Source organism: Heterodontus francisci, chromosome 9 (genome assembly GCF_036365525.1).
Source record: "Heterodontus francisci isolate sHetFra1 chromosome 9, sHetFra1.hap1, whole genome shotgun sequence".
NCBI lineage: Eukaryota > Metazoa > Chordata > Chondrichthyes > Heterodontiformes > Heterodontidae > Heterodontus > Heterodontus francisci.
Genome location: NC_090379.1, coordinates 62,216,311 through 62,360,489, shown reverse-complemented (window position 1 = coordinate 62,360,489; position 144,179 = coordinate 62,216,311). Strand labels below are relative to the sequence as shown.

The 144,179-nt window shown below is 43.1% G+C and overlaps 2 long non-coding RNA genes across 4 annotated transcripts; both read right to left on the bottom strand.

Moving 5' to 3' along the window:
• Positions 1-43,177: 43,177 nt before the first annotated feature.
• LOC137373821 (uncharacterized) lies at positions 43,178-125,846 on the bottom strand. 3 transcript variants are annotated; one of them, XR_010975710.1, is made up of 7 exons: positions 125,698-125,846; positions 59,342-59,449; positions 59,212-59,251; positions 57,020-57,105; positions 56,240-56,362; positions 55,128-55,266; positions 43,178-43,889 (listed from the first exon to the last, which is right to left on the bottom strand). It is a non-coding gene; the product is annotated as an uncharacterized lncRNA (long non-coding RNA). The 3 variants fall into 3 exon arrangements; XR_010975708.1 differs by lacking the exon at positions 56,240-56,362; XR_010975709.1 differs by lacking the exons at positions 55,128-55,266; positions 56,240-56,362.
• On the bottom strand, positions 112,483-120,137 carry LOC137373822 (uncharacterized). The gene is made up of 2 exons (XR_010975711.1): positions 117,433-120,137; positions 112,483-114,660 (listed from the first exon to the last, which is right to left on the bottom strand). It is a non-coding gene; the product is annotated as an uncharacterized lncRNA (long non-coding RNA).
• Positions 125,847-144,179: the final 18,333 nt, after the last annotated feature.

The window sequence follows — 144,179 nt, the reverse complement described above, 5'->3', positions numbered from 1 at the left end:
AAAAAAACATTTATAATATTCCCAATTTATATTTTGGTGCAGAAGGTGATCTATGAGCTTAGATTTATCTTCAGAATGCAGTATTTAAATGCAGGATTTGTTACCTTTGCCATATTTTATATACATATTAACTGTATCATAGGTCACTTTCAGTATCAAAGTAGCATTTGGAATCACACAATTTTCTATTGCTCTGTATATATTGTACAGCCATCCAAGGAACTCTGCTTATGCATCCAGCTTTGTTTTACACAGATAGACAGACATACATTCTCTGTATATTCACACAGACCAGACAAATAGCTGATACACAGATTACACTCATTCTGTCTTTGTGTGTAGCAGAATTAGATAAGAGATATTGTAATTACTTTTGTTCACATCTACAGCCTGGAATTCAGGCAAAGGAAAAAACAAATGAGTGCTTCATGTTTATCTTTCTATATAATCTATAAAATGTCAATGAATTTTCAAAACAAGTTGGGCAATTTTTTGGTCCAATTTTGGAGAAAAATATCCCACCTCTAAACATTAGACTTGCCGTCTCCCTTAAGTCTGGATACTTGTACCATACCAGTCTTAATGTAAATCTCTTTGTTTTTCTCTGCAGCATAAACAAAGCATGTATACTTAGCTCGCAATGATTTAAATTGGGTCAGGGGTAATAATAACTGTTCCAGAATTTAACATAACTCACAGAATGACTACAATTTGATCATTACGAGCTTTGCCATTGTTGTAGCATGCAAAATATCTCTCTGCCGATGTAATATTTTATGTATCTGCATTAGTTCCAGCACAACAATTGCAGTTGGCAAATGGAAGCCTGCCATCAATAATTAAGCACAATAACAATATTAAGTTTAAAAGACATTTAAAAGTAAGTATGTAATGACCTCTAACAGCTGCACTGCCCCAAAACTCCACAGGCACAAGTGTTTCCTCCCCACGCCCAAACTTGTACCCATCAATCTTCTCCAACTCTGACCCCACCTTAAGTTCTGGGATCCGCTCATTTGTCACTTCTTAGGCAGTTCAGCAGTGAAAATTCCATGTAAAACAGGAGCAGTGTATTGGAGGCATTTCGTAAAATTCAGGTCAATAGGTCATCATCAAATAAGTCAGTGGTTCCGAAACTGGGGTCCAGGAGGCAAGAATGGAGTGTGGTGGCTGGAGGGGGGCTTTGTACAAGTTGGGTGGCGGGAGAGGAGTGCAGCTAACCCATGCGCAAAGCAGAGTGGGCTGGCTGTCTCATCTAGGAGGGATTGCTCATAGAGGATCACTGAGAGCGGCATGAAGATCACCAGGTAGACCAGCAGTTACCAAGGCTGGTGGTGGGCACCAGGTGAGTGCAGCCTTGCTCAAGAACCTGTTACATTTCTAACTATGATGAGGTCACAAACCTAAAATGTTAACTCTGTTTTTCTCTCCACAGGTGCTGCCTGACCTGCTGAGTATTTCCAACATCTTCCCTTTTTGTTTGACAGGTGAGTTTTTTTTAAATGTATTTATGTAGGCACACCCATCTCACTGATATCTGTAAGAAAATAACTGCTTTCTTAAAAGCATTATTAAAAACTCTTTGCATGCAGTACTTTCCATATTGAGTTTTATATAATATAGTTTAGATGCTGTCCATGATTACTAATCCAGTTGAAAAGGGATTGTTCAACCAAAAAAGTTTGAGAACCACTGAAGTAATTGCACCTTTTCCTGAACAGTTGTAACCTCCATGGATAACAAAGCATGAGCACGCATTCTATTTTAATACAAAGATGTTCAAAGTATTACAAGCCATCCTCTCTTTGTTATCATCACATTTTTCTTGGATGCCTACATGTGCCTTTCTTTCATCTGCTCTACAGTGTTTCCTAAGGTCAGTACCATGAGAGATGGTTGGTTCTATAAAAAACTCATGGAGCTGAGGTGGTTTTCTTCTCATGGCCTTCTTCTGATAAGGTGACCACATCTCTAGAGTTTGCTCCTTGGACGGCCTGGTGATGCCGCCCACATTCCACTGGAGATGTGTTCTGAGAGGGAAGTTTGGAGGCCAGACATGTGCTGCCATCCTGAGAGATGGAAAGATCAGATAGGTGGATTTTGACCATCACTATTCTATTGGCCCCTTAATTTGTGATGCTGCTGATCATCAAGGTGACTGGTCTAGTGACAGCTTCAGATCCTAAATCCACGAGAAACAGCAGCATGCTTCATGGCCACCATGGCCTAGAATCTGCTATGCAGGTTGCCCATTTTCTCTCCCCTGTTGCCACCAGATCTGCAGGCAGTGCTTCCATTGACGTGGAGACACTAACTGCTCCCTGGGGTGAGGGGTGTGCTGCAGATTCCAGTGAAGCTTCCACACTATCCATTGGTGCCAATAAAACACTTCTCTGATGTCGCCACAAAGGAGAGCAGTAAACTCAAGAGTCACAACTGTTAGTTGCCACACATTCCTCGAGACTGGCCTTCGAGCATGTACATAGGTGTGATGTTTGTCAAATAGAACATTACAGCGCAGTACAGGCCCTTCGGCCCTCGATGTTGCGCCGACCTGTGAAATATTTTTCTTTTCATGTGAGTACTCACATGATCATAAACAGGCTTCTTCTCACTCACTTCCCAGTCCTCCAGCTTCCTTGTGCTCTGTGCTACATCCCCACTAACACCATCTAACAACTCCCATGTGAAAATATTTGATCTGGTACCTCAGATTTTATAAGCAATTGGCTCAAGGATTGAGTTGGAAGGATTTGGGGCAGAGGAACAGGAGGTCGGAAGTCAGTGCAGGAACTCTTCCCCAAAGATGAGAATCCCACCTGAGATTTCCTATTGGAATTAAAGACATGAGCAATCTGCATGGTGATTTATATTATGGGAATTCTTTCATGTTGAAGTCAATAAACAAAACTGGGAGTACAAATAATCTCACCTTGTTAGGTGGGGTATTATTATGTTCCTCCAAACTGTTCCCTTGATGGTTTACCAATCATCAAAATTACTTTTGTCTAATTTACAGATAATCAAACTGCCTAGATAACATTTCAAATTGTCTTAATTGTTTTTATTACCAGGCAGTAACTAAAATCTTAATCATTTCTGTATTATTGGAATAGCAAAAGCATGTGAGTTATTTCTGCCTTTTGAAAAGATTAAATTGGGTAACAAAAGCTATTGGTATTTTGGCCCATGCCTTCATCACATGTATGCAATGTAAGAGTACAAGCCATGTAGTTGCACTAGTGGTGCATCCATCTGGCCCTCATCAATGTAGAGGGAGGGCAATAGGTGGCCTTCTGATTGGATTTGTCTGTGGAATGTAAGTCAGAATGGTAGCAGTTTTTAATCAGTGCTCCTGTTACCAAAACCACCTAAATTCTGCTTGCAAAACAGATAAGCACCACTGAGTTTGGACATTGAGTTTGTGTTGATGAATACCGGATTTTTAGGTTCTTGAGGACCAATTTTACCAATAGGCTTTTTTGGCCAGGAACTTCACTCTGAGCACATTTCACAAAACTACAGCTTTGACACTAAGATTTTCCATCCATTAATGTATTTTTAATTCTATCTCACTCAAATTGAGTTCCTTGTACCAGCTGATAGCTGATTTCTGTCATTTTCTGTAGCACTTTGATTGGTGTGCTGTTTGAGATCTTAAAAAACTGTTGTATTCTACTTCCCTTCATTTTTGCTGTGCCATTTTCTGCCCACTTTCTCCACAATTTCAATTCACTACTGCAGAAGTAGATTATATTTATTTAAAGTTTATTCAGTGGCGTGAAATCTCATTTTGAACTGAGTAAACATAACCATGCCTGAGGTACAATGTGTCAGTCAACTGGCCAACATATGTGGAGCAAGTAAACCAGCTGAGAGACTGTAAAAGCTTCATTTTCAGCTATGTATCATTTTTGTTCAAACTGCTGGAAATCAAGACTGGACCGAGGTTAACTTCTACAATTGCCAGTTACTATTCAGCTGAGAACATGGTTTGAAGTAGTCGTATCCTTTCTGACATGACGAAACAAACAACCATCAATGGCACTTAGACAGTGCACATGTGGATCAAACTCTTGTAGAGAGTCCATGCAATGCCATTTTCTACCCGAGCACGATTCTATAAGGGGATACTAATCAGAACTGACCAGTACAAATGAACCTATTAGCTTTCAGGTTCTTAGAGTGATTTAGTAGATTTGTTTAAATGAAACAAAAAATTCTGCTGTGCACCATCTTCAGAATCAGCAAAATCAGATGGAAAAAACTTTAAAAGACAGCTATATATGAAATGATTGATGAATGTTTGTGAAAGTAAATGTCAGGTACAGAAGAATGCCCTGATAAGGCTTTTTTGAAAGGGATCTGCCCAGCTGCTGTATAAGTCCCTTGATAATTAGGAACATTAGGTAGAACTATCATGGTGACACTTCAGCGCCAACAATTATTTAAGGATCTAAATCCTATCAGTGCCCAGTTCTACTGTTAAAACAAGTGCCCACAATAGAGTCCAAAACACTTTATCAGCCCAAGGAGAAAGGAGGCATTAATATGCCTAAAACTTTAATGCTAAGGGTAAACAGCATTGACCAATGTCCTACCTACCATTGTGATTCCTGAGACAAAATTCTACACTTACAAACGTAGAGTTAACATTCCATTTCTTTTTCCTATCGCCATTTACTCCCATTCCCTCTCCTGAAGACAGTATTCAATTTTGGCTGGGGCACAAAGTAACAGATCAGCCATCTGCCGAACCATTATTGTATCTTTCACAAAGAGCTATTTTTGACATGCATGTGCTACGATACATGCCATTCTAAAGCTGCATAAATAATGGTCGTGAAGATAAATGGTTGCCATTTTCAAGTTGCACATGTACTGGCAATGAGTATTAATGGTGCCAGTATGCTCTCATTGAACGGGAAGAATCTTTCAGAATGTACAAGTATTATATTAATAGATTAAATCAACACGTCAGGCCAGTCATTTAGATTTATTAAGCAAATGGTGTGTGACCTGTGCAAGGAGTTGAAAGATTTGAAGTGTCAAGCTCACATAAATCACATTGCTGTACTTAAATGATAAATCTGTTTTCCATTTGAGTCAGGAAACTTCCCACTGCTTCTGTAGCTTGGCACATCTGATCAGGAGCACCCAGACCAATGAGACCACCTATTGAGATAGGTGTCACCATATAGCTGGAGAATGTGTTGCATTCCAGTGCCTGGGTACAGCTTTAGTGAGTCTGTTAGTCCCAGATGTTGCTAGCTACCTCCACATTCTTTCCACAAAGACTTTCATAACCTCTACCATAATACTTTTAATTTTCCACATGCATTTCACAACTCCCTTAGATCGAAAGAATTATTATCACATCTTTGGGAACTTCACAGACAACACTTGACAGACAATGAAGTGCAATTATTTTCATTATGTAGGCAAGCATTGCCCCCATTTTTTGCACAAACATCCCATAAACAACAATGAAATAAATGACTAGATAATCTGTGCTTTTTAGTGAACTCAGTTGAGGGAGGTATGTTGGCCAGTGGAAAATGTTCATGGGCATATTTTGTGCATATAATAGCATATTGTTCTTGCAAAAAATGGTAGAAGTTGTGGGGATTTATATATCAAATGAAAGATCATTTCTAGGAGACTTCATGAATGTTAGGGAAAGCCAACTTCATTGAACTTCTCAAATTACAACATATCTTGTAAAACTAAATATAAGATAAAGGAGAATCCTAAAGGATTCTATAAGTATATTAAGAGTAAAAGGGTAGCTATGGAGAGAGTAGGTCCCCTTAAGGATCAGTGTGGCAATCTATGTGTGGAGCCACAGGAAATGGGCGAGGTCTTAAATAAATACTTTTTGTCTGTATTTACCGTGGAGAAGGTCATGGAAGCTAGTGAGTTCAAGGGAGGGAACACCGATATCCTGGAGCATATCAACATTACAAAGGGGGAGGTGTTGGAGGTTTTGAAGCACATTAAGGTGGATAAATCCCCAGGGCCTGACCAGGTGTATCCTAGGATGCTATGGGAAGCAAGGGAGGAGATTGCTGGGGCCCTGACAGAGATGTTTGTATCATCGTTAGCCGCAGGTGAGATACCGGAAGACTGTAGGATAGCTAATGTTGTGCCTTTATTTAAGAAGGGCAGCAGGAATAAGCCAGGGAACTACAGGCCGATGAGCCTTACATCAGTGGTGGGAAGGTTATTGGAAGGGATTCTGAGAGACAGGATTTATATGTACTTAGAAAGGCAAGGTCTGATTAGGGATAGTCAGCATGGCTTTGTGTGTGGGAAATCATGTCTCATGAATTTGATTGAGTTTTTTGAGGAGGTGACCAAGAGGATTGATGAGGGCAGGGCGGTGGACATTGTCTACATGGACTTTAGCAAGGTCTTTGACAAGGTCCCGCATGGTTGGCTGGTCCGGAAGGTTCGAATACATAGGATCCAGGGTGAGCTAGCCAATTGGATACAAAATTGGCTTGATGATAGGAGGCAGAGGGTGGTAGTGCAGGGTTGTTTTTCCAATTGGAGGCCGGTGACCAGTGGTGTGCTGCAGGGATCGGTGCTGGGCCATCTGTTGTTTGTCATATATATTAATGACTTGGATGTGAATGTAGGGGGCATGATTAGTAAGTTTGCAGATGACACCAAAATTGGTGGTATAGTGGACAGTGAAGAAGGTTGTCTAAGGTTACAACAGGATATAGATAAACTGGGAAAGTGGGCAAGGGATTGGCAAATGGAATTTAACGCAGACAAGTGCGAAGTGATGCATTTTGGGAAGTTAAATCACGGCAGGACATATACAGTGAATGGCAGGGCCCTGGGGAGTTTTGTTGAGCAGAGAGACCTTGGGATGCAAGTACATAGTTCCCTGAAAGTGGCAACACAGGTAGACAGGGTGGTGAAGAAGGCGTATGACATGCTTGCCTTCATCGGCCGAGGCACTGAGTACAAGAGTTGGGACATCATGTTACAGTTGTACATAATGTTGGTTAGGCCGCACTTGGAGTACTGTGTGCAGTTCTGGTTGCTGCACTACAGGAAAGATGTGATTAAGCTAGAGAGGGTGCAGAAAAGATTCACAAGCATGTAGCCTGGTTTGGAGGGCTTGAGTTATAAAGAGAGATTGGATAGGCTGGGTCTGTTTTCCCTGGAGAGAAAGAGGCTGAGAGGGGACATGATAGAGGTATATAAAATTATGAGAGGCATAGATAGGGTAGATAGTCAGAGTCTGTTTCCCATGGTAGGGGTGACTAAAACTAGAGGGCATAGATTTAAGGTGAGAGGGGATCAAAGGGGTAAATTTTTCACACAAAGAATAGTGGGTGTCTGGAATGAGCTGCCAGAGGAGGTGGTGGAGGCAGGAACAGTAGCAACATTTAAGAGGCATCTGGACAGGTACTTGAATGAGCAAGGCATAGAGGAATATGGAATTAATTAAGGCAGGTGGAATTAGTATAGATAGGCATATGGTCGGCATGAACGCGAGGGCCGAAGGGCCTGTTTCTATGCTGTACGACTCTATGACTCTATGACCAGCACAGCACATGAACTCCAAATTCTTCTTCAAATAGCACCATGGGTCTAACATACATCTAAACCACCAGAACAGATAGGTTAGGCCTTGGTTTAACCTCCCATCAGAATCATAGCACCTCCAAAAATGCAACAATCTCTCAGCGCTGTACTGAAATGTCAGCAGATTATGTGCTGAAGTTCTTGAGTGAAGCTTGAGCCCATGAGCTTTTTGACTTGAGCCAAACTACATCCCTCAGCTAATCTCTCATATTCTCAGATACTTTAACTTTCTTCATACAGGTTAAACTTTCCTCCTGCTATTTACAACCTTTCTCAATGTAGCTACTCTCATTCATTTTATCCTTCTGATCTTATCTTACATCTTGTATCACCTCATCTGAATGGATGGTCAGGAACTTATTTTCAAAGATGTCCAGAATTACAACTGGTGCAACATCAGGCTGAAAATAATTGGCCATGCGAGAACATCTCTGGAGCTATCAGAAGATTATTAGAGTTCCTTGTTATGATCTGTGGGACACAGAAGACAGGTCCTGGCCATTAGCAGACTCTATGGATTCAAAATTGAAAGATGTTAACTGCTGCATTTTACCAAGTTAATATTTATAGGCTGTATTAATAAAATAACAATCAAATAAGGAATATGCAGTTATCCCATGTATGTTTTTGTCGCATCTCCCTTATTTATGGAAGGAAGAAAACAAGGATGTTACATACAGAAAGCCCGATCATGATCTGGGAGCACTGATGGTTGGTGTGCTGTGGCTGTTCCTGTTTAAGATTCACAGCCACCAATTCCCTGTATGTTCTAGAACCAAAATACTGACAACTGTTCCTTCTGCAATATGTTGCCTGTCAATCCTCCTTCCCCAGAAGAACACAGTTTCTGTCCAGCTTCCTTTTGATGGGCATCAACGCTTCCCCATAATCAACTTACTTAATGACTACAGTTCACCTTTCTCGGGGCTTCATATTATGGATTGAGAAGATGGAGGTTCAATTCCCTATTCAGTTCCAATCTGAGCTGTGACAGACAGGAGGCACCAAGTAAAAGCAACAATACCTCCCTGCAGGAGAAGGCAAAAGTTATCGACATGCCATCAGTAGATCACAATCACACACTGCCCTGGTGCTCAGCTAATAAAAGCTATTGGTATAAATCTGAAAGCAGTCTAGAGGCAAGAGGTATAAGGACCCAGCTGTGACCTGATAGATAGAATATTGAAGCTATGCTTTATGGTAGGCTCAATAATCTCAGTAAAATATGAAACCACTGCAAGTGTCTGAGATCACACTGGATAAGCGCAGTTTATTTGCTGTGTTAAACAACTGCTCCCTTCTTTCTGAGTACTCCATCAATACTAAGTTTTAATTCAAAATTGCTGAAGTGTGCCTTGTGTCCCCTTGTTTTCTCAGACCCACTGTTGCTGGAGTTCAATACTTTGTAACATGAAGACCATCCAGGATAGACATGGGTCCTCTGTTATACTTTGCTTCATATGAAAACATACAATCCCATTTCCAAACTGCTTTAAAGCAACAAGAATCAACATTTGCACACGAACAAATGTAATATTCCCTTCCACAGGATTCTGTGTCTAATATGCCTAATGTAAAATTACTAATGTGACATCTGTGTATTCAACAAATCCTGCAGTATAACCAAATATCCCAGCCTCACAGCAAGCCACCTGATCATCAACTGCTCCAACTCCTGTATTGGGATGGATGTATAAGTATGTTGTTTATGTGTATATTGGTTGCAGATCATTAACTTAAAGTGATACATTAAATATTCATTAATTGAATTGCAAGGATGTTTGTGCTTAGCATTAAAAACAATAACGTGTTGCCATACTATATACTATCTGCTGTATAACAAAATCAATAAATAAGACAATCCAAATAAGAAGAAACATAGCTTAATGACTCTTTTCTCCAAATTCCCTACATGTGATTAAAATAGACCTGGAATAGGAGGAGACCTAGTGCAGCAGCAAAGTATAAAGCCTGCCATTGCCTTAAGTGGAAATGGATGTCCTGGAGGAAGCAGACAACCTGGAAGAAAAGGATGGCAGCCAAATCAAAGAAATGAGATATGATGCAGGATATGGGCTGCTTGGAATTGAGAGTCAGGAGTCAGAACCCATTAAGCATGTTGGACACACTTTGTGGATTGAGGTGGCTGTGACTATAGCTATGGCTTTAGCAGTGAATACCACCTTCTTGAACCCCAGGACTGTTTTCCAATGCGGGAAGATGTTTAATGACCTTACCAGAGCAGCTAAGATAAGCTACCTAACTCCCTTATTTGTATTCCCTTTATATATGTGGCAGTCTTTCCTTCAGTACTCTTACTATGCTCTAGAATAGTACTCTGAAGCCTTTATCCCTGCTCCTATCCAGCTTTACCTGCTACGACAATAACATCACTATCTCATTCTTATGAAGTTTCTGTAAATGTTCCCTTGCTTAATGTCACTGTGGGAGCTGACAGTTAGTACTCTAATAAATTGTGAGAGTACGGTATTCTTCTTGTTCTGTGTAGAATAGGTGCTCATCCCCAATTTTAATCACACCACCATCGGTGGTCATGGCTTCATCTATCTAGGCCCTAAGCCTTGGAATTTCCTCCCTAAAGCTCTCCATCTTTCTCTCCTCCTTTAAGATGCTTCTTAAAATTTTACATTGTTGACCAAGCTTTTGGTCACCTGTATTAATATCTCCTTATATGATTGTCAAATTTTGTTTGATCATGCTTCTGTGAAGGGCCTTAGGACATTTTTCTCTCAGGACATTTTTCATAGAAAGCTGGAAAATTACAGACAATATAAATATGATTTATAAATATAAAAATGAGACTTTGCCTCAGCTAAAAATGGTTGTCACCATTTACATTTGAAAACCTTGCACATTCCAAGGCATCAAAAGTGGAGACACATGTTTGATTAGCCTGTACCCAAATTGCCCTATTGATTGAGCTACCTGAGATTGCTTTCAAAACCATCCTAGGACATTAACATTGAAAGGGAAAACCCCTGCAGGGGAACACATTGACACCATGAGGCTTGAGAGATGGAAATTCCTAAACTTGAATCTCATTAGAAGGTACCAGAGAATGTACTGAGACAGTCACGTAACTATCTGTCCATCTCCATGAAAGCGTGGAGTTTCCCTTGGAACAAGCTGACAAGCCAGTGACTTAATCTGTGCAGAAGCCAGAAGGGCTGTCTCCCTCTCTCTCTCCAGAAGGCCTGGTGGGACGTGTGAAGCCTGGCTGCCAGTTGCTAGATCCAAGACAAAGACATTGAGAAGGAAGCCCTCTGCTCAACTGTCTCCAAGAACAGCTATCAACGCAGAACTTCAGGACCATGAATTCAACTGGAAGACCACTAAAGCTGCCAGACCACAGACTGTGTGTTATTTTTATTTGTCTGGACTCTAATCCAAAACAAATCTATTCCTCAGCACTCTGTAATCTATTTGTGTGTGTGTGATTCTCATGTGTATGTGTATGTGAAAGTGTAGCGTAATTTTATTATTTCTATTTAGATTGGGTTTAGATTTTTAAGTATAATAACTCACCACTTTCTTGTTCCAACTCAGGAAAACCTGTCTAACTGGTTCTTTTATGATCACAAGAAAGGTAAAACGTAAAACACTCACTCAAGTAGTCAGCACATCCACTGTTTAAAAAGGAATAAACCCTGTTGCGGTCAAATAAGAGGAAGGACAAGAGGGGAGCCTCGTGACCCTCCTCACCTGATCGTGACATATATCCATGGCTCTTCTGTTAATTTTAAAGGCTAGAAAGTTGAAATTGTAATGATTGGGCGCACTTGCCTTCTTTGCCCTTTCTCCTATGTATGCCTTGATTGAAAAAGATTTATCCTGGAATAGGTAACAAGCACAAAGTACCAGTGAATTTAAAGCAAAGGTGCATAATGTTCAAAACCATTTAAGTTCATGTTTTCTATGATCTTTTACATAGGTTCAATATGCAATTCGCCCTAAGCAGGCCTTGCGCACAGAAGTGGCTAAGCCCTTAGGTGAAATTTGTGAGATTCTGCCTATTGCTTTGGTTCAGGAAGGCTCTCATTTTCTTATGCACACAGAGATCAGCAGGCACATTTTAAGTTTTCTCATGTCAAAAATATTTAATTTACAAAGAAACCGAATATTGTACACCATTAGACCTATGAGATGGTTTGGTATAGTTTTTAAAGTCATTTTCAGTGATTTTAAATCATGCTACTCACAGTGAGAGGTCTGGACACCCTTACAAAAAACGCTAATCTTTGTACTATTAAGTAGAAAGAGAGAAAAAGAAACAATTATGTTCTATTACACTCTGATTTTGCTGGTTTATGGAAGATTTTACATTTGTGATTGTGCAAATTAATTTTATCTAAGACTTGAACTGTAACAACCAGCGCAATTTTAGACTAATGTTGGATGCAATTTCCTGATTGCACCCAAAGCGGAAACTCTACCCCAATATTTTTAATATATTATCGGTACTGTTAGGGTACACACCGTGAAGTCTATGCCTCCTCTAATTTCCAAAGACCTGGGTGACTAATTTTCAACTTCTGCCTATCCTGTGATTTTCGAGCAGGTTCCTAAAATGGGCAGTAAGCGCTCCTGCCCAAGTTAGGCAGGTGCATTATGAAAAGCTGTAAACAAAATCCTGTGCTAGTTAGAGGTCCCCAATATCATAAACACTCCTTAGTCCCACAAAAATGTTCAGACTCAACTAGTGACCTCCCACTGTTTTGCTTCCTCCACTTTGGGGCTTGACTTCAGCTGGGCTCCACAGAGGGGGTCACTGGATTCTTTGGCTCCACTCTTGCCGTCGCACACCCTGAAACCCCCAAAAAAATTCAAATGAGGTCTAACCTTTAAACTAGTTTGTGCCTCTCGTTTGAACCATGGGACAGGTGTATTACATTCCCCAATCATCACCCACCCGATGTGCGTTCCAGTTGAAAGTTGCACCCCACTTTCCAATTCTCCTGAACAGGTCTCTGATTGTCTCATTCTAAAATGTTAGAACATGGAGCTTTTGCACTCTAATATTATCTATGAGTTTTGCATTTAAACACAGGATTAGTGGGAGTTGAAACAGTGTGATCTGATGCATACAAATTCTTTCCTGCCATACATCTTCTCTATAATTATTGTATGTATAATGTTATTTGCATAAGCCTGCAATTTTCATTTTTAATACCTTATTAGCTACGTCCTTTTTAACACTTCTCTGTCAGCACAGCTTTTTTTTTGCATGTATCCTTTGCACCTACAGCTTTCCATCATGTGCTATGTCCTATGCTGCAACATTGCAGCACTATTCAAGCATTACCTTAAATCATGGATTTCTTAAATCACCACCTGCCAGATCATTTTAACTCTTGGTTCATCATGCTTCCTTCTCTGCATTCTGGGGCACTTCCTTGCTCACCAAAGTTATTGTTATGATGCTCTATTGCAATACTCAAAAGAGCTTGCAGTATATCACTGGTAAAATTGGTATTCCTTTTGTTTCCCTTGAGTCTTTCTCGATCACAAATGTGTACTCCACAACTGCAGAAATAAGATTATATTGGATAAGTGGCATCTTTGTTGCTTGAGATGTGTTAATTAATCATCACTGTAGATGCATTATGATCACCTGATTTTTTTTTTGCAAAGATGGTAGTTTTGAGCCCACAGTTAATAAACTATTCCCTCCGAATGGATTTCTTACCACCAATAATATGCTCCATGTATAAAAATTGTACAATTATTTTCTATTAAAATTCTGAAGCAGATGAATTTGCAGTAGTCCTTGAAATCTGAATGCACTGCTGCTGGCTTTCACCACATTGTGAGTTGCTCAGAATGGCAAAGGTCAGGTCATCCCCAGACATTCTCTGCAGAGTGAGATCCTGACCTCAGCAAAGGCTGCTGGGAGAGGTGCTGTTGGAAGACTTGTGCTTCCAAATGGGATGGGATCTGGAATCAACTCACAAACACTAAGGCACATCCCCCACTGGCTGGTTAGTGGGCAGTACCGGCAGGACCTGAGAGCAGGTCATTGCCCAGCCTTTCGGTAGAAGTGGGTCTGTGGCACGAAGAAACATTAGATGTATGGAAGGTGGGGGGGTAGGGGCAAAGGAGAGAACTCTCCCTTGAGGAAGAAAATTAACAAAATCTTACACTTTTGTGTATGAAAGCATGCAGTAAGTAAACTGGCAATACATTAACCAATTGCAAGAATCACAAGGAAGATCACACAATTTTTAAATGCATTTTGTCATAGATGTCACACCAGAAGCATTTATTCAGCAATGATGTATCCACTGATGAGATATTAAAATTAATGAACCTGACGTTCACCTCTTTTTGAAAGTCAGTGGAAGAGTTTTGAATTAACAGAAATATTGTCACACTTAAAATACTTTGCAGAAATATTTTTGAGTGAATTATACTTTAAAGATGGCAACTAAATTGGATAACCCCAAAAATGGGCATGGGGATTGCAATTCACGATGAATCCATACCTGTTCGATGTAACAGGTGCAACCAGCACTAACCAAGCTGTCCATTGGCTGCATGTAAAACAGGGGGCCCAAGATCATAACTTTCTAGCACTACTTAAAACTAGCCAGCACTACTTAAAGCTAGCCAGCACTACTTAAAGCTCGCCTGCACTATTTAAAGCTAAGCTACACCTCTTAAAGGGGAGCTGCATTGAGGCTGCAGATATGAAGGAAGTGAACCTGACCTGGCAACAGTAACGAATGTTCAACATTGGAGAATTCAGGCTCCAAGGTTTTCAGACTGTGCACTGGAGGCATTGGTGGAGGAGCTGCAAAGTACAAGAGATGTTCTGTACCAGAAGGTCCTCCAGACACACATTCAAAAGGCAGTGGGAGCAGATAGTCATGGAGGTCAATGCCAGGAGCTAGGCCCTGAGGACCTGGATGCAGTGTTGCAAGATATTAAATGGCGTCATATGAATGGTCAACGTCAGTGAATTCACCTTCAAATGCCATATCGCACCCACTGCACCAGTAGCCTCAACGACTGCTCAAAACACTACACCCCATCACTCATCTACCAACAATCTCTATCAACCAGGACTTATATTTGCCATTCATATGCTTTACCTTACCCTCGTACAGTTAGCACTGCTGCAAACCTCACACCCATATCTCACAGCTTGCACACACTGCCAGCTTTTCAACCATGACAGCCACATCATCCAAACAGATTACACCACACTCACTGACACACTTTCCTCATTCTTACAGGACAAAGTGGTGCACAACAAAGGCAGCAGGAGGTAACCAGAGGGGGACCGACATGCCTGCATGTCCTTACTCCCAGGCAGAGATGGGCATACACAGTGAAACGCTTGGTGCCTTGGGAAGCCTGCCAGAAAGCCTGCGGTCAGTTCCAAGAAACATGAAGGAAACCGGCACCAACTCGGCACAGGGCTTTGTGCAGAACTTGAAGCCCATCCTTTCCACTGTGGACGTGCTGGCCAATTCTGTTCGCAGACTTATGGACCCAACCATGATGCAGCGCCTGATGCCCATGTCGCAACTTCCATTGCGGCACAAGCAGCAGATACCAGGCATTGACCTGCATAACCACTGCCTATGGTCACATACCAACTGGACACTGGGGTGTGGAGTCCCTTCTGGTCCAACGATAGGGCAGAGCTGACATATGGCACCTGCAAAGTAATATGGGTGCAGTCAATGGCACCCTGCACTATGGGGGAGTCTGCAATCCTAGTGAAGCTGCATGCTCACTCTGCCTTAATAAAAGTAAAATACTGCAGATGCTAGAAATCTGAAATAAAAACAAGAAATGCTGGAAATACTCAGCAGGTCTGGCAGCATCTGTGGAGAGAGAAGCAGAGTTAACGTTTCTGAAGAAAATTCACTGACCTGAAACGTTAACTCTGCTTCTCTCTCCACAGATGCTCCAGACCTGCTGAGTATTTCCAGCATTTCTTGTTTCATTTATGCTCACTCTGCCTGCTTGCTCCTGGCAAGAGAGAATGAAGTGCAATTAGCTCTCATTGAATATATAGTGCCTGTGACTCCCTTATATAACATGGGACGGCAAACTGTGTGATGTTGCAAACATCTTCAGCTCCAGCTTGAAAAGATGTTCATTGCCATAGTTACCTTCAAAGCAACTAGCAATGTGGTCCTTGCCCTGCTCTGAGGTTCCAGTTGTGGCTAAAGCTGGTGGCAGTTTTCAGTGAGATAATCCTTGTTGAAGTGCAGAGGTCTCACATATTTCCTTGCTGAGGATCAGGTGGGAAGATTGCTTCGTAAACATTATGGGCTGAATTTTACACCACCCCAAAGAGTGGGATGGTGGCGGGGGTGGGGTGGCGTAAAATGGAGCGGGAGGCTCTGTGAGTCATTGCTGACCCGCTCCCACCTCCGCTGCCACTTTACACAGGGTGCGGGGAGAAAAAATGGCCCGCCCGCCCCAAGCCACTTAAGGGCCTTCGCCCGCTTCCATGCGGATTTTACGCATGGGTAAGCAGGCGTCCTAGACTCGAGAGGAGCCGCCAGACAAAAACAGGAGGCTCTCGAACGTCCCAGGGAGGCCATCATGATCAGGCACCATGTGCCTGATGGAGGGCCACCCCTGCTACCCCAATCACCCCGACACCCAACACAACCCCCCTTCCCCCCAACCGACCACCCTTGCCTCGCTGGGGCCCAACTGATTACCCCCGGCGAGGCCACCAAAACTTACCTGCTTTCCGGGGTCCCCAACATCTTTTTGAAGCTGGGCTGTAGTCCCAGCAGTGGCCATCGCAGTGGTGCTGCTGGGACTAAGAGCTGCTGGCCCGCTGATTGGCCGGCAGCTCTATTAGGCGGCACTTCCTACCTTAAGCGGGTGGAAGTCCCCCCTCACACCAATTGAAGCCCGGCGACCTGCAAAATACGGATCAGATCCCCAGATGAGGCAGAAGTGGGTTTCCCACCGACTTTTCAGTCGGTGGCCGGCTCCTGTCCGCCGAGGGTAAAATCCCGGCCTATGGACGGATTTGCCTTCCTGCTGAGAATCCTTCTCCCCTATTCCTCCTCTCTCTTCCAGCAGCTTGTCCTATTCTGTGTTGCCTCAGTTCATTCTCCAAGTCATGCTGTATTCCAAGGGAAATGCCTACTAGTGCACCTATGTTTGGGAGCAACAGGTTTGTGCAGAAGTCAGCGAAAAGTCCTTCAGCACCTGCCACAAAACTCCCTGTGGACTTTCGCCAACTTGAAACAACTATAGAAAGCACCAAACACTTGTAGAATTGTTGCAGCAGCCAAAGGAAAATGACCGGCAACAAATATTTAAGTAGTTGGTGATCCCTTTAAACAGCAACTTGTGTTCAGCTATGCAAGGTTAAGAGACAGCACTAGCTGGAGCATCGAGCCCCAAAATGGCACAGCTGGCCTCAAAACAGTGTTGCAAGCTGATTGATGTCATGATCTGCCTGCTCTGCATAGCGGACATTCACTGCATCCACACTCATGCTCTCACCAGTATGGCATCTGCTGCAATTCTCCCCAAAAGTGTATGGACACCATTTTGGAGCTCAAAGGGCATTTGTAGTACCCAAAAAACGGGCACGAACAAGCCCAATTTCTTGTCCTAGTTTTCCAATTGTGCACAACTGTCTACAGCGTGACAAAGACAACACAGATAGTCGTGTTGGCCACTGTGTTATTGTCTCCAACAAATAAAAGAAATGCTTTTTAGATGCAATGTGAGCACATTGCGGAGACTCCCCAGAGAATAGAAAAAAGAGAGGGGAAACAGAAAGGAAGGAAATCCCTATTTTCATAATGAAGGAAACAGAGGTGCCTTGAGAATAACATCAAAAGTTGGCAAAACTTGATACATGTGAAATTCAATCCGATGGCTAATGTTCTTTGTATGTGGAAATCCACAATTTATACCACCTGTGGGGATAATATAAACAAGCTGAGGTAACTACAGCACAAGCCAGACCTTAGGACTACAGAGAAGGTTCGAGCTTATATTTTCCAATTACACCTTGGAGAATCTGGATTTCATTCCAGGCTATCTAATGTGTATTTCAATTTTTCCATTCTCTCACTCAATATGTAACATAAATGTCAGGGTTGATGTACATTGGCATATTGTCACAATAAATTAAAAGTTTGTCATATGCAAGTATTGCCCACATTCTACCAGCAGAAATCTAAAGTTTTCTTTTGAAATATATTTACTTTGACACTGTGACAGACCAGCATGTTGCAGCATGGGCTATTAGGATGCAATTTCCACTGGCAGATACATTTGCGGCAAGTACAATCTAAGCCAATTTACAAAAAGCATCAAGTAGGAGCATGTCGTTTGCTAAGGAAGAGGGCGAGTTATCAGGAAGCAAGTCATTCTCAGGTGTCTCTTAGCAACTGGTTCAGAGTGGCATTGGCAGGAGCCTGGTACCTGTCACCTACCTGGCAAACTCCTTCAGAAAACATTGCACGAGGAAGGAAAATGAATTTTTTTAATACACACAAAATAATATTGTGACAATTTCCGATATGAGCTGAACAGGAAGACACAGGAGCATCAAATTCCAAATAGCAAACCTTTACTCCAAAAATGGGGTAATTTTTCCCAGGCCTGTAGAGGTGGGTTTGGAGGCAGGAGGAGCAGGAAAATTAGAAAAAATGCTGGCGTACTGGTTTCCCAACCTGTTCTCGCCTCCTCTCGCATTTTCCAGGGGCAGATTGAGTGTGCTGGCGGCCACCCCTTAAGAGGCCAAATAAGAGGGATTTTCCCAGTGAAATCCCTCTTTCCCAATATCGGAGCAGTCTCACGTTGTGTCCCTAACCCAGCAGTTAGGAGAAGGTGAGAGCACAGCAGGAGAGACTGCCTCAGTGAAACTAACAAGCTGGGAAGGCTTTGATCAGTTGCACTGAAGAGCTGCAGAAATTGACAGGCTGAGAGGCTGCCTTGCACAGCATTGATTCTGTCTGAGTGTTATCACTGTTTGGCAGGTGAGTGTCAACTGCCTGTAAGGCACTTTACCTGATCAGCTCTTCAACCAACCTCAGATGCACTTCCCTGCTGCCAGCCTACAGAATGGCACAGGAGCAGCTTATACAGCTCCAGTGTCCCCCTCTGCTGAGGGTCTACAGCAGGAGGCGTACCACTGCAACAAACAACAGCAGCACCAGTTGCCTTGCCCACAGCCACATGCTGCTCCCTGGGACAGGGGTAATGGGCACTGAGATGCAGGTGGAAGAAGGCTGGACCCCAACAGAAGATCTACAGGCAATGGACCAGTTATATTGTGCACAGTCAGCGTGGATTTATGAATGGGAAATCACGTTTGACAAACCTGTTGGAGTTTTTTCAGGATGTTACTAACAGAATTGATAAAGTGGAGTCGGTGGACATGGTAAACTTGGATTTTCAGAAGTCCCCCATAGGAGGTTGGTTAGCAAAGCTAAAGCACATGGGATAGGAGGTAATATACTGGCATGGATTAAGGATTGGTTAACAGGCAGAAAGCAGAGAGTAGGAATAAACGGGTCATTCTCACGTTGGCAGGCTGTGACTAGTGGGGTACTGCAAGGATCAGTACTTGGGCCTCAGCTGTTCACAATATATATCAATGATTTGGATGGGGGGACCAAATGTAGTATTTCCAAGTTCGCAAAACTAGGTGGGAATGTGTGCTGTGAGGAAGATGCAAAGCAGCTTAAAGGGGATTTGGACAGATGTAACAAGTGGGCAAGAATATGACAGATGAAATATGTAGAAAAATGTGAGGTTATGCACTTTGGTAGGAGGAACACATGTGCAGAGTATTTATTGAATGGTAAGAGATTAGAATGTGTAGATGTACAAAGGGACCTGGGTGTCCTTGTCAATAAGTCACTGAAAGCTAATATGCAGGTGCAACAAGCAATTAAGAAGGCTAATGGTATGTTAGCCTTTATCGCAAGAGGTTTTGAGTACAGGAGTAGTGAAGTCTTGCTTCAATTGTATAGAACCTTGGTTAGACTGCACTTGGAGTACTGTGAACAGTTTTGGTCCCCTTACCTTAGGAAGGATATTATTGCCATAGAGGGAGTGCAACGAAGGTTCGCCAGACTTATTCCCGGGATGGTGGGATTGTCCTATGAAGAGAGATTGGGGAAACTGGGCCTGTATTCTCTCAAGTTTCGAAGAATGAGAGGTGATCTCATTGAAACCTACAAAATACTTAAAGGGATAGACAGGGTAGATACAGGTAAGATGTTTCTCCTGGTTAGAGAGTCTAGGACCAGGAAACACAATTTCAGAATAAGGAGGAAGCCACTTAGGACAGAGATGAGGAGAAATTTCTTTACTCAGAGGGTTGTGAATCTTTGGAATTCTCTACTCCAGAGGGCTGTGAAAGCTCAGTCATTGAGTATGTTTAAAGCAGAAATTGACAGATTTCTAAATACCAATGACATAAGGGGATATGAGGATAGTGTGGGAAAAGGCATTGAAGTGGATGATCAGCCATGATCATATTGAATGTTGGGGCAGGCGCGATGGGCTGAATGGCCTACTCCTGCTCCAATGTTCCTATGTTCCTGACATGTGGGAGCACCTGTGCCTCCAGAAGCTCAGGCTCTGACAGCAGATCTCTAACGACATCTGCATCCACATGGTGCCAGACCGTCTTTCCAGTGGAGTAGGCAGCCACACATTGCCAGTGCCCAACAAGGTGCCTGTCACTAGAGGCCCATCCCCCGCCCCACCTCCCACAGTCCTGTGTCTCTGACTCGCACCATTTTGTGTGATCTCTTCTCCTGCAAGGAGAGCAAACAGGGAGGTGGGAATGTTAGGAATGGCTTGCGTTCAGAGGATGAGGACAGCATTTGTGTAAGCTGCCTGTGAGGCACGGGGACGAGAGAGCAATAGGCTGAGGGTGAGAGTAAATTTGAGTGTAGGCAGCTCAAGTGGGCAAATAAGGTGCCCGCAGAGAGAGGAATGAATGGAGCAGCAAGGTGTGCTGAGCTGAGGTGTGCTGAGCAGGAGAATGCTGGGCAATTCAGACTGTATGACTTGGCACCTGACAGTGTTATGCCATTCATCTGTCATGCCATCCTGGATCCTCACGGTCCACAGTCTCCAGGTTAGAGGGGCCACATTGCAGCTGCTCCCTTCTTCAGCCATTTCAATCCATGCCTGCTTGGTTGAAGAAGATATCCTCCAATCCTGCCCTTAGGAGAGCTCACCTCACTGCAGCCACTCAGCTTCCTCAGCTGGGCCTCCAGATAAGAGTGGGAGACTTGGGGACCAGTTTTCCCAGGTCTCCTCACCATCCCTGTGGGTGCTGCAACCTAAAAGAAACCACGTCCTGGTAAGCTGCTCCAAAGCACGCCGTGGTCCCTTTCATTAAAAATCCTTCCTCTGACAAAATGGCCACGTCATCCTGCCCACCCTCCCTAATTGGTTGGAGAGCCCGAAGGCAGGTTCTTGGTTTGCTCTGGGAAAGAGTAACCAGGAGGCCCAATGCTCCAGCAAATGGGTTTATGACATTAAGATGGTCCTGACGACCGGAAAAAAAATTAAAGTGGGAAAATTCAGCCCGATGGCGCAGAACATTCTGGAAAGTGGCCCTTTCTTAAGACTTTTTTCCTCACCCATCAACAAAATTCCCTCTAACTTTTCTTTGTTGTGTGCTGCCCGTCTGTTGCACTGTGCAGTCCCTTTAAGGTTGCTGCATGGCCGCACATGTGTGCACCTTTAAGGAAACGTCAGTTGTGCAAGGCCTATTTGCACTGTGCAGTATGTTCCGAATTGCTGCACGGCCAAACATTTGGGCACCTTAGAAGGAACTTTGGCCTTCACCCTTCAATTCGAGATTTTTTTGCAGCGCAAATAGCTTTAATTGCCAGTTGATAGTGAGGTCAAAGGGACATCTGAGACTTTTATGAATAACGGGAGCAATTGTCTATCTCATTAACTAATGAGATTTAAGGATAGAGAAACAAGAATGATGGAGAAGGTAATAGAGTCAAATTAGGTACAGGAAGAGAAATAAAGAGAGCAAAAGAAAGAAATATTGGCTTGAAAGAAAGAAAGGAAACATAACAATAAAAATTTAAAGTTTAAAGTTTAAAATTTTGCAATTCACAGCATAGCTCTTCCGCGTCATAAATTGCTGGGTTCCTTACACACTAATAATGCAGTGTGTATTACTTAATGTCATTATTTTCCCAGCAAAATTCTTGGCCATTATGAATTGTAATAATCTTAGTGTGTAGCTCAACTCTCAAGTTGTTAAACATAGGTTACATTCCATGCTTACGAGCACAACATGCTTATGGTAGACTAAAATACAGACTCCTGCCATTTTTCCAGGGACCTCTCACTTAGGGCTGAAGCATTTACCTGTTTCAGACAGTAGGCCTCCCTTGATAAGCAAACTGGAGTCCTATGATGTATATAAAACTCCAATGTCATTTTATTACAAAACTTCTTGGAGCATGGACTCTCCAACTAGTTTTACGGGTGATACAGCCACAGAGGCCCCGAAAATGTACATTTTAAATGATCTTTGGATGGCCAGGAGGAACAGACTACCCCCCTCAATTGCGACTACCTCCTCCCCGCACCTTGAACTCACTCCTCCCCTGTTCTGCAATTGTGAGTCTGTTCTTGTGGTCTGACACCCTCTGTAAGTTTGTAGAATGAAAGTATCTCATATTCATATCTGGAACAGGGTTATTGTTAAAGACCTTGATAGTTGCATTACAAAGTATCAATGAAGCCCTGCCTTTTAGGAAAGCATGCCACTGGCAAAAGTGCTGCAACTCCTTATACTGTTGCCTCCTTTCTGTAGTGACATATTTCCTCTGGTAAATAAGGCTTGAAGCATTGGTAGACTGTGGCAAGCATTAACAAAGGTGGTTTCACAAGATACATGTGGGTAAGGAAGGCAATCATACTACATCCATCCAGAATAACCCAACACTCCCTCCCATTCCTCCATCTAGGCAGTTTCCCCTCTACCACTCAATCTGGAATTCCATTCCAAGTGTTAATTGATCCCTGTAAGAAGAGCTTCCTGATTTCATTCCTAAAGTTACCTTTTACTGGTTTTAACAGCATTCTCCTGTCCTATTCCATACAATTTATATCTTATATTCCTCTATAAGATTACTTCTCAGATCCCTCCTTTCCATACTGTAAAAAACCTTTTGAAGTAAAGTGAAGACAGTGAAAGCATGTCTTTCCAGACATGGCAAAGTAGGTGTCTCTGGGTTGGAAAACATTCCTGGCCTGATTCCAGATAGTCTTTCTACCCTCTGCATGAACTCCTCTTCTTCCTGCACTGGCTGCTTTGATGGAATGTTTATGCACAGCAGTCTGGTTACAGCCAAGGTTGGCAACCGCTAGCAGCAACAATGTTGTGGCTAGAGGTCAGTGGAGAAGTTCTTCTGTGGTACAAAAATTCTGCAAACACTGGAAAAACAATTGCAAAAGCAATACTGCAGAAGTAGCAGTAGGAAAAGTTAAAAAAAGCAGCAAAAAACAACTTTGCAAAACCTTGTTAGTTCCAGCTTTAAGAAGGGGAACGTGTTCTCCAATGAACAGCATGGAAACTCCAAGCAACAACAATCACTTACATTTATATAGCATCTTTACTATAGTAAAACATCCCAAGGCGCTTTGCAAGATGTTAATGGACAAAATTTTATACAAAGCCACAAAAGCGATTGGAGTGTAAGAATGAGGAAGTCTTGCTGCAATTATATAGGGCTTTGGTGAGACAACACCTGGAATACTGTGTACAGTTTTAGTCTCCTTACCGAAGGAAGGAAATACTTGCCTTCGAAGGTGTGCAACAAAGGTCCACTGGACTGATTCCTGGGACCAGAAGTTTGTTCTATGAGGAGAAATTGAGTAAAATAGGTCTATATTCCCTGGATTTTAGAAGAATGAGGTGATCTTATTGGAATGTATAAAATTCTTAGGAGGGCTTAACAGGGTAGATGCTAGATGATAGGTTGTTTCTACTAGCTGGGGAGTCTAGGTGTCATAGGCCGGAATTTTATGTTGCTCAGTGGCCCCGCCCACTGGCTAAAAAGTCAGGGGAGAGCCCGCCTCTGCTGGACCTGGAAGCCATGCTGCAATTTTATGTGGCCCAGCCCCTTAATTGTCCTCGGTCGGGCAGGGGAGGTAGTTTAGCGGAGGCAGTCCGTGCTGCTGGGAGGACCCTCTGTGGGGCACAGGCTGCGCAATCAGGAGGCTCCCGCACAGCCTGCAAGGAGGCCACCAGGTATTACTAGGCGGCCTCCTCAGGTGCTGAAATGCCTATCTGCTGCTTGCAAAGCACCAGCGGTGACAGGAGGAAGCCCTTTTGTGGCAATTAATTGGCCACTTAAGAGACTCAATTGGCCTGGGGCGGGCATGCTGTTTGCTATTTCCCTCGCCGCTGGTCTAATAGCAATGAGAGTAGCTAGGCAACGGGAACGGGACTCCCGGCCTCCCACTCGATTTTATACACACCCGGCCTCCCTGCTCACTCTCGGCAGGGGGCGAAATTCCAGCTATAGTCTCAGAATAATGAGTCAGCTGTTTAGAACAGATGAGGAGAAATTGATTCACTCAGAGGGTTGCAAATCATTGGAACTTTCTATTCCAGAGGGCTGTGGATGTTCAGTCACTCATTATATTCAGGACAGAGATCAATAGATTTTTGAACACTAAGGGAATCAAGAGGTATGGGGATAGGGTAGGAAACTGGAGTTGGTCGAAAAGAATGGTGGAGCAGACTCGAGGGGCCATGTGGCCTATTCCTGCTCCTAGTTCTTATGTTCTTAAGCTCTTATAAGGAGATATTAGGACAGGTGATGCTTGTTCAAAGAGGAACATTTTAAAGAGTGAGATAAAGGAGGACTGAGTGGTAGAAGCTGGAGAAGTTTTGGGACGGAATTCCAGAGATTAGGGCCTAGATAGCTGTAAGCACAGCTGTGAATGGTGAGGCAAAGGAAATTGGGGATACACAAGAGGCCAGTATTGGAGGAGCTCTGAATTATTGGAGTGTCATAGGGCTGGGGGAGGTTACAGAGAAAGGGATGGTCGAATGCAAGAATGAGAATTTTGAATTAAAACAGCTGAGTCCAGTGAATACAGCAAAGGATTTGGGATGCAACAACATCCCATCTATAGTGCTGAAGACCTGTGTTCCAAAATATGCTGTGCCTTTAATCAAGCTGTTCCAGTACAGCTACAACACTGGCATCAACTCAACAAAATGAAAATTACTCATGCATGTCCTGTCCATGGAAAGCAGGACAAATCTAATCCGGCCAATTACTGCCCCATCAGCCTACTTACAATCATCAACAAAGAGATGGCAGTTGTCATCGACAGTACTGTCAAGCTCACTGATAACTTGCGACCTGATGCCCAGTTTGAGTTCTACTGGGATCACCTAGCTCCAGACTTCATTACAGCCTTCTTCCAAACAGGACAAAAGAGCTGAACTCCAGAGGTGAGGTAAGAGTGACTGCCCTTGACATCAAGGCAGCATTTGACTGAGTGTGGCATCAAGGAGCCCTAGCAAAATTAAAGCCAATGGGATTGAGAGAAAACCCTCCACCATTTGAAGTCATACCTGGCACAAAGGAAGATAGTTGTGGCTGTTGGAGGCCAATCATCTCAGTCCCAGAACATCACTGCAGGAGTTCCTCAGGGTAGTGTCCTAGGCCCAACCATCTTCAGCTCCTTCATCAATGACCTTCCCTCCATCATAAGGTCAAAGTGGGATGTTTGCTGATGATTGCACAGTGTTCCATTTCATGTGCACTTCCTCAGATAATGATGTAATCTGTGTCTGCATGCAGTAAGACCTGGACAACCTTCGGTCTTGGGTTGATAAGTGGCAAGCATCATTTGTGGCATGGAAGTGCCAGACAATGACTATCTCCAAGAAGAGAGTATCTACCCACATCCCATTGACATTCAATGGCATTACCATTGTCAAATCAATCACAATCAACATCCTGGAGGTTACCATTGACCAGAAACTTAACTGGACGAGCCCTTAAATACTATGGCCAGAATTTTACGCCACCCCAGCGAGCTGGATGGTGGCGGGGGGCGGCGTAAAATGGAACGGGAGGTTCCAGGAGGCCTTCCTGACCAGATCCCGCCCCACTTTACGTGGGCCGGGATGGGGGTTGGGGGGCGGGGTGGTGCGAGAAATGGGCCGCCTGCCCCAGGCCAATGAAGGCTGTTAAGTGGTCACTTAACAGCCACTTAAGGGCCTTTGCCCGCCTCTACGGGGACTTTACCCGTGGCAAGCAGGTGTCCGGGAGACATGAAAGGCTGCCCACTGAAAGCTGGTGGCCTCTCAGCACCCCAGGGGTGGGCCCTGACAAACGGGCACAGGGTGCCCAATTGAAGGCCGCCCCTGCTACTCCAATCACCCTCAAGACCCGAGGCACCCCTCCTCCCCGCCTTGCTCCCACACGACCACCCTTGCCTCTCCGGGGCGTGACCAATCACCCCGGCGAGGCAACCCTAACTTACCTGTAGCCCTGGCTCCATCTCCTTGGCTGGGCTGCAGTCCCAGCAGTGGCCACCATTTTCGGGACAAAGAGCTGCAGGCCCGATGATTGGCTGGCAGCTCAATGAGGCGGGACTTCCTCCCTCAAACAGTTGGAAGTCCCGCCTCAGAATAATTAAAGCCCGGGGACCCGTAAAATGCGGGATGGATCCCTGGGCTGGGCGAAGTGGGTTCGCCACCAACTTTTACGTCAGTGGCCAGCTCCTGTCTGTCCGACGTAAAATCCAGCCCTATGGTACAAGAGCAGGTCAGAGGCTGGGAATTCTGTGGCGAGTAACTCACCTTCTGACTCCCCAAAGCCTGGCCACCTAAGGCACAAATTAGGAGTGTAATTAAATACTCTCCACTTGCCTGGATGACTGCAGCTCCAACAACATTCAAGAAGCTCAACACCATCCAGGACAAAGCAACCCGCTTGATCAGTACCCCATCCATCACATTAAACATCACGCTGTCCACCAACGATACACAGTGGCTGCAGGTTGTACCATCTACAAGATGCACTGCAGCAACTCGCCAAAATTCCCAAACCCGCAACCTCTACCACCTTGAAAGACAAGGCCAACAGGCACATGGGTACACCACCACTTCTAAATTTTCTGCCAAGCCACAAACAATCCTGACTTCGACATGTATTGCCATTCCTTCATCACTGCTGGGTCAATATCCTGGAACTCCCTCCCTAACAGCACTATGGATGTACCATCACCACATGAATTTGCAAAAGTTTAAGAAGATGACTCACCACCACCTTCTCAAGAGCAAGTCTTGATGACCAATAAATGCTCACCTTGCCGGCTACGCCCACATCCTGTGAATGAATAAATTAAAAAATATACTGAATACTATTGCTTTGATATAGCACTTTCTGCACAGAAACATTCAAATTGCTTCACATAAAATGTTACTTTTTAATGTAAAATTTCTGTGGGTGAATTATCAATGTTCCATTTTAAACTCCAAAGCTATCACATCCTTGCGGACAAGAGCTTGTCATTATAAGAAGGAGACAAGGCCTTCACACAGCTAAGAATAGGCCATTTTTACGCAGTAGCACGAGACTATTTACACTTTCCGTTGAAGAACATGTATCCTTGTGCATGCTGTTTGTGAAGTTATCCACTAGAGGGTACTACTTTGTCATTTGATATTTGTTGATAAGCTGCACCATCATCAAAATCTCAGATTTTTGTGTTTTGCATTTGCCAATTTCCCCAAGGACTTTATTATTTATTGCTTTCATTTCCATTTTCATTATTTATGTCTGCTAAGTCCAGCTGAACCTTTTTTCCTTTAACTCGATACACAAAAATTTGGTAAGAGGCCAAATACATGTTAGTCTGAAACAACAACTGAAGCATCATATACAGTAATGGTGGAGAAGCAGTGCCACAGTCATAGAACAACCAAAGCTCATTCCAAGAAAGGTGAGCTCATAGCCAGGACTCTAAGATGAAGCAATATTCAGAACCACACCATCTCAAAGGAAGAGAAAAATAACATGAATCATTTGCCTTGCTGTTTAACTCTTGCTGGTAGAAATCATAGCAAAGAGCCCCTGTAAACCCCAGCTGTCTTGAATGGGCCTACTTAGGCTCATTTGGCAATTAAGCCAATTCAAACATTTCCAGTTTCTCCCTTCAAAATGATAACAACATCCATTCAACATGATTGAGTATCTTAGTTAAGTGCAGGACAATTAATTACTTACAACAGTGATTGTTTTTGTTTTTTAAGTGTTTAAAAGTATAATATTTGGTAGCTGGACCTTTAATTAGGAGCTATGATTCCATTGCAGGACAAGCAGCAAAAGCTTTCAATCCCTCATGCACTTTTTTTACATTTTAAAGTTTTTCTTTGTTAGTTACATGAGGATGTATGTGCCCTGACAGTGGCAGTGATAAATCCTCTTGGTATAGGAATGAAAGTTCTTAACTCAATTTCTCAACAAAAAGAAAATTAATATTCTATCTGTTATGTTTTCACCAATACTTAGTAGCATAACAGCACTGCCATTTTGACTGCTAATTCTTTTAGATTCTTCTAGACATATGCTATGTAAGATTTTTTTGACAAATAGCTACGCATTCAAGGAATCGATTTCCCTATTGGTTAAGAAAGGCTTTTCCTCCTGATTTCTTTCATACTCATTGTTCTAGGTTTTGGAATTCTGATTTGGAGTATTGGAATTTTGGAGTTGAGTCAAAAATTAAATCGCAACTCTGAAATGCTTAACTACACAATTGGTCCACACTAGAGATGCAGTATTAAGCCAACAAAACCCCTAAAGACTCAAGAGTAGATCAACTCAAACTAAACTTAGAACAGGACCATTTGTGGTGCATCATCCTGATCTCAATCTGGAGCCAATTATCGTGGAGATGCCTGTCTGAATTTATTAAAGGATTGACACCATGCAACACGTTGCACTATTGACAAAGAAGACAGCACAAATACCAGGGATGCAGATGCATAGTGATACATAGCAATTCACACAGATGGGAATTAACCTGCCAATGTTTAGCAAGAACCCCTTTCCCTATATTCAAATAGGTTGAGAATCAAAGTCTTCTTATTTAAACGTGCTTTAGCTTTTCTAGCCTAACAGGACTTTCCATCCTTGTCAGCACTACTTATTCATCAGCTTCAGAAGAACAATAGCTGATGATGATTTATTGACTTGAAGTGGTATATACAGACATATGTTTTCTCCAAGGATCTTATAAGAGTTATTTTAAAGTACGGATAAAATGCCTGAAACCTTTATGGTGTATCTGGTTTTAATATACACCTCATTTTCTTTTAAAGCCTGAAAGAGCTCACGACAGTCATACAATACTCTGACTTAATATCGCAACTATAAAAATAACATTTGATGAATACGAAGGAAAAATGAATTTTAACCACAGTAATTTGATTTTAGAATCTGTCAAACCAAAGCATTAATTTTTTATTTTGTGTCTATTGTACTGAACACATGAATAAGAATTATATTGCAAAAGTTTTATTATACATATAAATTTGATTTCAGAGGGGCTTTAACAGTCAATGGCTACTATATGAGAATATTGGAAAAAATGCCAAAAAAGAGGAAAGGGCGACTTACAAAAAATATTATTTGCATGAAGTTTGCTACTGTTAATTCTAATTATCATAACTGGAACAAGAATAAATTATCAGTAGTTACCTATGGTGGTAGGCTTTAAAGCACTAACATACTGTACACCACAATACTAAGCATGTCTCCACACACTAATCTATCTCACCAGTGCCATTGTGAAGAGGCAATGATCAAAAGTCTGAAAACCTGGAGTCAGAGTTATCCCATTGTTACAATTCTTCCATTTCTGCTGAGAGCAGGTCTTGTTCCAAACACCTGTTGCTTTAGTATTCTTATGTATTGGATTAAGAACCGTGCTACATGCTTACACTCTAGTTCCAATGTCAAATAAATAGGAAGACAACAAGACTGATATTCATGAATGAAAAGATCACATGAGCCAAAGGACCTTTTCATTCAAACATATCTCGTGAAAATCATTTGCTCTGCATTTTAGTTACACCAGCATTAGGAATTTCCCACAACCTGTGTTTAATCAAGTAATAAGTCAATCATGATGTTATCCACCAACGATAGACATATTTCATTTGGGTGGCTTTGCAAGCTGCTGTTCATTTTGACATGGAACTTTTTAGATCTGATCAATATTATTATTGAGGCAGTGGCAATTCCAAAAGAACTCCAAGCTATTAATCTGTTGAGGCAATGAAACCCATGCCTCAACAGAAGATTGCAGCAGGACAGCAGAACGGTTTGGTGTCTCTGATACAGAGGCAACATTCAGTGGGATTGTCTTACATATCAGTCCCAGTTCAGTCTTTCAGTTGTCTACTTCATCCACTTGCAGTTTTACTGCCTGTAACAAACCCATCGCTAGCTACAGGAGAAATGCCGCGAACAACAGATGCCCCTCGACGTTGCTTTCATTGATCTCATCAAAGACTTTTGACCTCGTCAGCATACGTGGTCTCTACAGACTACTAGAAAAGATCGGATGTCCACCAAAGCTACTAAGTATCATCACTTCATTCCACGACAATATGAAAGGCACAATTCAGCATGGCAGCGCCTCATCAGACCCCTTTCCTATCATGAGTGGCGTGAAGCAGGGCTGTGTTCTCGCACCTACACTGTTTGGAATCTTCTTCTCCCTGCTGCTCTCACATGCATTCAAGTCTTCAGAAGAAGGAATTTTCCTCCACACAAGATCAGGTGGCAGGTTGTTCAACCTTGCCTGTCTAAGAGCGAAGACAAAAGTACGGAAAGTCCTCATCAGGGAACTCCTCTTTGCTGACGATGCTGCATTAACATCTCACACTGAAGAGTGTCTGCAGAGACTCATCGACAGGATTGCGGCAGCCTGCACCGAATTCGGCCTAACCATCAGCCTCAAGAAAACGAACATCATGGGACAGGACGTCAGAAATGCTCCATCCATCAATATCGGAGCCCACGCTCTGGAAGTGGTTCAAGAGTTCACCTACCTAGGCTCAACTATCACCAGTAACCTGTCTCTCGATGCAGAAATCAACAAGCACATGGGAAAGGCTTACACTGCTAAGAGCAGCCTGGCCAAGAGAGTGTAGGAAAATGGCGCACTGACACGGAACACAAAAGTCCGAGTGTGTCAAGCCTGTGTCCTCAGTACCTTGCTCTGCAGCAGCGAGGCCTGGACAACGTATGTCAGTCAAGAGCGACGTCTCAATTCATTCCATCTTCGCTGCCTCCAGAGAATCAGGTGGCAGGACCGTATCTCCAACACAGAGGCGGCCAACATCCCCAGCATATACACCCTACTGAGCCAGCAGCGCTTGAGATGGCTTAGCCATGTGAGCCACATGGAAGATGGCAGGATCCCCAAGGACACATTGTACAGCGAGCTCGTCACTGGTATCAGACCCATCGGCCGTCCATGTCTCCGCTTTAAAGATGTCTGCAAACGCGACATGAAGTCCTGTGACATTGATCACAAGTCGTGGGAGTCAGTTGCCAGAGATCGCCAGAGCTGGCGGGCAGCCATAAAGGGGGGCTAATGTGTGGCGAGTCGAAGAGGCTTAGCAGTTGGCAGGAAAAAAGACAGAAGCGCAAGGGGAGAGCCAACTGTGTAACAGCCCCGACAAACAATTTTAACTGCAGCACCTGTGGAAGAGTCTGTCACTCTAGAATTGGCCTTTATAGCCACTCCAGGCGCTGCTTCACAAACCACTGACCACCTCCAGGCGCTTACCCATTGTTTCTCGACACAAGGAGGCCAAAGAAGAAGAAGAACAAACCCAACTAACTGAACAAGATACTAGGGTCTCATTGGGTACATATACTAAACAGGGATCTAAATACACAAATAAAACTAATATCACTTTTGTTTTCCTTTTGTTCAGTATATCTGAATAACTTGTTGCATGACAGAATTACTTGATGTAGTTAGAAAGTGTAGTATTTCAAGGTAGATTGCCCCAAACTAGTTTGGTTGCATGTGACTGATATTGCAATCAGTGCTACTGAGCCCACACCATTAGAGTTGCCAGATATTGCAAGCTCATGCTTCATGTGGCAGTACTGACTTGCTCAGGGTGTGTGGATACATTGGGGCTAAGGGAGAGGGAAATCATAGAACTTGCAACCCTTAGAAGCCACAGCTCTAATTTATAAAGAATGTGACAACCTGAAGGGAACTGGCCATATCCGGAGATAAAATCAATCAACAAATCTTTCTAAAGGCTCAAAGATACTTGCAAAGATAAGTGGGCAGCTTTTTCAAAAGCTGTGGGAGAGAAGAAGCAACAGGCAAGGTTGAAATGATGGAAATGTCAACATGGAGGCACAAAATGTCTGCAGACAAGTGGTGAACCAAAGAACCCCCAAGCCCCATTTTGTTTCAATTGCACTTCTGTGAAGCACCTTAGGATGTTACTCTAAATTAAACGTGTTATATAAATGCTGGTTAGTGATGTTGTTGTTGATGCCTGTTGAAGTAGATATGCTACATGAAATGAATGCAAGGAGAGTTATTCCATTTGGCACTGCAGGGGTCCCCCTGCCCAGAGGAGAGCAAAGTATATTAAGTCTGTCAATAAATGGAAGGCAGACTCAGCATTGCATGCAGCACCTGCAATACATGAGAGCAAATACAGGAAAGGGAAACTGACCATCCACCAGATGGATGACCCAAGACTCCATGCCAAAGTTGTGAAAGATGAAAGTATTTTGGAGATATGTATATTATATTAAAAATCTTATGTCTCTACACACTGTTTACAAAACCTTACTCTGTTGTTAACTTATCCCATTGCAAATTCCTGTTTATTATGCAAAAGCTGTTTAACAAAATTCGTGAAGTACAGCAAGTACCTGAAAACTGGGGAAAGCTGATAATAATTATTATTATTGGCTATCCCTCGCAGGCAAGGATGATTGTCTTCCTTGAGTCTGAAAATGGCTGATGAGGCCGATTTGGGGTCTAAAGACTTTGTGGCACATAGGGCATTTGTTATCATGTGGGATGTCTGGTCGGGTATTATTAGTTTGGGTCATGGCTTGTTCTTTTCGCTGCTCTCGTTTTTCTTCTTCATTTGTCGTCATTCTGTCTCAAAATGCTGGGTTCGTTCCCACAGACTCTGCTTCCATCTGGTTTGGTCCAGGGCAATGGTCTCCCAGGAGCTGATGTCAATGTTGCATTTCTTCATGTTGGCTTTCAGCATATCCTTGAAGCGCTTCTTCTGTCCTCCTCGGGAGTCTGCCCTGCCTGAGCTGGGAGAAGAAGACCTGCTTTGGGATCCTGGTATCTGACATCTGAACTACATGACCAACCCAATGAAGCTGATGGTGGATAATCATAGCCTCGATGCTTGTGATGCCTGCTTGTGAGAGGACACTGATGTTGGTTCACTGTCTTCCCACTTGATATGTAGGATCTTCTGCAGGCAGCGTTGATGAAATGACTCCAGTGCTTTGAGGTGCCTCCTATAGGTTGTCCATGTTTCAGCCTCGTACTGTAAGGTAGGGATCACGCTTTCAGTTTTGATGTCGCGATCTTCAAACACTCATTTCCTCAGATGACCAAAGGCTGTACCAGCAGATTTCAGGTGATGTTGGATTTCTTTGTCAATGTCAGCCTTCTGTGAAAGATAACTTCCAAGGTACTGGAAGTGTTCCACATTTTCCAGGCACTCATCATGAATCCTAATCAATGGGGCTGGGGCGTGTGCATTTGGAGCTTGCTGATGGAGGACTTTGGTCTTCTGAATATTGAGCGTAAGTCCCATCTTCTCATATGCCTCAGTAAATATGTTGACAATCCTCTGAAGATCCGTTTCCGACACATTCATACCAGTTTTCAAAAAAGGAGACAAGAGCAAATGCTGCAATAACACAGAATACACTTGGAAAGGTATTGACTAAGACACTACAGAGGATAATGAAAAGACTCGGAGCAGTGGTACTGCATGAAGAATAAGTTGGTTTTAGGTTAGGACAAAGTACATTTGTGACAGGGACAGATTTCGGAGAAATTTATAGAACACATCGTCTATTGTTACAACAACTACTTAGATTTTAAGCAGGCCTTTAACAGTATATGGCAAGAAGGAATAGAAAATAGAAGGTATAGAAAACTTCTATAACAAGTCTCTGTGTTCTGTTAGAGTGGATAGAAAACTGATGGATTAGATCAACAGTTGGACTGAGACAAGGATGCAAACTGTCACTTAATTTATTTAGCAAGCAGCAATGAATCCTGCACCAGAAAACGATATCAGCAATGTTTTCCAATGTGGCAAGATTTTGAATAATCTCAGATTTGCTGAAGGCATTGATTTTATAGCAACATCTAAAACAGATCACTGTGGGTGTAAAAGGCAATGGTAAGACCATCTGATACTATATGCAGTTGGGTGCCCCATTATAGAAATTACATTAAAGCCCACTCTGTTGATTCACAAGGAGAATACCAGTGATAAGAAATTATAGTTATGAGGAGCTATCTGAAAGTCAGGGCTATTTCCATTGGAGTTGAAAAGACTAAAAGGACACTTCATAGAGGTTTTGAAATTATTTAGAGTTGTGATAGGGTGAGTAAAGAAAGACTATTTCCTCTGGTTGGGCACTTGGTGACATTGGGCGAGCAATCTGACATTGTTCCCAAGAGAGTGAGGAGCAAGGTTAGGAAAAATGTTTTATGCGAAGAGTTATTGGAACATGGATGCTTTTCTACAAGGAATAGTTGAGGCAAAGATCATTGCCACTTTTAAAAAGAAAATAGCTAAATATTTGAAGCAGAGGAAGATACAAGGGATAGAGCAGGGCCATAGAGTTGGATTTCATTTGCTCACATAACTAGCCAGCAAAGAAACGAAAGATTGATTGGCATCTTTCTTTAGTATAAATTTACATTGCTTTTCTATAGTTTATGAGATGCAGTGACAGAACTGCGTGACAGTGGTCATAAAGGTCACAGACCTGAAAAGTTAACTGTTTCTCTCTCCATAGATACTGCCAGACCTGCTGTGTGTTTCCAGCACATTCTGTTTTTATATATGTATGATAATGGGGTTTGGATTGGGTAATCTAATCCATCAGTTTTCTATCCACTCTAACAGAACAGGGACTTGTTATAGAAGTTTTCTATGCCTTCTGTTTTCTATTCCTTCTTGCCATATACTGTCAAAGGCCTGCTTAAAATCTAAGTTGTTGTAACAATAGACGATGGGTTCTATAAATTTCTCCAAAATCTGTCCTATCGCGAATGTACTTTGTCCTGACCTAAAACAAACTTGGTCTTCATGCAGTACCACTGCTATGTATCTTTTCATTATCCTCTGTAGTGTCTTAGTCAATACCTTTCACGTGTATTCAGTAAATTGATTCCTCTGTAATTGCAGCATTTTTCTTGTCTCGTCTTTTGAAGACTGGTATTATTATCATCTTTCCCCAGTCTTCAGGTACTTGCTGTTCTTCACAAATTTTGTTGAACAGCATTTGCATAATAAACAGGAATTTGTAATGGGATAAGTTAACAACAGGGAGTAAGGTTTTGTAGACAGTAAGTGTGTGCAGACATCAGATTTTCAATATATTATACATATCTCCAAAATCCTTTCATCCTTCACAGCTAGATTTTTTCCAGTTCTATTCTATCTTTAACTATTGTTTTACTATTGAATGCCTATTATCTGTCAGCCTTTTATTAATATTACCTTTCACCCCTTCTAATCTCTAACATCCCCTCCCCATCATGCTTTCTATATTCCTTATGATTTCATTTAGTATTTTTAAGTTTTATTATATGTCTCCTATTTAAGTTTCACTTTACTTTTAATCTCTATTTATCCATGCAACTGTATCCAATGATGCACCAGATTTTTGAATACCCACACAGTCAAGCTGCAACATACAATTGAAAACCTTGCAATTCTGACATATGACTTGGACCTAAAATATCAAAGCATTGAAACAGAAACCTAGTTGCAAGGGTCATTGGTAACTTACTGTTGTGCAGATTACCAGTAGGCCAGCTAATATCCTCCCATGTGTGCCATCTCAAGACTACCTTTCTGCTTGCAAGACAGAATGGGACAAAATTCAAAGGCCCTAACCGGAGAAAGGCTCACAAGGCATACATCATTGACTCCCTTTGGTGCATGTTAACTCAGATATCCTGGCATATCAGAGCAAGGATCAAAATTCTCCTTCTTAGGCCTAGTGCCAGCTGGCTGTTGTGTCTTATTCCCCTTCTCATTCACTCACATATTAACATAAGCGCAACCACATAATCAGTGCCTTGAAATGCAAAATCTGAAGGTATGCTAAGAAACCTGCATATAACATATATCCATTTTCTATCATTGTAAGCCTGGACAAGCAGCATCTCAGCACTGCCTTCCTCTTCTGAAAACATTGGCTAATGTAGAGGTGTCATTTTGCAGGTGCCGATTGCCTTCTGGCCTAGAAAGTAAATACCAGTAGGCTATTTAACTATGGGGTGGGGGGTGCTGTGCCCTACCACACAATGTCAATATGAATGTGGCACTCACTAGATACCATTGGAACAGGAACCCTGTTACTATTTCCCCCATCCCAATGGTTCTCATTTTTCTTGTTTTTTACTTTCAATATCACAATAAGATTTTTTCAAGGTTTTAAGATTTTTGGTGCAATTTCCCTAGATTTAATTGCCAAATTCTGCCACTGCCAGGGTTTTTAATACCATAGCTAATATGTTTGCTCTGAAATCATAATGCTAATTCTCCTCTATGCAGTTTTACAATATAATATTTCAAACAAATATTTTTACACTGCATGTGTCTTTTTATTTATCTTCAACTCCTCTCTTTAGCTCAAATAATATAAACTAATGCCTGCAGCTCCAATAACACTAAAGTACCTTGTACTTTGTAGTGTCCTTCCTCTCCAACTCAGCCAACCATAAACACAAGCAACCAATGACAAAAAATGCACTTTGCAATGTATTTTCACCACAACACTTGGTGTAAGTGTACACTGTCATAATCACCAATGCAAAAAATCATTCTGTTTACAATTAACACAATTGCTATGATTTCTAATTATCACTGCATGAAAAATATGGACTGTGACACTATAAGTTTTATCTAACAGAATTATTGATAGATTGTATCATGAGGCATTTCTGCTGTTCACACACACACAGCTGGGAGTCTCATCATCTCTTCCTCCACAAGAACTCGCCATTCAACTGTAAGCATTGGAATGAGCTGATTGTTTACTCTGCACAAAGCTATATATCACTCCAACAAATGTAGCTTTCACTGTATCCAGATTCCTTAAAAAATATAAATAGCCCATGCATTGAATTAATGGTATTTGACAATCGGTTACACTTAGTTTGCCAATGAATGTGATTTGAACCGTAAAAAGCTGCTTTTTGGAATATGACCAAGGTGAGTCTCTAAGAGCTGAAGCATGTCCGTCTGTTTATAACATGCTCTTGTTCAGCATGAGTTGCATGAAATGCTGACAGCTAAAAGTTGACCGCTCGGTATCCACATGCACAAAGGAGAGACATTTTCCACAGACAAAACAAACTGTCTCCATGCAAAATAGATTGGGAAAAATGAAACCATGTTAAATAAAAAATACACAAAGGGCAACACTGATTTAACAGACATCAGGATTTGGAAATCTGGAGCACGTGGTGTAAAATCAATGCCAATTCTGCATTCTGTGTTCTGCTGATCTAGGCTTCATGACATATTTCTGGATGCTAAATTTGGAGGATTACAGAATTAATACAATTCTTCTTATCTCCTTCACTATGTACTTAATGTGTAGATAGGATTAGCTAAATGCAATTCACAAGCAGCCTCACTGTCTAAGTAGCTCAGTAGGATGGTAATAGATATTGCAATGAAACCACATAAGTGTTGCATTATTAAAAGCTGCACTTCATAGTTAAGTACAAGCTCTTTTATCTGTTCATAGCACAAGCAGAATAAAATACAGGCTCTCCTCCTGTTCCCCACCCATATAAAAAGCATAACATTACTTCTAGCCAGGCAACAATTCAAAGTAGGCTAACTTGTTTCATTTTTGATCATAGTTGAAGAGATGAGTATTTTGCAATGTAGTTCCTCCTGAATAAGAAACTTTAAGACATAGGGCTAAGTTTTCCGAGCGATTGGGAGGCTAGATGTTGGCAAAATAATGATGGAAGGCATCAGAATGGAAATCCAATGCCTTGATGTCAGTTTTGGATATTCCGAAGGGCGGCCGGCATGGCGGGAGGAACAGCCGCTTTAATGTGGTGGCAAGGTAATTAAGCCTGTTAATCAGGCAATTGACTAAAATTTTACAGGGCAAATGGAACTTTGGAAGGGGTGCCTGGGATCAATTGACTTCAAAGCCTTGCCTGTTATATGGAGATGGTGAGGGGGCGGGAGGACAAGGCTGGCTGCAGATGGCAGCCATCAGTATAAGAACCTTGTACCAAAGGGAGAGTGGGACAACATGCACACTGCCATTGACACCTGGGAGCAGGTCAGAAATAAGTTTGGGTGTCAGGAGTTGGTTGGTACTGTGCCAACCTTCAAGTGGCACACCAGGGACTGTAGGAAGGTTGGGGGTTGTGGAGGGTCTGAGGGAAGGAGTCCTCGGAACCTCTGTGCAGAGACCTTCCATGGGCCTTATCCAATCAGGGGCGTCCAGTGAGGAGGGGCATCACAGTGGGAGGCAGCAGCAGCCACAGAGAATGAGGCAGCAGCAACCTGTGGGACACCAAGAGCCTCACACTCAGGAGGGGAATACAAGAGGCGGGCACGAAGGGGCACACCACCAGCCTCCTGTTCACAGAAGGGTCTACTTCACCAGGCTCAATTACCTGCAGGTATTGAAGCAGCAATGTTGCTGAAGACTCTGTCTCCCCAGGGGGACCGTCACAGAACTGTGTGCCATGATAGAGCTCAGGCCCATGGAAAGTGGTGGGCACCCTGTGCCAGTGGCACTGAAAGTCACCATGGTGTTGAATTTCTGCACCTCAGAATTATTACAGGGATCCTCCAGAGATATGTGTGGGGTCTCCTAGGCCATGGCTCACCAATGCATCAAGATGGTCACTAATGCCAAGTTCTAGAGGGCCAGCCAGTTCATTTTCTCCAACACTGATCCAGACACTCAGGCTGAGAAGGCTGTAGGATTTACAGTGACACAGTGGCGCAGTGGTTAGCACCGCAGCCTCACAGCTCCAGCGACCCAGGTTTGGTTCTGGGTACTGCCTGTGCAGAGTTTGCAAGTTCTCCCTGTGACCGTGTGGGTTTCCGCCGGGTGCTCTGGTTTCCTCCCACAGCCAAAGACTTGCAGGTTGGTAGGTAAATTGGCCATTGTAAATTGACCCTAGTGTAGGTAGGTGGTAGGAGAATGGTGGGGATGTGGTAGGGAATATGGGATTAATGTAGGATTAGTATAAGTGGGCGGTTGTTGGTTGGCACAGACTCAGTGGGCCGAAGGGCCTGTTTCAGTGCTGTATCTCTCTATGGCATTGCTGGATTCCTGCCAGGTCCAGGGTGTCATTGACTGCACACATGTGGCCATCAAGGCTCACAAAGAACAGCCAGCAGCCTTCATGAACAGGAAGGGCTTCCATTCCATCAATGTCCAACTGGTCTGTGACCACCGCAGAAGTATGCTTCAAGTGTGTGCTCAGTTCCTGGGAAGCAGCCATGACACCTTCATGCTTTGCCCAAACTCTTTCAAGGATGACTACTAGGTGACATGGACTACCCACTGAAGCTGTGGCTAATGATGCCTATGAGGACGCCAAAGCAGAGGAGAAGTACCATGCCAGGGTCAAATAGGACGACTATCAAGCAGGTCGTAGGGCTTCTGAAGATGCAGTTCAGATGTCTGGATAGAACAAGTGGAGCCCTGCAGTACAGGCCTGACAGGGTCGTCATTTCGTCATGGTATGCTGTGCTCTATACTACCTGGCGCTTCAGAGGCCAAGAGGCTTTGGTCAGTGAGGAGGACCATGAATGCATTGCCTCCTCTGATGAAGAGGAGCTGGAGGAAGATGATGAAGAGGTGCCTCAATGACCACTACCAAGCAGGGAGGGGCTTATACAGAGCTGTTTCAGTTGAAACTGCTCATATGACCTGAGCAATCCAATAAAGTGTTAGGTTCCTGCAGCCCCAATTCCTGCTGCTTCCTTGTACTCAAACTGTGCCAGCACACAACAAAATATGGCACAGCAGCATTGGGATGGCATTGACCTCATGCACTGTAGTCCATTTAGGCATTCCTATGAGGGAGCCAGGATGCTCACAAAGGCCAGAGAGCTAACATAATGTAGAAGTCTAACACTTACTATGTCACCTTCCTTTTTTAAGTGCGGACATTCCAAACTGAATATTCCCTTTACAATACAAAATGATCATCTGTGAACCCCTAGTGCTGCTGGGTGCCCTGCTTAAATCTTTTAAGGATGCTCCTACAAGGTGCTCCCCTGCGCTGTCAGCTGAGGTGGAGGCAGGCTGCTGATCCTGCAACCCCTTTGTCTTCGATGACCTTGATGACCTCCTTTGGATGCCTGAGGCCTGGAGGGCCCCAGCATACTGATAGCCTCTTGCATTGCTGCAGGGGTTTCCTCCATCATCAGTGCCACTTAAGGCTCAGGTGGCACAGGCAGAGGGGTTGAGAAGGTGGTGGCCACTCCAGAAGAACCCTGACAGGAGTTCCCAGATGCATCAGCCTGCAACTCCTCTTCCCTTTAAAGGCACACTTGTACCTCCCTGCTCACCTGAGGGGCTCAAGGACCTTGTGGTGAATCCAGGCACCTCTCCCCACTCTTGCCATCTATTGCTCCATGGAGAGAATGGAAGTGGTAATGACATGCAGGTCCAAACACATCTCCTGCATTCACTAAGTGACCTGCTGCATTTGGCTCGCCCTCAATGTTGCCAAGCTCTGAATGGAGGAAGCCAAGCTTGCACGTGCCAGAGTCAAGGCTCCACTCATGGCCGGGATGGACTCCTCTACTGTCTGTGCCAGTGTGCGCATAGCCTCTGGTAGTTCTGCCAGATGTTCCCCGACCTCACGTTGCAGATCTAGCAGCTGGCGCCTTGCAGATGACTCCAGAGGCATGTCACCAATCTGAGGCTCAGCATCATCCTAGCTTCCCGCAATCCTCCGAGTGTCAGTGTCCTGGGCTGTCACAGCCTCTGTCAGCTGCTCTGGCGTGTGTGTGCTGTGCTCACCAGGTTGTAACACAACATCTAAACGTGTGCACATATTCACTGAGGTGAAAGTATCTGCGCTGGTGGAGGGTGCGGGCGAATGTGTGGCTTGGAGGGGAACTAGCAGGTGGTTGTGTTCCCATGCATCTGCTACCCTTGTCCTTCTAGGTGGTAGAGGTCATGGGTTTGGAAGGTGATGTTGAAGGAGCCTTGGTGAGTTGCTGCAGTGCATCTTGTAGATGGTACACACTGCTGCCACTGTGCGTCGGTGGTGAAGGGAGTAAATGTTGAAGGTGGTCGATGGGGTGCCAATCAAGCGGGCTGCTTTGTCCTGGATGGTGTCGAGCTTCTTGAGTGTTATTGGAGCTGCACCCGTCCAGGCAAGTGAAGAGTATTCCATCACACTCCTGACTTGTGCCTTGTAGATGGTGGACAGGCACTGGGGAGACAGGAGGCGAGTTACTCGCCGCAGAATTCCCAGCCTCTGACCTGCTGTTGTAGCCACAGCATTTATGTGGCTGGTCCAGTTCAGTTTCTGGTCTATGGTAACCCCCAGGATTTTGATGGTGGGGGATTCAGCGATGGTAATGCCATTGACCATCAAGGGGAGATGGTTAGATTCTCTTTTGTTTGAGATGGTCATTGCCTGGCACTTGTGTGGCGTGAATGTTATCTGCCACTTATCAGCCCAAGCCTGGATGTTGTCCAGGTCTTGCTGCATATGGACACGGGCTGCTTCAGTATCTGAGGAGTCGCGAATGGTGTTGAACATTGTGCAATCATCAGTGAACATCCCCAATTCTGACCTAATGAAGGAGGGAAGTTCATTAGTGAAGCAGCTGAAGATGGTTGAGCCTAGGATACTATGCAGAGGAACTCCTGCAGTGATGTCTTGGGACTGAGATGATTGACCTCCAACAAGCACAACCATCTTCCTTTGTGCTAGATATGACTCCAACCAGCGGAGAGTTTTCCCCCTGATTCCCATTGACTCCAGTGTTGCTCGGGCTCCTTAATACCATACCTAGTCAAATGCTGCCTTGATGTCAAGGGCAGTCACTGTCACCTCACCTCTGGAGTTCAGCTCTTTTGTCCATGTTTGGACAAAGGCTGTGACGAGGTCGGGGCTGTGTGGTCCTGGCGGAACCCAAACTGAACGTCAGTGAGCAGGATATTGCTGAGCAAGTGCCACTTAATAGCACTATCGATGACCTCTTCCATCACTTTGCTGATGATCGAGAGTGAACTGATAGGGCTGTAATTGTTCAGGTTGGATTTGTCCTGCTTTTTGTGTACAGGACATACTTGGGCAATTTTCCACATTGCTGGGAAAATGCCAATGTTGTAGCTGTGCTGCAACAGCTTGGCTAGGGGCACGGCTAATTCTGGAGCACAGTTCTTCAGTACCATTGCCAGAATGTTGTCAGGGCCCACAGACTTTGCAGTATCCAGTACTTCAGCCTCTTCTTGATATCACGTGGGGTGAATCGGATTGGTTGAAGACTGGCATCTTTGATTCTGAGGACCTCAGGAGGAGGTCGAGATGGATCATCCACCCGGCGCTTTTGGCTGAAGATGGATGCAAATTCTTCAGCCTTGTCTTTCGCACTAATGTGCTGGGCTTCCCCATCATTGAGTCACTGGCCTCCTCCTCCTGTTAGTTGTTTAATTGTCCACCATCATTCACGACTGGATGTGGCAGGACTACAGAGCTTAGATCTGATCCATTGATTGTGGGATCACTTAGCCATGTCTATTGCATGCTGCTTCCGTTGTTTGGCATGCAAGTAGTCCTATGTTGTAGCTTCACCAGGCTGACACCTCATATTTAGATATGCCTGGTGCTGCTCCTGGCATGCCCTCCTGCACTCTTCATTGAACTAGTGTTGGTTCCCAAGCTTGATGGTAATAGTAGAGTAGGGGTTACGCTGGGCCATGAGGTTACAGATTGTGGTTGAATACAATTCTGCTGCCTTATTAATGTTCTTGACCTGGTATAGAATTACAAAAATTGCAACGTGAGTATATTCCTCTAGGTCAAATTTGGAGATAGTGAATTTGACAGCATCATCACAATAACAAACAGCCCATGGGATATAGTAAACATTGGCAAGTATATCACAGTGGAGCAGAGGATTAAGTTTTTAAAAAGGCAACATTCTTCGAAAATACACAATTTAAAAATATAGTCACAAAGTAAAGGAGATGCATTGTCAATTGTATTTTTAAGTGCAGAATTTTTATTCAGTTTCAAACGATTGCACAATAATATAGTTATGAAAAGAATTATTATGGAAGTATGACTACTTTAATGTGTTGATTCATTATATTTGATATATAATAAACAAAATAATTCAAATACCGACATAATTCACTTCTGATATTGAATTGGGATTTTAATTCCAAAGAAACACATTCAAACTAGAAAACAGCTATTCATAATGGGTGCGGGTAATTTCAAGGATGATACATTCCCTGTATTTTGCTTTATATTGTGTAATTTTGTATTATATTTTGAACAAGTATAATTCTGAAATTTGTTCTTTACGAGGAGTTACCTTGTCACGTCACTTTCACTAAAAAAGATCAATCAATCAATCAGAGAATGTTTGTATATATCATCAGTGGTACGTCCATTCAGATTATACTGCCTATTGATTACCCTGGCGTACCTTCTTTCATGTCGTACCACTGAATTATGTATTGTGATTGGAGTGCTTCTGAGGAAGATTCCAGCATCTCAACTAGTCAGCCATTCATGCTTTTTATTGGAGCTTTACAGTCTGATGTCCCAGCTTCCTTTAGGAGCACTAATCCTCTGCCAAAACTTGTTACATACACCATGGTACCAGCAGGTGGGCAGAGAACATCTCTGATGCAGTCTGATCTGTCTGGCATCTCTCCGATGATTGTGGTTGTGTTTCTCCAAAAAGATCAGTCAAGTGATTCCCACTGGGAAACCTATTTGGAGACAATAATGGGACTGTTAGCAAAATAAAGATGCAGCACAGAACTTGGCAAATTATATAATAAAAACAAGAAATGCTGGAACCACTCAGCAGGTCTGGCAGCATCTGAGGAAAGAGAAGCATAGTTAACGTTTCGGGTCAGTGACCCTTCTTCGGAACTGACAAATATTAAAAATGTCACCGGTTATAAGCAAGTGAGGTGGGGCAAGAGATAACAAAGGAGAAGGTGTAGATTGGACAAGGCCACATAGCTGACCAAAAGGTCATGGATCAAAGGCAAACAATATGTTAATGGTGTGTTGAAACACACCATTAACATATTGTTTTCCTTTGCTCCATGACAACACCACCTTGGCAGTGGTTGAAGAGGACAGGGGAGGTTCTTGCCATGGGGTCGGCCAACGCCATCAGGGCACCCCTCCATCGGCCACCGAGTGCCCACTTAGGAGGGCTGCCCACTGAGCCTGCAGGGAAGCCGAGGGCTCATGTGCCATTGGTAAAATGCCAGCAGCGGTGGGAAGAAGTCCTTAATTGGCCACCTAAGTGGCACAATTGGCCTCTAGGTGGGAGGGCTGTCCTCCATCGTTCCCGCCGCTGTCAAATGCCATGGTGGCAGAAAGGCAATAGTTACACCACACCCCATTTTCCCTCACCATTTTTCAGCACACCCCCACCCACCGCCCCCCCCCCCCCACCTCCAAGCCTGCTTTTACAGGCCCCGTAAAATTCAGCCCCATGTGTGTAAATTGGGCCAACCCAATTCGAAAATATTCCTATCAACTATTTAGTTTGCAAATATGGTGGGATCAAGGGTTGTTTTTTTGAGGAGAAGAGTGATGACAGCACATTTGAAGGGGAGAGGGACAGTACCTGAAAATACAGAACTGTTATCAATATTGGCTAACATGGTGAGCAGGAGGGGAAGTTGAGTAGTCAGCAGTTTAATGGGAATAGGGTCAAGGGAGAAGGAAGTGGGTCTCATGGACAAGATGAGCTCAGAGGATGTGAGGGGAGATAGGAGAGAAACTGGAAATGATGTGAGTTCAGCGCAAGGGCATAGGGGAGCTTTAGAGAAAGTTTGGCTCAGTGGACTAGGAGAAGGGTTACGGACAGAGTTGAGAAAGAATTGAAATCCCAGTTCCATTCCCTTTACTGTCCTTAATCAGTGTGTTTTGGACAAGGAAGATGTGTATGTTTCTTAACCCCTGAGTGTGTGGCCAATTTGTATAATCAGCAGCATGCTTCTTGTGAGTTTAAATAAGGAGGATTATTTTAATTCACATGTTCACACTGAAAGTCTGATGCTACGTCATTCACTCACCACTCACGCACTCGAGAAAGAAAGCCGTTAAAGAGAACATTGTACTTTTACCAGTTACAAACAAAGGAATAGTTTGTAAGTCACGTGATTTGGTTTGTCCTGGGGAAAAGTCATGTGTTGCGGGTCCGGTGAAGAAGGCGTTTTCACTCCTGAAGTGTAGTTAGGTGGATTCAATAGCCGGAGTTGTATATCAAAGTTGTTGCAGGATTCTGTCGAAGAGGTGGATTTTCAGTAAGTCATGGTGTTGGTTGTTTGTTACCAGGAGGTCGGAAGGTCGGTTTTCTGTTCTGGTGGACTTGAAAAGGAACAAGCTTGGTGACCTTGACTTGTTACAGCCTCCAGTTCTTTTAAGGCATGGTGGTACTGCCTTGTTTGCTTTCTCTGCAGCTGCTGCTTGCTAATTGACCGGTCTCTGCCTGGTGCTTGGAGTAATAAGATCTGTTATCTGTGGGTAGTTTCGGTCATGTGACCACTCGATCAATACTTCTATTGCCCACCCAGAATGATTTGAAGTTCGAAACTATTGCTGCACAATGGGAAATGGATGGTGGCCATTGTACCTACTTGCGTTTTAACTGGTTTCTTTCAGCTCTCTTTGCTATGTTATGTTTTAGGAGACAGTGAGTCCAGGAGTCTATAGATTGTGAGTTTTGGGTAGGATCACAAATAATAGGAGCTGTGAATTCCATAAATGGTTTTGTCTTGGTATGCCCATTCAACGGAGGCACTCCACCCATGGTCATTCAATTGCAGAAGTTGCCTAGCCCTCGGCAGCCATCTTATGCAACCCTTTTAATGTCCATTGTGGTTCTTTTTTTAAAAAAAGGAAAATTCAGTTCCAGAATGTTCTATGCTGGACAAAGTCCTTGTTTAAAGTTTTGAATAGGACATGCCTTTACTGGGCATGACAATGGTCTTAATCGTAGAGACAAAGAAATCCATGAGCTCCTTGCACTTGCTGTTGGAGGTTAGGGTGGAAGAGATGGGAGAGGGTGTTGTGGACAGGTGGTAAGGGGTGTGGGTGGTTTGCAATGTTCACCTCCCAACTGACCGCAATTTTGTTTTGCTTAAAATGATGAGTTAGCCCCTGAGTGTTTTCAGGGTCAAATAAACATACAAATGACATGTTTTCGCATAGGTTAAACAAAAGATAACTATTTATTGAACAATATTCATTCCCCGAAATGTTCACAACCCCACTCATGTACACAGTCGCTCCCACATGCACTCTCAAGAGAAGATAGATAGAAGGTAAAAGGTAAGAGGTCAGTGTGGGAGGTATTCGTGGTTTACAGTTAACCTGTTGAATCTTCTATGTGGCACAGTCTCTTTTAAAGGTGCAGGCCTGGGTGTTTGTAGTCTTGAACTTGGCGAGGTGTTGTAGATTTCTCGTGGTTAAGATTTCAGATTGGAGGTGGTGGTCACTTTCAGATCTCTGTTGCAGCAAGTTGAAGTACAGAATTAGCAGCAAGGCTCCTTCCTTGCTTGGCTGGACTTCTTTCCACAGCCACTGGCTGAACTGCTTTTTGTGATGTTGGCTGGATCTCGCCTTCTGACACCAGAGCACTGTCTTTTAAGGTAAAAATTCAGCACATTAGCATTTCTGTTCGTTGACATGTGGCCTTCTCCCCTGGTGTGAGCACACTATGGGGTATGATGTGGAACACATGGCTATCTATGGAGGCCTGGGTAGGTACTATTTTGTTATGATGTGGCTACCTCACACCTTCCTTGTCTCAAGAAAATCATTCAATTCAGGATTGTCTCTTGATGGTTTCAGGATGGGTGTACTCAACACCTTTTAGACTGGAATATATCCTTTTGTCCTTTCGAGACAGTGATGCAGTTTTCGAATATACAGGCCAGGTCAGCTGACCTTCGGTGGTAACCTTTGCAGCACATTGTCCACTTTCTTTTAAAGGAAAAGTCAACGTCAAGTAGTCCACATTGAATAAAGTTCGTATCTTAAAAGTTAGAAATATGATATGTCTTTACTGGGCTTGACAGAGGGGTTTAAGAGGACAGTTTGCAGGATTGAAAAGAAGCTGGGTGTGGGGGGTGTGGGAGAGGTGTATCTTTGTATTCCAGGATGATCCTGAAATCATGCACAGTTTTGGCAGATGAAACTAAGACCCAAAAATGCTTTATGTGGTCCAGCCAGATCTTGTGGTGAATGGCTAAACTAGTTATCCACCATATCATTTCAAGTCTGTGTCCCTTGGATTTAAGGGAGTGGAGATGAGGGCCGTACGAGGGAGAATGGTCAGGGTGAGAGAGTAATGGTTTTTGTGAGGACTATGGTATTAAAGGTGAATGTGAGGCTGTGGTTAAACAAATCGACCTGCAGAAACGTTATGGCAATTCAATGTAAGGCTAGATAGTTGGAATTTTTGAAAATGCAATTGTAAGTTCATTGGGAGAGAATTTTTTTGAGGGGTGGAAACAGAAGGAAATAGAAGAAAGGGGCAGGGGGATGTGGATGGAGAGTGATATAAGGAAGTGATCAGAGATGGCCTTATCTGTGATTGATAGAATCAGAGGTGCAATGTGGGGTTGTGAAGTTGTAGCACATGAGGAGGTTAAAAAGAAGGAACAAGGTCTTTGTGATGGACAGGGTTTTGGAGTCAGAACCTCAGCTAAGGATGGAGTAGGATGCTAAGGTTTCCAACAACAACAACATGCATTTACATGACACCTTTAATGTAGTAATATGTCCCAAGGCACTTCACAGGGGTGTTATCAAACAAAGTTTGGCACAAGGCCATATAAGGAGATAATCGAACAAATGATCAAAAGCTTGGTCAACAACAAAGGTTTTAAGGAGCGGCTTAATGTAAGATAGAAAGGTAAAGAGGTGGGAAGGTTAAGGGAGAGAATTCCAGAGTTCAGCATCTAAACAGCTGAAGGGACAGCTGTCAGTGCTAGAGCAAATACAATCAGGATACATAAGAAGCGAGAATTGAATGAGGGCAGAGATCTTAAAGGGTTGTAGGGCTGGAAGAGGTTACAGATATATGATGGGCTGAGGCTATGAAGTGATTTGAAAACAAGGATAAGAATTTTAAAATTGATGCATTGCGAACACACGGGACTTGGTGTGAGTTAGGCTACGTCTCCAACTTTCTAAGCTCCCCTTCCCTTCTCCTCCAATCCCCTGCCCTTGTATAATTAGAATAAGAATTTGCAGTTAAACTATAAAAACCCGACACTGGGATTACCAGACCTGATCTTCCCGGAGGCGGAGAAACTCTGCGGTGGGTCCTCCGCCACTCTGTGGTGGGACCATGCTTTAAATATTGAAATTACCTGTTTGCATACATTTAAATTGAATTACTTGTGACCGAGATGCGGAAAGGGGGGATCCAACATCTGTAAAGTAGTTGGGGGGAGGGGGATGGGGAACGGGGTGAACTCTGCATTTTTAGTGTAAGTAGGGTTGCAGGGGTGAACCCTGCAATTTTAGTGTAGTGCAGGGGAACGGGACAAACATTTATTTTCAGTGTAGTGGGCGGGGGGGTCGCAACTCTGCATTCTCTGAACAGGGCTGGCAGCCCTTTAAAAATGGCGCCAGCGCCTGTGCAGAGACAGTTGACACCGTTCACGGCATTGCCAAGGCTGCCCACCACGTGACTGGGGAGGGCGGCTGCCCTGCCTATTCTAATGAGCCGCCGGGCTCAAGATTGTGGCAGTGAGGCGGGGCGGCATGGTAGTGCTCAGACATGCGTGCCGGACGCCATTTTGGAAAATAAAATCCAGCCCTAAATTATTGTTAAGATGATGCAATTGAAACAGAATGCAAGACGTTCATGAAACCATGAGGATGAAATCAACTGGGTGAGCATCACAGCTGAAACACACCCTGTTCTCACCTGATGTCCCACATATTGAGGCTGATTGTGACTGACATCTAGATATCCCAGCTGTCATTGAGTCATTACAGCACAGAAGGAGGCCATTCATCTATGCTGGCTCTATGTGGAGCAATCCAGTTAGTCCATTCCCCCACTCTATCCCCATAGCCCTCCAAGTTTAATTCCCTCAAGTTCTCATCCAATTTCCTTTTGAAATCATTGATTGTCTCTTCTTCCACCACCTCCATAGGCTGCGAGTTCCAGGTCATCACCACTCGATGCATAAAAAATTCTTTCTCACATCCCCCCTGTATCTCTTGCCCAAAACCTTAAAAAGCTTTTCTTTGCCTACCTTATTTAAACCTGTCATAATCTTTGCATCACAATCAGATCTCCCCATATCCTCCTTTGCTCCAAGGAAAACAACCCCAGCTTCTCCAACCCAGCCTTGTGGCTAAAATCCCTCATCCCTGGAACCATTCTGGTAAATCTCCTCTGCACTCTCACAAGAACCTTCACATCATTCCTATAGTGTGGTGATCATAACTGGATGCAGGACTCTAGTTGTGGCCTAAGCAGAGCTTTATATAAGTTCTGCTTAACTTCACTACTTTTGTACGCGACAGCTGAATTTTACTAACCCTCCGGCGTCGGGACTTGTGGCGGGGGGGTCTGGAAAATTCTCCCGGGCGAGGCCCGCCAAGACCTCCGATGCCGAGAAGATCCTGCCGCATTTAACTGGCAGCGGCGAGGCCTCGGTGCGGCTAAATATTAAAATGAATTCAAATAAATGCAAAATAACTCACCTTGAGCCGTTGGCCATCGCACGCGATATTCCAGCTGCTGGCCAGAACCCCCACGCCTTCGGAACTCTGTTTGAAGTTCCCGAGGCATGACAGTGGTGGGGAGGGGGGGGAGGAGTGAAAATTTCAGGGCTGGGGGGTTGGGGGGAGTGGGGAAACTGCTCTGATGGGGATGGTGGGAAGGGTTTGAGGGTCAAAGGTGTTGAAGTTGGGGGTGAAAGTTTGTAATTTTAACAATTGGTTTTCCAGGGGATGGGTTATTTTATTAATTGATAACTCAGTGGCGGGGAAATGGGTGGGGTTGTAAAGGGGATTGAAAGCATTTCTTAAATTTGATCAGTCATTTCTGAGCACTGGCACCTTTAAAAATTTGATTCTACTTGAAGGGCTTGAAGTCCATTAAAAATGTGCCGGCACCTGCGCATTGGCGCCAGATGCCATTGCCAGGGATGGTGCGGCTGCCCCCTCTATGTCATTGGGGGCGGTCGGTCTGCCCCCTCTATTTAAATGAGCTCCCGCATGAAATATTGCGGGTGCTCATGGACGGCGCATCCACGCCTGAAGATCGGCAACATCAGAGCGCATTACCCCGATTTACAGCCGTTCATAAATTTCAGCCCGATACCGCTATTTATGAAGCCCAAGATCCCATATGCTTTTCTAACTATACTCTCAATATGTCCTTTCACTTTCAAAGATCTATGAACATAAACCCCCAAGGACCCTTTGTCCCTGCATGCTCTTTAGAACTGTGCCACTAAGTCTATCTTGCCTCATCCTATCCCTTCTGCCAAAATGCATCACCTCACACTTCTCTGTATTATATTCCATCTGCCACATGTCTGCCCATTCTGCTAGCCTATCTATATCCTGTTGCAGTTGACTGATACCATCCTCACTATCTGCCACACCTCCAAGTTTGGCATCATTGGCAAATTTTGAAATTTTACACTGTCTTCCAATATCTAAGTCATTTATATATATATCAGAAAAAGTAGTGCTCCTAACACTGACCATTGGGAACACCACTGTCTGCCATCCTTCAGTCTGAAAAATAGCCATTTACCATGACTCACTGTTTTCTGTCCTTAAGCCAAATTTTTACCCAAGCTGACACTGACCTTCCTGTTCCATGAGCCTCAGTTTTGTTGACCAGCCTTTTATGTTGTTCTTTGTAAATGGCTTTCTTAAAATCCTTACAGACAACATCCACTGCATTCTCTTCATTAGCCTTCTCTGTTACTTCATCAAAAAATTCAATTACATTAGTCAAACACCATCTGCCTTTTACAAATCTATGCTCTCTCTCCTGAATTAACTCAAACTTCAAGTGCCTATTAGATTTTTTCCTGATGATTGTTTCTAAAATGTTACCCACCACTGATATTAAACTGACCGGCCTCTAGCTACTAGGAATGTCTTTATACCCTTTCTTGAATAAGGGTGCCACATTTATCACCTTTCAATCCTCTGGCACTTCCCCCATATCTAGGGAAGATTGGAAGATTATGGTAAGCCCTTCCACTATCTCCACACCCAGGTCCCTTAGCAACCTGGGATGCAAGCCATCTGGAACAGGCGACTTATCCACTCTAAGCATAGCCAGCCTTTCCAGTACATCCTGCCCATCAATTTTCACCCCAGCCATAACCTCTACCAGTTCTGCTTCTACTGATATTTTGGCAACATCCTCTTCCTTATAAAACACTGATAAAAATAAATAAAATAAAAAGTACTTTTTAAATATTCTAGCCTTGCCCTGCACCTCTAAACTGTGACTAACAAACTGACACTTCTTGTGAATTAATTAAATAGCTGATGGGAGCAGAGTTCAGGAGTATCCACCAGTAAAGAAATTTTGCACTTGGCTTAATTTTTCAAGCTCGTAAGTAGAATGGCGAGATTGTTATCCAACCTCATATATGCCCCCTGGATAGAGTTATATTGGTTCAGATTGTGCACCAGCAGTTTTTATCCAATGAAGTAAGAAGATTGTGCATAATAATGATATTAATAAAAACTAAGAATGTAAAAAGTGTGCATTCAAGAATTTTAAAGCAGGAAATCATAATCCAAATAAAACATTAATATATTAAAACCTGTCAGAGCTCACATTCTCAAACCAAGTAAATTTAGCTATCAATCATTCATGATAAAAACATAACATTGTGCATATGTATCTAATGACACTGTATTAATCCTGTATGTATGATGGACATCCTGAATTTGGGAGTATGATTGGCTAAATGTCCCTCTGTGTACTTGTAGCACAAATATAAATGGGTATTCATGTCAGCAAAAGCCATGTGTGGCTGTACTAATATACAATATCTCAGATAACAAATTAATGCAAGGGACATAGTATGAATAATTAAAACAGCTGCTGTGACTTATTCCTCATAGGATGCTAATGATCTGTTCTCATCAGCATTAAAAATTCATAATGGATGATGCAGTAAAAGCCTTGATTGAAATGTTCTTTGTTTTGTGCATTCTTCCCTTTATCATGATGCCAATGATATTGCAAATTCTCACTATCATAAAATCAAAGTGAATAGAAAGCCATTCGAATGCTAAATGGCACAGGGAAAATTCACTGCAGCAGATCCCACTTTTAATCTAGTGTGAATCTATTGTTCTATGTAGAATAACAGAGACTTGGGAGCAATTATGAAGCAGGCATCTAATCAAGTGATTTAGATGATATCATGATCATAAAGGCAAGTGGTTTGTAATTATCATCTGAACTTAAGATTAGCCTATTTCCTTAAAATTGTTTCACAGTGTTGTAATTTAAAACAGATGCTGAGCTTTTTGAAGACTGCATTAAATGAAAACTATGCAAAACAATGTAGGAATGTGTTGTGTCTTGTGAATAAAAAAAACACTCTCCTCAGTCTCTTTGAATTGTACTTCCAAACTCGCAACTGCCTCACCTTTGGCCCACTATTCGTCATGATGCACACTACTCCAGGATTATCCCTGAGAGCACAGATAAACCCATCTTCTTTTCTCCATTACAAATCATCTCCTTAAAGAACCCTCCCCACCCTGAAGACTGAAGCCAACGTCTTCAGACCCCAACACGAACCTTGTATACTTGCCACTAACTCCTTTCCCCTCCTCCATCGAACCAGACTGCCCTAGTTCTTAACTCGCATCATTCTCCAGTTTTCTCTCCTATCTCTCCTCATACCCTCTCCAAACTCATTTTGTCCATGAGACCCACTTCCTGCTTCCTCAACCCTATTCCCACCAAACATCTTGGCTCTTATGTTAACAGCTCCCTCTCCTGAGATACTTCCGCCCCCTTTTCAAAGCTGCTGTCATCACCCCTCTCCTGAAAAAAAGTCCCTTGACCAATTTATCTTTGAAAGCTACCATCCCATCTCCAACCTCCCTTTCTGTGCTGCCACCTCACTTACCTGATAGTAGCGTTGGGCTGAGTGGGCTCTGCACTGCTACTTGCCTCTGTGCTCAGCAGGGAGCTGAGCAGCATTGTGCTGATTGCAGCCAGCCTTCTGTTCTTAAAGGAAGTCTGTCCCTCTTAAAGGGAAGCTGTGCTGAATTACAGGAGGCTTCTGCTGAATACTATTGCTGCAATTCTAAACAAGGAAAATGGAACATCAGGGCAGAGAGAGGGTTCAAGGGTCATGGATGCAGCAATGGAGGCATTAGTGGTGGAGGTGGATTGGAGGAGCAATGCCATGGTTCTACAGGGAGGCAGGAGGCCCTCGAGGAGCTGTTCAATTTCTCCATAACTGCAAAATGGATGGAAGTGCCTTTAAATAACGCTAGTGCTGAGCCCCTCTGGGTGTCACATCAGCTAGTAAAGACTCATTTATGTTGCACAAGACAACATAAAGAACTCATTATATGATGGCAGCGGTGGGATACGAACCCACGCCCCTGAACAACATAAACAACTCATTACAGATTCCTTATTGGGGGGTAAGGCTTCATGAATGCTTGTTGTCCTCCAGCACCAAATGGCTATTATGTATTTGTGATCCTTGACGGTGAAGGTTGCAGGCTATTCACCTATGGGGGTGGAGGGTGGGGGGGTGTGGTTGCAGGGGGTGGGGTATCAGCTGCTTCTGTTGCATGCTGGGGACATCCGCCTGAGCACCCTGCTCAATATGGCATGCTCGAAGTGACTGGCGGCATAGTGTGCACCCCAGGAGGGTGATCAGCTTCTGTGGCACCATCTGAATTTTGCACCCGTAACCTCTGTGGCTGCCATTACTCTGTGGTATAGCACCTGACTTATACATCCACACCAGCGTGGCTTGAGGGGAAAAGTACAAATAATTTAGAAACTTCCTTAGTGATACTCATGAACCATGAGACATGTGAACTATTTCTAGGAATAAAAACAAAACAAGTGGAAAGAATCCATTTGCATAAAGACCACACACAGTATATGAAAGAAAATAACAGAAATAAAGAACAGATGCTCCTGATGACTCAGCAGGTCTACACAGTAGATATTTAAGCCACCACACTTGGAGGTTCCCAGGTTAAACCCCTAGTTTCTGTTGAGTTAACTGATACCAGTTGGAGTAGCTGTACTTTCAGCTGCCTAGGCCCTAAGCTCAGTACTTGCCCCCCTAAACCTCTCTGCCTCATTATCCTCCTTTAATATGTTCCTTGAGACTTCCCTTTTTGACCAAACATTTGGTCATCTGACCTGATATCTCCTTATGTAGCTTGGGGCCAAATTTTGTTTGAGAACACTCCTGTGAACCACCTTGGGACATTTTACTATGTTAAAAGTGCTATGTAAATGCAAGTTGTTGTTGTGGCCATAAAAGCTTTACAATTGTCTTGGTTAAGGGGATGAAAATCAGCCACGGTTTCCATTCCTGATCACTATCCAGCAAACCCTTGCCAAAGTACTTGTTTATGGACATCGGGTAAGGACAGAAACAAGCCCAGCTGTGATACCCACCACCCCCATGGGTGACTAGCCTGCAACCTTCACCGTCAAGGATCACAAATTAATAATAGCCATTTGGTGCTGGAGGACAACAAGCATTCATGATACCATACCCCCAACAAGGATTCTGTAATGAGCTATTTATGTTGTTCGGGGGCGTGGGTTCGTATCCCACTGTTGCCACCATATAATGAGTTCTTTATATTGTCTTGTGCAACATAGATGAGTTGCGTGGAGTCCAGTTGGTTGCAGATCACAAACAGGTTTATTAACATTAAACTATTATATACAGTACAGAACAAACTATTTACAGAACCTTCATCTGGGCGTTACAGTTGCAGAGTGACGCTGGCCTGTAGTCACATGACTGCATCCTGGTATAGAGGTCATTAGCATGGAACTAACATCTTAAAGGGACATCACTTTTAAAGGCAATCATACAACAGAATCAACACCTGTTGGAGAAGATGGGGGAAAACTGTGAGTAAAAAAAACCTCATGCCATTTTACAAATTTTGCAACTTTGAGGTATAATTATCAGTCGATAAAAAATAATTTTAATGTTGTTTTGGGCTTATGTAAGGCTTGCACTGAAACTTCACAATAAAAGAACTGCTTCGTTTCTGCAACAAATAGGTTTATGTAAAACTTTTACTAAGGAGCCATCATCGTGTTGCATGGAAATGAATTTACACTGGATTACATGTCAAATTCAAACTTTCAGCGTGTTATATATTGTTATACTATCTGCAAAATGCTAGGAATTAATTGTCATGTGCAAGTGTTCCGGGGGGGCCACATTCTTGGCTGTACTGGAGAGTCATGTGACGTGCAACAGGACATCAGCCTGGGGCAGTCCTATATCAGGTAGCATGGAAGTTGAATGATTAAACAAAGAGCTCCAGCCTTTTCAAGTCTAAAGTGTGATTATTTCCAACATATGGGAACCAGAAAACCAGGAGACAAAATAAGCCTAAGTTAATAAATTATAAAAAACTCTCAAACTACAAAAGTTATAATAAGTCATTGTTGTGTGACTGATTGCACCACTCCACATCTTTCGTATAAAACGTACAGGGAGACAGATTATTATAGTGACGCCAAACCTTTTAAATCAATTGGTTTTAATCAGTCTTCTTAAATATGCATAGAAGGTACAGTATGACCAGCAGTGAGATATCATATTACGTAAATGAGGCTGACTGGATAATTGATGAAAGACAAAATCATGAGTCAGTTATGGTTAGGCTCCTGAGTGGAGATATTTATCATATCTCACCATTGGGCATGACATATCAGATCCTCAACACTATAAGCCCATTTCCAACTTGAAGATAAATTGTTTAAATATATTTGTAGGAGTCTTCTGGCCAATTCCCTATCATTGTGAAATATTATTGAAAATAGAATTTTTCTTTGCAATGGTACCTCTTGTTACAGTCTCTGAAGTAAAGTACAGTAGACTCCTTCATAAAGTTCTCCAACATAACACGGCTTTTATATGCTTCCCAAAGGAAGCTTTATAAATGGGTTCTATTGTGTCTTCAGTCACTGCAATATAACATTTGTAAGGAATTATTGAACTACTTTAAGGCATGAGCACATACTTTTCATCTTAATTGACATTAACTTAAAAGCAATGCAACACTAGAGCACAATATCACTATTAGGCAGCACTGTTGAAGTCATGTGATGGCTCAAATTATAAAGCGCCTCTATTGTTTGGTTTCAATTTGTTAATACCAGTTGAAGAGTAAATGAAAATGCAGTTCCTAGATGATTATATCTCTTTTAATGTGGGGTTTTACTTCTCACCAAAAATATTTTATTGTGTGTATTTGACTGCTGTCTGACACAAAACAGGAATTTGATACATCATGTAATCTGCCAATATGGAGCTCTGGTTTTCCTTCCCTAAACCTCTCTGCCTCCCTATCTCTCTCTTCTTTAAGACGCTCCTTAAAACCTATCTCTTGGACCAAATCTTTTGTCACCTGTCCCCAATTTTTCCTTACGGGGCTCGGTATCAAATTTTGTTTGGTAATCACTCCTGTGACCCTGTGAAGTGCCTTGGGACATTTTACTATGTTAAAGCCACTATATTAGCACAAGTTATTGTTGTTATGTATCCATTTTCTGTCTGCATGCACTTTCTGTCAACTTTACACATTATCAATTCTTATGTCAATATTTATAATGGAAACTTACCTATATAAACTTGTCATCCTGTCATTATACCCTTCCGCCAGTGGAGATTGGGGGTTGAATTATGTGCGTACTGATCCAAATATTCTCTGGAGGCAGTGAGAGAGAAAATGAGAGCAATATCTTTTTAATTAGGTGGCAAGATCCACAAAAAAGTGACAAAGAATATTGTCTAGCATCACAACCCCTCTACCTAGCTTCAGTACCAGTCAGTGCCAATAAGGAGGTAAAAACACCTTTGTTGTCGTTGTTGAAATGTGCACCAGAAAAAAGATTTAAAATCATCAGAATAGGAGTAAACAGGATTTTCATTGTTGCAATGAGGCAAATATTTAAGTAGTGTACATACAGATTGCACACAAAGTCTTCCAATGATACCACAAATTCATTTTTTGAAAGAGTAAAAGAAGCTTTTCTGAGGTTTTAGAAAAACCATTCACACGTTTAAGAGAAACAGCCATCAACCCAAATCCACTCTTCCTCACCATGAACTTTATTACATTGCAGATGTTCATCTGGAAAATGGATTGTGTTACAGAAAGGATGTGAGTCTGGTCAAAATGTCTGGCTGGTTACTGTACATCAAGGGAAGCTCTGTCTGCAGTAGAATGGTCTTGAGGCAGCAGTTGTATATTTAAAGTGTGGAGCTGACTGTGAATGAGAAACTAATGACCCAGTGTGTGATTTATAGACCCACAAACTGACTTATATTTCATGCAGTAAGTAAAAAGCAGGTAGACTTGCTACTGTGACTAAAAACATCACACAATAGCAACTCAACAGCCAGTTCAACATTCAATTTCTACTGACAGTCTGACATGAGAAAGAAACGCAGTATACTCAGGCCTAAAAAAAAGTTTCTCCGTTTTGAGACTTCTCACTATCAAAAACTGACACTTGACTGGGAACATGGGCATTCTGTGCCATTGACATTTCCACAAGGAGAGAGTTATAAAAACCTCAATCAGGAGGCTCAGTCTCCTAACTTGCCATTGAAATGATCTCAGATAAAAGAAAAACATTTTAAAAAGACTCATCAAAAAGTAAATTTAAGAAAATGGGAAAAAAGAGCAGGAATGGATGGGTGCTTAAAGAGCAATGAAAAAGAAAAATCACCCACCAGGAAGTAAACAGAGCCACATCCATTTCTTTGCACTCAAAATACCAGCTCTTCATCTGTACTTATGTCACTGCTGAAATTTCAACAAAAACACAAGGACTAATGGCAAGAAGTGAGAATTGGCGAGCCAGACAAGGTCGTATTTTACTTCCCATCAAATTAAATCCCCACGAGTGGCAGGCTGAGAATTGGCACAATTAATCTGATGCAGGTGTTTCACACAAAGGATAATGGAAATCTGGCACTCTCTCCCCCAAATAGTTGTGGATGCTGGGTCAGTTGAAATTTTCAAGACTGCGATCATAGATATTTGTTAGGTAATGGTATTGAGGGATCTGGAACAAAGATGGGCCAATGGAGTTGGGGTACAGATAAGCCAATTGTATGGAATGACCTACTCCTTTTCCTATGACAGAAAACGGGATTTAAACTCATAACAGTGAGCTGCATGACTGCAATACTTGGACATGATGAAAAATACTTATAAACTTGCATATCTATCGATAATATATTGAAATTCTTGAGCTTTGTTCTCGTGATGGCTCTTTCCAACTGTCACAAATTAGTAATAATTTTGTAAAATTAGGTAATAGAGGTGACATTTGAAGTGTAGCAGTAATGTTTGCTCCAACAAAGTACTGGATGCAATTGAGGAAATTACATTTATTTAAGTGCTAGAATCTTAAGATCAAAAACAAAGCATATACCAATTTCAACAAATGCTGCAATATCTTTATCACTTAAAACATGACGTAATTTTCACAAAATACATTTGCACTAAAAAGCCTTCAAGGTGGCCAAGATAGGGGTCTTAAGCTGCAATGCTGGTTTCACCTGCATTTAACTCAAGATGCCATCTTGGTAAAGGAGTTGAAGCCTGTGCCAGGAATGGCCAGCTGGAGGCTCATTAAATGGCTGATTGCCACTGAAAATGCCTGGCGTGATCATTAAAAAGGTTGCACGGCATTTTGGTGAATAGCGTTTCAACTTACAGCCTCTCCTAACCGTGACTAGCTGTTTGGGAGTAAACATGGTGTTGCTGTCGATTTCAAGTGCTACTTAAAGGGATACTCACCATTTCATGCTCATTGCTGCTGCAGCTGTGAAGAGGACCTCTGAAACACATCAAGAGACTTTCTGGAACACTTTGTCAAGACTTCACTAACATTCACACATTTATTCCAGAAATGTTTTGAGAATTTTACCTGAAAGAGTCAGTGCTGTGGTATTCCACATTATAGGAGTCATCAGGAGAAAGGGACTGCCTGGCCATGGGCATCTTGCTAGAGGTCCCTGTCATACTAGACCCCCACCTGCCAGAAATGAGGCATATTAACTTCATTATATGGACATTAAGTTTCAAACTGTTGCTGAAGTGAAGAGAGGACTTGTTTAAAAAATCACCAGGCTCTTGGCTGGAAAAACATTTTTGCATACCAACAGCCAATGCTTTGAACGACAAAGGGGCTCCAATTTAACCCACAATGGACTTTGAGCACCAGGTATTGTGTATAAGAAGAGACATTCCAGGGTCAGCTAAGACCAGAGAATCCACAGACAGATGCGGTCAGACCAGCTAGTCACATGGCTAACCTGCTTGGCAACCTGGGTTTTTCTGAATTCTAGAAACAGTTTTCACTCGTAGTGTCTGTTTGCTCCTGGACTGAAAAGACCTCTCCTGGTTGGCTCGCCACAGCCTCTCCTGTCTGCTCCCATCTCTTTCTCATGGAACTCCAAACCCACTGAAGACACATGAACTCCAAGAGAGAAAAGTCTCCTACAGCGAACAAGGTTTAAGAAGAATACTGGAGCCCAATGCAAAGCACGAGCTACCTACAATCAAGAACTCTACAGTGAGCTTAAAGATCTGTAACAAAAACCCTCTTCGGAGATTGCCTCAAACTTTTCCACTTTATTTCTTCTGCTCTGTTTTCTCTCTATTTGTCTGTGTGTATTGCGTATGCATGCTAGCGTGGGTATGTCATACATCCATAGGTGTTAATCAAATTAGATTTTAAGTTTAATAAATTTCAATCTTTCTTCTTTAAACTAAGAAAACGTGTTTGTGCTGGATTCTTTGCCTTATAATTGGAAAGCAGTGAACAAGGATTCACCAAGGGGAAGATAAAAACATGGTGTGTTTAAATTAAACCCTGTTATGGTAAGACCAGGTGAAGGCTGAGAGGGAACCCTAGACCCCTTTCTTACCTGGTCGTAACAGTCCCCCTAAGTCTGGTTGTAGAGTAGGAGGAGGTGATGAGATCAGGCAGAGCAGCACCAGCTGCTGCAGGGGAAAGGGTCAAGGGGGACAGGAGAGCGAATTGTCTTTCCTGCACAGATACAGGACATCCCTTCTCCTCTGGAGCTCCTATGCCACATTCGAGAACTAGTGCACCCTTTCCTTCAGTCTCTGATTCATCCAATGTACCTCTGTGTGCCAGCCAGCACACTCTACACTTTCAGTGGAAATGGGTGCAAGAAGGCCACATATACTGCTCCATAAAATTGTGTCTAATCAGCAGGTGAGTGCTAAACCTGCAAATTTCTGGTTTAGCACCTCGAGGCAAGTTCAAATTAGGACCAAAATTGTGTGCTAAATCTGGTCCTTCAAACAGGCAGGCCCAATTAGCACTGCATTCATTTCGCACATGTTTCACCCTTTGGCCAAAATAACCCCCCAAAATCTATACTGCTACATTTGGATGAACTACAACAGATAGCTGTTGATACAGTGTTTTTGGTAATTTACATTTTTATGACATCCTTTTTCGTACACAATCTTGTAGTAAAACCTGTGAACCTTGTTCTACTGAAATACAAAACTACCCAACCAGATCATATTCTGACTGTAATATTGTATTTATTGCTCTGATAATTTTCATACTGATACAAAATGCCTTCATTTGTCATTAGTTCAAAAATATTTTATACAGTCTTTATACAGGACCTCTGTATCTAATCTATATCCTTAAAATGTTCTGTGTTCCTCATGATAAGAGATGCCAGTGTTGGAGAATGCATAATTTCTACAAATTTCATCACCATTTCCATACTGAGCAATCTCAGATCAGATGTAACACAGCTAGATGTGCCTTAATCCCACTGTCAGAAATGTGCCTACTACTGCACCAGTGTAAATTTTTCACCATTCCCACAACAACGATCCATTTAACCTCTCTGAGTGAGATCATCAATTTGGTGCCACAGTCATATTCTGTGGTCCCATTTCCACCAGAACCTTTGTTGAGACTGGTTAAACTCATTGCACAGAGGGGCTTTGCAGTTAACAGACAAAGCAGACTTTCATCCCATTATTCTAGGCTACGTTTGAACCCAGGATTCTGATACACTGACCCACTGCATCACTATGGCCCTGAGTATTTATTATATACAATTTTCCTACAAATATAATTGAGCATATATAATGCTGTCAATGCATTTCTGAAGTTGCACATAAGCAGACAATTATTTTGGGATCATAAGGATCATGTTCAAGACTGAAGTGAACAAAAAACAGGCAGCCTCTGGAACAGAACAAGATGGAAACTGATATTTAGGAACCACACGCAAAAGAGGCAGAAGGAGGTGCCAAAACCTTTGTGTTCTACAATGAACTACAGGGATCATGACATTGACTTCAATTACATTGAATTGGAAAATGAACAAGATACTACTGTTTCTTGATTTGTGATTTATATGTGTCATCAATAATGCTCAGCAAGTCTTTTACAGCAATTAAACACAGACTTAAATACATTAAAATGGGAATGAAACTGTCTATGCCAGGTTCTATTGAGCTCAGATTCCCATTTTAATTTTCCTCTGTGCACAAGCAAAATTATAAATGCATTCATGATTTGCTATACTTAGTGCAGACTTCCACTTTATTTTTAAGGTATTGGTTACATTTTCAGACTCCTGGCCCTTCACAAATAGTATTAATTTTGTGGATACAATGGGGGTGAAATTCAACTTTGGCAAGTTTGCAAAATGGGTGGTAAAGGTTTAGCTACCCATTAGATGCCCTGTTCATTTTCTCTTTCTATTGACTTCAGTGAAAATGATAATCAAATAGTGTGGCTTGTAGGCTGCCCCATGTAACCACCTGCTTTGTGCCCCTGCTGAAGTAGAATTTTATCTCCTAAATTCTTGAAGAAAAAAATGCCAATTTGGTGATATAATACCAGTTATACATCTCCAAATGCATAGCCTTCTTTTAGTTGTCCTGTAAACACTTTTGCACTGATGAAAGAATGCTCTGCTTGTGACCTGTTGAGTGCCACATCACAGGAAATTGACTATATCTATCATATAAAATTAATGATTGGTCTCAAAATTCTAATTCTAATGGTAGATATTCTGTGTGTCTGTGTGTATTTCAGAATACACAGAATAAACACATTTCAACAAAAAAGAAACATTCCAAGTGTGGGACCCGCCATCCGTGGTTAATTAAAAAAGTTAGAGATAGTATCAAACTTAAATAAAAAGCCTATAATTTTGCAAAGATGGGAAGCAGGACAAAAGATTGGACAGAATATAAAAAACAGCAAAGAATGACTAAAATCGTGATAAGGAAGGTAAAATTACAGTACAAGAGAAAGCTAGCTAGAAATATAAATTCAGATAGTAAGAGTTTCTATAGATATTTTAAAAAGAAAAGAGTTAACAATGTGAGCAGTGTTCCGATGAAGGGTCACTGACCCGAAACGTTAACTCTGCTTCTCTTTCCACAGATGCTGCCAGACCTGCTGAGTGATTCCAGCATTTCTTGTTTTTATTTCAGATTTCCAGCATCCGCAGTATTTTGCTTTTATTTTAACAATGTGAGCGTTTGGTCCTATAAAAAGTGAGTCTGGGGAATTAATAATGGATAATAAGGAGATGGCAGATGAATTGAACAGATATTTTGCATCGGTCTTCACTATTGAAGAGACAAATAACATCCCAATATGAGCTGTAAGCCAGGAAATAGAAGGGAGGGAGGAACTCAAGAAAATGACAATCACCAGGGAAGTGGTACTGAGCTGCAGGCTGACAAGTCCCTGGGTCCTGATGGACTTCATCCTAGGGTGTTAAAAGAAGTGGCTAGTGAGATAGTTGATGCATTAGCTTTAATTTTCCAAAATTCCCTAGATTCGGGGAAGGTTCCTTCAGATTGGAAAATAGTGAATGTAACTCCTTTATTCAAAAAGGGAGGGAGACAGAAAGCAGGAAACTAGGCCAGTTAGCTTCACATCTGTCCTAGGGAAAATGTTAGAAGCTATTATTAAAGATGTTATAGCAGGGCATTTAGAAAAATTCAAGGTAATCAGGCAGAGTTAACTTGGTTTTGTGAAAGGGAAATCATGTTTATCAGTGCGAAAGATAAGGCTGAAGCATTTGCAACAATCTTCAGCCAGAAGTGCCGAGTTGATGATTCATCTCAGCCTCCTCCTGAAGTCCCCAGCATCACAAATGCCAGACTGCAGCCAATTCGATATCAAGAAACGACTGAAGGCACTGGATACTGTAAAAGCTATGGGCCCTGACAATATTCTGGCAATAATACTGAAGAACTGTGCTCCAGAACTTGCCACGCCCCTAGCCAAGCTATTCCAGTACAGCTACAACACTGGCATTTACCCGACAATGTGGAAAATTGCCCAGGTATGTCCTGTACACAAAAAGCAGGACAAGTCCAACCCAGCCAATTACCGCCCCATCAGTCTACTCTCAATCATCAGTAAAGTGATGGAAGGTGTCATCAACAGTGCGATCAAGCGGCACTTGCTCAGCAATAACATGCTCAGTGACACTGGGTTCCAACAGGACCACTCCAGACCTCATTACAGCCTTGGTTCAAACATGAACAAAAGTGCTGAATTCAAGAAATGAGGTGAGTGTGACTGCCTTTGACATCAAGGCAGCACTTGGCTGAGTATGGCATCAAGGAGCCCAAGCAAAACTGAAGTCAATGGGAATCGGGGGGAAAACTCCATTGGTTGGAGTTATACCTAGCGCAAAGGAAGATGGTCGTGGATTTTGGAGGTCAATCATCTCAGCTCCAGGACATTAGTGCAGGAATTCCTCAGGGTAGTGTCCTCGGCCCCACCATCTTCAGCTGCTTCATCAATGAGCTTCCTTCAATCATAAGGTCAGAAGTGGGGATGTTCGCTGACAATTGTACAGCGTTCAGCAGCATTCGCGACTCCTCAGATACTGAAGTAGTCCGTGTATTCTTGCTCCTCTCTGCACATGTTTAGAAATGGCATGTGTTCTCAAATGTTTAACTTCCCTATTGTTCTGCAAGTATCTCCTCACCAGAATCCATGAACATATAGCAATGTAATTTAATCGCGATCTTCACCAGAAATTGTTTAAAGCATGCATCAGTGTGCCCATAGTTAAAACGATCCCAAACTGAACCTCCTGACTCAGTTTGAGGTTCCTCACATGGAATGGACCCCACGATGACCCCCCCCAAGACAAAAGAAGACAAACTTATCGAAGGAAAGACCCCTTCACTGTCTGATTCCCTGCTATTTAAGCTCAGCCATGCATGCTATGGTCAGTATTCTCAGGCACTTGGCAGCCAAACCACAGATCCTTAAAGCAACCGCTGGAGGCTGCCTCCAGAAAGGAATTTTTTTCTAAATTAAAAAATTAAATTCACGGGCCATTGAGGGCCGCCACTCATCCCCCTCTCAATTGCCTTCTCTCTACCTCCCCTGCTTACCAACTGGGTCAGGGTCCAGGCTGACTAATCTTTGTTGTTCCCTGGACTGGTAAGCTGTATCTGGAGCCGCAACTGGTACCCACAGCTCAACAGGACCAATTTCTCGTGATTCTGCCACTGGCCGCATTAGGAGCATGCGCAACCCAATTTAAGCTGATTAAATTTCTATTCTTTTATATCTTGGAGCAGGAAGTAGAGTCATAGAGTTGTACAGCATAGAAACAGGCCCTTCAGCCCACTGCGTCCATGCTGACCATAATGCCTATCTATACTAATCCCACCTGCCTGCATTAATTCCATATCCCTCTATGCCTTGCTTATTCAAGTACCTGTCCAGATGCCTCTTAAATGTTGCTACTGTTCCTGCCTCCACCACCTTCTCTGGCAGCTCATTCCAGATGCCCACTATTCTTTATGTGAAAAATTTACCACTTTGATCCCCTTTAAACCTCCTCCCCCTCACCTTAAATCTATGTCCTCTAGTTTTAGTCACCCTTACCATGGGAAACAGACTCTGGTTATCTACCCTATCTATGCCTCTCATAATTTTATATATCTCTATCATGTCCCCTCTCAGCCTCCTTCTCTCCAGGGAAAACAGACCCAGCCTATCCAATCTCTCTTTATAACTCAAGCCCTCCAAACCAGGCAACATCCTTGTGAATCTTTTCTGCACCCTCTCTAGCTTAATCACATCTTTCCTGTAGTGCGGCAACCAGAACTGCACACAGTACTCCAAATGCGGCCTAACCAACATTATGTACAACTGTAACATGACGTCCAAAATCTTGTACTCAATGCCTCGGCCGATGTAGGCAAGCATGCCATACGCCTTCTTCACCACCCTGTCTACCTGTGTTGTCACTTTCAGGGAACTATGTACTTGCACCCCAAGGTCTCTCTGCTCAAGAACACTCACCAGGGCCCTGCCATTCACTGTATATGTCCTGCCCTGTTTTAACTTCCCAAAATGCATCACTTCACACTTGTCTGCGTTAAATTCTATTTGCCACTCCCTTGCCCACTTTCCCAGTTTATCTATATCCTGTTGTAATCTTAGACAACCTTCTTCACTGTCCACTATACCACCAATTTTGGTGTCATCTGCAAACTTACTAATCATGCCCCTTACATTCATATCCAAGTCATTAATATATATGACAAACAACAGAGGGCCCAGCACCGATCCCTGCGGCACACCACTGGTCACCGGCCTCCAATTGGAAAAACAACCCTGCACTACCACCCTCTGCCTCCTATCACCAAGCCAATTTTGTATCCAATTTGCTAGCTCACCCTGGATCCCATGTGTTCGAACCTTCCAGACCAGCCTACCATGTGGGATCTTGTCAAAGGCCTTGCTAAAGTCGATGTAGACAACGTCCATCGCCCTGCCCTCGTCAATCCTCTTGGTCACCTCCTCGAAAAACTCAACCAAATTCGTGAGACATGATTTCCCACGCACAAAGCCATGCTGCCTATTCCTAATCAGACCTTGCCTTTCCAGATGCATATAAATCCTGTCTCTCAGAATCCCTTCCAATAACTTTCTCATAACTGATGTAAGGCTCACTGGCCTGTAGTTCCCTGGCTTATCCCTGCTGCCCTTGTTAAATAAAGGCACAACATTAGCTATCCTACAGTCTTCCGGTACCTCACCCGTGGCTAACGATGATACAAAAGTCTCTGCCAGGGCCCCAGCAATCTCCTCCCTTGCTTCCCATAGCATCCTAGGATACACCTGGTCAGGCCCTGGGGATTTATCCACCTTAATGTGCTTCAAAACCTCCAACACCTCCTCCTTTGTAATGTTGATATGCTCCAGGATATCGGTGTTCCCTCCCTTGAACTCATTCACTTCCATGACCTTCTCCACGGTAAATACAGACGAGAAATATTCATTTAAGACCTCGCCCATTTCCCGTGGCTCCACACATAGATTGCCACACTGATCCTTAAGGGGACTTACTCTCTCCCTAGCCACCCTTTTACTCTTAATATACTTATAGAATCTTTTAGGATTCTCCTTTATCTTATCTGCCAAGGAAATCTCATGGCCCCTTTTCGCCCTCCTAATTTCCTTCTTAAGTGTACTCCTACATCCCCTGTGCTCCTCGAAGGACTCACTCGATCCCAGCTGCCTAGACCTGACATATGCCTCCTTCTTTGTCCTGACCAGACACTCAATATCCCTTGTCAACCAAGGTTCCCTAAACTTGCAAGCCTTGCCCTTCCATCTAACAGGTATATGCCTGCCCTGAACTCTTCCTATCTCACTTTTAAAAGCCTCCCACTTGCCAGATGTCCCTTTACCTGTAAACAGCCTCTCCCATTCAACTTTTGAGAGTTCCTATCTGAAGTAATATTTAAAACATTTTGTTGTAGACTCTTTGGGATTAATTTTGCCTCTTCTGTGACTGGCCAACTGCCCATTCAGATAGTGAAGAGACTCCCAGGATTTTGAGACCCCAGTCTCATTTAAATTTGGCAGATGTGCTACGGGGTGCCATACAGGTGTCATGATGCTCATCAGAATCAGGCCTCAAGATCAGGCCAGGGCAGCCGCCAACAAAGTAGTTTTGAGGGAAGAAGAGGGTCCCAATTATGGAGAACAGGGGTCCGTGGGCAGCAGTGACCCAGATTATTTTTGCAGGCCCATGAGGACCACTACTGCTGTCCGGGACCATAAAAATAATTCAGAACTTATCATCGGTGGGCCTTTTGATTCTGTCGCCGCAGGCTCTGAATGGTTGCATGACAATCGGGGTCCCACTTATGTCTTAGGACCCTGGTTTCCACATTAAAAAAGGTGTATCACCTGAAACAGATGGATGCTTTGGACACCTGGTGGTACTTTCAAAACAGAACCAGCTATTTTGGCAGTGTGAACAAGGTGGTAAGGCTATCACCCTCATTTTGAGGCCATTACCACCAGGTGAAAACATTGAAAATTGAGACCTTTATATCTTCAATAATAATAAAAGCAAAATACTGCAGATGCTGGAAATCTGAAATAAAAACAAAGTGACCCTTCAGCAGAATTGGCAAATATTAGAAATGTAATTGGTTTTAAGCAAATAAAGCAGGGGTGGGACAAGAGATAACCATAGAGAAGGTGTTAATAGGACAAGGTCACAGAGAATAACTGACGAGAATGTCATGGAGCAAAGGCAAACAGTATGTTAGTGGTGTGCTGAAAGACAAACTGTTAGTGCAGGGAGGGTGTTAATTGACAGAAAAATGAACAGCCTGGCCCCAAGCACAAACATGAAAAATACAGTGGGTAGACACAGTAGAAACAAACTAGAATAAAATAAACAAATAAAAAAAGAGAAAAATAACTAAAAATAAAACTAAAAAGGAGTGATATTTAATAGTTTTATAATGGATCCTTTATCCCTTTGTGTGAGAGTAATAAATTAACATTTTTGTATGGGCAGTCTTTTAAAAATACTTTTGCTGTTGTCTTTTGAAATATTTGTGGGTGTTCATGTAATAATTGTATATTTATGTGTTGGCTCTTTATATCTTATAGACCATGTCCTTTATTTTCTGTGCTCCACCTTGTTACCTCTTTATCACCACAATCACCAGGGAAATGTGTGCAATACCACTGGGGATCGGCTAGTCTATACAAAATATATTTTAGATGTATATAAAACCATGAAAAGGACATGCTGTTTGTTACATTTGTCACTTTTACTGCTGCTATATCCATTTAATGGTGTTTTACAAAAATCAAACAGACACCTGATCTCCATTATGGTGCTCATGTTTCCTTATTGTTTTGTTTGGATTTCTTCCAAAGGGTCATATGACTCCTTCGTTTATCCTAGTGTTATGACCAGGTGAGAGGGGTCTAGGGGTTCCCTCTCAGCCTTTGCCTGGTTTAACCGTAGCAGGGTTTAATTTTTTTTTAAAACACCGTGTTTTATCTCCCCCTTAGTGAATCCTTGTTCACCGCTTTCCAATTGTCAGGCAAAGAAATCCATTCAGACAGGTTTTTTTAGATTTTAAACAAGAAAGGTAGAAGTTTATTAATCTTAAACTCTAATCCAGTTACCGACTACAAATATGTGACGTGACCACACGAGTGTGCATACGCGATAAACACACATGCAGATAGAGACATAAAAAGTAGAAAGAATAAAGGGGAAACGTTTGAAGAAATATCTGGTAGCTACAGTCCTTTAAGTTCAATGTGCAGACTTTGGTTGCTAGTCAGTCCTTCTGTTCGTTGGGGCCCAGTTCACGCTTCAACTTGTTTTGATGTTGGAGTCTTTTCTCTCTTGAGGTTTACATGTCTTCTGTGGGTATGATGGCTTGGGGAGAGAGCCAAAGAGAAAGAGAGGCTTCCTTGTTCCAGGTTCCAGTTCAAACAGCCTTCTGCCTTTCTCTGTGGCACAATTCAAAAAACCCCAGATTGCCCAGCAGGTTAGTCATGTGACTAGCTGGTTTGACCACTTCTGTTTGTAGATTCTGCCATCTTAGCAGTCATCCTGGAATGTTAGCTTCCTCACCTTCAGTGTCTGGTGATCACAGTCCATTTTGGATTAAGTGGACCAGGGAATAGCCCTTTGTCTCTCCAAGCATTATCTGTTTGCATGCAAATGTTTTTCCAGCCAAGTGTCTGGTGATTTTTTTTAACAAGTCCTTTCTTCAGTTCTGCAACAATTTAAAATCAATGTTCATATGACAAAATTAATATGCCTCAGTCTTGGCAGGTGGGTGTCTGCATGACACCTCCACACCCAGCGGAATGAAATGCGAATTTTAAAAAAGAGCATTTCATTTAAAGGGACGAGAGAGAAGATAAGGACAGGAACACATATATGCATCTCTCTCATTCATTCAGAACCCTTACAATTGTTACAGCCTGTCTTTTCTTGATGGCAGTACTGCTCTAAATGGTCCTTTCTGGCAATAAACATGTGGTTTTTGGGGCATTTTTTTTTCAGTTTGCCCATTTCCATGACTGCCTGAAGGGGTCTTTGTTCTTGTTGAGGTCTGCAGGGTGGGGGTGAGGGTTAGGTTTAATTAGCCCTAGGTTGGAGTTCTGTTCAGTGGCAGCGGCAGTGGGTGGTGCCACCCTGAACTCTCTTTCAGTGCCTTGATGAGTCATGCAAGGGTTTTTCACCTCAGGGGATGCTGGCTCCCTTTTCTCCTGACTGTGGGGGCAGGATTCTTTGATAATCTTCCCCTTGTCCTTTGGGACACTCCTACCTGCAGGTAGTTGTCCAGATTCTACTGCACTCCCCTGCGACGCTTCAACTTGGTGAGACATCACCCTCAAGGTTTTTCTGTCCTCTTGAGGACTTTCTTTGTCTCTGCAGGTTCCTGTAAATGCTGTTAGCAACTCTGGTGGGGTGCTTTTAGTGTCTGTATTTACAGAGCAGAATGTGGGGTCTAACTTTTCAAACATTTCGGGGTTGGATGACCAGACAGTAGGGGTTTTCGTCCGGGATTCTTCCCAGACTCCGTTTAACCTGCCCTCTTGGTCCCTTTTTCCTCTTTCCTTTCTAACCTGTTGCCAGCCTTGTGCCTGCCTATCCCCTTTTGTTCTCGGCAGGGGTCCCTTACAGTTCTCCAGCCCTCTGCTGGAGGGTCCTCCAAACACCAATACAGGACTTAGAGGTGCAGAAGTTGGGGTTTCCTCTCAACCTGGCATATGTAGCAACTCCTACAGTATTCCATCACATCTTTGTGGAGTTTTGGCCAGTCAAACCGCTGCCTTATGCAGGCTTTGGTTTTTTTGTATACCGACATGTACAGCCACTGCAATCTTATGGGCCATTCTTACTATTTCACTCCGGTACCTCTGTGGCACCACTAACTGGTGAACCACTATCCACTGTTTGCTCTCAGGTCTGTGAGGAGAACTCATTTTCCTCATCAGTACCTCATTCTTTAAGTAGTAGCAATCAGGGACTCCCTTTGCTTCAATTTCAGACTGGGCAGCCTGTGCTAACTCTCTCAATACTGGGTCAGCTCACTGAGCCTCAGCTAGAGAAGATCTATTTAACTTATTCCCTGGGTCTTCTAACTTTCCAAAGAAAGTCTCAGACAAACAGACCTCATGGTCATCTGCCTGCAGTGCCAATGCAGCCCCCTCTGGGGGAGCTGGTTTGATCATGGCCTGATTCATTATCCATTCAGGGAAACTGCAGGGACCGTCTCCTGCGACTGCCCTGTTTCTCTGACTTCCTGCAGTCTCTCTTTCTCTACTGGAGAAGCTTCCACCGTCATCCCTGCCAGATCATTACTTAGGAGCAGGTCAATGCTGTCTACAGGCAAACTAGGGACAATCCCTATGGTCTCCGGTCCCGAAACTAGGTCGCACTCCAAGTGCACCCGGTTTAAAGGTACAGGCATATGCTGCCCTCCAATACCATTCACCACCATTCTGGTGTTTACTGCACTCTCTGAGGAAAAGGTCAGGCCTTTTCCCAGTAAAAGGGATCTAGTGGCCCCTGTGTCCCTGAGAATTACTATGGGCTTGCTTGCCCTACTCGAGGGGTATGGGGTTACTCTCCCTTCAGACACAAAACTGTGATAACCTTCAGGAATCCTATTAAATTTTCCTGCACTTGCAGCCGTATGCTTCCTGGGTCTCCCTCTTACTGCAGTTAAAGCCACAGCTTGTTCTGCTGTGCTTTCCATCAGGGTCCCTTCTTCACTGAGTGGGTGCACCCTGATTAACCTTACAGGTTTCCCCTTTAGTTTCCAGCAGTCAGCTCTTAAATGCCCTGCCTTATTATAATGGAAGCACACAGGTCTCCGGGTCATATTCCTACTTACAGCACCTTCCTTTTTGGCTGGAAGAGGGCTTCCTGTGTCTCCTGCTAATCCTTCCCTCCCAGGACTGCTTGGGCTTCTATCACCTTCCCACCCTTTGTCCTTTTCAGATTTGTGGGGGTGATTAGGAAAAGTTTTCCCCTGGGAAACCGACTTATAAATGAGAGCCAACTCATCAGCTAGAATTGCGGCTTGCCAGGCTCTATGAGCCTTCTGTTCCTCTACATGTGTCTTTATGGAGAGTGGGAGAGAGTTTTTAAATTCCTCTAACAAAATTGCTTCTCTGAGATTTTCATAGCTGAGCTGTACGTCAAGAGCCCTCAGCCACTGGTCAAAAGCCAGCTGCTTATTTCTCTCAAACTCCAGGTAAGTTCGATCAACTTGCTTTTTGAAGGTTCTAAACTTTTGGCAATAGGCTTTGGTACTAACTCATTTTTTGTCAGTTCATAATTTGATGAACTCTCATCTGGCAACATGAAATAAACTCATGGGCTTTTCCGTTTAATTTACACTGTAACAGCAGACATCAGCCTTGCCAGTTTTTCAAAAGACACAAAAAACGCTTCTACGTCTCCCTCATTGAATTTTTGGAATCAGTTGGGAAAGTTTTAACAATTCTGTAACCAACCCTGAATTACGCTCCTCCGTACTGCCATGTTTTCACTGGGGTTACTCTGTCACCCGCTAGTTAACTCAAGTCGCTTCAGCTCTCTCTCTTCACATTCTTTCTGGAAGATTCTTTCTCTTTCTCTCTCCTCTCTTGCTTTCTCTCCTCTCCCTTTGTCTTTGCGTTCCTTCTGGAAGGCTCTTTCTTTCTCTCTCTCCTGTCTCTCCCTTTCTCTTTCTCTTTCCCTGTCTTCTAATTCAAGTTTCCTTTGTTCCAATTGTATCTTTGCTAGCAATACCCTGTCTGGGTCTACTTCTAACCCTGTTTCTGCTTCTTCAGATTCAAGGGAAAAATGGTTGGCCACAAGTTTTAGGCGTTCAGACTTCCTAGCTTTGCCACATACAGTGATCCCACACTGCTCAGCCATTTTCCTCAACTCCTTCATAGACAGTGCTTTTAACTTATCCCAAGTTACTTCACCCTGGTTTGGCGAGCTTCAAGCTTCAGTCGCAAACAGGTTAGTATTATGTCTGTGCCAGCCATCCAGCACCCAACTATTCTAATCCCATATTCCTGCACTTGGCCCGTAGCCTTGTATGCTATGGCGTTTCAAGTGCTCATCTAAATACTTCTTAAATGTTGTGAGGGCTCCTGCCTCAACCATCTCTTCAGGCAGTGCATTCCAGATTCCAACCATCCGCTGGGTGAAAATACTTTTCCTCAAATCCCCCCAAACCGCCTACCCCTTACCCTAAATCTATGCCCCCTGGTTCTTGACCCCTCCGCTAAGGGAAAAAGTTTCTACCTATCTAACCAGCAATGCCCCTCATAATCTTGTACACCTCAATCATGTCCTTTAAGTTCAATGTGGAATCTTTGGTTGCCAGTCAGTCCTTCTGTTCTTTGGGGCCCAGTTCACGCTTCAACTTGTTTTGATGTTGGAGTATTTTCTCTCTTGAGGTTTACATGCCTTCTGTGGGTCTGATGGCTTGGGGAGAGAGCCAGAGAAAGAGAGGCTTCCTTGTTGCAGGTTCCAGTTCAAACAACCTTTCTCTGTGGCACAATTCAAAAAACCCCAGGTTGCCCAGCAGGTTATCATGTGACTAGCTGGTTTGACCACTGCTGTTTGTGGATTCTGCCATCTTAGCAGTCATTCTGGAATGTGAGCTTCCTCACCTTCAATGTCTGGTGATCACAGTCCATTTTGGGTTAAGTAGACCAAGGAATAGTCCTTTGTCTCTCCAAGCACTGACTATTAGTATGCAAATATTTTTCCAGCCAAGTATCTGGTGATTTTATTTTAACAAGTCCTTTCTTCACTCCAGCAACAGTTTAAAATCAATGTTCATATGACAAAAATAATGTGCCTCATTCTTGGCAGGTGGGGGGTCTGCATGACACTAGTCTGAATATTCCATCTACAGACTGAATATAATGACAGTCCCCTCAATCTTCCCAATTGCCTTAATTGTGGTAACATCACAGGCTGTTTGAAATTTTATGGACTTGTATGACTACTGCAGTTTGCCAGATTATTGTGCTGCAAGTTAAAATGAATCAGGATCCTGTTAGGTTTGTAAGCTATCCTGGTGATGTATCTACCTGAAAGTCCTTTTCACCTTTCACATCTAAAACCTCTGGCAGCAAGAGTTATTGTCTCAGTGTTTAAGGTTTAAAAATAGCAGGTAACCTGCATTTTAATGGTGGCTGGTTGAAAAAGAAATTGTATTTATGATTTCCTCCCATTTCAGTACAACTTCAGCTATTACTGTTCCTGCAATTTTTAGTTCCTGTTACATTATCTTATATAATTTCATCCATCTGTGCGTACCTTAATCTAGAATGATTTATTGCAGGATTATAGCAAGGATATTGCGTGCATCGCTAAAATTAATCAAATTCTCAAATAAATGATCCGAGATGAAAAGAGAAGGATAAAGCTGAAGTGCAAAGATTAAAAATGAAAATTAAATTTTTTAGGTAAACACTGAGATCATTGTCTCTAGACATTTGTGGTGAAGTCTGTAAATCTCACACTAAAAGAGGGGGTTGCATCAGGAACTTGGAAGCAAGACAGAGTTACACATTAAGAATTTACAGTTATGAATAAGTTGTTTACACAGCACAGCTTTATTACATCTGCTGTTCCTGTGACAATTCACTGATCAGCACAGATCAGGGTTTGGAATTTCCTCCGTGGGTAAAACCGGGAAGTGGGACCTGAAAGTGCACCCATTTCCACACCTATTCTGCCAATGTTAAGTTACGCTCAAATTTCCTGTGTTGCAACCGAGGGGGAAGGAGTGCACTGTCTTTCTCTCGTTCCACTTCTTCACGGGTCACAACATATATTTAAATGTTTATCCAGTTACTGATATGGCCAATTATATACTCTATTTTTATTTCAGAATAAAATTCACCAACCAGGTTTCTTTAATAAACAACAAAATTCTAAAGATGCAAAGCATTTACACTGATTGAAATATGAAAGTTCTCTTAATTTAGCCCAAGACACATGCACACATGACACCGGTTAAAGAAAAATAAAGAGGTTTTCTCTGCAGAGATCTCTTTACAAAAAAGACAAAAAAAATACTTTGGCCAAATGCTTGTTAATTCTTGAAGGAAAAGGAGAAGATATGGAATGATATCAGTTGTCCCTTTATTGTGGAGTCCCAAATAGGCGTAGACAGCTTTAACTGGAATCCTTTTGGAGCAGTTCTCTTCAGGCAACTTCGAGGATTAGGCTGGCAAGCTTTCCAGGTGAATTGAGGCATCAGGGGTTTCAGCTATCGCACACTGGATTCTCAGGTTTCTTAGAGAGGTGGAAAAAGGATGAGCTGGTTGCTTCTCTCTCGGTAGGCTTACCCCCAAGTGACTCAAAACAATTGTTACGACCAGGTGAGAAAGAAGTCTAGGGGTCCCTTTCTGTCTTCAACTGGTCTGACTGTAGCAGGGGTTTTATTTTTAAACACACTGTGTTTTAGCTCCCCCTTGGTGAATCCTTGTTCACCGCTTTCCAATTATAAGACAAAGAAATGAGCACAAACAGACTTTCTTAGGTTTAAAGAAGAAATATTGAAATTTATTAAAACTTAAACTTAAATTCTAAATCGGTTGACGCTTACAGATACACGACATGCCCATGATAGCATGCATATGCAGTATGCACATACAAATAGAGACAGAAAAAAGCAGAAGAAAAGTAAAGTGGAAAAGTTTGAGGCAATATCTGAAGAGTTTGTTATGGTTCTTCGTGCTCACTGTAGAGTCCTTTTGTAGGCTGATCTTGCTTTTTGTTGGGGCCCAGTATTCTTCTTAAACCTTGTTCACTGTAGGAGACTTTTCTCTCTTGGGGTTCATGTGTCTTCAGTTGGTTTCAGTTCCGTGAGAAAGAGATGGGAGCAGACAGGAGAGAGGAGGTCTTCTTCAGTCTGGGAGCATTCAGCTTTCTGCCAGTTCAAACACTGTCTCTACAAGCTTAAACCTCCCCAAGTTGGCCAGCAGGGTGGTCACATGATTGACTGGTTTGACCAGGTCTGTTCTGTTTATTGTATGGGAGCAGGGGATAGCTCCTTTATTCCAACACTGTCTGTGAAGATGCAAAAATGTCGTTCCGGCCAGGGGCCTGGCAATTCTTTGTAATAGGCTTCTCTTCTTCCCAGCAACAATTTGAAATTTAATGTCCATGTGGCAAAATTAATGTCCCTCATTCTTGACAGGTGGGGGCCTGCATGACACAATTCAAAACAAAATCAACTGTTGACCACCATAAATCTTGACATGTCACTTCTCTGTAAATGACACCCCCTAGCCACCAAGGCTCCTGTTGTTTGCTTAGCTGAAGACATTTGACTTCCAGTAAGTGTGTTTTTAAACCAAATCCCAAAGTCCTTCCAGTGACCTTTTTTTAAAAAAAAAACAAAATCCAGCATTTATGTATTCTCTTCAGTCCTCCAAAGGAATCCATTTCCACAATTTTAAAACACGAGTCCTCACAAAATATTAAAACATGGAATCACCTTCATAACACCTGCCACTGTTATTAGAATACCCTAAATTGTAATAATGACCAGAAATCAGCATAAACAATTTGAACCCAAGGAACATGCTGAATTCACACCGCATATTCCTTCTCTAAGAATGAAAATTAATGCTTCAACTCATTTAATCATCACTCATGCAGATCAGGCACAGCATGTTTAAGAGCCTGCAATCAGGGTAGCTTTTCAATTTTGCATGTGACTTATACCATATTTATGCATTCAAGAAATAGAAAATACAGAGCAGGTCTCTGTGAGGGTCAAGTAAAAAACGCTCAAAAATTGCAATAAAACAACAGAAGAATTATCTGTTCCCTGTGTATCTGAAAATCTGATTCTAGTGTGAAGAGGGAATCTGAGCAAGCACAATTGTAGGAAACTCTAGTACAAGGCACTGTAATTTGCCGGCGCGGCCACTATTATGGGTCGAGATGTGTTCAGGCAAAAGGATGAATAGATGATTGAGGAGATTTGGGAATATTGCACTTATGCACGTAACTCACGTAACTCGCTTACACCCAAATTACGCAATCTTTTAGCCAGTGTATTTAGTTTGTGCCCCACTTGCACGTGTCTCTGCGTGCAAATACACATGAGATTCCAGACCCACATGGTGAAACATGTGGGCTGAATTTTCCCAACCCTATGCCGATGGGCTGGGAGGCAGGAGGGCTGGTAATATAGCGGAGGAAAGCATTGGGAGGGGAGCCCGACGTCTTCACGTTACCATGGAATATTACCAGCAGCGGGAACCTCAGCAGCGCAGCCGCCCACCAGATGGCTAATTGAGCCACTTAAGTAGCCAAAAGGGCCTCTTCCTGTCCCCACTGGCATTTTGCCCACGTCGGGAGGGCCCGCCGCCACGTGGGAAAACCGGTAGGTAAACCCACTGGCCTACCAATGGGTTCCCCAGGGTGGGGGGTGGCCTCCTTAACGGCTGCTCCATAGCCCATGGAGGAGCCCCCGGTGGTAATGGCCGCCTCCCACGGCTAAGGCACTGCCGCTGAAATATGACAAACCCCTTCACCCATTTGCCGGGGCCTGCCTGCCTGGCCGCAGTTTGGTGGAAAATACTTACCATCTCTTTGAGGTTGCCTTGGCATTGAGGTGCACTCTCCCTCATGATGCAGCCTCAACAGTGGCCACCTGCAATGGCAGCTGGCATCACTTGGGCTCCTTCGGCTGGCAGGGGAAGGCCTGGTGAACATATGAAGTCCAGCTGAGGGAGTTCGGATGGGAACAGGCTTTTCTGACATTGGACAGAGCAGCCAGGAGAGTTGTAGCAGATGCGACCTTCTGGACAGCAGGAAGTCGGAGGAGCACAGTGGGGGGGCTACGAGGGGAGGAAGGCACTACCCAAGACATCAGGTGCACAGCCCAAGAGTCAGCTCCCTGCAAATGACAGAGCACCAGTGCCATAGGAGGCTGTGCCTATCCAGGCAGATGGTCCCAGTCCTGTGTGCTCTTCCGCAATGACCTGAGGCCTCACAGCCCCCATGGCAGTCCCCTATCTGCAGCCATCAAGGTCTCCGTGCAACCGGGTCATTCCAGGGATCAACACGGATCTAGGTGACATTGCAATCAGCAGCTCATCAGGCACTTCACAGATGCCATATTCAGGAGGGTAGGGGACTACATCCACTTTGACACAGAGGGGCCTGTGTAGGCACAGAGGGCATTGGGTTTTGCCTCCATCACTGAATTCCCCCAGGTGCAGGGCATCACCAATTGTACCCATGTGGCCATCAGGGCACCCAGCAACTGGCCAATGAGATTCATCAACAGAAAGGACTTCCACCGCCTCGACATTCAACTGGTCTGCAACCACAACAAGAGTTTCCTCCAAGTGTGCGCTCGCTTTCCTGGCAGCTGCTATGACCCCACTTTGGCAGGAAGAATAGAAAAGCAGAATATGACTTAAATAGAGAGACGGCAGAATGATGCGATACTGAGGGACCCGGGTATCCTTGTAATGAATCACAAAAAGTCAGCATGCAGGTACAGCAAGTAATTAAGAAGGCAAATGGAATGTTGCCCTTTATTGCAGAGGAGATGGAGAATGAAAGTAGGGAAATCTTGCTACAACTGTACAGGGCACTGGTGAGACCACGCCTCGAGTACTGTCTACAGTTTTGGTCACCATATTTAAGGAGGGATATACTTGCATTGGCAGTAATTCAGAGAAGGTGCACTAGGCTGATTCCTGGGATGAGGGGTTTGTTTTATGAGGAAAGGTTGAGCAGGTTGGGCCTATACTCATTGGAGTTTAGAAGATTAAGAGGTGATCTTATTGAAACGTATAAGATTCTGAGGGGGCTGGACAGGGTAGATGCTGAGAGGATGTTTCCCCTTGTGGGGGAATTTAGAACTAGGGGGCACAGTTTCACATTAAGGGGTCTCCTATTTAAGATGAAGATGAGGAGGGATTGCATCTCTCAGAGGACTATTAATCTTTGGAATTCTCTTTCCCAGAGAGCAGTGGATGTTAGGTCATTGCATATATTCAAGGCTGAGATGACAGATTTTTGACTGACGAGGGAGTCAAGGGTTATTGGGGGCAGGCAGCAAAGTGGAGTTAAGGCCACAATCAGATCAGCCATGATCATATTGAACGGCAGCACAGGCTCGAGGGGATGAATTGCCTATTCCCACTCATATTTTTCATGTTCTTATCCTCTGCCAATCCAGGTAGACCCGGATCTTCACTCCATCCCCAAAGTGTGTGGATAGATACAAGGGGACAAGGTGAATCCCTTGGAGTTGGTTACTGACCCCTTTACAGGACCCCCAGAGAGAGGCACAAAGGTGAAACAACCAATGCCATCTGCTCAGAAGGCCAACAATTGAACAGGCCATTGGACTTCAGAGGAAGCGATTTCAGTGCCTGAGCGCGGCAGGTGGTGCCCTACAATATCAACCTGCAAGGGTCTTGGTCATTGTGGTGGTCTGCTGCATTCTCCATAACAAGGCCCTCTAGACAGGTTTGGACCTTAAGGACTGAGGCCCTGGAAGGAGACCATTCATCAGGGGAGGAGTAGGAGGTAAAAGAGGAGGAGGAAGAGGCGGCGGAGGGGGATAACACTGAACAAAAAAGTGCCCCTGCTGCATGACGAGTTAACCTCCTGCTGCCTCCCTCCGGGAAGAGAACCTCCCTCCACTCCTTCACAGTGTGAAGCATTAGATCCAAATCGACATTGATGAAGCGAAGGTCTGCCCTGCCCTTAGAGCCAGGCCTCCAGCTTCTCTCTGATGCAGTGAAAGGCTTTGGCACAAACTGCAGATCTCTCCCTCAGGAGAGCAAGCAGCCTCAGTGATTGCAGCAGTGGGAATCGACATTAGCTCCACACTTCATCTGACCCACCTCCATTCCTGGCCCCACTAGCTCTAAATGGACAGGAAACCTGTCTCCATACCAATTAAGGTCTTACCCATTTGTAAATCTGAATCTGAATCAGTTTCCCACTGAAGGTGGGCTTCTGACTCAAAACCAGACCCAGTTCCTGTTTCCTGCCTCCGTAACGAAAATCCAGCCCATGGATTCTTGCCTACAAAAAGCAGCAGATACTAGCTCAATTAATAATATAAAATCTGAGACTGTTAGCTTTTTGCTAGCCAAGGGTATTAAGAGATATGGAGCCAAGGCAGGTGGATGGAGTTAGGATACAGATCAGCCATGATCTTATTGAATGACAGAACAGGCTTGAGGGACTGAGGGACTATTCTTGTTGCTATGTTCCTAAACAGGTTCTAAATGGGTTTCAGGATTATTCTAAATGCAAATACTTTTGGTAAGTGGGCTAGATGGAGAAATGGTCTTCTATCAGAAACTGTTACAATGTTACTACTAGCTGATGCAACAATTATTTGTTAAGTTAACCATAGTGACTTACTCAAATTTAGACAGTTAGGAAAATTTGCTAATCACAATTCATCAGATAAATAGGAAAAACTACTGAATAAAATTATTCAAACTTACTCAAATCAGATGCACACCTGACCCACACCCTCCCAGGACTATCACCTCAAAAAAAAAAGTCCCAACACTTTGTACTTCCTCTAGCCCCTTTATGAACCATCAGTCCCACATTCTCTTTCAATTACATTTATAGTTGGTGCACTTTCTGCTGGAGTCAGAAAGAATAAGTTACAAACAACCAAAGCAACAGTGATCTCAAACACAGCCTCTCTACAGGGAACAGAATCTAGATCTGGTTACTTTTTGCATAGCTCCTTGTACTAAGTTAGAAGCTTTATAGAGCGCTGCGGGCCATATGAAAGAACTAAAGTTTTATATACATTTCTGAAAACAATTACTGTCATAATTCAGGCTTTCTTCCAGCATGCAACTCATGTTTACTGCATTAAGGCAACTTTCATAAGCATACCCATGTCTTCAATAAATGGAAACTTGCATGCTTATGCATTACATGAAAATAATATGCAACAGACTAATAATTATCCTTTTACCACAGCATATTTTACAGTAATTCCATGGAGCTGCCCACTACATTATCCTGTACTCTTAAAAATGTGTTAAATTCACACTGCCAGTCCATATCATTGAGGTTAAAAAAGAACATTTTAGTAGGTCATTCCAGAACCTTTCAACACGATAGGCCAAGTGGCCTCTTTCTGTGCCGTAAACTTTCTATGATTCCATGATTCTAACTGAGATTCCAATGAGCTGTTATGCAATTGATCACTTTCACAGAGTTTCTAATCACCAAGTCCACTAGAAATAGGTATTCAAAACAGAGAAATAGAGATACAGGGAACGCTATATTTCTTATAAATTTATCTAGGCCTCCAAAGCAGTAGAGTTCCTTTGAAGATTAAATAACTTATTTCTCAATAGTAAAGTAATCAAAATACTAATTATTTCTGCTATTAAAGGAGATAGGGTGCAACCAACAAGCTCCACTTTTTGTTCATTCATTTCTCTGGATGTCTCGTTTCAATTTAAATAGCTCATGTGAATATTACATTTTTGTCCACATAAGCATTTCAAAGACATGATGGACTAACCAAGCCAACTTGGCATAATTAGTTTTTGATCGGCAGCAACACCAGAACAATGGCTGGCTGTCTCTCCTAAACTAATAGCTCATGTGAGCCAACTTTGTTTTCATCCCTGACACTGCCAAAATAACTCAATGGAGGTAATTGTACTGGTTCATGCTGCTGGTGAGAGCATTGCCCACTATCAGTGGGAAGCAGAAGTTTAGGTGTACACTGTGCACCATTAAAAAGTTGCAGGGTTTTACTATTAGTTAATCATTCATAATGGTTGGAAGGTTGAGGGAGAGAAGAGAATCGAGATGGTTGTCACAGTTTAGGATTCTTTGGCCATTGCCACAGCAGACTTGCATGTGAGCCATGTTAAGGTGCATTTTTATCAACAAAAAGCTTGCTAAATGGTGTTGGCTTCCCAAACCAGCTGAGGCTGAGTTGTGGATGGGTAGATAGACTAATGATAAGTGCAATGCAGATGGGAAGATGTTTCTGTAAGACCCAGCAGTAGACCATTTTTGGTTATTGAAACAGACACTTTGCAGTTTGGTGTTGGAAACCTTTTGTGATCTCTAGGGGGGCTGTGAGAGAGGCTTCTAAAATTCAGAACGCAGGCATCAAGAGGAGGTTGAGCAGTGGAAGGCTGCAAAGGAAGGAACCACTTTCTTGGCTGGCAAGACAAGGTGAGAGATTGTGTTTTTAAGTTGAGTTGGACAATTCATCACTGTGGGCAAGTGCTTGCATATTTTTGTAACAGGACATGAACAGAAGTTGTACCAGTGAATCAAGTGACTCTCATCAACCTCTCTACCTAAAGTGGAATAAAGAAACTTATGATTTGAATGAAACATCATCAGTGTTAACTTGGCCTGTCTTTAGAAAGATTAAATGAATGCACAGAGAACTAGTCCAGAACACAAAGGCTGTTACACAATGAAGTTCCCTTGTTCTCTGGACCAGGTGTCACTACCACGCTAGTAGATATAGGGCAGTGGAAATAAACTTCTGCTTCAAAAAGCAGACCACTTAAGACACAACTGATCTAGTGTATATCTCTATGGTATCGCCAAATTAGTAACATCAGGCACAAAGAAACACTTTACTATATCTCCATGAATTTTTCAGCATTCAGCAATGTCTCTTGATGCACATTTTCTTGGTGTAAGTAGTATTCATTCAAATGGAGGTATTGACCTGAAAAATGGGCTCCTCCGCACATATAAATAATTTGCAAAGGCAGCAGTAGTAAACTACCAAGAAAGCACTATTCAATAAGCACTGTAAATCAGCAAAACAGCACTTTACAGAGGCTCAAATTACAGGAACTTCTATTTCCAGTTATTGACCTGCAGACAGTACAAGAATTGTTGTCGATATATTTGACAATATGGATTTACTTTCCTTAATGTCCACTTGATGGCAAGGTGAAAGACATCATCAACTCCTCCCAGGCATGAACCATAATGTTTGGCTGAGGGCTCCATTTTGGTGGAATGTGGGCATTGCATCATCAGCACACACCTGACCATTTATTTTTTCCTTCAAACATACTTCTTTGAACAAGTTTTTGAGTTTATTTTCTCTTTATGTGGCTCAATGTCAAATCTCTGTCTGATAACACTCTTGGGAAGCATGCTGGACATTTTTGCCACATTTTCTATATAAGTGCACGTCGTTGGTGTTAACTCTATTCATTTCCAGGGTCAGTCTAATTTACATTTTGCAGACAAGCTCATCAGTGCTGTCGAAGAAGCATTGGCAGGTTGCTGCAGCGGATCTTGTAGATAGTACACACTGCTGCCAGTGTGCACCAGTGATGGAGGGAGTGAATATTAAATGTGGTGGATGAGGTGTCGATCAAGTGGGCTGCTTTGTCTTGGATGGTGTTGAGCTTCTTGGGTGTTGTTGGACCAGCATTCACCCAGGCAAGTTGAGTGTACTCCATCACACTCCTGAGTTGTGCCTTGAAGATGGTGGACAGGCTTTGGGGAGTTAGGAGGTGAATTACTTGCTGCAGAATTCTTGGACCTGTTGTTGTAGCCACAGTATTTATATCGCTGGTTCAGTTAAGTTTCTGGTCAATGGCAACCTCCAGGATGTGATGGTGGAGGATTCAACAATGGTAATGCTGTTGAATGTCAAGGGGAGATGGTTAGATTCTCTCTTAGAGATGGTCATTGCCTGGCACTTGTGTGGCATGAATGTTACTTGTCACTTATCAGCCCAAGCCTGAATGTTGTCCAGGTCTTGCTGCATGCTGGCATGGACTGCTTCAGTATCTGAGGAGTTGTGAATGGAAATGAAAAATGTGCAATTATCAATGAACATCCCCATTTTTGACCTTACATTGCAGGGACGGTCCTTGATAAAGCAGCTGAAGATGGTTGGACCTAGGCCACTACCCTGAGAAACTCCTGCAGTGATGTCCTTGGATGATTGGCTTCCAACAAGCACAACCATCTTGCTTTGTGCTAGGTATGATTCTGACCAGTGAAAAGTTTTCTCACGGATTCCCATTGACTTCAATGTTGCTAGGGCTCCTTGATGCCACATTCAGTCAAATGCTGCCTTGATTTCAAGGGCAGTCACGCTCATCTCACCTCTTGAATTCAACAGTTTTGTCCATATTTGGGCCTAGGCTTTTTTATGGCCCTTGGTATTGGATTATAAGCATGCATGGCACCTGGAGTTACTTCGCCTTCATATAATCTTATGGCACTTTGAATGCTTCACCAAAATGCCTATTATGCAACACGATGTATTTTGCAGAAGCATCTTCTTCTGTAAATATTTTTCCACATGACAAACCTGCATGATGAATACTCCTGCAATCACACCCTCTATGGGGTGCACATCGCCATCTGTTTATTCCTACAAGTAGTTCTGGCAATTTCAATTTCTCCTCTACTACACTACTTGCAGGAGTAGATTGTATGATGGGAGAAGCAGAACCTGTATGGGAGGACAATCTCTGCATATTGTTTTATTAATCCCTTTGAGGAGTCAACCCAGGACATCCTTGACAGAGAGCCAGTTGAGATAACAGAGGATGGTGAAGTAGGAAGCCCAGCACAAATTCGGCAAGGGGCAGGTCTAAATTAGCCTACAAAATCGGGCACAGGGATTGCAATGCATGATTAACCAGCAGCCATTCTAAGTGTAGGCAGCATGCAAACTTTGTGCTACTAATTAAAATGAATTTGAGATGCAGTCCAGCTCTGTACGTGCTGTTGAGTAATAGTATGCCTCAGCAGAGGGCCCCAAGTTCGTGCAAGACTAGCACCACTTAAAATTAACCTGCATTACTCAAAACCAACCTACACCTCTTCAAGCTGAGGTTTATCCTGGCTGCAGCAGGGGCATGTACTATTTAAAAAGGAGTTTAAGACCAGGAAGAAGCTACAAAAATGGTGGAATGTCCCAGAGAGCGTGCCCAAAGGTTCCCAGATGCTGTGCTGCAGGTCCACAAAAAGAGAGAGGTCCACTTCCCTCAGGGGACCAGGAGGTTCTCCAGACAGATACTGAGAAAGCAGTAGAATCAGATAGCCATTGTGGTCAATGGCCACAGTCTAGCCCTGAGGATCTGGATGCAGTGCCAAAAGAAGTTTAATGACTTCACACAAGTGGTCAAAGTCAGTGAAAGCATCTTCAAATACCATATCCTTACAAATGAACTCACACACTGCTCCATTCATCACCACCCCTTCACTTGCCTACCAATAATCTCTATCAACCAGGACTCACACCTCACATACATAACCTCAACTCACCCTCATACACGTAGCACTGCTGCAAGCCACACACTCATATCTCACACCTTGTACATACTGCTAGCTATTCAACTGTGGCAGGCACACCACCCAAACATGTTGAACCACACTCACTGGCATACTTCCCTCTCACTTGCAGGACAAGTTGGCATTAATAGGTGGGACCAGCAGCTAACTGGCAGATTGCAGGCACGTCTGCATATGCTCACCTTGATGGAGGAGATAGTGCTGGACATCATTGGAGTGGCCATCACTGAGGCAGTGGCCAACAGCAGGACTGGAACCAGCGAGAATGACGGTATGTTCCTGCTTAGTCCACCTTCTCACATCTCACTTCACCCTCATCCCACAATCTGTTCTGATTAACAATCTGCAGATGGTGTAACCATGCACCTTTTTACTTTCCCACACTTCCCTCACCCCAACCCTCCCCTTGTGCCTTTATGCTTTCAGATACCCAAGAACTGCCGCCTGGCCAGGCAGTGGGGTGGGAGTCTGAAAGCCTAGAAGAAGAGACTAGTAAGGACAAAACATCACTCAATCCAACACTTGCAACCACCAGCTTAGATTTTGGCACTGCATATAATTTAGAAAGTAGCATAAAGGTGTGATCTGTCGTTGTGAGTTACCAGGCACGAGTGGCTTGCAGCTCGGGTGGGGGAAAGGATCACATGAGTACCAGTTCCCTGGAGGACGAAGTCACACGCAAGTTCTGCTGCAGAGGCCTCAGATGAGAACTTCTATGGGATGGTGTACAGTAAAAAGGTGATAGGCATGCTCACAGAAATGCTAGGTGCATTGGCAGAAAGCTGTCACTGTCAAGGAACATGGAAAAGTCCGGCTCCAACTAGGTAGAGGGCTTTGTGCAGAGCTTGGTGCCCATCCTTTCTAGTGTGGAAGTGGTGGCCAACTCCATGGGAATACTTGTGGAGCGTACCATGATGTCTGATGGCCGATGTCTCAGCTTCCATTGCAGCACAGACAGAAGTCACCCAAAGTCTGAGTACGGCAGTGGAAGCTTAGTCTGAGGTCATGAAATTTCGCTTGTTATCATGGAGGCTCAGACTTCTGCCATCATGGCTGCAGATACAAGTGCAAAGCACCCACAAGGCAGGCATTAAGAGAATGCACAGGGCGATTTGTTGAGTTTTGTATGGATTATTGGATGTTTTGTTGAATAAAGTTGATAAGGTTGTTTTATGGTGGCTTTTATTTCAAGTATTTGACTAAGATGACACTGTGATGGTCCATAACAAAGGGATGGTAAGGCAACTGTTGGATAATGCAGACCTGGGAATGTATTCATGGGAACCGGTGTCAAAATAGATGCTCACAGACAGCCCATGGAGAGTGTGGATGTGCAAGTTGCCTTCTCCCTTCCTCCTCCTCCTCCTTCTTCTGGAGTCATTGTCTAATTTTTTTATTCATCCACCAGATTTGGGCATTGCTGACAAGGCCAGCGTTTATCGTCCATCCCTAATTGCCCTTGAGAAGGTAATGGTGAGACACCTTCTTGAATACAACTGAGGGGCTTGCTAGTCCATTTCAGAGGGCAGTTAAAAGTCAACCACATTGCTGTGTACAGTCACATATGGGCTGGACATATGGATGGCACATTTCCTTCCCTAAAGGACATTAGAGAACCAGATGGGATTTTACAACAATCCAGTAGTTTCATGGTCACCATTACTGAGATGAACTTTTCATTCCAGATTTTATTTAATTGATGGAATTTAAATTCCTCAGCTGCCATGGTGGGATTTGAATGCATGTCCCCAGATGATTAGTCCAGGCCTCTGGTTTACTAGTCCAGAAACATAACCACTAAGCTACAATACCCTCGAATCCATGGTGGCAAGGGCTGTGACCGCATGACTGCCAGGTAGTGGCGAATGCAGCGCACCATCACGAATTGGGACACCTGCTTCAGTGAGTACTGGAGGGTTCCTCCAGAGGGGTCAAGACAGCAGGAGTGTTGCTTCAGCATCCCAATCATCTACTCAATGTTTCTAGTGGCTCACATTATGAGTGCTGGCCAAAATAGTTGAGTTGCAGAGGAAAGTCATCAGCCTGGTGTAGAGTGGATAACCCTTGTGGCCCAGCAGGCACTATTTGGTTTGACATAGTGGCTGGAAGATTGATGGAACAGCTGACTGGCGGAGGATGATCGCATCATGACTGCTGCCAGGATAACGGGTATTCATCAGCAGGATGTGATGGGTGTGGTCGCACACCAACTGCACATTTAACGAGCCATAATCTTTGCAATTGTGGTACATCTCAGTATTGAGATGTAGTACCCGCAAAACCACATATGTGCAGTCTGTGATACCTTGTGCCTTAGGGAAGTCTGGTCTGCCTGCTTGCCTCTATTCAGAGAGAACACAATGAAGTCCCCTCTCCTGGCATACAGAGCCTCTATTGTTGTATGATCGCTTTAAGAGTGATGTCCCTTTAAGACTCAGTATGCTAATGAGGTAAGTACCAGGATGTAGTCATGTAACTAGACGCCATTGTCTCTCTGCACTGTAACACCCTGGATAAAGGTTCTTTATATAATTAGCTCTGTATTGTGTGTACTAGTTTAGCTGTTAATAAACTTTCTCGAGCTCTTCAAGGAACTGGAATCCATGTACCTCATTGTGTTGCTTAAGATAACACAAAGAAACTTATGAGATCTATCACCACTCTGCTGCAGCAATGGATGATGAACTGTGAGATGTTAGCTATGTTGCCTGATCCAGCCTGGATCATTAAGGATCCCAATTGTCATGCAGAACCCCACCTGCCAAGAATGCAGCATATTCATGTTGTCATATGAGCGTTGATTTTAAACTGTTGCTGGAGTGAAGAAAGGACTTATTTTTAAAAATCACCAGATTCTTGGCTGGAAAACTATTTGCATACTAACAGACAGTGCTTGGAGAGACAAATGACTATTTCCCGGTCCACTTAATGTAAAATGGGCCGTGATCACCAGACATTGAAGTTGAGGATGCTCACATTCCAGGATGCCTGGGGTGTTTTGAATTGTGCCACAGAGAAAAGCCGTTTGAACTGGAACCTGGAGCAAGGAAGCCTCTCTCTCTCTCTTTCTCATTTTTTCCCAAGTCACTAGACCCACGGAAGACGGTAAACCTCAAGAGACAAAAAGCTCCGACATCGAAATAAGTTGAAGCATGCACTGGGCCCCAATGAATTGCAAGTCTGACCAGCAACCAAAGACTTCACAGCAAATTCAAAGGACAGTAAAATAGAAGCCCATCTATTGCCTCAAACTTTACCCCTTTATTCTTTTCTATCTCTATCTGTGTGTGTGCTGATCGAGTATGCACGCTAGTGTGGTCACATTGCATATTCGTAGTCAGTAACCAGATTAGAGTTTAAGATTAATAAACTTCTACCTTTCTTGTTTAAAATCTAAGAAAACCTGTCTGAACTGATTTCTTTGCCATATAATTGGAAAGTGGTGAACAAGGATTCACTGAGGGGAAGCTAAAAACAGTGTTTTTAAAATTAAACCCTGTTATGGTTAAACCAGGCAAAGGCTGAGAGGGAACCCCTAGACTCCTTCTCACCTGGTCAGAACACCGATGCATAAAAGTTGAAGGCCACAGTCACCGTCACAGCCATTGACAGCGTGACTCTGAGGCTGCTGGTCTGATTCCAAGAGGTAGCTGAGTTCTATGAGCACCTCCTTTGTGAATTGCACACTGCTCCTGGCTTAGGTGGAGGAAAGAAAACTGCTCCAGGAAGACTCTAGTTTAATAAGGCCTCCTGCTGAGAGCCCTCCTCCTCCTCCCTCTGAGAGCAGTTTGTCTCCCTCTCACACTGCAGCCCAAGAGGGACTATTTCTATGGTACCCATGACTGGTGGTGTGCCCAGAACCCTTGCAGTGAAAACCAATGCCTTCCCCATATGCAACACCACTCCCTGCAGTAAACAACCAACTGTAAGCAACTCCTCCAAACAGCCATTACTTCCACAAGCTACAGCAGAGCCAGTAGAAAGTAACAAGCAACTAAACTCCAAGTCATTGATGCTCCCTTTAAATATCACTGGTGGGGGTTCCTTCGTACTGCTGAGTGCATGTTCAGCTGTGCACGTTTGAGAGAGAGTCATAGAGTCATAGAGAGTTACAGCACTGAAACAGGCCCTTCGGCCCACTGAGTCTGTGCTGACCAACAACCACCCATTTATACTAATCCTACATTAATCCCATATTCTCTACCCCATCCCCACCTTCCCTCAATTACCCTACCACCTACCTACACACTAGGGGCAATTTACAATGGCCAATTTGCCTATCAACTGCAAGTCTTTGGCTGTGGGGGGAAACCGGAGCACCCGTCGGAAACCCACGCGGTCACAGGGAGAACTTGCAAACTCACAAGAGCATCAAGGTCCAAAATGGCAGCGCTGGCATCAAATCAGTCTTAGGCACTGACAGATGTTACGATCTGCTTACTCTGCATACTTCTAGTGCACGCTTGCAACGCCCACACTAAAGCACTTGCCAAGATGCCTTCAATGCAAACTGCGCCGGAAGTGGGCAGAAGCAATGTGGATACCATTTTGGAACTAAATCAGCACCCATAGCCCTGAAACTACAGCCACTACTGAGCGCAATTCTGCAGCCAGGGTTTATACTACACTTCTCTCTTTTTTTTTCTCACCCTGTTGACTCACTCACTAACACCATAACATATACTGAAGGATAATTCATTGCCACTCATTCTGCTGAAAACTACGTCTAGAGAATACTTCTAAAGACACCATTGTAACACAGGTTCCTCTTCCTTACTTTAGATGTGTATAAGCAGCTAATGCTGAGCCTGAAACCAGTGACACCAAGCCACACAGCAACTCACAACATGCAGCAACACTAACCCTCTTAAGCACCAGCTCAGGTTCTTCAATCTGAGGGGATTTTGACAGTGAGGTTGAGGAGAAATGCACAGGGTGATACAAAGTGCATGAGTGAACTGGAACAGCATGAACCTACCAGCCTGAGGACCAGCTGACATCCATTATTAGCTGATGAGGATGGGGATCCGGTCCTCAAAGAATATTCTTTTCAATGAAGAATGCTTTCTGAGCATGGTAGATTGTACAGTTATTAGACACTTTGCTGATCATAGCTAGTGTGTTGGAGTCTATTACCAGCATTAATGCTTGAAACAGAAACCTTGAAGTTGACCATGGAGCACATAGAAAATCCAGAGACATCTACAGTGGAGTCCCTTGTGAAGGAGGTACTTCTTCTTCTTTGACCTCTTTGTCTCGGGAGACAATGGGTAAGTGCCTGGAGGTGGTCAATGGTTTGTGAAGCAACACCTGGAGTGGCGATAAAGGCCAATTCTAGAGTGACAGACTCTTCCACAGGTACTGCAGATAAAATTGGTTGTCGGGGCTGTTACACGGTTGGCTCTCCCCTTGCGCTTCTATCTTTTTTCCTGCCAACTGCTAAGTTTCTTCAATTCGCCACTCTTTAGCCCCGCCTTTATGGCTGCCCGCCAGCTCTGGCGATCACTGGCAACTGACTCCCACGACTTGTGATCAATGCCACAGGACCTCATGTCGCGTTTGCAGACGTCTTTAAAGCGGAGACATGGTCGGCCGGTGGGTCTGAGACCAGTGACGAGCTCGCTGTACAATGTGTCCTTGGGGATCCTGCCATCTTCCATGCGGCTCACATGGCCAAGCCATCTCAAGCGCCGCTGGCTTAGTAGGGTGTATATGCTGGGGATGATGGCCACCTCGAGGACTTCTGTGTTGGAGATACTGTCCTGCCACCTGATGCCAAGGATTCTCCGGAGGCAGCAAAGATGGAATGAATTGAGACGTCGCTCTTGGCTGACATACGTTGTCCAGGCCTCGCTACCGTAAACCAAGGTACTGAGGACACAGGCTTGATACACTCGGACTTTTGTGTTCCGTGTCAGTGCGCCATTTTCCCACACTCCCTTGGTCAGTCTGGACATAGCTTTGGAAGCCTTTCCCATGTGCTTGTTGATTTCTACATCGAGAGACAGGTTACTGTTGATAGTTGAGCCTAGATAGGTGAATTCTTGAACCACTTCCAGAGCGTGGTCACCGATATTGATGGATGGAGCATTTCTGATATCCTGTCCCATGATGTTCGTTTTCTTGAGGCTGATGGTTAGGCCAAATTCGTTGCAGTCCTGTCGATGAGTCTCTGCAGACACTCTTCAGTGTGAGATGTTAATGCAGCAGAGGAGTTCCCTGATGAGGACTTTCCGTACTTTGGTCTTCGCTCTAAGACGGGCAAGGTTGAACAACCTGCCACCTGATCTTGTGTGGAGGAAGATTCTTTCTTCTGAAGACTTGAACGCATGTGGGAGCAGCAGGGAGAAGATCCCAAACAGTGTAGGTGCGAGAACACAGCCCTGTTTCACGCCACTCAGAATAGGAAAGGGGTCTGATGAGGCACCGCCATGCTGAATTGTGTCTTTCATATTGTCATGGAATGAGGTGATGATACTTAGTAGCTTTGGTGGACATCCGATCTTTTCTAGTAGTCTGAAGAGACCACATCTGCTGACGAGGTCAAAGGCTTTGGTGAGATCAATGAAAGCAATGTAGAGGGGCATCTGTTGTTCACGGCATTTCTCCTGTAGCTGGCGAAGGGAGAACAGCATGTCAATGGTGGCTCTCTCTGCTCGAAAGCCACACTATGCCTCAGGGTAGACACGCTCAGCCAGCTTCTGGAGCCTGTTTAAAGCGACTCGAGCGAAGACTTTCCCCACTATGCTGAGCAGGGAGATTCCACGGTAGTTGTTGCAGTCACCGCGGTCACCCTTGTTCTTATAGAGGGTGATGATATTGGCATCATGCATCGAAGGAGGTACTACAGGCAGTAATAGCACCTCTCATAAATGGTTAGACTTGTGCCTTAGCATCTTTGGGCTACTGTGTGCAATACCTTTTCTTATCCAAATTGGACAGACTTAAAGAAAATAAGAAATGCAAGAGGATTTTTTTTTGCTGTGTTACAACCAAGGTGGGAGAAGTGCACTGTCTTTTTATTTCCACTTCTCCACAGGTCACAACATATATTTTTTTAAATGTTTACCCAGTTACCAATGCAATCATATACTCTATTATTTATCCCAGAATAAAATACACCAACCAGGTTTCTGTAATAACGAAATTATCAGTTATTATAAAACAAGACTTAACCAGTAACGAAGCAAAGCATCAACACACAGATTGAAAAATCAAAGTTCCCATTTTTAAATTCCCCACACACAAACTCACACACATACTGGGTAAAATACAGAAATTCTCTCTGCAGAGGTCTGTTACAAAAGAAAAGACAAAACACTTACAAACTAGGAGCAGGAGTAGGGCATTTGGCCCCTCAAGCCTGCTCTGCCATTCAATAGTTCATGGCTGAACTAATTACTCCAGATTCCCGCCTACCCCCAATAACCATTCAGCCCCTTGCTTATCAAGAATCTATCTACCTCTGTCTTAAAAATATTCAAAGACTCTGCTTCCACTGTCTTTTGAGGAAGAGAGTTCCATAGACTCACAACCCTCTGAGAGAAAAAATTTCTCCTCATTTCTGTCTTAAATGGGCGACCCCTTATTTTTAAACAGTTACCCATCGTTCTAGATTCTCCCACAAGGGGTAACATCCTTTCCACATACACCCTGTCAAGACCCCTCAGGATCTTATATTTTTCAATCAAGTCACCTCTTCCTCTTCTAAATTCCAGCGGATACAAACCTAGCCTGTCCAATCTTTTCTCATAAGCCAGCCCACTCATTCCAGGTATTAGTCTAGCAAATGTTCTCTGAACTGCTTCCAATGCATTTACATCCTTCCTTAAATAAGGAGACCAATACTGTACACAGTACTCCAGATGTGTTCTCACCAATGGCCTGTATAGCTGAAGCATAACCTCCCTGCTTTTGTATTCAATTCCCCTCACAATAAATGATAACATTCGATTAGCTTTACTAATTATGTGCTGTACCTGCATACTAACCTTTTGTGATTCATGCACTAGGGCACCCAGATCCCGCTGCATCTCAGAGCTCTGCAATCTCTTACCATTTAGATAATGTGCTTCTTTTTGAGACAATTTCACATTTTTCCACATGATACTCCATTTGCCAGATCTTTGCACACTCACTTAACCTATTGTTACAACCAACCACTCCAGTCAAAGCCCCCAATCAAAATATAAGATTCTGATTGTGGTGGGAGAAATGCACTGTTAATTCAATCCCGTCGCTCCACAGATCACCTAACATATCATTTAAAACTTTCCAAATTAAAGAAAGACCCAGCCAAATTGTTCCCTCTATTAACCCCTGAATGAGGCTAACCAAACCAGGTGTCTTTAAATCAACAAATTAAATGTTTAATTAGAAAAACTAAATTCTTAAACACTATGAAGATATAAACACCATTTAAAATAGAAATAATTAGAGTCCTTGCAAATTTACAGTCCAATGTTGCTTGAAGTCCTCACTGCCATCCAATGGGGAAAAAATGTTCTTCCACAGTAGAACAGTCCGTAGTCTAACTCAAGCAGTCAGTGATGCTTTCCTTCTCCAGTGAATTTCAACAATTAACAACTTGCAAACACTTTCCATAGAATCAATCTGATTTTAGAGTTTTTGAGGGATAAAAGGTTGTCACAGTCCAACTTCCCTTCCTTCAGTTCAAATTATCAGAGATCTCCGTTTTGACGACTTTTTTTTTAGAATTTTGAGAGATAATCGTAATTAAACAGATTAAAATTCTCTTCCTTCAGCTTAAGTGGTTGAGAACTCTTTTTCCAGGTACTAACACTAGCTGTCTGTCTGTGTTCTGTTAGAACAAACTGCCTTCAACTAAAAAGCCAGTTCAAAATTGAATTGTAAAAAATGTACCACTTGATACTCACTCCAAGTGGCTATATCCATGGTAACGAGAATGCACCCTTTGAATCGCAGTCTCCAAATGGTTGTATCCAACGGCAACTGAAAATGCATTATCTATAACTCCTGAGGCTTGCTGGTTCTTAAAGCAGTACTGATCCTTTGCAAGCCTTAAAGGCGAACTGCATATTCCAGGAAAAAAAACTACAGGACTATGACACCACCTATATCCCTTTGTCCTCTTCACAACTTACTTTCCTACCTATCTTTGTGTCATCAGCAAATTTAGCAACCATACCTGCAGTCCCTTTATCTAAGTCATTTATATAAATTGTAAAAAGTTGAGGCCCCAGCACAGATCCCTTTGGCACACCACTCGTTACACTTTGCCAACCAGAAAATGATCTATTTGTGCCTATTCTCTGTTTCCTGTTAGCTATCCATGCCAATATGTTACCCCCCACACCATGAGCTTTTAATTTTTGCAATAACCTTTGATGTGGCACCTTATCAAATGCCTTCTGGAAATCTAAGTACAGTACATCCACTGGTTCACCTTCATCTACAACACATGTAACTCCCTCAAAGAACTCCAATAAATTGGTTAAACATGATTTCCCTTTAACAAAACCATGTTGACTCTGCCTGATTACCTTGAATATTTCTAAGTGCCCTGCTATAACCTCTTTAATAATAGCTTCTAACATTTTCCTGAAGACATATGTTAAGCTAACTGGCCTTTAGTTTCCTGCTTTCTGTCTCCCTCCCTTTTTGAATAAAGGAGTTACATTCACTATTTTCCAATTGAATGGAACCTTCCCCAAGTCTAGGGAACTTTGGAAAATTAAAACCAACACATCAACTATCTCACTGGCCACTTCTTTTAAGACCCTGGGATGAAGTCCATCAGGACCCGGAGACTTGTCAGCCTATAGCTCCAACAATTTGTTCAGTACCACTTCCCTGGTGATTTGTAATTTTCTTGAGTTCCTCCCTCCCTTCCATTTCCTGACTTACAGTTAATTCTGGGATGTTTCTTGAATCCTCTATTGTGAAGACCGATGCAAAATATCTGTTCATCTGCCATCTCCTTATTATCCATTATTAATTCCCCAGACTCATTTTCTATGGGTCCAATGCTCACTTTGTTAACTCTTTTTAAAATATCTAGAAACTCTTACTATCTGTTTTTATATTTCTAGCTAGCTTTCTCTTGTACTCTAATTTTTCCTTCCTTGCCAATCTTTTAGTCATTCTTTGCAGTTTTTTATATTCTGTTCAATCTTCTGACCTGCCACCCACATCTTTGCATAAATATATGCTTTTTCTTTACGTTTGATACTATCTTTAACTTTTTTAGTTAACCACAGATGGCGGGTACTCCCCTTGGAATTTTTCTTTCTTGTTGGAATGTATCTATTCTGTGTATCCTGAAATATCCCCTTAAATGTCTGCCACTGCATCTCTATTGACCCATCCCTTGACCTAGTTTGCCGGTTCACTTGAGCTCGCTTTGCTTTCATGCCCTCATAATTGCCCTTATTTAAATTTAAAATACTAGACTTGAATACTTTGGACAAATACTTGCTAATTCTTGAAGAAAAAAGAGAAGATATGGAAAGATGTCAGTTGTCCCTTTTTGGTCTGGCGTCCTAAATACGCGTGGACGGCTGTCACTGGGATCTTTCTAGAGCAGTTCTTTTCAGGTGACATTGAGGATCAGTTTGGCTGGCTTTCCAGGAGAAATGTGGCATCAGGAGTTTCTGGCAGGCTTTTCAGGAGGAATGCAGCATCAGTTTCTCTATTTCTTACACTTGATTTTCAGGAAGTTCTCAAAGAGATGGAAGAGGATGAGCTCATGGTGGCTGCTCTCTTGGCTGGTTTTCTCCAACTGTCTTCAAAACAGTTCACACCCCAACACACTGTCCAAAGCGAAACCAAAAACAATATCACAAGAGTCAAGCCTCCTGACCCCTATAAATCTTGATCTATCACATCTCTATAAAGATCTTCCCAGGTCACCAAGGTTTCTCTTGTTTATTGCTTAAAGCACATGACTTCTAACTAGGCTGTTTTTAAACAACATCTCATGTCCTTTCAATGAACTGTCAACAACAAAGCAAAGTCTAGCTTCCATGAAATCTTCAGCCTTCCAATGAAGCCATCTTCACAATTTAAATATAGGTCCTGAAAACATATACTTAACAAAAAAATATAGAAGCACTTTTGTAACAACTGAATTATGAGGAACAGATTACCATCGGGGTGGTGGAAGAAGAAACATTAATAGGCTTCAAGAAGGAACTAAGCAGCTTCTCATCAACAACTGGATTCAGGGTTATTAGAAATGCATTAAGGAAGTAATGTGGATAGGTGGGTAGATGGACTGAAGGACTTCTCCGTTGTGTTTTCTACTTTACACAAGCACACCAATCACATGAAGAGGATTGGTAACTCAATCAGGGGGTTCTTTTATTTGAAGAGGTGAAACTTTATACAATATCTGGGAGGTTAGTTTATATCTGATCTCTAGCACTGATCCTATCTTCTGCCTGATGACTATATGCATACATACATCATATCCTGTCTGGTGATGCACAGCAGTAAGGTATACCATAACATTCTCTTGCTGAAAACTGTTACTATGTTACATACATAGGTTTGTATAGTTACACTCAAATGTTTGCAGAAAAAGACCTGGAAATACAGAGATATACAGACCAAAGACTCCCAGATAAAATCACAGCTGAGGCAGTGTCACACTCACGCAAGAAATAATTATGAACTATAAAAATGAACTGAGGAATTGAACTTTTGCTGCAAGACAAAATGGAGTAAGAGGTCCCACGACCTCTTCCGTACTGGTAACTGCTGGGACTCTAAATCAAAAGTCATGTCTGGTCAAGTGTTGAAGAAAGCATTAGAAATACTAATGGCCCATTCCATGTTAATAGCTACCTTTTTTAATCAGTTGGACTAACAATGACGTTACAGACATAGGGCTGGATTTTATGACCTCGCCGCTGATCTCGGCAGCAAGCTCCAAAAATGGCCAAAGAGCTACCGCAGTCTCAAGCGCAGCGGCTCATTTAAATAGCTGGGGCGGAGTTCGCCCCCGCCACCAATCATGCTGCGTGGGAGGGCTGCCCACCCCCAGCAATGGTGTCACCAGCCTGTGCGCAAGCTCTGACGCCATTTTTATAGGGCAGTTAGCCCTGCTGGGATATTTACATTTTAAAGACATATTTCCCCAGAATTACATAAATAAAGTTCCAATGCCCCTTTCCCACCTCCCCGCCCCCCACAATAACAATCACATTAACTATTTGCCCTACGCCCCCCAAAACACTTATCATTAACATCTGACCTTCCCCCCACCAAACTGCACAATATTTAAAGTACAACACTTCTGACCATCCTCTACTCCCATGACGTTTATTTGACCCCGTCTCCCCGCCCTCTCCCCCCACACTGATAAACGTACCTCCTGCCCCCTGCCCACCAATGTGACGCCTCGTTTCCCCAGACGGGGATCCGAAAGTGTGAGCGTGCCAGCCACCGGGTCAAAGATCGTGGCGGGCCATTAAGATTAAGGGTAAGTACATACAAATCCATTGATTTTAATCATTGCATAAGCAGTGGGGGGCGGGGGCCACCACAGTGCCTCACCACCACCAGGAGGATCGGGCCAGGCCCTGCTGGTGTCAAGGTCCTTGGTGGGCCTCATCCGGGGCCATCTTCAGCACCCACCCCCCGCCACCCCACCCCCCCGCCCCCCCAGGGATCCCGACATCAAGGGCTCCTTAAAATCCAGCACTTTAAAGTCTCGAGACTCAAACTCAGCATAATAGGTGTGGAAAAATACCACCATATCAATATGGCATAGAGGTGAGCAACATCCAAATCCATTGTCTAATAATGGCCACACCTTCAAACCATTTTTGAAAAGACGATGAAACTGAAACCTTAGTCACCTGACAGAAACCAAGACTCTGATAAGGAGGTTTTAATAAGACACACAGCTGAGGCAGAGAGACAGAAAACAGAAGCTAGGCAGCTGAGTGGGATCTATTCCAGCAAAGAAGAAGAACCTGCCCGAATACCCTTTTAAAACTGCCTTGAGACAGAGACAGGAGGTGACCTTAGAAACTCCAATCCTGAGAGATTGTCACAGGAATTTTCACTATTGGACCGTGACTGAGATTTAACCAAAGAAGTCTGCAGCAAAGCATCCGTCCACCTGAAACTTTCCAAGTTTGACTTCAGTGAACCAGGAAAAGAAAACAAGGCCTGCACCATTTAAATTTTCCTCCAGGGTAACAAACAAGGTTTCACAACAAACTCTTTTTAGATATCCCAGACCTAAGCACAGAGGAAGCACTGAGGGTGGCAAGGGCACAAAATGTACTTTGGGTGGGGGACTTCAATGTCCATCACCAAGAGTGGCTTGGCAGCATCACCACTGACCGAGCTGGCCGTCCTAAAGGACATAGCTGCTAGACTGGGTCTGCGGCAGGTGGTGGGGGAACCAACACGAGGGGAAAACATACTTGACCTCGTCCTCACCAATCTGCCTGCCACAGATGCTTCTGTCCATGACTGTATTGGTAGGAGTGACCACCATACAGTCCTTGTGGAGACCAAGTCCCGCCTTCACATTGAGGAAAGCGTCCATCATGTTGTGTGGCACTATCACCGTTCTAAATGGGATAGGTTTCGAACATATCTAGCAATACAAAACTGGGCCTCCATGAGGCGCTGTGGGCCATCAGCAGCAGCAGAATTGTACTCAACCACAATCTGTAACCTCATGGCCCGGCATATCCCCCACTCTACCATTACCATCAAGCCAGGAGACCAATCCTGGTTCAATGAAGAGTGCAGGAGGGCATGCCAGGAGCAGCACCAGGCATACCTCAAAATGAGGTGTCAACCTGGTGAAGCTACAACACAAAACTACTTGCATGCCAAACTGTGTAAGCAACATGTGATAGAGAGAGCTAAGCGATTCCATAACCAACGGATCAGATCGAAGCTCTGTAGTCCTGCCACATCCAGCCGTGAATGGTGGTGGACAATTAAACAACTAACTGGAGGAGGTGGCTCCACAAATATCCCCATCCTCAATGATGGGGGAGCCCAGCACATCAGTGCGAACGATAAGGCTGAAGCATTTGCAACAATCTTCAGCCAGAAGTGCCGAGTTGGTGATTCATCTCAGCCTCCTCCTGAAGTCTCCAGCATCACAGATGCCAGACTTCAGCCAATTCGATTCACTCCACGTGATATCAAGAAACGACTGAAGGCACTGGATACTGCAACAGCTATGGGCCCTGACAATATTCCGGCAATAGTACTGAAGACCTGTGCTCCAGAACTTGCCGCACCCCTCGCCAAGCTGTTCCAGTACAGCTACAATACTGGGTCTACCCTGCAATGTGGAAAATTGCCTAGGTATGTCCTGTACACAAAAAGCAGGACAAGTCCAACCCGGCCAATTACCGCCCCATCAGCCTACTCTCAATCATCAGTAAAGTGATGGAAGGTGTCATCAACAGTGCCATCAAGCGGCACTTGCTTAGCAATAACCTGCTCAGTGACGTTCAGTTTGGGTTCTGCCAGGGCCACTCAGCTCCTGACCTCATTACAGCCTTGGTTCAAACATGGACAAAAGAGCTGAACTCAAGAGGTAAGGTGAGAGTGACTGCCCTTGACATTAAGGCAGCATTTGACCAAGTATGGCATCAAGGAGCCCTAGCAAAACTGAGGTCAATGGGAATCAGGGGGAAAACACTCCACTGGCTGGAATCATATCTAGCTCAAAGGAAGATGGTTGTGGTTGTTGGAGGTCAATCATCTGAGCTCCAGGACATCACTGCAGGAGTTCCTCAGGGTAGTATCCTAGGCCCAAACATCTTCAGCTGCTTCATCAATGACCTTCCTACAATCATAAGGTCAGAAGTGGGGATGTTCGCTGATGATTGCACAATGTTCAGCACCATTCGTGACTCCTCAGATACTGAAGCAGTCCGTGTAGGAATGCAGCAAGACCTGGACAATATCCAGGCTTGGGCTGATAAGTAACAAGTAACATTCGCACCACACAAGTGCCAGGCAATGACCATCTCCAACAAGAGAGAATCTAACCATCTCCCCTTGACATTCAACGGCATTACCATCGCTGAATCCCCCACTATCAATATCCTCGCGGTTACCATTGACCAGAAACTGAACTGGAGTAGCCATATAAATGCTGTGGCTACAAGGTCAGAGGCTAGGAATCCTGAGGCGAGTAACTCACCTTCTGACTCCTCAAAGCCTGTCCACCATCTACAAGGCACAAGTCAGGAGTGTGATGGAATACTCTCCACTTGCCTGGATGGGTGCAGCTCCAACAACGCTCAAGAAACTCAACACCATCCAGGACAAAGCAGCCCGCTTTATTGGCACCCCATCTACAAACATTCACTCCCTCCACCACCAACGCACAGTGGCAGCAGTGTGTACCATCTACAAGATGCACTGCAGCAATGCACCAAGGCTCCTTAGACAGCACCTTCCAAACCCGCAACCACTACCAACTAGAAGGACAAGGGCAGCAAATACATGGGAACACCACCACCTGCAAGTTCCCCTCCAAGTTACACACCATCCTGACTTGGAACTATATCGCCATTCCCTCACTGTCGCTGGGTCAAAATCCTGGAACTCCCTTCCTAACAGCACTGTGGGTTTACCTACCCCAAATGGACGACAGCTGTTCAAGAAGGCAGCTCACTACCACCTTCTCAAGGACTATTCGGGATGGGCAATAAATGCTGGCCTGGCCAGTGACGCCCACATCCCATGAATGAATACAAAATAAAAGTGCATGCTATCTTTTAATCTCTATCGTTTCTTGTGTGTATACATGCGTGAGCGGGTGAAGATGCAAATTTTCGGGTTTTGGTTAATAAACATTCATCTTTCTATATACCTACGAGAAAAGTTGTCTGTTCATTGACTGCTAAAACGCTCAAGGGTTAAAACACAATTCTAATAAAAACACACTGTCTTTGGTCAGTTGAGAGGTGAAAAGCGAAACCACCTCTATCATTTTGCACCTGTCTGTAACAGGCAGCAACTGGGATTCTACAATTGGCATTAGCTTCCTTGAGTTATTGAAGGGCAAACTCAGCCAGGATTCTCATTCCTGATACTCGTGACTCCGAGTGGGAAGTGAGTTCATACGTATGTCAAGTGAGAACAGGATTGGGCTTAGTTGTGATGCCCTATGCAGTCAAACAATCTGCCTACATTCACTGTGCAGGTTCAAACATGAACAGTCAGCAGTGGACAAAGTAAACAAGAGGAGTGCAGCCATATCTCAAGATAGGTTAGCTCATTCAGGAGAGAAGAAAATTGAAGATAGATAATGTTGCAAGAAAAATAAATTCAACAAGGGAGCTTGTCCCATTAAATTCCAAAAGGACTAACCCTAAACCAGTTTTTAAATGTAGCCTTTTAAGAGGTGCCTCAATCCAGCTGAAACAGTTGAGAAGAATATCTACGTTCATTCATTTGAATATTTTTGTTCAAACAGTGATTAGTTGCATCATTGGAGGGCATGGATAGTAGAAATTACTGAGTCCAACATGGTGAGAGCGCTGACTTAACATGCACATTGCAACTAGCAATATTACTGGAAAACCCTGGATTACGGTTACATATTCAGATATTAACTCAGCTCCCTCACACTGTCACAGTTAACCATTTTTCCCAACCATTTTCTTCAATGGTGTAAACACTACTCACAGTGTGATGACTCTCATGCTTTTAGATGGTTTAACTTTTTCTTAAAGATTACTGAGCTTCTCTAATAGCTCAGTGACCAAATGTGATATGTGGTGTGGTATTGAGCATATAGCAAGATTTCAGGTTCAATTTTTACTCCATACTGATTCAGCTGTTAACAGGTACTACAGTAGGGACACCACATCACTGAGCAGCAAGAGAAATTCATATCATTATTCAACATCATTGCACTAAGTAAAATCATTTTTCACAAGCCAGGATAAAAACACAAAGCATCATATTTTAATGATGATATTAAAAACTGACACCATCAAATATGCTAACGATGAGAAATACTTATTTTTAAAAAGTTAAATGTAATAAAACTATGTTAAGTGTTCTGGCCTATGGGCATATAGCAACTGTAGAAGATAAATTTCTTTATTACATGGAATTAGAGGACTTTTACCAATGTTTTGGAGGTTGTGCACTGTCCACTTTTCCTCAAAGACATAAATCAAAGGCCTTGCCAATATTAATACAAGAGATGCTGCAAATGGAAGGCAAAATACAATCACAACGCTATGGAAACCAGAGGGTTAAATTCCAAAACCTTAACAAAAAGTTCTTTGTTTAGACTAGGCTTTAACATGATTGCTTTACAAATGAACCCCTATTACATTATTTTCCCAGATACTGTGTTTACTTAGCAGCTTCTTGAAGTTCCTAGTAAACAATGGCTGTCATCTATCCAAACACAGAACCAAAGAATGACCCATTGCCTTGGCCTGCACTGTTCAACCAAGTCTGAATATGGAAAAACAGCAGCTGTGTGTGGCAGCTACAACATTAACACAGTACATCACCATCATGTCAACTGTCAGCATTTATTTGAAAAATGTCTTTAACTCTTTGGACTCATTTCCATTACTGACAATTTTCCACATGGCATACTGCAGAAATCAGATTTATTATGAATTTCTTCATCATCATTCAGTCAAGGAAAAGCTGGGGATAGTAAACTTTTTATTTAGCTATGAAACACAGATAATATTGGCTAACCTACACAAATTATCTTTTAAAACCCAAGGTTTTACAGCTAGCTAGCCACAGCAGATAATAGTTGGCCAAATACTAATTTTTGTATTATTTATGATTTGTGAGAGATTTTTTTGTACTTTGCTGTGACAAATTAAAATAAAAGCTTTCCCAGACACTCCTGTTGCAAATGTGCCATTACTTTACTCGGGCAAAAATCAATCTAATCAGCTGCAGAAATCAATAGTTTCTATTGCAATGATCTGACGGACAACTATTATCTGAGTAGAGTTCTAATCTTAGACATTAGCATGCAGAAGACGTGGAGATGCCAGGCCACAATGTGTTTCATTCACAAAGCAGACAATCAAAATGCAAGTTTAAAATGTGATTGCCCTATTTAACATCTCTGCCCCTCGCCCTTGGAATTCTCTGTTCCCAGCTTGTTTCAGATGGTCCATGACATTGAAAACAACAGAACTCTAACTATTCAGCAGACATATATCAGAAGTGCATATATTAAACATTTTGTGAGACATCAGTTTAAGATGGTACGGAAAGCCGAGCAACCTTGCATCCATCAATCATTATCTATTCACAGATAGATAATCCTGCGTTGCCTTATCAGTTAAATTCTATACAGTAATGATACCAGGATACCTACTATGAAAGAACACCAAATGAATCAGAAATACCCACAGTGGAGGCAAAATCTCTCCTTTTCAGATACTTCATCCTGTATGGACAAGAAACTTAGTTTAGTACAAATGCAAAATACTGCAGATGCTAGAAATCTGAAATAAAAATAGAAAATGCTGGAAATACTCAGCATGTCAGGCAGCATTTGTGGAGAGAGAAACAGAGTTTGTGTTTCCGGTTGATGACCTTTTGTCAAAACACATTAACCTAATTTGGTCAGTACCCTGCTGGATAAGCAAGTCAATCTTAGGCAAAGCCAAATAGACCAGGAAATTCCAAACTTTAGCTGTACAGGTAAAAGATCATCTCCCTGAAACATTGGGTAGAATCTTTACAGGCAAGTGTTGGGGGTGGGGTGGGGGGTGGGGTTGCTGGTGGTGGTGCGATTCAGGTGTGTGCGTGGAGTTAAATCCTCAAAAAGTGATGTTGGGTCATGATGCTGACATAATTTCACCCACTTCCAGGTTTTGGGTTTGCAGGCAAGCGGGAAACACCCATGGAGCTGTCGGGTAAGGCATTTAAATATTCCAGTAGGTCATTAAGTTCTGTTTTAACCAAGTTTTCTGGCTTTAATAGTCCGTGGACCTATTTTCCAAGCTGTCAACAATTGGCCAGGGTCACAGAGGCGAGTCCACAGTGGGGAGTGTTTCTTCAGTGAAACTGACAGGCTGGGAAGCCTTTGATCAGTGAAACTGAAGAGCTCCAGTCATGATCAAGTGAGACTTCTCAGCAAGTGCTTTCAGTGCTTGACAGGCAATTGCCAACTTCTTGGAAGTCAATTCATCTGTCTAGTATTTCACTCACTTTCAGCTGCACTTTCCTTCATCACAGCCTGGGAGCAGCTTATGCAGCTCTACCTTACACCTTTGATAAGGACTAAGAGGACCAGCAACATCACCAGCAGCAACCACATGCCGCTCCACAGGGCAGAGGGAATGGACACGGATTCAGCTCCAAGGAGGCAAGGCCCCAACACAGGGTCTACAGGCAGAGGATCAACTCTGTCGACATACGTGAGCACCAGTGCCTCTGGAGGCTAAGATTTTCATGGCAAGTCACTGCTGATACCTGCAGCCTCCTGGAACAAGTTTGCCTTGCTAGTGAGCCAGGTGGGCATGCATTGCCAATGGCTGTCAAGGTGCCTGTCACTGGAAGGCCCCTCCCCACCACCCAGCCAGCTGCCTGCCCCAGGTCTTTGCCGCTCCTCGAGGTTCTGTGCTCTCCTCCTACAAGGGAGAAAGTAGAGTTATGAGTATCAATAATTGTTTGTGTAGACAGCAGGAAAAGACAACATTTGTGGAGGGTGATTGTGTGGCATTAGTGTGAGAGGGCAATATGAGGGTGAGTGTGAGTATTGGCTGTTTAGATGGGGATGTGAGGTGCTTGAATTGAGGTTGTTCTGAGGAGTTCTGTGCATGATAATGCTGAGAATGTCAGAGTGTGGGGCTTGGCACATGAAATTGCTATGCCACTTACCTATCATGGCCTCCTGAGGTCTTGGAACCTCTTAGTGCACTCTCTCCAGGTTGAAGGGATCACACTTCTGCTGCTAGCTTCCTCAGTCACTTCATGGTTGGAGAAGTTGTTCTCTTCTTCTCATCCTTGCCAAAGTTCACCTCGCTGCAGTCCCCCAGATCCCGCAGCAGGATCTCCAGGTAAGAGTGAAAGTCCTGCGGAGTAGCCTTCCCAGGTCTCCTCTCCATTTCTGTGGTTGCTGCAACCTCAAACCTGAATGTGTAAGTAAGCTATTGTAACCCATGTCAGGGTCCTTTTGATTAGAAATGCTTCCTTTAACAGATCCAGTGTGTCATCCCGTCCACCCTCCCTGATTGGTTGGGGAACCCAAAAGCTGGATGCTAATGTCGCGACTCTGTTAAAGAATTCCTGTCCTGCTAATGGTCCTGCCATTTGGCCACAGACTATAAGTTTAAAATCCGCCGGTTAACTCTGTTTCTCTCTCTACAGTTGCTGCTTGACCTGCTGAGTGTTTGCACCAGTTTCTGTTTGTATCCCAACTTTAGTTCTTGGTCTGGGCTAGAATTGGCTCTGTGCCTCTTTGTTATTGGAAGGAAAAACAGCCAGGGTTCCTGGTCCAGATTGCTGTCTAGCAACAACTGTTGAAAGCACATGTGTGTGGGGAGTTGCTGAGAATAGTCTCTGCAACTGAATAGCTGTCAACACTCAACATTAAGGATCATGTGTGAATAATGAATACTTAGCAAGGTATTAGAGAATGCCTATTGTTATGGAACTGTACCCCAGGAGTAGTCAGTGCATACAGCAGAGTGGAGGGCTAAACTGAAAAATGTGTGAGGAAAAATAACTTTAAAAAAAAAATTGGTTGTATTCTTTCACTCTGTCCAAGGACATTATAATAGAGTAAGCTGCAGTCGTGATTCAGAGTGATAAATTTGAGTTATTGAAAAGGTCGCTTGCAATATTGTCTCTTGGAGATGGGAGGATTTAATATCCATTATGCTATCACAAAATTGATGTGATGATACTACACCAATGGCATGCCAGGAACTGGACAATCTCCTACTGCAGCAACAGGGTCTTACCAAAAAAGGTTTTCACAGTTCCAGCTATCAACAGCAACCTATTGTCTGAAGTAATTCAGCATGCACTGTAATATCAGGAATCTGTGACTGGTTATGTAAAAAGTCTCAATGCATAGGCATGGGACAATTACCAACATATTCTGACTGAGAAAGTTCAGGTCTCTATATGCAATCTCATATAGAAGCAAATCTACATCCTTGAAGCCTGTTGAAGCTGGATTTGGCAATTAATATTACCCGTTCTCCTCCCCCAACACAATTAAAATTGTTTTAAATTCAGTTCTAAAGTTCAGATAGCTTAATGGCTAAATGCATTGCCTGTTTTGGTACTAATCTGTGAAGATCAGTCCCCAGTTGAAAAAGAAAAATGGGAAAAGTGTAAAATGTGCTGCTGGCTCATTGTCACCTGTTTTTTGCCCAGCGATAAAAGTGCAGATTACCCCCTTCGAATGCTGCTAACATTGACTGTCACCTAGCACAAGAGCACAGGGAAGAAAATGAAAGAAAGTTATAAATGAATGTCACTGGAGCAAATCATTATTAGCATTCTGATGAAAGGTCACAGACCTGAAACGTTAACTCTGTTTCTTTCTTCACAGATGCTGCCAGACCTGCTGAGTATTTCCAGCACTTCCTGTTTTTATTTCAATTTCCAGCATTCAAAATATTTTGCTTTTATCATTAGCCCTCTGCCAGTCTCCTTCCTCAGATGTAAGGATGTAAGTATGCAAGCAGAAAATTAAAAGTTGGATTTTTAAAAACCTATTAAAAGACTCAAGATTTAAGCATCCAGCTAGTGTTAGCGACATTACTCCCCCCTATCTGCAGTAGGTTATGGAACGACTGAACACCAAACATTACTGACAAACACAGTCTCTTTATTTGCATGATGCAGAGTTTTGCATTTATGACAGAGTAACATATATCAATGTGCTGAAAATAGCAAGCTACAGGTCATCATTACCTCACTTGGATAATAACAGTGTGTTATGACCAAGGCAGGAGGAGAGCACTGTTTTCTCCAGTTCCACTTCTCCACAGGTCACAACATACATTTAAATGTTTACCGTTACCAATACGGTCAATCATAGACTCTATTTTTATCCCAGAAGAAAATACACCAACCAGGTTTCTGCAATAAACAAAATTATCACTTTATTATAAAACAAGACTTAATCAGCAATTTTAGTGTTCTTTTGGGCCTCCTTATCTCGAGAGACAATGGATACGCGCCTGGAGGTGGTCAGTGGTTTGTGAAGCAGCGCCTGGAGTGGCTATAAAGGCCAATTCTGGAGTAACAGGCTCTTCCACAGGTGCTGCAGAGAAATTTGTTTGTTGGGGCTGTTGCACAGTTGGCTCTCCCCTTGCGCCTCTGTCTTTTTTCCTGCCAACTACTAAGTCTCTTCGACTCGCCACAATTTAGCCCTGTCTTTATGGCTGCCCGCCAGCTCTGGCGAATGCTGGCAACTGACTCCCACGACTTGTGATCAATGTCACACGATTTCATGTCGCGTTTGCAGACGTCTTTATAACGGAGACATGGACGGCCGGTGGGTCTGATACCAGTGGCGAGCTCGCTGTACAATGTGTCTTTGGGGATCCTGCCATCTTCCATGCGGCTCACATGGCCAAGCCATCTCAAGCGCCGCTGACTCAGTAGTGTGTATAAGCTGGGGATGTTGGCCGCTTCAAGGACTTCTGTGTTGGAGATATAGTCCTGCCACCTGATGCCAAGTATTCTCCGAAGGCAGCGAAGATGGAATGAATTGAGACGTCGCTCTTGGCTGGCATACGTTGTCCAGGCCTCGCTGCCGTAGAGCAAGGTACTGAGGACACAGGCCTGATACACTCGGACTTTTGTGTTCCGTGTCAGTGCGCCATTTTCCCACACTCTCTTGGCCAGTCAGCAATGAAGCAAAGCATTAACATATAGAATCAAATATGAAAGTTCCCTTTTTACCTTAGCCTCTCTCACACACACACAAACACACACACCAGATTTTTTCTTCAGAGCTCTGTTACAAAAAATACAAAAACGAATACTTCGGCCGAATACTTGCTAATTCTTGAAGAAAAAAAGAGATTTGGGAAGATGTCAGTTGTCCTTTTTTTTGTTTGGTGTCCCTAATACGCATAGACGGCTGTCTCTGGGATCTTCCTAGAACAGTTCTTTTCTGGCGACGTTGAGAATCAATTCGGCAGGCTTTTCAGGAGAAACACGGTAACAGGGGATTCTGGCAGGCTTTTCAGGAGGCATGCAGCATCAATGTCTTTATTTCTTACACTCACTTCTAAGAGCTTCTCAAAGAGATGGAAAAAGGCTAAGCTGGGTTTTTTTCTTTGGCAGACTGATTCTTAAACTCCTTTCAGAACATTGTCCAAACCCCACCTGACTGTCCAAAGCGAAATCAAACAAATCTCAAGAATTAAGCCTCCTGACCCCTATAAATCTTGACCCGTCACTTCTCTGTAAACATCTTTTCCAAGTCAAAAAGCCCCTGCTGGGTATTTATCTGAAGACAGGTGACTTCCAGTAAGGGTTGTTTACAAAGCAAGTCCAAAAGACCTTCTGATGACCTCTTTTAAAAAAAAACACAAAGTCCAGCATCTATGGAATCCTTTTATTTTCCCAAATAAAACAATGTCCATAATTCCAAAATATGTGAGTCCTCAAACAAATACTTAACAAAAAATATAGAAGTACTGTCATAACAAGTGACAGATTGATTATTTGATTATGCAGCCTTACCTTGAATTGGTTTAAGCTGATTTTAAATTTGCTTTAATAGAGTGCTAGGGCCATTGATTCCCAGCACTCAAGTCTTGTTCATCCAGTAGCATCCCTAGATAAACAAATTTGCAAAGGCCAGGCATGGGGATGACCTATTAAGCACAAAATTTAGAAAATCTTGCATGTTTCCTGTGGTGTTTGCCTCAGGTTATCAGGAGCCAGCGGCCCCAACATCCGACGATATTCAATGTTACAGCAGCAAAGGAAATTACCCTGTGATATGCATCTATTGCCTGCAAGAAACAGAGTAACAGTATGGGGATAATTTCCAACTCTGCTGGCTGGTGGTAATGTGGCAGAGCTGATCACCCATCTACGATATAACCCATCCGATGCTCCTCCCATTGGTTCCAGCGAAATTAAATTCAGAATGTTTCTATAAGGGCTGGATAATCAACTCCGACATGTTATTGCCCATCTGATGAATTGCCTCCTATAGGGTGGATTATAACTACCAACTGGCAAAGTGGGTGTAGGAGATGGTGGGTCTGTAGAAACTAGAAAAAGGGGACATAGGCGGTTTCCCATTTTAGACGGAGAGGAGCAGAAATTTTTTCGCTCAGAGAGTTGTTAGTCTGTGGAATTTTCTTCGCCTGGAGAGCAGTGAAGGCACAGTCATTGAATATTTTTAAGGTTGAATTATACAGATTCTTGATTAACAAGGAGTCAAAGGTTATAGCGGGTAGACAGGAAAGTAGAGTTCAGACCACAATCAGATCAGCCATGTTCTTATCAAATGGCAGAGCAGGCTCGAGGGGCCGAATAGCCTACTCTTGCTTCTAATTTGTATGTTCATATGAATCAAAGAGGCGGGGGACCTGGGACAACAGCAATTCACCCTATTCTTGTGGATCCCAAAGAGGCTTTCCTGCCCCTTCTGGCCGCACAAGAGTAATTTTAACACTTACCTTTTGAGGACTTTCCTGCTGTATGGCAGAGAAGTGCGATTGGTTGAGTAAGTCCACATTGTCCATTTTAATTCCCTACAGCCCTGTTTCTAACTTGCAAAGGAAATTAAAGTCTCTCCTGACATGTCTGAATGCATTAGTAGATGCTGCCATGTTTACTTCACTTTTATGAAAATAGACACTGTTGATATCAACATGTTTTTAAATGTAAAAATGAAAAAAGTAATTAGCAAAAGTACAGTCTTCTTAACATTTTTCTGGTACAAGTAAAAGAACAAACTAAAAGTACAAGTACTAGAATTCTTAGAGGATGTAACAAGTAGAGTTGATGAGGGGGAGCCAGTGGATTTGGTTTATTTGGACTTTCAGAAGGCTTTCGACAAAGTCCCACATAAGAGATTAGCGTGTAAAATTAAAGCGCATGGGATTGGGGGTAGTGTATTGCGAAGGATAGAAAATTGGTTGGCGGACAGGAAACAACAAGTAGGAATAACGGGTCTTTTTCTGAATGGCAGGCGGTGACTAGTGGGGTACTGCAGGAATCGGTGCTAGGACCACAGCTATTCACAATATATATTAATGATTTAGATGAGGGAACTAAATGTAATATCTCCAAATTTGCAGATGACATAAAACTGGGTGGGCTTCAGGGTGATTTGGACAAGTTAAGTGAGTGGGCAAATGCATGGCAGATGCAGTATAATGTGGATAAATGTGAGGTTATCCACTTTGGTAGCAAAAACAGGAAGGCAGATTATTATCTGAACAGCTATAAACTGAGAGAGGGGAATATGCAACGAGACCTGGGTTTTCTCGTACACCAGTCACTGAAGTAAGCATGCAGGTGCAACAGGCAGTAAACAAGGCAAATGGTATGTTGGCCTTCATAGTGAGAGGATTCGAGTACAGGAGCAGGTATGTCTTGCTGCAATTATTCGGGGCCTTGGTGAGGCCACATCTATATAGGGAGTGCAGCGAAGGATTACCAGACTGATTCCTGGGATGGCGGGACTGACGTATGAGGAGAGATTGAGTCGGTTAGGATTATATTCGCTGGAGTTCAGAAGCGTGAGGGGCGGTCTCATAGAAACCTATAAAATTCTAACAGGACTTGACAGAGTAGATGCAGGAAGGATGTTCCTGATGTTGGGGGAGTCCAGAACCAGGGGTCATAGTTTAAGGATACGGGGTAAACCTTTCAGGACTGAGATGAGGAGAAATTTCTTCACCCAGCAAGTGGTGAGCCTGTGAAATTCGCTACCACAGAAAGCAGTTGAGGCCAAAACATTGTATGTTTTCAAGAAGGAGTTAGATATAGCTCTTGGGTCTAAAGGGATCAAAGGATATGGGGGGAAAGTGGTAACAGGTTACTGAGTTGGATGATCCGCCATGATCATAATGAATAGCGGAGCGGACTCGAAGGGCCGAATGGCCTACTCCTGCTCCTATTTTCTATGTTTCTATGTAAAACAGTAGCTTGCTAACCACTATGGTATGATAAACTCGACACCTTTATGTTAGTTCTTATAATCAAAACACAATAGTCAGAAATGTACACAACACCTAATGCCAAAAACAACATCGCCCAGAATAAATACTTCAATTGTCTCTTTCTGTTAATGATGACCTTGAAAATAATTGATACACTGTGCTGAATAAAAATTAACTATTTTTAGTGCTAGATGATGAAACTTTTTAGTGCCCAGGAGCCCTCTCATGCTTATACATGTCGACCCTATTTTTCTTGAAATGATTAAAACAGCACTTAGTAGCATTCATAACGTTGTCACAACAGTTTTTTTCTTTTTCCATCTTCTTCATAAGTGTGCATCAGTTTAAAACAAACACATTTTAATTTTTAAAATGCAATTATTTTGATTTAATCAACTGAATCTTTGTTTTCTGAAGGTTGTGGAATATTGATGGGAACGTTGCATGTGGTTTATTTTTATAATTTTTGAAATATGGCTTGCATAAGCTAACATAAAGGGGATACTGTTTCTTTAAAGGGCCTCAGAATGTGAGTGGAATTTGACATTTGCCTGCAGCTAGAGCTGTTTAATATTACACAGACTGGAGACACAGATCCCTTGAGAGGTTAGGTGGCTATGGTGTAATCAGGGACATCTATTTTGTTACCAAAGCAGGGGTTCAATGTTTCCAAGCCTTGAACAAGGTTATTGTTCAACACATGAACTCTATGAATGAACATAGCAGTTCTTCATATTCAAAATATTTTGACTAAATGTACTCAACCATTTTAGGTCTTATTAATGCCCTTGGCTTTAAAACACAATTCTCAGGACATAAATGAGTAATAGTTACTATTGTGAGCAGGCAAGGTCCACAGCTAATGAGAGTGTAAATGAAAATTAATCTGCAATGCAATGCATGTATTTCATGATGTCTGATTCATTCTTAACGTAGGAGTAATAAAATTCACCACACTGTCTACCACCTCTTTGGTAAAAACCCATTGAGCTTTGAGAGTTCCTTTCTTGTAGCTTGTAGCACAGGAAATGTTTTGAATCAAGATGATTCGATGTGTGACATTTTATCAAAATAAATACCAAAAGTAATCAAATACTGCAGCAAATTATGAATCCTACAGTTATTTAGGTACTTCTGGAGATATCCAACTTTGTAATGATTAGTTGTCATGTGGCTTTGAGCCAATCAAGATATTCTGAGTTGGCAGCAACTATATTAATCAAAACAGGAAAAATGAAGGCATATTAACAACAGAAAAATAATTTTTTAATCAAAACAATAATTGTATTTTTATTCTTTCATCCTATAAAATCAGCGCAATAACTATTTGGCATTGATTTTTTTTCCAAAAATAAAACCAGCAGAAATTTACTCTTAATTGTTACTTCACATCAAATAGACAGTGCAGACAGATTTGCCTGAGAATCTCTTAAAGGGCTGCATTTTACAATCTGACAGAAACAAAATCTATGAATTCTGATTCATCCTGGATTGATTCCATCTCCCCCTGCTCCCCTATAATTCAGGACCATTGAGTCCAATTGTTACACGCACTACCTACCTTCTCCCCCCACCCCCAACACCCCGCCACTGGCTGGAATCGCTGAATTCAGCACAAACATTGGGCCTTTTTAATCTGCACCATTTTTGGTGACACTGAGGATTCTTCAAAGGTGGTCCCAATGCAGCGTCCAAGTGGGACTTTTGAGATGAAAGAAAGACTTGCATTCATACATCTTGCACAACATTAGGATGTCCTAAAGTGCTTTACAGCTAATAAAGTTTTTTTTAAGTGTAAGCATTGTAGTAATATAGGAAATGTGGCAACCAACTTGTGCACAGCAGGCTCCCACAAACAGCCACAAAATAAATAACCAGATCATCTGTTTTAGGTGTTGCCTGAGGAATAAATGCTGTCCAGGAGATCTACTCTTCTTCAAATAATGCCATGGGATCTTTTACACCTCTGACAATGTAGCGCTCCCTCATACTGCACAGAAGTGTCAGCCTAGATTATGAGCTCAAGTTTCTGAACCAGGACTTGAACTCACAACTTGCTGACTCAGATGTGAGAATGCTACCCACTGAACCACAGCTGATACCTTAAGAGATGACACTTAAGTTAAGCAAAATCAATGGCTCCTATGGCTTTACTTTAGTGCTAATCCAAGACTCATATTTGAATCGTGTTAGGATCAATTTGGAGAACTAAGTCTATTGATAAATATTTTATGGCTCAATAACACTATTTCCACACTAAAACATTGGGGAAGCCTAGAATACAAAATCTTACAGTGACAATGTCACTGTATTGGAGAATTTCAGTGAAGCCCAGTCCTTACAATCTGCTACAGCTCTGCCACATTGACCACTGCATCAAGTTCATACTGCAGCAGATTCTGTGCCACATTTATAATACTCATTTTCATTAAATGTAAAATCAAAATAAATTAACAACAGATAATCAATAAAATGATTACATTGCTTGCTATACTATCCATGCATAAACATGCATATGTGCTTGGTAGGAAACATTACCATGGTGAGACAGTCCTTTAATTGAATTAGGTTTTGAATTTTCAAGATTAAAATATGTTGGTTTGAAATGTAGCCCGACAAGGTGGCAGTGGGGGGGCGGTGCGGGGTGAAATCTTCCTTTTGATTCAGTATAGCTATCAGAGAAATGAGATGGGTTATGTTTCAAAAGACACAGTCCGTACAAACTGCAAGTAAACTAATCCCTTGTATCTTTGTTTTAAACTGTTAAGATGGAACAGAATATCCTGAAGAATTTATCATAGTTTTTTAAAAACTCTTTTGTTTTACAGATCAAAATAAAAAATAAATAGATAATCACAATCTCTGAACATTGCTGCTGGGTTCAGTCGCTCCAGATATGAAATCTCTTTGCAAAATGGTCATTTGATGCAATGCATTTAAGGGAAGAACTCCCTCTCTGTTTATTAATATATCTGTTTAAATGCACCAGCAGCATTCCTAACAAGGTGCAGTAAAAACATGAGATAAACACTGAATACAAATGAGATTGCACCAGCAAAACCATCATCAGTACATTCGCCTACATTTGCTCCATTTTAATTCTGCAATCCAAAGGACAAATGGTAAACACAAAATAGCATTCAAACAAAGTAGTCTGGCTGCATACACTGAGTAAAACGCAAGTGCTATTTCTGTCAGACATGATTATATCAAGATCTTTTGAACATTGCAGTTCTGTGTCTCGTAGCGAGGTGCAGAGTGAGTAATTCCCCAAGTGGCCAATAAAATTCTAGTAGCAGTAAGGTATTGCAAGGACACCCGGCGTTCAGTGTAATCTTACTACATGGTTAGTTTAATTTTCAAGTCTTCTGTAACAGTGAGGAATTTCTCTGCAGCTCATGGGCTAGACATGCTCACCAAACCTGGGCAAAAAAAACAGAATTATTAACATTAGTTTTCTATTTGATGGAGGAGAGAGTGCATTTTTTGTTTGTTTAACATCCATCTGGCACACCATGGGAAGGGAAGGAAAACAGCAAGATTAGGATAACAGTTCAGCGTTGCACAGAACTATTAACAGAGATCCTGCAGAGTGGGGGAGGGCAGAAGGGTTAATTAATTAATAAAATCCCCCCAAAAATGGAAGTTGACATGATTATGTTTTTGAAGTGCTTAAAAATATATCCCTGATCTTAACCAATCCCCTCCCCTCCCCCACTCCACCACCCCTGTGACCAAGGAGAACATGGCATGCTGGGGTTTAAAATATCGGCAGTGTGACACCAGTTTCACACTAAGCATGTTCCGTTTGAGGCATCATGTGAAGCCCTTGCCCCAGGCAATCAGACATTGACACTATTTTGACTTTGTGTCATGAGCTTGCACCTGGTGCCAGCCATGCCAAGAATACCAGATGCCAGAGGAAGCTGGCTCAAAAGACAGCACAGAAATTGAATTCATTTAAAATATTTAAGCTTCCTTATGGCTCCTTCAAGCCCCACAAGGAAACACTGCTCCAGGCTTTCCTTCCCTCCCTCAATCGCAATCCCTGACACACCATCCAATCCACTTAACTGACTGCTGGGGACAGTTCCCATAGGTCTCCAGCTGGAGGCTCCTGCTCAATGGCTTCATGTCATTGACGCCGAGTTCAGACAAGAATCGGGACTGGAATGGTTAAACAAGACCCGGGCCTCACAAGCCTGACACTCGCCCCATTGGCCTCATGTTCATCTCTGTTTAAAACTGGGACTATGATGACTCATGATATGAACTTTCCATATCCACCCACCGCCTAAAAGTGTGAAGAGATCATTTTTTTCTTCCATTCTAAGGACAGAATTTTGCGAGGCCACTTAGAGTGGGAATGGGGGCGTGAGGGCCCGAAGAATAGCGTCAGATTTGTTCACCCAGAAATCTGATGTCAGTTCCAGATTTAGTCAACAGTGGGAAAGCTCTAAGGAAGCATCGCTGCCCTGACACAATGGGACAGCAATTTAAATTGCTGAACTGATAATTATAATACATTAGCATACAATTGATTGCTATGCAATGAGGGGTTTGGAATTAAGTGAACAGAGGGTGGCTGTCACGTGGCTTCAGATCCCCAGTTCTTGAAAGGTGGCGGCACCGAGGTGAGGCCTCAGTGCCTCAGTGGGAAGGCAGCCATGATGAGCACTGGAGAGGGGAAGTGGGAGAGCAGAGGCCATTGCCGGCCTGCAGTGCTGTGAACTCTGCGCAGGAGGGCTTGGTCTCGGTTGTGAGGACCGGGCAGCCATACTATTGGGGGAGAGGGTCGGATGGCCATACTACTAGATGCTGGGCTGGCTCTCAGCAAGGGTGGACACTGAGGGCCATTAGTACATAAGCCGAGGGGAATAGCAAAGGCAAAGATGTCAAGACCACATCATCTCTGCAAGGACAGTGCTCTGGAGGCCTACTGATCAGCTGACATGGGTCTTAAACACCATGGCCGGAATTTTACGGTGGATGGGTGGGAGCCGGACTCCAACTTGAAAGTAAGCGGTGAACCCGCTTCCGCCTAGCCCGGGGATCCGTCCCGTGTTTTAGGAGTCCCCTGGCTTTAATTGTTCCGAGGTGGGACTTCCACCCACTTTAGGGAGGAGGTCCCGCCTCAGTGAGCTGCCGGCCAATCAGCGGGCCGGCAGCTCTTAGTCCCAGCAGCACCAGCGGGAGCGATGGCCACTGCTGGGACTGCAGCCCAGCTGACACCATGGATTGAGGAAGGAAGTTAAGCAGGGTGGTCCTTCCCTGGTGAGGCTGGAGTAGTCGTTTGCGGGGGAGGGCGTGTCTTGGGTCACAGGGGTGGGTTGGGAGGCGGGGCGGCCCTCAATCAGGCACCCTGTGCCCGACTGCAATGCCCCCCCGTCCCTTTCAAGTCCCCAGCACACCCACTTGCCATGGGTAAAATACCCGTGGAGGCGGGCGAGGGCCCTTAAGTGGCCATTTAGTTACTTCTCAACACCGCTCTGCTAGGTGTTGTAATCTCGTAGGACCTAGGCTCACTGCAAATTTTGGATACCTCTGCGTCCTACGTGTAGCTGATGCGTGTGGTGGTCATGCACCATCTTTATTCTCCCCTGATTTTCGAGCAGTGTCTCCTGCATCTCAGAGAATTTAAACAGATGATGGCTTGGCAGAGTCATCTGTACTTGTCTGCCAAACACGATCTCTGCTGGTGACAGTAAGCCCATATCCATAGGTGTAGTTCTGAGGTGGAGCATGGCAACATAAAAATCTAGTTTCGTTGTCCTACACTTTAGGATAAGTGATTTAACTATGCAAACCATTCGCTGGGCAAGACCATGAGATCGAGGGTATTGTGGTGAGGACATCACATGGTTTATGCCCCATTTGGTGCACATATCCCTGAAAGGTTTGTCCACATACCCATTGTCAGAAATGAGTTCTTCAGGTGCACCAATATGGCAATATGAGGTAGACTCAATATGGCACTCAATTTTTTATTTATTTTTTATTCATTTATGGGATGTGGGCGTCGCTGGCTAGGCCAGCATTTATTGCCCATGCCTAATTGCCCTTGAGAAGGTGATGGTGAGCTGCCTTCTTGAACCGCTGCAGTCTATGTGAGGTAGGTACACCCACAGTGCTGTTAGGAAGGGATGGATTCCGCAACCGGAATAAATCGAGCCAAAGAAGTTGATCTGACTTACATTCACCTGGTACTTCTTTTTGTTAAAAACGAGCCCTATGCAACGAGATACTGCCATCAGTACATGGAGATTTCGATCATGTTCTTCTTTGGTTTTGCCCATTACCGCAATGTCATTGGCAATGCATATGCAGCCTGGCACGTTTACTATAATTCTGTCCATATGCTGCTGAAACAGATCTTGACTGACAGATAAGCCGAAGGATAGTCTCTGGAAGCAGTATCTTCCAAATAGTGTCCTGAAGATGGCAACTTCTTGAGATTCCTTAGCTAGGTGTACCAATGTTTATCTTCCAACTTGGAGAAGAATTTGACTCCTGTAAACTTGGGATTCAATTCCTCTAATGTCGTAATCTTGTGGGGGCATCTATTTAGGGAGCGGTTTAGACGTCTTGGATCTAGACATACCCTGATTGCTCCATCCTTCTTCAGTACGCACATGATTGAGCTGCACCAGTCTGTGTGAAGATGCACACGACGGATGATGCCATTGCGTTCCATGTCATCTAACTCATGCTTAAGCTTTTCTTGTATGTGCACTCTGCACATTCTGGGATTGATGGAATTGCATCCTCCCGAGGTTTAGCATGGCATCGCCTTTGAAATCTCCTATTGCGTTGAACCTGTCCAGGTACATTTGTTGTAGGTTGTGGAATGACTCAATGTGGGTACCCTTGATCGCTTCAGCTGTATTGGGTACCTTGGTGACCTCGTGATGGTTATAATGTTGAGGTCCTTACACATTGGTTGTCCTGCCACTGCTGGTCCACTCGTGTCTACTAGGTAGAACATTTGTGGTTGCTATGCCGATTTGCCATATCTACATTGTATTGTCAGTGCGCCACTGCAAGGGATGGGTGACCCGTTGTATGCAAATAACTTTGCATTTGTCAGTTGTATCATTGATTTCCAATGACTCTGGTACATATCTTTGAGGATTTGGACTGGTAGGATATTTGCACTGGTGCCAGTGTCAATCTTGACCCTGAGTGCATGTTTGCCAGCTTTCTTTGGGCATGTGATGTTAATGGTGGTGAAAGCTTCCAGTTGTTTGACTTCATTAACATCATGTGTCAAGTTCACAATATAGAACGCCTGCTCATCTTCTGACTGAGAATTGCTTCTCTCTGAGTCTTGTCTCAGGTCTGTTTTGCTATAGACTTCATGTATCGGCTTGTGTTTACGCAGGTCTCTGGCACTTTCCTTGCTGTTGTTACCCTGTTTCTGCATCTGTTGTCTGTTTGTTTGTGTACGAATGTGACTTCTGGCTGCGTCTTTGGAGCCAGATTTCTTGCATAGGTGGGCCCAGTGTCCTTTTGCACTGCACGCATTGCACAGGTCTTGAAATGTAGGGCAATTTCGCGGTGAGAGGGACCAACCACATTTACCACACAGCTTGCTTGCTCTTTTCGACCTGGTCATGGCATCAATACTGTTGGCTGCACCTAGTGCTTGCAAATGCTGTCGTCCAGCTACAATGACTTAGTATTTCCTATCACCTTCTAGCAGCACATCGATGCTGTGACCTTTCTTTTTCCCAAGAGGTCTTCCTGAATTGCTTCAATGGGTATTGATATGATCACCAGCTCCATTATTCAGTCTGACAGCTCAGTTTCTGAGAAGTTGCATTGGATGCTACGGCGTCTGCTGATGAACTGGTCTATTGATTCCCATGGCTGGTGCCTGTAAGACATCAATTCCAGGCAGTAAATTTGAACATTTACTCATAATCGAACTGACCTTCCAGCTCTCTCCATATCTTTGCAGGATTTTTCTGGTCCTCTTCAGATATGCCTGAGATATTGATTCTGTGTAATCCCTCATTTCCAATTGCTATTAGTATTGTCACAGCCTGTTTTTCCAGTTCTACTATTATTTGGTCTGTGAACCATAATTGTATTCTTTGTTGGAAAAGTTGAAACTCAGTTAGAATATCCAAGGCTTTACAGTTCATGCTGGAAAATTTGGCATCCATCCCCCTGCTGTTCCTTTGCTTAAAACTTGCTTTAAGACATGTTCTATGACTCTGCACTGTTCCCCTTTTAAGAAACTGTCTGTTATTTAGACCAGCTGCTTTGATTGACAGGCGCAGGTGTTTGCTAGTGCTATGTGTTTATCTTGCTTCCAGCACTTAAGTCTGTCTGTTTACACAGCTGTACAATAGGCAGTTCAAGTGCTTTTTTTTAATAGTTTTTATGTTCTTCACACTCAAGTGGTTTTAATAGTTTTTTAAACTGTGGCTTTGTGAATGGAATCTCTTATTCATGCTCGAGTAGTTTAATGTTGATGAAGGCTCTGCAGTGATCTGGGTTTTCCCATGTTTTTTCTACCTGACGCCTCCTGTATTGAAGCCAACCTCGATCAACCTGGGAAAGAAGACAGGTCTTCTGTTTTTTTTTCACATGGAGCTTTTAGAAAAAGGCAATCTTGAAGGACTTCAGAGCTTTTTTTTAAAGCAGTATCCCTCGACCATCGGCACAATGACTCACCCAATTTCCTTGCAGCCTGTCATGCTGAGCTCTGTCTTCTACAGCTTGAGTTAAGTTCTCTTTTTCTTTTACTGACTGAGCCAGTATTTTTTTTCAGCTTTCTCTGTAGTGGCTGTAGGAATGGTCATTTTCAGAGCTGTTTTACCCATGGTCTTCAACTTAGACTTTTTTCTTCTCACCACAGCTGCTGCCATAAAATGATTTTTTTATGTTGTCTGATGCAACATAAATGAGACGCATGAAGTCCAGTTGGTTGACGATCTCAAACTGGTCTATTAAACAGCTAACTATTATATACAGCACAGAGCTAACTATTTACAGAACTTGTTTCTAGGTTGGAGAGTGATTCAGGCTTCAAGTCATATGAGTATGTCCTGGCACTTAGCTCATTAGCATACAAAGATCTTAAAGGGACATCACGCTTAAAAACAACCATACAACACCAGCAGCAATCTGGAATCAGTAAATCTCTCAAAGGCTGCAATGCAAGCATTGCTTTAAATATGGTGCCAGCATCTGCTCCAGAGTCATCTGATGCCGCAATCAGCATCTTGGAGTCTGCCCCATCGTGTAATTGGACAGGTCCCATACCTCCATTATAATAAGTGGCTGCTCGCCACATAATTGCGGTCAGCCGGTCGCAAACGTCACAGGCAGCGACAGCACCCACTTCCGGGTTCGCCATCAGGACCCACGACAGGAACACTAAGTTCAGCTCTAAAAGTCCCCACAGCTGAATATCAGGCCAGGCGCATAATGGACAGTCAATGCAATACTGCCCGTTTTGCATTACCACCTATGCTGAATTTCTACTCCTGGGTCTTCATGTACTTACAAAGCCAGGGACATTTATCTCTGGTATTACCACTGGCTGAGTGACAGCATTGGCATAATACAAAAGCACCCTTTGTGAGACAGAGTGAGCTCTATAATGCAACTGCGAACTTTAATTTTCCTCTCTACATATTATGTTACTTTTTCTATTTTCACTGGCATGAAAAAACAGGACTCAAGACTGTGGAAACAAACCTCACATTTATAGACTAAATATAAGGTATGTTCTAGATCACAACATGGAGGTACGGTCTTGCAACCAAACAGCCTCATTTTATAATTCTTAGAGAAAGAGTGAGTTTGTATGCTGAGCTTTCCACTTTGAAGTAAAACTCTTACACAGGACACTGTATTCACTCAATAAACAAAAAGTAAATTCCACCCTGAGTCACAGTGATCCTTTCACAATAAACAGAAATTGACTCTGGAATTTTCTAAACAGCTTATACTATTTTCTGGCAAATTATGCTCATTTTCTTCATATAAACAAACCTCTGAAAGCTAGCTATGTATTTTAGGCAATGTAGTATAGAAATGCCAACTCCGATGGACCATCTATCCAAGTTCGAATGAATATGTTTTGGAAGATGAGCAAAGCCACAACTGGCACTGGAACTGCAACTCATTCAAAACAGACAAGCCCAAACCATTTTTGACCGAGCATGTACACTTGAGCACTTTCAGCAGATTTAACTAGGTAATGATTAGTAGCAGTTATCCTGGATGTCCCAACTGTGTTGCACTGCGGTGTGGATTTTTCTTGGGCGGGGGAAAAATAGGAAGATTTTCAGGGTTTATTAAGTCATTATTTACATCAGGTTGCATAATCCATGCATCTGTGAGCTAGTGCTAGCATTAAGACTAATAAATCCAGCTCCCAGATCTTAGTGACAGAATCATAATCCCACGAAAATCTGGCTCTGCGATGGGATAAGAGACAGATGTGATAATGTAAGCTCCCAGAATCGGGCCCAAACAAGCAGCCGTCCAGAAGCAGCTTAAATGGACAAGGTTGGGGATTTTTGCTACACAAAGAATGCCTTATTTCAGAGTGCATTTAGACTGCAGCTACTGCCTCAGGTTTCAGCCAATCAAATGCCATTTGCATGTCGAGATGAAATGTCAAATCTTCTGCAATGCTTACAGGCACAGAAATCCTCCCAGTGGTTACATTTAAATGTTTACCAAGTACAGTGGCCATATTGACATTGTCTAAACCTTTAACAAATTATCCAGGAGGATTAAAAGACATTTTTGCAAATGGTTTGATACTGCTTCTCTCTGGAGAAAGGTCCTCATCTGGAATTATACCATAAACAATCTTAAAAGTTGTTATGTAAATGCACTCAAATAGCCAGGTTGCTAAAGGGTTAACATCACGTCTCTGGGCAAGAGTCTTGGAGAATGAGGTTTTAAGTATAATACCGTACTCAGTAAACCACTAAATATGTTTGACAGCACAAGTGGAAATAGATTGGGCGATACATGGCTTCAAACTATTCTGGCACCACTTCAGATAACTACCTCACTGGTGAAAAACTTTCCCCTTCTCCTCACAACATTCATATGCCTTGCTGCTCTCTCCCATTTATCCTTTGTGACTAAGGGGATATAGATAATGTAGCCCACCCTTTATAGACTAAGGGCTGAATTTTCCCAGCCCCTTGGTGATGGGCCTCAAGGCAGGGGGGTGGGGGGAGGGGCGGGTCCAGCCAGAAAAATAGGGGAGAACCACGTCGGGACAGCTCCCTGACACATTCCTGGTGCCAGGGAACTTTCTAAGGGACAGCTGAGAGTAGGATCAGCTGACCGCTCCATGGAGGAGGGCAGCCAGTTGAGATGTTTAAGGCTTCAATTTGGGGTGATATTGTGAGTTCGTTGGTGAAGCGACCCCTTCTGCGTACAGAGGTCACTGGCTCAATGGTCGTGGCCTCTCTGTGGCAGACCGAAGGGGCCATTGAAGCCAGAAGCTCCATGCCCCAAATAGGGCTCCGCTGGAGCGAAAGGCCACACCGCAGCCCAAACAATTCATCCGGACTAGTTTCCCCTCCACTTTGAGGTGCCCAACGTCTTTGGCTCTCGTGATTTTTATTTTAGATCCATGCCTTTGAAGGCACCTCCCTGTTGAGGTGCTCTCGCAGTCCCCAACCTGCCTCAGCAGCGCCTACCTTTCCCAGTGGGGTTGCCAAGGCTTCAGCGCAGCCAGCCCTCTGATTGGGCAAGCAGAATCAGGAGCCTGGACGGCGAGCGCAGAAGCAGCCAGTTAGGAGGTCACCTCCAGGAAGATTGGTGAGCCAGTCTTACAGAGAAAAAGCGTAGGCTCGGGACCCCCCATTTGGTCCTGGTGTTGGGGTCCCGAAGCCTGTGGTAAAATCCAGACCTAAATCATTGGATCAGGCAGCAGCTACATGGTAAAATGGGGAAAGACACCCGAACAGAACTGAAGCCAAAGGAGTGGGCATCCATTCAGGTTAATTCGGCATCAGCTCGGTGCTAAGGCAGGTACTGAATCTGGTTTGAAACTGGTGCAGGTTTTCTTGCCCTGTGTCTGAGCATAGTGGATGGCCTGGGTGCATGGAGAAAAATTGGGAAGGAGGACCACATGCCTATAAAGGAGCCTGCTTAATTTTTAACCATCAATTTAAATAGATAAAATTATGGGTAAGCAATCCTCCAGCAAATTTTCCTCTAAGTCCTTCATCCAATACACCCAAATCCAGGAATAGGAACAGGAAAAATCTGACCATTGTGCTTAGTATTGCAATAGAATGCTAGATTTACACACTAATATCATGACTGTAACTACCCTTGAAAATACCTCTCTATTTAAAAGGAAAATAGCCTCTGTGCACTGTTCACCCCCTGTTGCACTCAGCCATGTTGGGTTGCATAGCTAATAAGGAGACGCAGAAGTGCAAATTCACAGAAATGGCTCACTGTGATTACTTCGCTGGATCAGCCAGTCTTAGTCCAATGGTACATTCATAGGCACAACGCTTTCATGAGTTTACAACGTTGCCAGTTCCCTGAACATCAGGTTGTATATGCTAATGGTGCAGTTAAATAGGAAAAGCCAGTCATTCGTCATCAGCTGCACTCCTCTAATGTAAAAGTGCCTTTGAAATCTTAAATGATATAAGTGCACCTGATTCTGGAGTTGCCTCAATTCCAGAAACTAATAGACAACATGGCGCTGTTGTCTCCCATGGTCAGTTCGAATCCCCATGCAGCAGTTTCTCTCTCTTGCACCCTTCCTACCACTACCTCACTTTGTTTCCCAGAGAAAACCAAAAGAAAATGAAGTTTAATAGTATGTAAATTGCCAGAGCATATGAGCACTCTGCTTTTCACATATGTGCACTGGCTACAGTGATATATGTAATGATGTCTCCAATTCACAACATACTCAATATCGTTTGTACTCAATGTCTTCTTTATTTCTTTTTAAAAAAGCACACATTCTCAATATTAACCTAGTCTCCAATGAGCATTACTTTAATCCCAGAATAAACCAATTTACCAAAAAGTTAGGCTATTATGTCTGATAACTGGTCCAATCCAGTTGTGCTCTGATTATGCGTGGTGACCTCTTGAACTCCAGCAGCTACATAGAAATTAATGACGCTAAGCATGTCTGTCCACTGTAATCCACATTTATTCAAGTATCAGTAAAAATCTGTTCATTCAAGCTTTGCTTTTTGTAAAAAAAAATTCAAATTTGTCAGAACACTCACAGCAAAGAAGGTAAAAACTACTGCACATCACTATATAATGTTGATACAAGGCAAGAAATTGTTGAAGAGGTAACAGCAGAGATTCCTTACAGTTGCTGTAAATGGATAGGTTTAGATATGGTAAGTACGAGGGCAGTAGCTGCAGCATCAATATCAGCTAAAAAGTATCCATTTATACTGCCAAGCTCAAACTTTAATTATCCTGCCTCAAACAGAGCTTTCACGTGCAAGGTCATATGCATTTGCGGATCTCCACGCAATGGTTAAAATTTTAGTCACTGATATTCCTCCCTGTTACCCAGCTGCAGGGCAGGCAAAGTACTTTAAAAGTGCACACTACCTGTCCAGGCAAAAAGTACCCAAATTTAGAGGGCGGGCCATTAACGTAGCCTGGTTGCAGCCCTAGGTATCCCTGTCCCCTGGCAGGGGCTTATGCTGATTAATCAGGGACAGAATCAGTGCCTGTGAGACTGGCCACCGGGTCGCCTAACAGCAGTCTTAAGGCCTAAAAGGTCCCTGTTAGAAGGAACGTGGAAGCTAACCTTTGAGATCGTGTTTGCATTATTGTTCTCAGATGCTCCATTCTGAGGGAGTGGGGAGGGGCAAGAATCAAAGCCCATCTCTGGTATCCTGGTCATAATGGGAAGAAATTGACGCTGGAGGGACCGAAACATCTCCTCTCCGGTCATTAACATCACATTGTCAGATCTGTGACTCTTGTAGCCAAAGGACCGGTTCCAAATATTTGAGAAAGTTCTAGAAATTCCATGACATCATAAAGTGATAGAGACTGTCTAATGGATTTCCACCCACTTTTCCTCTCTGGAGTTCCAAGGAAACAAAAATTTCCAGTCACCTCAAAGAGGAATTGAAGGACGAGTAGAGAGAATGGGTAGGAGAGTTCACACACTCAGTACAATTAAATAAGTTTCAAAGTGCCCAAGAGTTCCAAGGAAACCCCAAATCACTTTTCCAATCACACCGGAGTTATAATTCATGCTGTATCAACAAGTGGTGTAAGACTCCTCTAGGTTTCAAACTGTTTCCCTGTCTTGATTCAATCAAGACTCAATTCCAGTAAACTGCAATTTAGACACTTTGATACTATACTTGCAATATAAACACACCCTTAAACTTGTAAATACAAGTGAAAAAGCTTGCACATAAACCCTTATTCAATGTGTACAGTAAAGATAATATAATGCTTACCAGCTTTGATGTCTGACATTATGTACAGCCCTGAAGGGGGGAGGAAAAGAAGAAAAATAGGGTAAAAAAGATTTTAGAAAGAGGTATAGAACAGGGTTAGCATGTTTCAGTTTCTAGCTAAGAATTTATAGTGGACTGCTGGACTTAAATTAAATTGGCACAAAAGCACATGTTTCAACACTACAAAAATAGATAACTAGAATAAGGAAAATTCACTAATTGTTCCCAGCTAACAACCTAAAACTGTACAAAGGTTACATCTGAAATCAGCAGCTTCTGCTAAGTTTTTAAAACAAAATCCAGTTTATGTCACCACAGCACATCGACAGCGTTGGTTCATATTAGTTGTACATCAGCAGAATTCTTCACTCATCTGCCCAGTCAGTAAAGCGAAGGTCACTAACCCTTCATTATCCCTCTTGAATTCTGACTGGGGTCACAGTGCTTCTCGTCAACATACTGGCTCCACGTAGTCCAGGCTGTATCTGCTGCAGCATCAACAAAATTGGCTGCTCACTTGAAACAGTATTTAGCATGTTCATGGGAATGAATCCAAATTACAGCAAATTACCATGTCCCTTAGGTGAATGACCAGGCAACCCGTTTACAAGTGATCTCCTTGGCTTTGAGCAACAAGTGGGTCAGCCCACCTAATATCACCTTGCTCCAATTGTAGTCCTGAAAAAAGAAGTTTATATAAATTACTCACACTTAATTGATGGCTTTTGTAAAGCAGCCAGCTTGCAAATCAACACTGGCTGTCTGTCAACCAACTTAATATTTTTTGATTGCAAGTGAACTCTGCTCAGTGAAGAATATACTTTTAATTCTAATTCGCTCTGAAATGTGAAATGCTTCTGCTGTGATGTTGACAAAGGACTATAAATAGGTTGCCAGTTCCTGATCTGAATCCACCAGTGCAGCTCCTGTTCATATGGGAGAGGGTAGTTCATTGAGAACTGTATTCAGAGATGAGAACGCTAGAGCTGTGGTACGACTGCTTTTGAAGTTATGATACTTTTGTTGAAAATCAGATTGAGTCATGTTACATATGTAGGAACATCTGAACAGGAGCACACGAAAACTAAAAAATGTAGAGCATGTGTCATACACAATTGAAGTGAAATCATTGATATATCAAGCACTGAGTTCAAACTGAAACTGGCTTTATTTTACCTGTAGAGTGTTTGCCATTTTACAGTTTGATCTTGACTTTAATCAAGGGAATAATACAAATGCTTCATTATGTGGATTGGATCTTAATTCAAGCGCTCTGTAAGAGTGAACGGAAGAATGATTTTCCATAATCATATGAAATACTGTTTTTACACACATCCGGATTGAGAATCATTGGTGTATTTTTACGGCTTTTTTCTTGCCTCAAAAGTAAGACTGCTTTCAAACAAGTGATTCTTCACCAAATTTTACAGCAAAAAACCACATCAATGAAGCCATAAACTGGTGCAGCAGCCAGCAAACAAATGAAGAGACTGCTGGCAACAGCATAAACAAAGACACTGACTTTCTGAAACATGGACAGATTAACATGAAGAGAATATGAAAGGCAACTTTCCAAATAAATTTATGTTGTATCTGTTATTATTTTCTGTTAGTCTGTAATCTTAATTACATTTCTTTAATTACAGTTTATAAAATAAGAACCACAGAAACCATAATTTAATCTTGGAATAGTTTGAGTGTACAAATAACTTGCTAAGAATTTTTAAAGTTTATTTTTCCATAAGTACTTCCTAATCTCTCACCCTCCTTTACTGACTATTTAGGTGTGATGGCATGCATTAGTTGGCGTGATAACCCCTGAACTCATACTACTGCAAGGCACTGAAAATCCACAAATTTTCTTCATAGAGGATTTCACTAGTAATAATTACAGGGCTAAATATAGCCTACATTTTTTCACAGAAGTTACAGTAAAGAGCATATCAGTTACATCTGACAGAGATGATGCATTCATGATATTTTAATATGCTTTATTTTAATAATATTTAAATATGCTTAACACAAGACTACAGAAAATGTTGTCATAGTAACAGAAAAGGAATTTACATAAGCTCTCTTTATTTTATTTATTTCAGTATAGATTCACTGTACAATGCCATAAGTACACCTATGCACTGAATTCTGCCACTGCTATTCTGGTGCAGAGAACGACTTTAGGAGCTATGGATCCAATTTTAACTTAGGCTGGTAACCTCGGCAGACAGCTGAGCCTGGACAGTTTTAACTCCCCAGATGTACTGCAACTGTACAGTTATTCCATTGTTGCTCACCAATGTAGTTTTATGGAAAAAGATCTGGATCTTGCTGTTCATGCCCATTGATTAAAATGTCACTTTTTTATTGCACCTTGTTGATATTGGAAACCAGTTCATGTCATCTTACTTGTTGCATTAAAATTGTATTTCCACTTTAAATGCTCTGGTCTGTCATTCTCTGAGATTACAGTCCATGGGGAAGCAGTCCATATAACAGGTTCATTATTGGTGGAGGCAATCAGCTGCAGTACACCTCTGCCAAGAGTGGCCATCTGACTGCTCAACAGCTTAAAGCGTTGACCCATCCAAGCGCAGGTGACGCCTTCACTTCTGGGTCCACGGCTCAGGACCTTCAAGTTCCACGGGCTCCTCCCCAGGTAAGTTGATTCCTTCCCATAACCTAAAGTTGTGTGGTGCACAGCAGGCCACAATTATGTTTTGCCACCTGTCCTAATGTCTCATTATGTGGTTCGGTGTCAAATTTTGTTTGATAACGCTCCTGCGAAGGACCTTAGGATGTTTCACTACATTAAAGGCACTATATAAAGGCACGTTGTTGTTGCTATTGTTACATTAAACAAAGGCTATGAATTTCCTGCAATGACAATATTTGTGTTGAATGACACAAGTTAGTTGTTGTGCCCCCTGATCCTCCGGGTCAAACTTATGACAAAATTTGATGGAAAATAGATTAGAATGTGCTGCCACAATCAGAGCGGTGAACCAGAAACATTGCAATCAAGGATTTTTTTTTTCAGGGAGCTGGAGATCCAGGTTCTGCAACACACACTCGGTACCTGCTCTATATTAAGAGTGACTCTCCACTACTAATAAATTAAGTTGCCCCTGTGGGAGCTGAAAAATGCAATTGTTTGATATGTTTGGATGTGACATGTCCCAATTCAGAAGCAAGAATGAAGATCTGCAGGCTAGTGCACAGTGGGATACTGTCCAAGCTTAATGTCAAAGTACTTGTTTGGTTTACACCATTTAAAATATGATTGCTATTAAAGTGTCATTTCATTGAACTTATTCCACTTACACTCCCTGTAGATATAACCGTAACAGACAAATTCACAATTATGGATGCACAAGTTCTGGATGGTTCATTTTGTTGTCTGGGCACTAACACTTCAAGCCAAGTTTGACACTTCGTGTGCTGCAGTAAATTTGGTTAGAAGTTAAGTTTATAAAACTTATGCAGCCTGTCAAAAAATCAATCCAACACAAATAACATGAGATAAATTACAAATGTAATAAAATTATGTTGCATAGATAACATTAAATGCTTACAAATAAGCGTTTAATCTGGAGTTGTAAACTGTGTTCTCCAACAGCAGAATCATACCTGGCAGATTCCAACAATGCACTCACAATAATGTATTACTTCATACATTGGCTGTGAAAGAAAATAAATTAATAAATAAATCAGTGAATGAAAGACACGCATTTCATTTAATCAAACTGCACCTGGATGATTGGAATAAATGGGAAAGAAACATTAAAAAGGTATGCCAGTAAATTCATTGTCACTATATGGAAGTAGCACCAGAACAAAAACAAGAAATTGCATTTATATAACACCTTTCACAACCTCAGGACATTCCCAAGCACTTTTCAGCCAATAAAGTACTTCTGAAGTGTAGTCACTGTTGTAATATAGTAAATCCAGCAGCCAATTTGCTCACAGCTAGATCCCATCAACAGCAATGGGATAAATAATCAAAGAATGTATTTTAATGATGTTGGTTGAGGAATTAATGCTGGCCATGACACTGGGAAGTACTCCCCTGCTCTTCTTTGAATACAGCCATGGGATCAGATGGGCCTCGGTTTAACGACTTACCTGCATCTCCGACAGTGCAGCACTCCTTCAGTACAACAACAACGTTACCATGCATTGTTTCAGAATTAACATATTCTAGCTTCAAGGTTTATTCTTTAGAACAGTAATAGCCAAAGAACCTTTGGGTTCTGAGATTATGCAAATGTTCAGAAATCAACCAGAAATAATAGTATTTGCAAATGCTAATTGTGTAATTTACTCTTAACATAATCACCGGGATCAAAAATAATCACAAACATTTTTTAAATATCTGTCCATTTTTCACAAAAACAAAATTCCTGCGATAATATCCAACACACTGAACTCACCAGAGTCATTCTGCAATGGTCTGATTGGCAGTGGTGATCACAGCCATATTAATTCAGCAAATTTGCCATTGCCATTTATTTTAATGGGGATGAGGCTATGATAATGATGGTTAGCTGTTCAACTGTTTTATTGAAGGAATCAGTGGAGTCACACAAAATTCCCAGGAAATTATCCCATCATTTCCAGGATTTTTGCAACATGAAACGTCCCTGTGACATAGAAGTATCATTATGATGACACAAACCTTCAGCAAATAAAGGGCCAGAACGTACATTTATAATTTATTTTCACCAGAAGGTAGACTGGAAACATAAAACTTTTTATTACATTTATCCTAAAGGAATGCATCCTATAATATAGTACAAAGCAAGAAAAAGCCACATTTAGATCATTAATGTACCAATGCTACAAAATATCAATCTGGTCAGCAATATTAGTAGACGCCAAAATCTTGTCTGAACAATCACATACCAACCCTCATTCACCAGTTTGGCCATTTACATTACCTATGCTAGCCAACACTGGTTAAATGAAAATATGAGCTATGTAAACATTGTGAAGACAAATTTAATTCAAATGGATCTGCAGAACTTCTGAGACCTATTGAATTTAGACCACTGTTTCCTAAACTTGAAATAATGGCCTAGAAATTGATTTGCGTTCCAACTGTGCTACATGCATAAAATAACTGCCTAAAAGAGTCCAATATAGCAGATAGCGTACACGAGTTCTTTCTGCACTTGAAGAGCACCACATTGCTAAAGGCTCATCTATAGAAGTCTAGGCTGTATGCCTGAAAGAGGAGTTAGGTACTTTGTATATGTAAATAGGAGACGTACTGCCTGTTTGAGGCCACCCTTTGCATAATCGGATTGTGCATTCTCATAGCATCCGCCACACATGTGGTCAGTTTCTTCAGGTGTTTGGCAGCCAAATCAGCAGTCCTTAAAGGGACTGGAAAGGTAAATTTTTTTTTTTACTTACAGCATTGTGCAGCCAGGAGGAGCAGGAGTGGTCATCCTAGCTCCACAATAAAATCATGGGCTGTTGCCAGCCTCTCCTTGCCCTCCTCCTGATTGCCCACCCCCCCACCCGGACTCTTGTTACAGCCTTGCCTGGTATCTGAGCCAGCTGATCTTGCTGCCTCCCACGACCGGTGAGCTGCTCCTGGGCTCATGACTGGTACCTTCAGCTCAGCAGTAATAAGGAAATGAGGCCATCGGACCAATTTGCTGCAGTCTTACCACGGGTTTCATTTGGCGCATGCGGCATGCGCTGCACCAGGATCACACTCCATTTCTGGAACAATCCACTTTCTCGGCCATAGCAGGGCTGATGATTGAAAGAGAAGGAAAAGTTCTTTTGGATTTCAAATTGCTGCAATCTACTGCTGAAGTCATCAAGAGAATCACTTTGCCTGACCTTAACAGAGATTACTGCAGATGTTCCAACCTACAGAAAGGTGCAAAACATTGTGATTTGAGGCCCCAGAAGCTTTGGAATGGCCTCAGATATATCTGGGATGTAAGTTGCATCCATCCCAATGCTTTATTTACATTATAGTTTTGTGCAGTGACTTCCACATTAAGAAATGTATACTCACCAATCAAACTCACTCCTGACCTTCACAACCTTTCTTGTGTATTGACTGTTGAATTAGCCTTCTGCATCCTACCTCTGTTGTTACGATTGGTGAGTTTTCAACATGTCTGTTCAAACAAGCTCATTGGAGCCCTGCCCCTAATAACAGGGGTAAGGGAAGAATAGAAACATGTTTACATCACAGATAATCATAACAACAGTGATTCATACTCTTTGTTGTGTCAGCACTAAAGATCGTCACGGCGACTTCAGTATCAGGTTGGTTCAGTAGTCGCACTCTCAGCTCTGACTCAGCAGGTTTGGAGGTTCAAGCGCCTCTCCTAGACTTGAGTTGAATTAGAAAAATGGATAGTGGTACTGTACTTTCACCTGTGGATCCAGATGCAATGATGTTTAAAATTCTATCCTCCCTAGCAGCCAGCATTTAAGCTGAACCAGAACACTCCAGTATGCCATTCAAATGTCAATCTGTTCACCCCAGTCCTACACTGCTCTATTCTCCCCCTCCAAAATCCCCAAACTATGCTGCTACAATGAAAGAACTAGTAACTACCGGCAAAAGGAATTGGGGGCTGGGACTGGCTGCAGTCAATAATCTGTAGGACCTTTTATACTATTAAGTACCACTGACAGCAGGCGTGCTGTACTCTCACTATCAATTATACTCCCGAATATAAAGCAAGAGAACTCTGTACCTTTAACAACAACAGGATTTAAAACTTCAAACCATTGCAAAGATACAGAGGTTGGAGGCACAGAAAACAAAAGCCTCCTTTAACTGACCCTCCAACTGGAACTGGAGCCAAATCGAGCAGTAAAAATTGAACAGTGGTTCTTAGAGGTTGCAGTTCTTCACCTGAGTGCTGTTTTCCTCAATCCCCATAAGATTAATGCAGGGTCTTGTACTCTAGATGGAATGTATTGTCTTGGGATACTTGGCTGAGGTTAGTGCTCATGAGCTATAGAACATTGAGACTTCAATTATTCATTACTAGTTGGAGGATTTAGCAGGAAAAAAGGATATATTAATATTATAGTGATGAAATCATGGTGCTGTCATTTTGCAGAGAATTCAAGAGAGGATATAGGTAGGGTGGGGTGAGGGCTTGGAAGAATTTGAAGATGAGGTCAAGGATTTTTATACAAGGCAATGGGAGATGGGGAGCCAATGTAGATCAGCAAGGACAGAGGTGAAGATGAACTAAACTTAGTGCTGGACAGGATATAAGTAGCAGAGTTTTTGACGAGCTGGAATTTCTGAAGGGTGGAAAACAGGAAGTCAGGAAGGTGAGTGTTGGAATAGTCAAGTCTGGAGGAAACATGTATATCATGGGTACCAGCAGTGGATGAGCTGAGGTAGGCAATGTTGTGGAGGTGGAAGTAATTGGTCTTGGCAAGAGATACGATATGAAGGCTGAAACTCAGCTCAAGAGTGAAAAGAATGCTGAAGTTGCAAAAGGTTTGATTCAACATGAGACTGTCACCAGGGAAGAAGATCAAATCAGCTGCAAGGGTGCGAACTTTACAAAGCAGTTCAAAGGCGATCATTTTGTGTTTCCCAATGTTGAGCTATTAGCAGTTACAATGTTAGAACTCTGTCAGGCAAGATGTCGGGCAGCATGGAGTCAGCTGAGAGATCATGAAAAGTGGTGAAAAGATAGAGATGGCTATCATCAACATATGTATGGAAGATGGACCCAGGCCTGTGGATGATGTCATCAAGGGGCAGCATGAAGGTGGGACAAAGGTGAACCTCAGAGGTGACTCAGAGGAAGGGAAGAGAAACGAATAATGGAAATGAAGCAGTTACCTTCAGTTAGGTAGGAATAGAACTATACAAGGGCAGCCCCATGGAGTTGGGGATGGTTGAGAGGCATTAAAAAGGATAATATGGTCAACTGTATTGAATGCTATGGAAAGGTTGAGCAGGAATAAAGCATCACAATCACAGAGGAAGGTAATTTACTGCTCCTTCTTGGTGTTTTCTCAATTCTCCTCCTGGAGATGGTTATTAAATGCTGGGTCTCAGTGGGAGCATATTGCTATTGAATTGGCCCTGTACTGCCTTGTGTTGGCTCATGATGTAAGCCTGGAACTACTTCTTCCATGTATGGTATTAAAATAGGTGGGTGGTCCTGTCTGTTTTTTGGCACATCTACAGCCATTTGACTATGGACTGTGGAGTGGGGAAGGAGGGTAATGGCCAGATGCAGCATTCCCCAGAGCAATTGCAGCCTCATCTATTTCTACTCTTGCCACAATCCTGTATTGGGTGAACTACATCAAACAATGCTGCCAGGCAGCATTGGGATCCTGCATAACGGTGATCTGATCTGGTGTCAGCTTGACTCAATGATAGCACTTTCCCCACTGAGTTAGAAAGTTGTGGGTTCAAGTCCCACTCTAGCAATTGACCACATAATTTAGGTTGATGGTTCAGGCCCTACTAAGGGAGTACTACATTGTCAGAGGTTGTGTCCTTCAGATGAGATGCTAAGTTAAGGTCCTATTTGTGTATTCATGTGGACGTAATCCTGAAAAGAACAGAGTTTTCTCCTGGTGTTCTGGCCAATATTCATTCCTCAGCCAATGCCACCAAAACCAATGAACTATTTATTACATTTACTCCTTATGTGTCCCATACACAAATTGGTTGCTGCATTTGCCTATGAAGACCTCTGTTATGGTCAGATGAGGAGGGGTCGAAGGGCTCCCCTCTTGTCCCTCTACTTATTTGACCACAACAGGTTTATTTCTTACTAATTGGATGTAATTGCCAATTCAGTGAGTCAATTATGTGCGAATATCATAAAAGAATCAATCAGACAGGTTTTCTTAAGTTTAACAAAGAACAGGTTAGTTTTATTGTACTGAAACTGATCTAAGTAAAATAATAAACTATAGTCCAACTTACACACACACACACATACACACACACAATAGGTTACAGAATGGGGAAAGACAAATTGGTCAGATTAGAGATCAGAGCAATAAAAAGGGATATACAATCTGTGGAGTTTGGTGACTCAGCTGGCTTCAGGCTGAATTTGGTGGTCCTGAGGCTTCTGGTTTACAGATGTGGCTCCATGATTCAGTGGTTCTCCTGGAGAGAGAAATGCAGATGATTGCCGTCACAGTGTCTCTGTCTGCAGCAGCAGTCGTCCTGGGTGGTTACAGCCAGCAGGCAGGGTTCAAAGCTTGTAAAGTGGACTGGAGAGAGAGGGGCAGGAAGGACCCCACTTGGGTCTTCTCTTGTCAGAGTCTAGCTGCTTGTCTGGGTTTCTGCAGAGAAAACACCAGCTTAAACACACAGATTGTGGGCCCGTCACATCACTGTCACCCAGTGATTCAACATGATGGCTATCTGTGTGTATTCTCTCTTGCAATTTAATCAGTTCATGTCTAGGAATTCCCTTCTCTCAACCAGGGTCCCATTGCTCAAGTGATTGCCTTAATGTCTTGCTAATGGTAGTTCACTCAAATTCCCCAGGTCATTATTCTTAAGGGGACTGGGCAGACAATCTGCCGCCATCTCGATGCATTGGAATGTGGGGTATAGTGATGCAAATTGCAGTGGCCATCTTAGTTTCTAGCAAAGTCACCTTTTACTTGTTTCTTTTTCTTTTTCAAAGAAATTTAATTCAGATTTCCAGCCAGTGGATTAAAAAATCATCATTCGGTAAAGCACGTTTCCGTGACACCACTGTTAAAAATAATTAAAAAGCAAAAACTGCAGACACAGGAAATCTGAAATAAAAACAAAAATGCTGGAAATACTCAGGTCTGGCAACATATGTGGAGAGAGAAACAGAGTTAACAGGTCGGATTTTTGAAGCCCGCTGAGTGCAGGTATGGAGGTGAACGTGATTTAAAGACTGCATTCTCAGAAGGCGGCACTGGGACCCACCGCCTCCAGAACCCGACATAATTTTTAAAGGAATGCTGGGAAGCAGGGAACAGATTGGGTGCACGCCTCCAATTAAATGCCTGTTGAGCACATTGACAAGCTCATTAACAGCTATCATTATCAGCAGAAGTTTTTAATTTTTAAAGCAAGGGAACATGGAGGACACCATGTGGGGAGCATGACAGGGTGTTCAAGATGTGAACACAGCAGGGGTCGATGAGGACTATGGGAAGGACTGATTAAAATAATGCAGAGCCCCAAAAAAATGTTCAGCTGCTTCAAAGGTGCCACAGAGTAGCCGTTGCTGTAGTGTTAGATTTGCTTTTCTCAGTGGTGATTGGCAGGAATCTGGAGAGGGCCGTAAATCTGCTGACCTCACTCAGGCAGCTTGTGTTGGCAGGAGAAGGCCTGGTGAACACACAAAGCCCAGTTGAGGGAGTTCAAATGGGAACAGGCTACTCTGACATTGGACAGAGCAGACAGGATAAGTTTCAGCAGATGCAACCTCCTGGACAGCAGGAGGCCAGAGGAGAATAGCGGGGGACATCGGGTGCACAGCTCAAGAGTCAGCTACCTGCAAATGACAGAGTACGAGTGACACAGGGTACTGCACTTGTCCAGGCAGATGGTTTCAGACTTCTGTGCTCTGATCCACAATTACCTGAGGCCTCTCAGCCCCCATGGCAGTCCTCTACCTGCAGCTGTCAAGGTCTCCGTCGCTCTGAATTTCTATGCAACCAGGTCATTCCAGGGATCAGCTGTGGACCTAGGTGGCATCTCGCAGTCAGTAGCTCACGCAGGCAGGTCACGGATGCCATTTTCAGGAGAATGGGGCACTACATCCACTTTGACATGGATGGGCCTGCACAGACACAGAGGGCAATAGGTTTTTCCTCCGTTGCTGGATTCCCTCAGTGCAGGGCATCATCACTTGCGCCCATGTGGCCATCAGGGCATCCAGCGACCGGCCAGTGAGATCCATCAACAGGAAGGGCTTGCACTCCCTCCACATCCAACTGGTCCGCGACCAGAACAAGAGCTTCCTCAGTTTGTGCACTCACTTTCCTGGTAGTTGCCATGACTCCTTCATCCTCCACTAGTCCAGGCTGCCTTAGTACTTCACTCCATCCCCCAAAGTGCATGGATGGATCCAAGGGGACAAAGGAAATCCCCGGAGGAGATGGCGACTGACCCCTCTACAGGAGCCCCAGACAGAGGCACAGAGACAAAGATCCAATGTTACCGTCTCAGTAGTCCAACCATTAAGCAGGATATGGGGTTTCTGAAGATGCGATTCTGGTGCCTGAATTGGCTGGGTGGCACCCTCCAATACTCTCCTGCAAGGATCTCAGTCATTATGGTGGTCTGCTGCATTCTTCATAACATGGCCCTCTGGAGAGTTTGGATCCTGAGGACACTGATGCCCTGGAAGGAGGCAGCTCATTGGGAGGAGGAGCAGGAGGAAGAGAGGAACAGGGGGAGGAGGGGATAACACTGAACAAAGAGGTACCCCTGCTGCACGAGGAGGTGACCTCTTCCTACCACCCTCCAGGAAGAGGACTTCCCTCCTCTCCCACAAGGCTTGCAGCATTACATCCAGGTGGGCATCAATGAAATGAGGATCTGCCCTACCCCTAGTGCCAGGCCTCCAGCTTCTCTGTGAGATCTTGCACCCTTCTGGTGCTGTAGAAGGCACCTTCAGGAGAGCAAGCAGCCTCAGTGACGGCTGCAGTGGGAGTCCATATTAGCTCCACATTTCATCTGACCCACCTCCATTCCCAGTTGCACTGGCTGTAAATGGACAAGAAACCTGTCTCCATACCAATTAAGGGCTTACCCATTTGAAAATTGCAATCTGTATCAGCTTCCCAGAAGAGGCCGGTTTCTGATCCAAAACCAGAACCAGTTCCTGTTTCCTGCCTTCATAATGATCAATCCAGCCCAACGTTTCAGGTCGATGATCTGAAGACCTGCGAGTTCTGATAAAAGGCCATTGATCTGAAATGTTAACTCAGTTCCTCTCTCCATAGATGCAGCCAGACCTACTGAATATTTCCAGCATTTTCTGTCTTTAAAAATAATTCACTGGCGTGAAGTCCTTTGCGATGGAGAGGCACAGTATAAATGCAAGTTTGTCTTTTCCCAGTAATATCCTGGATTTATCGCTTTAAATGGCTTGGCTGTTCATAAACTTGTCCATGTTTAAGGCTGCTTTAGGGTTAATGGGAAGGTGCCCTGTAGTTAAATGATGGTGTCATGATTCCAGTAGATGCTCAGCATTGATCCTCTAGTCTTCTTATCTGACAATGGCTCATTAATCATTATCTCCAGACACAATGGTCCAAAAATTGCAGTGTAGGCATTCAATGTCAATGATATTTTGCCCTGCAAGTTGCTGGAATTGTAAGATTGAAACAGCGTGGTGTCCTCTACAGTTCATCTACAACCTGAATGAACAGGGTAAGCAACCTCCTCAATCAATGGGATTGAAGAATTGTTAAATCACCAGCACATGGATGAAATGAGGAAGTGTAAGAATGTAATATTAAATCAGGTACAGAAAGAGAAATAAAGAGAGGGAAAGAAAGATTGGATTAAGAGCAAGCCAGAAAAAGGTGAAATAAAAAAGTAGCCTTTTTAAACATTTCTATTTATTTCTTTTTTAAATTTCTAACAACAATTAAAATGAAAAAGAATGAAGCTCCACACTTGTAATAGTTAACTTTCAGTGCCAGTGAAGTTGAGAGGTATTAATTATCAATTCTCACATCATTAAAAGGGTGCTTAGACTGAAACGGGCAAAAGCTTTTTTCTGTGGTGAGTTTAGGTCATACCTAATGTACAAGTGCAGGAGCTTCACTTTGTTCAATGCATTTGAATGGGGAGTCAGACAGAGAGATGCTGCTCTCACAAATCTAATGCTGGATTGGTGCATCTCGGACAGCAACTTCTGGAATTCCGCATTAAGTTACTGTGGCCTTTGCATATAAATAATGATGAGTGTTATTAGCCTCACTGTTATTTTGACAGCAGTTTTTGGGCTTTCATGGTCAATATTGAAATGGACTGAAACTGTTAAAAAAGTTATCAATGTAGAAAATTGTAAAATGCTGCAATGACAGATTCAGTTGAAACAATTAGCCAGAAATTTGTATGTTACGTACAAAGAACAAAGAATAGTACAGCACAGGAACAGGCCATTCGGCCATCCAAGCCTGCGCCGATCTTGATGCCTGCCTAAACTAACACCTTCTGCACTTCCGGGGCCCATATCCCTCTATTCCCTTCCTATTCATATATTTGTCAAGATGTCTGTTAAACGTCGCTATCGTATCTGCTTCCACCACCTCCCCTGGCAGCAAGTTCCAGGCACTCACCACCCTCTGTGTAAAAAACTTGCCTCGCACATCCCCTCAAAACTTTGCCCCTCGCACCTTAAACCTATGTCCCCGAGTAACTGACTCTTCCACCCTGGGAAAAAGCTTCTGACTATCCACTCTGTCCATGCCGTTCATAACTTTGTAAACCTCTATCATGTCACCCCTCCACCTCTGTCGTTCCAGTGAAAACAATCCGAGTTTTTCCAACCCCTCCTCATAGCTAATGCCCTCCAGACCAGTCAACATCCTGGTAAACCTCCTCTGTACCCTCTCCAAAGCCTCCACGTCCTTCTGGTAGTGTGGCGACCAGAATTGCACGCAATATTCCAAGTGTGGCCTAACTAAGGTTCTCTACAGCTGCAAGATGACTTGCCAATTTTTATACTCTATGCCCCGACCGATGAAGGCAAGCATGCCGTATGCCTTCTTGACTACCTTATCCACCTGCGTTGCCACTTTCGTGGACCTGTGGACCTGTACGCCCAGATCTCTCTGCCTGTCAATACTCCTAAGGGTTCTGCCATTTACTGTATACCTCCCACCTGCATTAGACCTTCCAAAATGCATTACCACATATTTGTCCGGATTAAACTCCATCTGCCATTTCTCCACCCAAGTCTCCAACCGATCTATATCCTGCTGTATCCTCTGACAATCCTCATCATTATCCGCAACTCCACCAACTTTTGTGTCGTCCGCAAACTTACTAATCAGACCAGCTACATTTCCCTCCAAATCATTTATATATACTACAAACAGCAAAGGTCCCAGCACTGATCCCTGCGGAACACCACTAGTCACATCCCTCCATTCAGAAAAACACCCATCCACTGTTACCCTCTGTCTTCTGTGACTGAGCCAGTTCTGTATCCATCTTGCCAGCTCACCTCTGATCCTGTGTGACTTCACCTTTTGCACCAGTCTGCCATGCGGGACCTTGTCAAAGGCTTTACTAAAGTCCATATAGACAACATCCACCGCCCTTCCCTCATCAATCATCTTCGTCACTTCCTCAAAAAACTCAATCAAATTAGTAAAACACGACCTCCCCTTCACAAAACCATGCTGTCTCTCGCTAATAAGTTTGTTTGTTTCCAAATGAGAGTAACTCCTGTCCCGAAGAATCCTCTCTAATAGTTTCCCTACCACTGATGTAAGGCTCACCGGCCTATAATTTCCTGGATTATCCTTACCAGCCTTCTTAAACAAAGGAACAACATTGGCTATTCTCCAGTCCTCTGGGACCTCACCTGTAGCCAATGAGGATGCAAAGATTTCTTCCCTTGCCTCCCTCAGTATTCTAGGGTAGATCCCATCAGGCCCTGGGGACTTATCTACCTTAATGCTTTGCAAGACACCCAACACCTCCTCCTTTTTGAAAATGAGATGACTGAGACTATCTGCACTCCCTTCGCTAGGCTCATCATCCACCAAGTCCTTCTCCTTGGTGAATACTGATGCAAAGTACTCATCTAGCACCTCACCCATTTCCTCTGGCTCCACGCATAGATTCCCATCTCTGTCCTTGTGTGGGCCAACCCTTTCCCTGGTTACCCTCTTGCTCTTTATATATGTGTAAAAAGCCTTGGGATTTTCCTTAATCCTGTTTGCCAATGACTTTTCATGACCCCTTTTAGCCCTCCTAACTCTTTGCTTAAGTTCCTTCCTACTGTCTTTATATTCCTCAAGTGCTTCATCTGTTCCTAGCCTTCCAGCCCTTACAAATGCTTCCTTTTTCTTTTTGACTAGGCTCACAATATCCCGTGTTATCCAAGCTTCCCGAAACTTGCCAAACTTGTCTTTCTTCCTCACAGAAACATGCTGGTTCTGGATTCTAATCAGCTGACGTTTGAAAGACTCCCACATGTCAGATGTTGATTTACCCTCAAACAGCCGCCCCCAATCTAAATTCTTCAGTTCCTGCCTAATATTGTTATAATTAGCCTTCCCCCAATTTAGCACCTTCACCCGAGGACTACTCTTATCCTTATCCACAAGTACCTTAAAACTTATGGAATTATGGTCACTGCTCCCGAAATGCTCCCCCACTGAAACTTCGACCACCTGGCCGGGCTCATTTTCCAATACCAGGTTCAGAATGGCCCCATCCCTAGTTGGACAATCTACATACTGTTTCAAGAAGCCCTCCTGGATGCTCCTCACAAATTCTGCCCCATCCAAGCCCTTAGCACTAAGTGAGTCCCAGTCAATATTGGGGAAGTTAAAATCACCCACCACTACAACCCTGTTACCTTTACATCTTTCCAAAATCTGTCTACATATCTGCTCCTCTACCTCCCGCTGGCTGTTGGGAGGCCTATAGTAAACCCCCAACATCGTGATTGCACCCTTCCTATTCCTGAGCTCCACCCATATTGCCTCGCTGCATGACCTCTCTGAGGTGTCCTCCCATAGTACAGCTGTGATATTCTCCTTAACCAGTAATGCAACTCCCCCAACCCTTTTACATCCCCCTCTATCCCGCCTGAAGCTTCTAAAGCCTGGAACATTTAGCTGCCAATCCTGCCCTTCCCTCAACCAAGTCTCTGTAATAGCAACAACATCATATTTCCAAGTACTAATCCAAGCTCTAAGTTCATCTGCCTTACCTGTTATACTTCCCACATTGAAACAAATGCACTTCAGACCACCAGTCCCGCTGTGCTCAGCAACATCTCCCTGCCTGCTCTTCCTCTTAGTCCTACTGGCCTTATTTACTATGTCCTCCTCATTTACTTCACTAGCTGTCCTACTGCTCTGGTTCTCACCCCCCTGCCACACTAGTTTAAACCCTCCCGAGTGACCCTAGCAAACCTTGCAGCCAGGATATTAGTGCCCTTCCAGTTTAGATGCAACCCGTCCTTCTTATACAGGTCCCATCTGTCCCTGAAGAGAGCCCAATGGTCCAGATATCTGAAACCCTCCCTTCTACACCAGCTGCTCAGCCACGTGTTTAGCTGCAGTATCTTCCTATTTCTAGCCTCACTGGCACGTGGCACAGGGAGTCATCCAGAGATTACAACCCTCGAGGTCCTGTTTTTTAACTTTCTACCTAACTCCCTAAACTCCCCCTGCAGGACCTCATCACTCTCCCTGCCTATGTCATTGGTACCGATGTGTACCACAACCTCTGGCTGTTCACCCTCCCCCTTCAGAATGCCCTCTGTCCGTTCAGAGACATCCTTGACCCTGGCTGGCACCAGGGAGGCAACATACCTTCCTGGAGTCTCTTTCACATCCACAGAAGCGCCTATCTGTGCCCCTGACTATAGAGTCCCCTATAACTATCGCTCTTCTGCGCTTTGTCCCTCCCTGCTGAACAACAGTGCCAACCGTGGTGCCACTGCTCTGGCTGCTGCTGTTTTCCCCTGATAGGCCATCCCCCGCAACAGTATCCAAAACTGTATACTTGTTAGAGAGGGGGATAGCCACAGGGGATTTCTGCACTGACTGCCTGCCCCTTCTAGCGGTCACCCATCTATCTGCCTGCACCTTGGATGTAACCACTTCTCTAAAACTCCTGTCTATGATGCTTTCCGCCACCTGCATGCTCCTAAGTGCATCCGGTTGCCGCTCCAATCGATCCATGCGGTCTGTGAGGAGCTGCAACTGGGTACACTTCCTGCAGATGTAGTCGCCCGGAACGCTGGAAGCGTCACGGACTTCCCACATCTCACAGGTGAAGCACTTCACCCCTCTAACTGACATTTCTATCACTAATTAGTTAATTGATATAAAATAAATAAATACTTATTAAATCCTTACTAAATTATGATGCACTTCACTATGTGGTCCCTAGTGCTAGATTTCTGCAATAAATATTAAATGCTGTCTAAATACAGTAATCTCCTCCCTCTGGTTTAGTTACTCTACTTATTAATTAGTTAATTAGTGTTTTAATCAATTTTTATCAGTTTTATTTTCAATATATTAAAAGTCTTTGTATTGCATGCACTTCCCACAAGTCACACATTTACTGCCCATCCCACGTTCCACATCACAGATCGTTGATAACACCCATATAAAACAAGCAATTCCTCAGCAGCTTTACTATTGTTTCATTAAAATGTCATATTTTTTCAATTATTGCTCCTTTCTGGCCAGCAACTCATTATCTTGTGTATATCAGACACTTGCTTCTTATGTGTTGCGCTATATTCCTGCATTGAGAGTATGAAATCCTTGTATGGCTCATTGTAAATTAAACTGAAAAAATGATTTTGAAAACCATAAAAAAGCTTTTTAAGAAGCAGCAGGAATAGATTTATCATAATAATGTGGTGAATATTTTGTACTTTTGAAACACAGCCCAGCAAGGCCAACAGAGAAGGGACACATTCCCTTTCATCTCAAAGAGAAACCACATTTAAGTCACAGCTTAAAGAAAAAGATCCACATCAGCTGTTTATGGATTCCAGCTCCTCAACTCTCCCGCTGACAGCTTTGCATTTATGAGGCGAGGATGCTAGAAGCAAAGCTTTGCAGTCTGGAGCCACACAGTCTGGCTCCCCCTTATTACCTGTTTCAGAAAGGTGAATAAAGAAAACAAGCAGGGATAATGCTTGGGCTGCTCTACTATAAGAGAGCGCATAACATAAAGAGAAAACACCGATCTACAGAACATCATATGAGATGCACAACAAATTAAGTGTAATAATGAGGTAGGAAAAATAATTTGATTGATGAAGGCTATTTATTAATTTCTATGAACAAATCTACTCTCTGTGATCTCTCAACCACCACCTCCCCCCCCCCCACCCACCCCCTTACCAGCAATCAAAGGATTAAATAGCTAAATAGAAATTTTCTGATTTAGTACAATGTACAGTTTCCAGTCCATAACGAATTAGAATTATACACATCCTCAGTTTTTTTTTTAATTTGTGCACATGACCCTGGGATACATGTCCAAGCTCCAATCAGCCATTGTTTCTAAAGGCTTTACTTTATTATTTGACTGGATTAGGGCAGTTCAGACCACAGAGAGTTGGTGCACGACAAAAGGCTGAGAGCATGTGTCTATCTTCATAAGAGTCTATCAAAGTTGAGTTTTGCTGCCCTTACCTTCACCCTATGCTTTGAAGTGGCAGAATGTAGGGTTGAAGTAGTCTTTCCCCAGTAGGCTCGTGTTTACCCATCTCCACATGTCTGCTTCACAAGTC